Source organism: Manis javanica, chromosome 12, assembly GCF_040802235.1.
Source record: "Manis javanica isolate MJ-LG chromosome 12, MJ_LKY, whole genome shotgun sequence".
NCBI lineage: Eukaryota > Metazoa > Chordata > Mammalia > Pholidota > Manidae > Manis > Manis javanica.
This window is the reverse complement of record NC_133167.1, coordinates 62,158,241-62,280,136: the sequence shown is the minus strand read 5'-3', so window position 1 is coordinate 62,280,136 and position 121,896 is coordinate 62,158,241. Positions and strand designations below refer to the sequence as shown.

The window sequence follows — 121,896 nt, the reverse complement described above, 5'->3', positions numbered from 1 at the left end:
AAGGAACTCTCCTCCAGCCAGGGAGCGTCTCTACAGCGAATATCCTTTCGGCGGGCTCCTCTCCCAGTTCAGGCCTGCAAAGCAGACGACTGCACTTGCCGTGGCCAGGCAACGGTGCGAGCATTCCGGCGGGTTAGCCCCGCCTCTTGAGGTGCTTTCGCCCCCGGAGCCCGGGACCTCCTCCTCTCATTGGCGAGCGACACGCCAGCGGTGGGCGGGGGAAATGCGTCAGACGGCGCGCTCACTTCCGGCCGGGGAGCGCGCGGGTTGATTCGTCCTCTCCTCGGCCCCGGGTGCTTGCAGCTCGGAAATGGCGGGTAAGTTCCCGGGAAAAGTTTACCAAAGGGAGGGGACAGCCAGGTTTGGGACAGAACGTCGTGACGGTGGTGACAGTGCCCTCCTCGAACTTTGGGGCGCTAGCCTGGGTTCCAGAAGGCCTGCTTTGCCCTGGAAGCGCGAAACTCGCAGCGCAACGCAATTCCTGCCCCCGTCCCCAGCTGCACGGTTTCTGTGCCTTCTGCGAAGAACGCGGCCTCTGCGGAGGGCCGAAGAGGCCAGGAGAAAGCGCTGTGATTTGGCCTTGTAAGGTGCCGGATAATGCCTTGAAGCCTGTTTTTTCTTGTCCTTCCTCTTGCCCAATGCTGCCTTGCAACAACTAGGCAGGTTCCATTCCCGCCAGCCGATTTTAACGCTCAGGTCCTCCACTTTCGGGTCCACCTTACGTTATAATCAACTTCTGAGCTAGCGTACTGCTGCCTTGCCCTGCACTAAGGCTCTCACTTGAATCTTGACTTCGTAATCGTCTCCTTAATCTCTCTCCCTTGAGTATTCCTAGGGTCTATTTAGATTTTCTTTGAAAACAAGGTGGTTCTCGCGTTCTTCCTTCATTAAACTCTTTTAGAGGTGTGTAACTATAATTCTCTTGTTCATTCTATACTCCTTTTTTACTGAGTCTAAAGTTCACATTTAATAACTAATAACTATTATTTTGTACGTGTATTAAGATTGTTTTGTTGTGAGTACATGCTTTTTTTGTTTTTCCCCAGTTACTTATCTTTTGAGTGATGGACAGTTTTTATTTTTTTTTATCTTCCCAGTGCCCTCATAGTAGTCTCTCTCTACTTACGTGGGTGTGCTGGATAGACAGGCTATAGCATGAACTCTACAGATGATTAAGAAAGGGCTGCTCTACCAGATAGAGACTGTAGGGTTTGAGGGTACACTGGGACTATAAAAGAGTGGGAGTATATGTATTGTATAGGGTGTACGTATTATAAGAATTAAACCTAAATTTAAGTCTCAGCCCAACCACTTAGTAGTCTGGTGCTGGTAAGCAGCTAAACCTCTAATACGCCTGAACTTTTGAATATGAAATGGGGCTGATATATGGGGTTGTCTATAATTGTGGGGATTAAGCTAATGTACGGTTTCACAAGTTAAATTTTGTTGCTTAGGTTATCCATAAATTCCTTGAAGTGGGTTCTGTTATCTCAGTTTTATAGAAAGGGTCCGGCAAGACAATGTGCTCTAATTCACAGATCTAGAAAGTATATGGTGAAGCCTGGATTTGACTCCAGGAATTATAACTCCAAACCATTCATCTATACTTCCTCAAGTTTTCCCCATTTTCTGTTTGTGTGTTTTAGCTACTGAAGTTTGTGGCATGTCATTGTACCCCTTCTTTCATTTCTGTTCATGGCTGTTTTCCTGAATTTTTACTAATTTTTCATGTTACCAGGAGATTTGTCATCTCGGCTTGAAAGTTTCTCTTGATAATGATTTCTTCCATGTTAATTGTTTATTATATATTTTGATGAGTAGTCACCTTGTAGTAAAACCATTAGATTATGTTAGTGCCCATAGTTTATGGCTTTTTGCAAATATGGTAAAAAAAAAAACTTAATACAGTGAAAATTTCTTTCTTTATGCTGTCCCCATTCTTTTATCTTTGAGGTAACCATGGTTACCAGTTAATTGTGTATCTTTCCTGAGATAATTTATGCATGATGGGTTAACAGTTTTTAATAGTTGATGTGGAGGTACTCTGGGTAGAATTTTTCAAATATTAGAAATGAAATGCTGTTGAAATTGTCAGAGAACATTATCACTTTGTTTCTTAGTGGACCAGTGGCATCCTTTTTATATTTCTTTTAAAATGGCTACTTAGATATAAGTCCTAGCAGATAATTTATATTAGTATTAAATATTCAGAAATGTTAATAGTCTCGTGTTAATTTTCAGGGTTACTCATTTTTGTAAAACAGGCCTAGTTCATAAGCCTCTGTCTCAAAAGTGGTATTTTTTCTGTTTTATGAGGTAGTCATACTCAGTACATTAATTTAGGAGTATATAGAGAATGACCTGTGTTTTTATGATCTGTTACTTAACCTTTATTCCACTTCTAATAAGAACCCTATTTGTAGGTTTGCCTGTTTAAACCACCTCCAACCAGACCTTTTAAAAACATTTTCTCTTAGGATTTGGTGCTATGGAGAAATTTTTGGTTGAATATAAGAGTGCAGTGGAGAAGAAACTGGCAGAGTACAAATGTAACACCAATACAGCAATTGAACTAAAATTGGGTATGTATGCCATTTCTAAGTGGTATTATGTATGTACTGTGTGTGTGTATATAATCTTTAATTTTAAATTTAAAGCAATTTACAAAAGAATAATTATACATGTGAATATATGGTATTCTGCATTTATTGAACACATTCAGGTTTTATTTTAAATTAAAGCCATCCTAGTAGGTATAAAATGATCTTACTGTGGTTTTGGTTTGCATTTCCCTGATGACTAATGATGTTGATCATGTTTTCATTTGCTTATTGACCATTTGTATATCTTTTTTGTGGAAGTGTCTGTTCAGATCCTTTGCCTATTTTTTAATTGTCTTTTTATTGTTTTAATATATTTTAAAACTGCTAATCTTCCTGGATTCTCTTACTGTTTGGGGGAGTGGTTTCAGCTGATTTTCTTTGTTTTTCTCAGCATGCAATTATATCATCTGAACACTGTAGTAAATTGACTTTCTTTTCAATATATATGCCTCTTGTTTTGCTCTCTTCTTGCATTGCATTGGCACACTTTCAGAACATTGTTAAAAACATCATCCCCATTTCTTAATGAGAATGATTCTAATATTTCTCCACCAAACATGATCCTAGCTTATCACATTAAAGCATATTTTATTTTGCAGTTTTTATTCAGACATGCATATTATAGTTTATCGAGTGCCATTTTGGTTTCCATAGAAATAGTATTTATTGTTAATTATATAATGTTGCCTTGACTCTCTTGTCTCCTTCAAACTGGAACAGTTGTCAGTCTTTTCTTGACTTTCATGACCTTGACACTTTGAAGATTACAGGCCAGTTATTTTGTATTATGTTATTCAATTTGGGTTTGTCTAATGTTTGCTCATAGTTTATTTCAGGTTATGCATCTTTGGTAGAAATTATCACAGGAGTGATGTGCAAGTCTCATTGTACCCTGTAGGTTTTCCTTACACTCCCAATTCTTTCATTTATTTATTTCTTATTTAATGAAGTATAACTTATTACTCTCATTTAGTTTAGTGCATAAATGTCCCTGACTTTACCAGTGGTAGCCCAATTAATGCTGGCTTCTGTGTCTTTTTTTACATGTCCTTTTCATTATTTGATTACTTCATACTTTGATTACTTTCTGGAACGGTATGTTCCATGTTCATCTGTTATCTTTACTGCAGCTCTGGAATCAGCCATTTCTCCAAGGAACCCTGGTTTTCTTTTAGTTGAAAGTGGTATTTTAAAGCCATGATCTGCTGCATTGCTGTGTCATTCTCACAATGAAAGCAGGCCTTCTCAGTGGACATCTTTGCTCCTTCCCTTTCAGTCCCTGCTCTCTGCAAGGTGATTACTCTTCTGATTTCCTTCACCAAAATTAGTTTTGCCAGGTTTAGAACTTTATATAAATGTAATTATGCACATATACTCTGTGACTGGCTTAGTTCATTCAGCATGTTTTTGAGGTATATCTCATTATTGCCAGTATCAGTGGTTCATTCCTTTTTATTATTGAATACTATTCCATTGTTAGATACATCACTATTCACCAATTAAAAGACTTTTCAATTGTTTCTAGTTTTTGGCTGTTATAAATAACTCTGCTAAGAATGTTCTTGTACAAGTCTTTTTGTGGACATAAGATTTTATTTTGGATAAATTCCTAGAAGTGGATTTGCTAGGTCATAGAGTAGTTACATGTTTAGCATTATGAATTGTTTGCCAGATTGATTTCCAAAGTGCTTTAATATTTGTGCCAACAATGTATTAGAATCTGGATACTCCACATCCTGATGAATATTTGGTGGTGTCAGTTTTTAAAATTTTAAGGCATGTAGTGGCATCTCATTGTGGTTTTAAGTTGCCTTTCCCTGATGCTGTTTAGTGTTCCTTTTTCATGTGCTTATTGACCTTTTGTATATCTCCTTTTGTGAATTGCCTGTTCAGAATTTTGCCCATCTTTCAATTGGTTTGTCTCTTAATTATCATGTTGTAGGTGTTCTTTTTATGTTCTGGATATGAGTTCTTTGTGCTGGACCTATATTTTGTGCATATTTTTCTCTCAGTCTGTGGCTTGCCTGTTCATATTCAAAAAAATATTTTTGATTAGGCAGAACTTTTAAAATTCTGTTAATACAGTGAGTTATACTGATGGATTTTTAAGTACTATTTCACTCTTACATGCCAATATATTACCATTTTTCTACCTTACTGGATTCTTCTTGGTAATATTTTGTTAAAAATTGTATCTTTCTTAACAAGATAGAGTGCTTTCTATCTTCTAGTTTTATTTTGGTTTCAAGGCTTTGCTGCCCTAGTAAAATGAGTTGGGAACTTTATGTTCATTTTCTGAAAGAATCTGCAAAAGATTGGTGTTATTTAATACCAGTAATATTTTTTAATGTTTGATAGAATTTACCAGTGAAGCTTTGTGTGCCTTTAGTTTTCTTTGTCAGAGGGTTTTTAACTACAAGTCTAACAGATTTAGTACTATTCTGAGTTTGTTTCTTCTCTTACCACTTTTAGTAATTTTTGTCTTCTATGGAATTTGTCCATTTAATCTAACTTTCTTGGCAGAATGTTGTTCATAACATTTTCTTACTACCATTTAAATGACTGTAGAATCTATCCTAGGACTGTAGAATTCCTTCTTGGGGATATTGGTAATTTGTGTTTTCTTTCCTTTTCTTAATTGGTCTGTCTATGAGATTATCAATCATCAACTTTTTCAGCCTTTCTCTCTTGTCTTTTTTAAATCTCCTTTTCAGTCTTTATAATTTCCTCTATTATTCTTACCTTAATTTGCTTTTTAAAAACTTCCCTTCTTAAGGTAGATATTTAAGCAACTGATTTAAAATTTTCCTTTTCTAATATTGGCATTAAAATTAAAATTTACCTCTAAATAGTGATTTAGTTGCATCCCACTAATTCTGTTTAAATGCGGTTTTTATTATTGTTCAGTTGCAAATTTTTCTATTCCTTTGTGATTTCTTCTTTGACTTAATGGTCACACAGAAAAGTGTTGCTTAATTTCCAAATGTGTGGGACTTTTCCAGCTATCTTATTACTGATTTCTGATTTAATTCTATTAACATAAGATTATTTCAGTCCTTTTAAATTTATTGAGACTTGTTTTATAGCTCAGCATATATTGTCTGTTATGGGGAATGTCCCGGGTACACTGGAAAATAATTTGTGTTCTGCAGTTTTATATAGGAGTCTATAAATGTCAGTTGGACTAACAGTGTTCTTCAACTCTTTTATATTTTTGCTAATTTCTATCTCCTCTTTTTTTTTTGACAGGAAACAAACTCTTTAATTCATTTTTTGAGGCTGTTTAGCCTACTACCAAAATTAGACAATAATAAGACAAGAAAATAAAATTTTTCTTAGAAACGTGTAGAAGTTCTAGTTGGTATATTAACAAATTAAAGCCAAAATGTATTATAATATATGCTATAACTAAGAAGAATTTATTCCATGGAAGGAAAAAGTACTGTTGATCTCTGTCTCCATCAGTTAGAACAATTGAGAGAGGACTGTTGAGCTCTCCAATGGTAATTGTGAATTTTTCTATTTCTTCAGTTGTCAGTTTTTTTTTACTTGAAGTATAGTTGACATATAATACTATATTTGAGATGTACAACATAGTGATTCAACAATTATTTACATAATGAAATCTCACCACAATAAGTGTAGTTACCATCTGTTATCATACAAACATGCAGTATTATTGACTAAATTCTTTATACCCTTACTTTCATTGCTGTGACTTATTTTATAAATCAGTTGTCAATATTTATTTCATGTATTTTGAAGCTCTAATATTAGGTGCATACAGATTAGACTTGTGTCTCCTTGATGAATTGACTCTTTAATCATTATAAAATGTTTTTTCTTTATCTCTGCCTTCTCTTTAACTCCTTATCTTGCCTTATATTAAAATCTACTTTGCCAAATAAGTCTACTTTGCAATGAGAGTTTTTGAAGCATGGGAGAAATAACAGCATGTTTATATGCTTCTCTCCATCAGAGAACAGAAAAATGATTCAGAAGAAGAGGAATATTTGCAGAGTGATATTCCTGAGAATGTGAGAAGGGAAAGGATCTTACTCATTGGTGGAGAGATTAGTCTTAGATAGGAGCATGGATAATTTCTTTAACATAACAACAGCACATTGTGTGGTAATGGCTGCAGTAAATTTAAAGGAATAGAGAGAAGTGATAGTCTGTGCAGATTCTCTTCTGTATGTTGTTTCCTAAGTGAATCAAGAAGCAAAGTTGTACAGTGAGAATGTGATTGTATAAGTTGTTGGAGGTTTGTGGAATAGTCATCTTACCAGACAAGAGGGGTGAGTGAACTTGAGAACTATGGTATACTCGTCAGGTAGCTCTGAGGGCCCACTTCACGTTAGTATAAAATGAGGTCAACCACATCAAGGTGCAAGGTTGTAGCAAAAAGTGGGTATATAGTTAGGTTACACTAAAGTGGAGTTTTAATGGGCTGGTATGACAAAGACTGCAGTAAAGGAGATGAGGATGTTTACCAGAGAGTGATTATGTTGATTGGCAATGGAATTCTATACTGGAAAGTGAGGAAAATAAGGATACAAAGGAGGTGAGGGACCATGAAATTGTGTACTAATCAGTACATTGTACGTCCTGGTGGGGGTTGAAGATTGTTAGAATTGGGATATCACAGGGAATGAGCTAGGATGAAGTAGTGGTTAAAATTGTATAATGTTTAAAATAGAGGTTAAAGGGGCATAGTTACCAGTAATGATAAATAAAGGCTAGGTGCATGTCATGGAAAAAAGTGGTTAAGGTACAGTGAAGACATGATTCTTGGAGGAGCAATCAAGGAATGAGAGGCTGGGTTGGAGATTAATTTTCATGACTTTTAAGTCACGAAGATTTAAGTCAGATACAATGTAGGAAGGAGTGACATTGAGCCAGGAGCTAAATTTCAAAGAATGAGGGAGAGACATAGGGGACATGATCTTCAAAACTGGTTTTTCTTAGGGTATGGAGGTAGAGGCATTAGTCTGAAACAGGCAATGGGGAGCAAGAACTTTTGTCCCAGCAGTTTGAGTGTATGAAGGAGAAAGTAGCTACTGTTTGAGAAGGCTGTGAGGGAAGCAGTGTCCTCAGGGGAGAGCCATGTTTGTAGATTATTAGAGCAAGAAGGGGTAGGAGAAAATTCAAGGCAGAGTTTGGGAATACGGAGGATTTTGGTCATAATTGACCTGTAAATTTCACAGAGGTTAAAGGGAGTTGGGAGGGGTGGAAAGTGGCATTGGATTAGTAGTTTTATGCTATTGTATGGGGATGAGACTCCAGGTGATAAAAGATAACCTAGGAACTTGACTTAAGTTTATTGGAATAAAGAATAGGGTAGAATTAATTATGATGAAATTAATTATGTGGAATATTACAACGTTGTAGGCTGGTAGTTCTGATGGGAATGTTGCCAGGAGCATACTGGGCCCTGTTTTCACCCCTGCATCTTAAAATAATATAATTAAACTTATTTTTCAATTTAGCATGATCAGAAAAATATGTATTGGACAAAACACTAAGATTTCAATTACTTAACACAGGATTATGAATAAATTTAAATATAATCCAGAATATAATTAGATTCTATGAGGAATATGTGGCAGCATTCCTGAAGCTACCTGTGAGCTGAAACTCATTTATATTTGCATTGTGAGCAGGTTGTCCATATGTAAAATACTGAAGTATTCATTAGGCAAACTAAAAGTTGATTAAATTAATATGTCTTGGTGATTTCTTAATTTGATTTTTGGCCAATAAGACAGTTGTGGAATGTGTTATGTATCTTCTCCCTCCAAAAATTATAGAAGTGATTCTGAGAACTAGAAAATTCAGAAACTGTAGATAGGAGTGGAAACAATAGGACATATATTCAAAAACAAGATTCATTGCAGGTAGTATGCTCTTTGTTGGCAATAAGGTGCCATTTAGTAGTATTCCAGGCCCTCATCTTCCATTTTTCTCCAAAAAGGTGAGTGACAGGTTTCCTGCAAAGAAAATTTTTTTCAATTTCATTTTAAATGACTCTAGTTTTTATAGTATATGTTTCTCTGTTGGAATAATACATATTTTGCAGAAATTTTGGGAAGTGCAGAAGAATATAAGAAATAAAAATTACCCATAATTCCATCATGTGTGTTATAACTACAGTACTTCTATATTAAAAATTGGGGTATTTCCTTCTAACTTTTAAAATTACATAGTCATGTTATCTCTCATGAAACTGAGGTCACAGTGTCATGTTCTGTTCACTTAAATGTGCACTATGGTCATTTTTCTGTCACAGGTATTTCTCAGTGACATTGTGTTTAGTGATTATATAAACCATTTCATGTTTATATAATTAATTTAATCATTCTGCTGCTTGACATTTGGGTTGCTTGCTTGCCAACTCTTGCTTTACTGACATATACATTTTTTAAATGAAAAGATGAATATTTGTGATATCCAGAAGAGAGTTCACATTTTGTACATGTAAATATGTCTGATTGATTTAGCCTTAAACCCACACTACTAAGCAACTTTGTAAACTGGGCTTTTTGGCATCATTCATCTATAAAATGGAGGGAATAGTGGTACCTACCCTGTATAGCTCTTATGTGATTAACTAAAATAATGTTTATAAAATCCTTAGCAAATTGCCTTTTACACAGTAAATGTTCAAGTGACAACTAGTAATATTGCTAATAACATTATTGTTTTGTGTGTGACCTCCTTTAAGAGTATATCCAGTGTTCACACAAAAACTTGTACACAAATGTTCATAACAGTATTATTCATAATAGCCCCAAAGTGGAAATATCCCAAATACCCATTAACTAATAAATGGGTAAGCAATTATTGTATATCCATACAGCAGAATATTACTCAGCCCCAGAAAGGAGTGAACTACTGATAAATGCTACAACAGGGATGAACCTTGAGAACATATTAAGTGGAAGAAGCCAGACACAGAGGCCACATACTGTATGATTCCATTTATGTGAAATGTCCAGAACAGGCAAATTTAGAGATCTGGCTTAATTTTTTTCATAGTAATTACCATACTTGTATAAGTTTTTAAATGAGAATAGAAAACTCGTTATTTGTCTCTTCCCTGTTAAAAAGATTAACCTCTGTTCTTTGTGTCCCTAGCACCAGTTGTTGATTCCTTTTATTTAGACCTAGTAGTATTTACTTAAAGAGCCCTCTTCTGAAGAGAGAACTTTCTTTCTAGTCTCTCTTAATGATAGCCCTTGGAATGTCCCTGGTACCTTCTCAGTGTGTAATCCCCAGGAGCTTTGGGGCAACTTTTTAGAAATCTGCCTACTGTCATTGAAGGTTGTACAGTGAACAGTTTTCATGTTATATAATGACTAATATAAAAACTTCATTTATTGTGTATTTAAAGAATCCTCTATAAAGTACTTAGTATTAGTTTGAAAGACTTTTTCTTCGATTCTTAAATTTAAAATCTAATCAAATTCAAACCATAAATAATTAATTATATATTTGCCTTAAGCTATTTCAGTTTTCATTTTAACTAAAAGATTTATCACTGTGCTTTAATTTTCTTTTCCGATTTTTTGTGGACTAAATTTCATGCTAAAATAGTAAACAATTTAGATGATAGGGCATTTGAAGAAGGCCAGTCCAAATTACAGAAGTGGTTATCATGACTAGGCTTATGACATTTTTCTTACTCATTACTTTTTTTCCATATGTGTCTTTACCCATCTCAGTCAAAGTGCTGCATATTAGAAACAGTAGTTTGAAATTAATTTTTAATTTCTAGGAGTCTCCCAAACATTTTTAAACATCAGATATGCAGCAGGGAATTTTTAGGTTAAGAGGCTTAGACCTAGAGGACTGCTTTTTTTGTGAAATATTATAAGAACAAAAAAATACAGAGCAAACTAATGAGTTTCAGTGATTCCCTCACTCAGCTTTTTCAGATTGTAACATTTTGCTGTAGTGGTTACCCAAGGTTTTTTTTCTTTCAATTTTCATAATGAAATTTATAAACGCATAGAAAAGTTGAGAGAATATATAGAACACTATTCACCTATGTCTGACAACTAGACTTAACAATGAACATTTTGCCATGCTTGCTGTAATATGTGCTTTTTTGCTGAATTATTTCAAAGCTGAACATCATGTCAATTCCCTCAATAGCACATGTCCTACTATGTAAATATTCACATATGTAATTGCAATACCATTATCATACCTAAGAAAATTAAGGGTAATTCTTTTACATCATATAATTTTCTGGTTCCTCTGGTTGTCCTTGAAAGCATTCAATAGCTTTTTCAAAAAATTATTTAAATCAGAATCCAATCAAGGATCATGCATTGTGTTTGATTTTAGTGTTTCTTTTCTCTTTTTAATCTAGAACAGTCCCTCCCCACTACATGGAAATCTTCTCCCCATGCCTTTAATTTATTTGGAAGAGTAAAGTCATTGTGTAGAATTATTAGACAAATTTACATTTTGTGTTTGTCTATTTCCTTTTGGTAGTATTTAACTTTTCCTTTACCCTCTGTATTTCTTACAAATTGAAAGAGATAAACCTGGATTCGAGTTTGGATTAACATTTTCTGGTAAGAAAACTTCATAGGTGATGCTGTATATGTTAAATTGTATTAAAACTGGAGGCATATAATGATGGTCTATCCCAACAATGAGTGATGCTAAGTTGATCACTTGGAAAGGTGGTGACTGCCAGATCTTTGCAGTAAAATTATGTCTTTCCTTCTGTAAATCAGTAATCTGCTAGATGATACTTTGGCACCTCGTGAATGATCTGCTCTGTGAGGAGAGTATTAGAAATTTTTCATCTACATGTTATCTTTTCATTCTTTAGTTATATAATATGAGCTATAAGAAATACATATTTGGTCATTTATATGACCAAATACGTATTTCCCAAGTATATTGGTCTTCATCCACAGTTCCTGAAAACAATGCAGAGCCTTAAAGGTGAAACAGGTGTTTTGTCGTTGTTGATAAGGGACTTTTGGACCCCCCAACCCAAGGTGGGGGTGCTGGAGGTTGAGTCAGCCAGTGGCCAATAATTTAGTCAATCATGACTATGCAGTGAAGTCCTCAGAAAAACCCTGGAGAAGAGCTTCTGCTCCCTCCCTCTCTCTCTCTGCTCTATTCTGCCTGCTCTGCTCGGCTGGATCCTGCTTCTTGGTCAGAGAGAGCTTCTGTCCTTGGGGAACCAGAACGCCTCCATGCGCCACCAAGCCAGGCCCCTAGCTCCATGAGGATAGAAGCTACTTTATTTGGGACCTTGCCCTGTGTCTCTTTTCTTCTGGCTGTTGTATCCTTTTAAACTAGTAAATGTAAGTGTTTTCCTGCATTCTGTGAGCAGCTCTAGCAAATTAATCAAACCTAAGGGGCAAGTCATTGGAACCTCCAGTTTGTAGCCTGTAGGTCAAAAGCACAAATAACTGCCTGGGGCTTGTGACCGGCATCTGGAGTGGCAGGTGGAGGGCAGTCTTGAAGGACAGAGCTCCCAACCGGAGAAGTCTCATGCTGTCTCTTGGGCAGATAGCATCGGAATTGAGTTGAGTTCTCAAGACACCCTGCTAGTGTTTGAGAACTACTTGGTGGTGTATGTGGGGGGGGAATACCCCCTCCCACATAGTCACAAACACATTGGAATCATGTCCGGGAACTCAAATGGAGTTATACTATTACTGCTGTGTATAATATTGTTATTGTTATACATATATGTGAGTAAAAAAGATACCATTGTGTTTGGTGTTGGAAGAGTGGGAATCACAAGTTGCTTAAGGGTTTCTTTCTTGGGTTAAGTTTTTCTACATAAGGAAAATTGTATTGGGAAAATGTCCAGTAATATCATGCCTCAAAATAAATACAAGTAAAAATAACTACAGGGTACCATTTCCATCTTAGATTGGTAGAAATACAGAGTATTCACAAAGGAGTCTAAGAAGATGCTGGTGGGTGTGTAAACTGTTAACAATACTTCTAGAGAGAACTTAAGCAGCATTTTAAAAAATATTTTTACTCAGGAATACTTTTACTACAAGGAATTTATCCTCTATATACTTGTAAATATACAGCAAGGTGTATATATAGGAGTCATTGCAGCCTAACTTTTAATAGCATTAAAAAAACATAGAAATAATATAAATATAATCTTTCAGTCATAAAGAGTGATGTGATGATATGGACGTCATCAAACTCAGATTATTCTTGTCAGAATGTTTCCTACAGCATTCCATTTTTATTTCCTTGATGCTGTAGCTTTTCTTACCTCAAAAGTGTCTTTTGGTTTTGTTTTCTTTTACTCATCATTGTGTATAAACATACAGAAAATGAAAACTAAATTGGATGCCTGTTTTCTAATTCTTAGAGTCAGTAGGGATTTGATGCCGAAGCACTCAAAATGATACTCTAATTTTCATTGTTTATATGTCTCATGAGCATCTTGTGTAAATCATATAATGGAAAAATGACATTTTAAGTAAGAAAAATGTTGGCTGTATCCTAGTTGTAGTGAAATTCTTGAAATGGAAATACCTGTCACCTTTAATATCTTCAATTTAATGTATTTAGTATCTCTCTATATTTTTTTCTTTTAAACAGTTCGTTTTCCTGAAGATCTTGAGAATGACATTAGAACTTTCTTTCCTGAATATACCCATCAACTCTTTGGGGATGAGTAAGTAACTTAGTAAGGTATTTGCCAAATAAGAATGGCAAAAAAAATCTATTCCTTTTTTTTTAAGATTTAAAAGTCAGACTTTATTTTCTTTACTGTTATTTTTCATGCAATTTATTTTAAGATATTTATTAGAATGGCATTTTTGACATTGAGACACCAATTTACAATATAATGCCTATCATTTAATTTTATAGATGCATTATCTCATTTAATTCTCACAACATTTGTAGTGATGGTAATTACCATGTGTTATGTTGTGCATACATTGGTGGAATTGGATAGTTGCCTAAGGACATATGAAGAGCCAGATTTCAAATTCAGTGTTTGACTGCATAGCTCAGTTTCATAACTACTACTTTTTTTTCCTATTTCTTTGCTATGCTGCTTCTAGTACAGGATATACTCCCCTAAAGCTAGAAAGCTCAAGTTGTTATTCTGTGACAAGTAAGGCAGTTAAGAGAATTTTATTTTTTAAATCAGCTTTCAGTATATGCCGTGAAATTGTCAGTGCAACTCTTTAATTTCCTATGCCTTTATTACATTATTAGAACACTCAGTTAACATTTTTTTTAACTTCTGGATTTGAAAAAAACTTCAAATTTGCCTGAAGTTGCAAGAGTAGTTTTCTGTATATCCTTTATCTAGATTCACCAGTTGTTAACATCTAGCCATTTTGGCTTTAATCTTTCTCTATTCTTATGTAAGTAAATTGATATGTTGTTGGTTTGAGATATATCTTGATACCTTACTCATAAATTCTTCAGTATGTATTTCTTAGGAAAATAGCCATAAGTAGAATTTTCAAAACTTGGAAAATTTAACATTGATACAGTACTGTTTTCTAATACACAGTTCACATTTCAAATTATGCTTGTTGATTCCCAGTGATTCTTTTATAACAGTTTTTTTTTCCTATCCTGGATCCAGTGTAGAATCATGTTACATTTAATTGTCATATCTGTTTGGCATCTTTTAATCTGAAGCAGTTCCTCATCCTGTCTTGTTTTTCATGACATTGAAATTTTGGTATAGATATCCTAGTTTTATAAACCTCCATTTTGGATTAGTTTGTTTCTTCATGATTAAGTTCAGATAACACATGTTTTTGTAGTACAACTATAGAAGTTGTATGTGTCCTTCTCATGTGTGTCATATCAGAAGGTCCATGATGTCAGTTTGTCCCACTGTTGGTTCACTTAGTTTAGAGGTATCTGACAGATTTCTTCACTATAAGGTTAATATTTTTCCCTTTGTTATTTATCTGTAATCTGTGGGGAGATACTCTGAGGCTGAAAATAATCCGGTTTCTCATCAGACTTTCCCCCGATGGTTGCCAATCCATTAAAGATTTTTGTCTAAATAAGCATTTTACTGTATGTTAGTAAAATGGTGATTTTCTAACTCTGTCATAGCTTCTATATTTATTAGTTAGCATTCTACTACAAGGAAGAGCTTCTCTTCTTCCCCTTATGTTTTTCTTCATTTATATCAGAAAAGACTCAAGAATTTATTTTTTAATTCAATGGGTTATAATCTGTTACTATTATTAATTTTGATGCTTAAATTATCCCAGATTCAGCAAGTGGCTACCCTTTCAAACTGGCTGTTGAGTCCTTTTGATATACCATCATGATTTTGGGGACACTTTACTTTCTGATACAGTAAGATGTTCCACATTTATCTTGTACTTTCTTTAGTAGTTCTGGAGTTGGCCATTTTCAAGGAACCCTGGTAGGGAATGCTATTTAGGCATAGTTAACATTTAAAATATTTCCCTTCATGGCTATTTTCCCTGAGCATTATTTCAACATTGTTGACATATTTAATGTGTTCTTAAATTAACAAATGATTCCTCACAGAAATTTCCTCAGAATTTCTCATTAATGTATCAGATTAGGCATTTTTTATGTCTTTTTAAATATTTGTGATTATATTTTATTATATGTTGCTTCATGTCAAAATTTGATCCTTTTATACTATAAACAATTTTTATTAAGAAATAAAAATCTTTTCTCTTTGCATTCCTATCTTTAAGGAGATATTTCTTTTATTTTCTTCTTCTATTTAAAATCTCTCCCTGTGGTAATATCTTATTGGGTAGAATCTAGTTTTAAGGTACTGTTGCTTAATGGCATTTTGCACACTCACTCATATGTTTTGCATATCATTAAAAGTGGTATGCTCGCATACCTGTCTTCTAAGGTGGACAGGTGACAGTCACATACTCAGGATAACCCTGTATCTAAAGACCTAAGCATGACATAGGTCTTGATCCTAGGATCATTGCCACTCTTTTCTACTGCGTATAACTTTCAGAGTCCTGGAATAGATACTGCTTGTATTTCATTTTTGTAGCCTAGACAGAAATATGGAAATGACACTAGCTTCCAAGCACTCTCTTTCTCAGAATTTACTTTTCTTTAAAAAAGCTTTATTGAGATATAGTTCACCATACAACTTATCTACATACATGTACAATTTGATGGTTTTTAGTATATTCAGAGTTGTGCAGTTATTACCACAATAATTTTAGGACATTTTCATCATTTCCACCAAAATACCCATAACCAATTAGCAGTCACTCCCTTTCCCCCCACCCTTCCTAGCCCTAGGCAATCACTAATCTGCTTTCTGTCTCTGTAGCTTTACCTAGTCTGGATATTGTAGAATTCACTTTTTAGAAGACTCCTTATAAGCTGGAGAAGGAAATAGCAAGGTGTAGATGGGCACCAGGGAGGAGCATTGGAAAAATAGCAGCAGCTCCAGATCTGCTTTCTGACTTCATAGAGGGGTGTAATTAGACAGGTGCTTTCACCACTTTCAGTAGCTCTGGATGTTGGGGAGGGAGTCAAGTGGTAAGTTAGAGGGACTGGGCTTTGGCTGCTTGCCTAGACAGGTACCAGTTTAATGCTACTCCTCTCTGGTTTGAAATGTCTTCTCTGTACTAGTAACAGCAGCCTCAGTAGCAGTAGTAGAAGTGTTTAGCATTTACTGAGTACTAAACAACATTCCAGTCAGTGTTACAAGCAGCTTTACATGTGTTAACTTGCTCATATAACCCAGACAATATCTCTGAGGTAGATGCTGGCATTCCTTTATTTTATAAATGTGAAAAGGTGAGGCATAATTTCATTACAGCCATTTGTTTGTTCCCCCTTTTTTAAATTAGTTTAAAATCTTGAAACTACCCATGAAATTAAACTTGTTTATATAAATAAATAATACTTTGTAATGATTTTATAAAGACTCATTCTGGGGTCTTAGATTACTGCTGTTTTTCTTTCCCTTTCAGTGAAACTGCTTTTGGTTATAAGGGTCTGAAGATCCTGTTATACTATATTGCTGGGAGCCTATCAACAATGTTCCGTGTTGAATATGCATCTAAAGTTGATGAGAACTTTGACTGTGTAGAGGTAAGAACAAATAAATTCATTTTTAATTATTTTGCAATTGAGTATGAAACAGTTTTAAAATGTAAAGGTTTGAGGGAGGAATCTGTTATATAGTAGCTTTAAAACCACATATTCAGTCTTTAATTATGGAGATGATTGCCTGCCTGTCATTTCAGCTAAGCTTATGATCATGATCATTATCTGTGTCTTGGGTGGACCTTCTCCATAAAAACCTTCACTTTTATGATCAGAGCTGTATTTTATTTTTGTTTTACTGTGGACATGAAAGTTACATCTTTCCAAGAGATTAAATGAGATGGAAGAAAATCGCTGTACTTTCTGCTTCATGTAGAAAATTGCTGCAGTTCTAATCTCACAGATTTTGCTAATGTATTTCTTTATGAACATGGATAATTAAGCTGATTGCATTATAAAACTATTTGGACCAAAAGCGGGAAAAGACAAAGAGAGGTACTGAAGAGTATGCATTTGTAACAGACTGAATTTTGGCCCTCCAAAAGACAGTATGACCACAGAGGCAGAGTGATGTGGCCAAAAGCCAAGGTATGCTGGTAGCCACCAGAAATTGAAGCAGCAAGAACAGATTCTCCTCTAGCACCTCTGGAGGTAGCATGGTCCTGTTGACACCTTGATTTCAGCTCAGTGGTACTGATTTTAGGCTTTGCCTCTAGAGGGAGAAAATAAGTTTCTTTTGTCATAAGCCTCCAAGTTTGCGGTACTGTATTAAAACAGCTACAAAAAACTAATGTGAATTTGTGTATCAGGAAGTGGGGTGCTACTGTATCAAATAAATAAAACTAAGAATAATGTCTTTGGAAATGGGTAATGGGTACAGAGTAGAAGAATTTTGAGGCATGTGATAGAAAGAGCATACATTGCATTTAACAGACTCGGCAAAAATATGGATGTTTAAGGAACTGATGAGGGCTCAGAACAAAGTTAGGAGCATGGAAGAGAATATCTATTTTAGAAAATATATATATTGTTATAAATTGAATGTTGGTAGAAATAGGAATGTTAGAGGTACCCTCTGGTGAGGGTTCAAAAGGAAATGAGGAACATGTTATTGGAAAGTGGAGGAAAGATCTTTGTTATTATAAGTCCAGGGAGAGGAAATCCCTGGGCTAAATACCTCTAAAAACCGAAATCAGAGGAGAGGAGCCAAGATGGTGGTGTGAGTAGGACAGTGGAAATCTCCTCCCCAAAACATATATGTTTTTGAAAATACAACTATTGCTAAAAGAGAGACCAGAAGATACAGGAGAACAGCCAGGCTACATCTACATCTGCGAAAAACCAGTACCTCACAAAGGGGATAAGATACAAGCCATATCCCGGCAGGACCCGAGCGCCCCACACCCCAGCTCACCAGCGGGAGGAGAGGAGTCGGAGCAGGTAGGGAGTGGGAGCCCAGAATGGCTAACTACCCAGCCCTAGCCATCTACACTGGGAGCGCAGACACACAGTGCATGGTGTGCTGGATATTAGGGAAATGGAACAGTAAAACCTGAGAGCAGGTCCCCGCAGCCGGCACCCCTGGAACAAAAGAAAAGCGAGTGCTTTTTGAAAGTCTTAAAGGGACAGAGGCCTCACAGCTGGATGGAAGCTTCCCAGCACACTCAGCCCAGCAGCTGGGAATCCTGGGGAACTCCAGGCGCCATAAACCCCTGGGCGGCAGTGCAGCTTGGAGGCCCCTCACGGCGATAAACAGCCTCCTGCCCGTTCCCCCTCCGGCACAGCCCCACCATAGCAGAGCAGCAGCCTGAAAGTGGCCGTGCTCACAGCAACCGTGTGGAGCTTACTCCACAGTGGTCTGGGCAGGAATCAGAGACCCCATCTGCGCACAACTGCCCAGCACAAGTCGCTAGGGGTTGCTGTTCTCCCAGGAGAGGAACGTGAGGAGCAAGCAGGAAGGAATTTTGTTCTCCAAGCTGACACACGTGCCATCTGCCCATCAGCATGAAAAGGCAGGAGAATTTGATTCAGACCAGAATCACACAGACATCCTCCCCTGAGAGGGAACATGGGAAGGTAGACCTAACCAATCTTCCTGAAAAATAATTCAAAATAAAGGTCATAACCATGCTGATGCACTTGTAGAGAAAAATGCAAGAGCTAAGGAAGTAGAATACAGAAGTAAAAAAATCTCTGGAAGGACTTAAAAGCAGAATGGACGAGATGCAAGAGGCCATTGATGGAATAGAAACCAGAGAACAGAAATGCAGAGAAGCTGACGCAGAGAGAGATAAAAGGATCTCCAGGAATGAAAGAATATTAAGAGAACTGTGTGAACAGTCCAAACAGAACAATATCCACATTATAGGGGTACCAGAAGAAGAAGACAGAGAAAAAGGGATAGAAAGTGTCTTTGAGGAGGTAGTTGCTGAAAACTTCCCCAAACTGGGGGAGGAAATAGTCGCTCAGACCACGGAAGTCCACAGAACTCCCAACAGAAGGGACCCAAGGAGAACAACACCAAGACACATAATAATTAAAATGGCAAAGAGCAAAGACAAGGACAGAGTTTTAAAGGCAGCCAGAGACAGAAAAAAGGTCATCTACAAAGGAAAACCCATCAGGCTATCATCAGACTTCTCAACAGAAACCTTACAGGCCAGAAGAGAATGGCATGATATATTCAATGCAGTGAAACAGAAGGGCCTTGAACCAAGGATACTGTATCCAGCACGATTATCATTTAAATATGAAGGAGGGATTAAACAATTTCCAGACAAGCAAAAGTTGATGGAATTTGCCTCCCACAAACCACCTCTACAGGGTATTTTAGAGGGACTACTCTAGATGGGAGCTCTCCTAAGTCTAAACAGATGTCACCAGAGAAAATAAAATCACAGCAAAGAAAGCAGAACACTCAAATACTAACTAAAGGCAAAAAATAAAATCAACTACCCACAAAAGCAGTCAGAGGAAACACAAAAGAGCACACACACACAAAAAACACCTAACACACAAAGAATGGAGGAGGAGGAATAAGAAGGGAGAGAAATAAAGAATCATTGGACTCTATTTATAATAGCTGAATAAGTGAGTTAAGTTAGACAGTAAGATAGTAAAGAAGCTAACCTTGAACCTTTGGTAACCAGAACCTAAAGCCTGCAATGGCAATAAGTACATATCTTTCAATAATCACCCTAAATATAAATGGACTGAATGCACCAATCAAAAGACACAGAGTAATAGAATGGATAAAAAAGCAAGACCCATCTATACACTGCCTACAAGAAACTCACCTCAAACCCAAAGACATGCACAGACTAAAAGTCAAGGGATGGAAAAAGATATTTCATGCAAACAACAAGGAGAAAAAAACAGGTGTTGCAGTACTAGTATCAGACAAAATAGACTTCAAAACAAAGAAAGTAACAAATGATAAAGAAGGACATTACATAATGATAAAGGAGTCAATCCAACAAGAGGATATAACCATTATAAATATATATGCACCCAATATAGGAGCACCAACATATGTGAAACAAATACTAACAGAATTAAAGGAGGAAATAGAATGCAATGCATTTATTTTAGGAGACTTCAACACACTACTCACTCCAAAGGACAGATCCACAAGACAGAAAATAAGTAAGGACACAGAGGCACTGAACAACATACTAGAACAGGTGAACCTAATAGACATCTATAGAACTCTACACCCAAAAGCAACAGGATACACATTGTTCTCAAGAGCACATGGAACATTCTCCAGAATAGACCACATACTAGGCCACAAAAAGAGCCTCAGTAAATTAAAAAAGATTGAAATTCTACCAACCAACTTCTCAGACGACAAAGGTATAAAACTAGAAATAAATTCTACAAAGAAAGCAAAAAGGCTCACAAACACATGGAGGCTTAACAACATGCTCCTAAATAATCAATGGATCAACAATGAAATCAAAATAGAGATCAAGCAATACATGGAAACAATGACAACAACACAAAGCCCCAATTTCTGTGGGACGCAGCGAAAGCAGTTTTTTTTTTTTTTTTTTTTTTTTTTTTAGGTGAGAGTATTTATTTCCTATTCTCTCAATTTAGTTGCATTTATAATCATTATTTTAAAACACTAATACAGAAAAAGGTTCAACTTTAGTATTACAAAATATGTATCAAGTTTAAACAAAATTTAGGTAACAAGGAATGGGGGAGAAAAAGACCTTCTTTCTTTATTTTTAATGTCTCCTTACTGAATAAATTAGAATATGAAATTTTTCTTTTTTTTTTTTTTTTTTTTTGAGAGGGCATCTCTCATATTTATTGATCCAATGGTTGTTAACAACAATAAAATTCAGTATAGGGGGGTCAATGCTCAATGTACTATCATTAATCCATCTCAAGCCTAATTCTCGTCAGTCTCCAATCTTCTGAAGCATAACGAACAAGTTCTTACATGGTGAACGAATTCTTACAGAGTGAATAAATTCTTACATGGTGAACAGTACAAGGGCATTCATCACAGAAACTTTCGGTTTTGATCATGCAATATGACCTATAAACCATCAGGTCAAATATGAATATTCATTTGATTTTTGTACTTGATTTATATGTTGATCCCACATTTCTCCTATTATTATTATTATTTTTATTTTTAATAAAATGCTGAAGTGGTAGGTAGATGCAAGATAAAGGTAGAAAACATAGTTTAGTGCTGTAAGAAGGCAAATGTAGATGATCAGATGATCAGGTGTGTGCCTATGGACTAAGTATTAAGCCAGGCTAGACAAGGGCAGCAAGACATCCACGGATGCAGAAGATTTCTCTCAAAGCAGGGGGGGTGAGGTTCTGAGCCTCACCTCTGTTGATCCCCAAATTCTCACCTGATGGCCCCCCTGCGACTGTGCCTGTCTTAGGTTGTTCCTCCCTTGAGGAATCTTACCCGTCTCTGGCTAACCAGTCATCTTCCGGGGCCATACAGTGAAATGTAAAGTTGGTAAGTGAGAGAGAAGCCATATTGTTTGCAAAGGTTAGCTTTTTACTTCTTTGCAGATTTATGCCCTGTGGCTTCTATGCCCAGCACTTGTCTCGAGGTATCTTTACCACCTGGAGGAATTATGATACTCGGTAAATTCGATATGAGGCACGAATTCTATTTAAGGTTTGTAATTAGGAAGGAAGAAGAAAAGCTATAGATGTAGCATATGAAGGAAACTTGGGAGGATTGATTATTTCTTTGGCATATCTTCTTGTATAGTACCTTAAGTATGTATAGGTTTTAAACTACTAACTAATTTGCACACACATATTAACATAATAGGAATACGGTGACATAAACAAAGCAAATCTATAATTACCAGCCATCTCCAGTGAAGCCAAGAAAACCATTTAGGCACCCTAGGCATTTGTGAAAATTTATCTATGATATGATGGATATTTTCCAACTGTACTTGAACCATCAGACAAATTAAAGCAGCCCATTTCTGGGATCTGTTCACATCCCATATGTTCTTTTAACCATAGATAGTCTATAGTCATGAGATTTTGGGGTGCTACAACTTGCACCCCTCCCAACTCCTGGTTGAGTTCCAACAGTACAGATCCAGTCAAATTCGTTGTCTCACTGTATGCACATGCCAGCCTAGACATCTCCCTCCTCCTTCTTATGGCAAGTCCAGGAGACGGTGGGCTGGATGCAGCCACAACCGCAGCATCGTCCGGATCCCTGTGGAGGCTTTTTGATGATCATCCCCCAGCACGAGTCCTCCAGAGAGTGCTGATGCCGGAAGCTCCTCCTCATATCGTATCTTAGTTCATTTTCTGGGTATCCAAGCTAGGCCTTGATCTTCTGCGTAGAAACAAACAGACCCTTTGCCCACACTTTGACATGCCCTCTATACCACTGTGCAGAACTCATTGGAGGTCAGCACACAGTAACTGCTTTTTTTTTTTTTTTTTTAATTAAGAGAAAGGAATATTATCAGAAAAGAGTACCTCCATAGCTGATCATCTGACACCCTTTAAGTGATCAACATTAAGGATATTTAAAGCATGCGTTGATCTTTGATTTACCAATAGTTTTATCCTGTTAAGGAGTAATCCCCCTTTTCTTTCTTTCTTTCTTTTTTTTTTTTTTAAATTTTTAATCTACACTTACCTGAAGAATACTATGTTTACTATGCTCTCCCCTATATCAGGTCCCCCCTAACAACCACATTACGGTTACTGTCCATCAGCTTAGCAAAATGTTGTAGAGTCACTACTTGTCCTCTCTGTGTTGTGCAGCCCACCCTCCCCTTTCTCCCTCCCCCCCATGCATGCTAATCTTAATAACCCCCTTCTTCTTCCCCCCCCTTATCCCTCCCTGCCCACCCATCCTCCCCAGTTCCTTTCCCTTTGGTACCTGTTAGTCCATTTTTGGGTTCTGTAATTCTGCTGCTGTTTTGTTCCTTCAGTTTTTCCTTTGTTCCTATACTCCTCAGATGAGTGAAATCATTTGGTATTTCTCTTTCTCCGTTTGGCTTATTTCACTGAGCATAATACTCTCCAGCTCCATCCATGTTGCTGCAAATGGTTGGATTTTTCCACTTCTTATGGCTGAGTAGTATTCCATTGTGTATATGTACCACATCTTCTTTATCCATTCATCTACAGATGGACATTTAGGTTGCTTCCAATTCTTGGCTATTGTAAATAGTGCTGCGATAAACATAGGAGTGCATCTGTCTTTCTCAAACTTGATTGCTGCGTTCTTAGGGTAAATTCCTAGGAGTGGAATTCCTGGGTCAAATGGTAGGTCTGTTTTGAGCATTTTGATGCACCTCCATACTGCTTTCCACAATGGTTGAACTAATTTACATTCCCACCAGCAGTGTAGGAGGGTTCCCCTTTCTCCACAGCCTCGCCAACATTTGTTGTTGTTTGTCTTTTGGATGGCAGCTATCCTTACTGGTGTGAGGTGATACCTCATTGTAGTTTTAATTTGCATTTCTCTGATAATTAGCGATGTGGAGCATCTTTTCATGTGTCTCTTGGCCATCTGTATTTCTTTTTTGGAGAACTGTCTGTTCAGTTCCTCTGCCCATTTTTTAATTGGGTTATTTGTTTTTTGTTTGTTGAGGCGTGTGAGCTCTTTATATATTCTGGACGTCAAGCCTTTATCAGATCTGTCATTTTCAAATATATTCTCCCATACTGTAGGGTTCCTTTTTGTTCTATTGATGGTGTCTTTCGCTGTACAGAAGCTTTTCAGCTTAATGTAGTCCCACTTGCTCATTTTTGCTGTTGTTTTCCTTGCCCGGGGAGATATGTTCAAGAAGAGATCACTCATGTTTATGTCTAAGAGGTTTTTGCCTATGTTTTTTTCCAAGAGTTTAATGGTTTCGTGACTTACATTCAGGTCTTTGATCCATTTTGAGTTTACCTTTGTATATGGGGTTAGACAATGGTCCAGTTTCATTCTCCTACATGTAGCTGTCCAGTTTTGCCAGCACCATCTGTTGAAGAGACTGTCATTTTGCCATTGTATGTCCATGGCTCCTTTATCAAATATTAATTGACCATATATGTTTGGGTTAATTTCTGGGGTCTCTAATCTGTTCCACTGGTCTGTGGCTCTGTTCTTGTGCCAGTACCAAATTGTCTTGATTACTATGGCTTTGTAGTAGAGCTTGAAGTTGGGGAGTGAGATCCCCCCTACTTTATTCTTCTTTTTCAGGATTGCTTTGGCTATTCGGGGTCTTTGGTGTTTCCATATGAATTTTTGAATTATTTGTTCCAATTCATTGAAGAATGTTGCTGGTAATTTGAGAGGGATTGCATCAAATTTGTATATTGCTTTCGGCAGGATGGCCATTTTGACGATATTAATTCTTCCTAGCCATGAGCATGGGATGAGTTTCCATTTATTAGTGTCCCCTTTAATTTCTCTTAAGAGTGACTTGTAGTTTTCAGAGTATAAGTCTTTCACTTCCTTGGTTAGGTTTATTCCTAGGTATTTTATTCTTTTTGATGCAATGGTGAATGGAATTGTTTTCCTGATTTCTCTTTCTATTGATTCGTTGTTAGTGTATAGGAAAGCTACAGATTTCTGTGTGTTGATTTTGTATCCTGCAACTTTGCTGTATTCCGATATCAGTTCTAGTAGTTTTGGAGTGGAGTCTTTAGGGTTTTTTATGTACAGTATCATATCATCTGCAAATAGTGACAGTTTAACTTCTTCTTTACCAATCTGGATTCCTTGTATTTCTTTGTTTTGTCTGATTGCCGTGGCTAGGACCTCCAGTACTATGTTAAATAACAGTGGGGAGAGTGGGCATCCCTGTCTGGTTCCCGATCTCAGTGGAAATGCTTTCAGCTTCTCGCTGTTCAGTATAATGCTGGCTGTGGGTTTATCATATATGGCCTTTCTTATGTTGAGGTACTTGCCCTCTATTCCCATTTTGCTGAGAGTTTTTATCATGAATGGATGTTGAATTTTGTCAAATGCTTTTTCAGCATCTATGGAGATGATCATGTGGTTTTTGTCTTTCTTTTTGTTGATGTGGTGGATGATGTTGATGGATTTTCGAATGTTGTACCATCCTTGCATCCCTGGGATGAACCCCACTTGGTCATGGTGTATGATCCTTTTGATATACTGTTGAATTCTGTTTGCTAATATTTTATTGAGTATTTTTGCATCTACATTCATCAGGGATATTGGTCTGTAATTTTCTTTTTTGGTGGGGTCTTTTCCTGGTTTTGGTATTAGGGTGATGTTGGCTTCATAGAATGAGTTTGGGAGTATTCCCTCTTCTTCTATTTTGTGGAACACTTTAAGGAGAATGGGTATTATGTCTTCTCTGTGTGTCTGGTAAAATTCCGAGGTAAATCCGTCCGGCCCCGGGGTTTTGTTCTTGGGTAGTTTTTTGATTACTGTTTCAATTTCTTTGCTTGTAATTGGTTTGTTTAACTTTTGTGTTTCTTCCTTGGTCAGTCTTGGGAGGTTGTATTTTTCTAGGAAGTTGTCCATTTCTTCTAGGTTTTCCAGCTTGTTGGCATATAGGTTTTCATAGTAGTCTTTAATAATTCTTTGTATTTCTGTGGAGTCTGTCGTGATTTTTCCATTCTCATTTCTGATTATGTTGATTTGTGTTGACTCTCTTTTTCTCTTAATAAGTTGGGCTAGAGGCTTATCTATTTTGTTTATTTTCTCAAAGAACCTGCTCTTGGTTTCGTTGATTTTTGCTATTGTTTTATTCTTCTCAATTTTGTTTATTTCTTCTCTGATCTTTATTATGTCCCTCCTTCTGCTGACTTTAGGCCTCATTTGTTCTTCTTTTTCCAGTTTTAATAATTGTGATGTTAGACTATTCATTTGGGATTGTTCTTCCTTCTTCAAGTGTGCCTGGATTGCTATATACTTTCCTCTTAAGACTGCTTTCGCTGCATCCCACAGAAGTTGGGGCTTAGTGTTGTTGTTGTCATTTGTTTCTATATATTCCTTGATCTCTATTTTGATTTGTTCATTGATCCATTGATTATTTAGTAGCATGTTGTTAAGCCTCCATGTGTTTGTGAGCCTTTTTGTTTTCTTTGTAGAATTTATTTCTACTTTCATACCTTTGTGGTCTGAAAAATTGGTTGGTAGAATTTCAATATTTTGGAATTTACTGAGGCTCTTTTTGTGAGCTAGTATGTGGTCTATTCTGGAGAATGTTCCATGTGCACTTGAGAAGAATGTATATCCTGTTGCTTTTGGATGTAGAGTTCTATAGATGTCTATTAGGTCCATCTGTTCTAGTGTGTTGTTCAGTGCCTGTGTGTCTTTACTTATTTTCTGCCCGGTGGATCTATCCTTTGGGGTGAGTGGTGTGTTGAAGTCTCCTACAATGAATGCATTGCAGTCTATTTCCCTCTTTAGTTCTGTTAGTATTTGCTTCACATATGCTGGTGCTCCTGTATTGGGTGCATATATATTTAGAATGGTTATATCCTCTTGTTGGACTAAGCCCTTTATCATTATGTAGTGGCCTTCTTTATCTCTTGTTACTTTCTTTGTTTTGAAGTCTATTTTGTCTGATATTAGTACTGCAACCCCTGCTTTCTTCTCACTGTTGTTTGCCTGAAATATGTTTTGCCATCCCTTGACTTTTAGTCTATGCTTATCTTTGGGTTTAAGGTGAGTTTCTTGTAAGCAGCATATAGATGGGTCTTGCTTTTTTATCCATTCTATTACTCTATGTCTTTTGATTGGTGCATTAAGTCCATTTACATTTAGGGTGACTATTGAAAGATATGTACTTATTGCCATTGCAGGCTTTAGATTCGTGGTTACCAAAGGTTCAAGGTTAGCTTCTTTAGTATCTTACTGCCTAACTTAGCTCGCTTATTGAGCTGTTATATACACTGTCTGGAGAGTCTTTTCTTCTCTCCCTTCTTATTCCTCCTCCTCCATTCTTCATATGTTGTGTGTTTTGTTCTGTGCTCTTTTTAGGGGTGCTCCCATCTAGAGCAGTCCCTGTAGGATGCCCTGTAGAGGTGGTTTGTGGGAAGCAAATTCCCTCAGCTTTTGCTTGTCTGGGAATTGTTTGATCCCACCATCATATTTAAATGATAGTCGTGCTGGATACAGTATCCTTGGTTCAATGCCCTTCTGTTTCATTGCATTAAGTATATCATGCCATTCTCTTCTGGCCTGTAGGGTTTCTGTTGAGAAGTCTGATGTTAGCCTGATTGGTTTTCCTTTATAGGTGACCTTTTTCTCTCTCGCTGCTTTTAAAACTTTCCTTGTCCTTGATCCTTGCCATTTTAATTATTATGTGTCTTGGTGTTGTCCTCCTTGGATCCTTTCTGTTGGGGGTTCTGTATAATTCCATGGTCTGTTCGATTATTTCCTCCCCCAGTTTGGGGAAGTTTTCAGCAATTATTTCTTCAAAGACACTTTCTATCCCTTTTCCTCTTTCTTCCTCTTCTGGTATCCCTATAATACGAATGTTTTTCCTTTTGTATTGGTCACATATTTCTCTTAGTGTTGTTTCATTCCTGGAGATCCTTTTATCTCTCTCTCTGTCAGCTTCTATACGTTCCTGTTCTCTGGCTTCTATTCCTTCAATGGCCTCTTGCATCTTATCCATTCTGCTTATAAATCCTTCCAGGGATTGTTTCACTTCTGTGATCTCTTTCCTGACATCTGTGATCTCCTTCCGGACTTCATCCCACTGCTCTTGCATTTTTCTCTGCATCTCATCCCACTGCTCTTGCATTTTTCTCTGCATCTCATCCCATTGCTCTTGCATTTTTTTCTGCATCTCTGTCAGCATGTTCATGATTTTTATTTTGAATTCTTTTTCAGGAGGACTAGTTAGGTCTGTCTCCTTCTCAGGTGTTGTCTCTGTGATCTTTGTCTGCCTGTAGTTTTGCCTTTTCATGGTGATAGAGATAGTCTGCAGAGCTGGTACAAGTGACCGCTGGAAGAGCTTCCCTTCTTGTTGGTTTGTAGCCTTTTCCTGGGAGAATAGCGACCTCTAGTGGCTTGTGCTGGGCAGCTGTGCGCAGACAGGGCTTCTGCTTCCTGCCCAGTTGCTTTGGGGTTTATCTCCACTGTTGCTGTGGGCTTGGCCTGGCTGGGGCTGTTCCTCCAAAATGGTGGAGCCCCGTTGGAGGGGGAGCAGCCAGGAGACTATTTATCTCCGTAAGGGGCCTCTGTGCTCCCTGCTGCCCAGGGGGTTAGAGTGCCCAGAGATCCCCAGATTCCCTGCTTCTGGTCTAAGTGACCTGTCCTGCCCCTTTAAGATTTCCAAAAAGCACTCTCCAAACCAAAACAACAACAGCAACAATGAGAGAGGGAACAGAAAGGAAAAAAAAAAAAGAAAAAACACGCGATTTTTTTTTTTTTTTCCTCAGGTGCCGGTCCCAGGCACCCGCGCACTGGTCCTGCTGCCCTGTCTCCCTAGCACCAGGGTCCCTGTCCTTTCAAGGCTTCCAAAAAGCACCCACCCACCGGTCCCGCAGGGAAGGAACGCTCAATATTCTTTGTCCTCAGGCACTGGTCCCACGCACCCGCTCACCAGTCCCGCCGCTCTGCCTCCCTAGCACCGGGGTCCCTGTCCCTTCAAGGCTTCCAAAAAGCACTCGGCAAACAGAGAGAAAAAAAAGGGGAAAAACGCGTGATTTCTTCCGTCCTCAGGTGCTGGTCTCAGGCACCCACCCACCGGTCCCACAGGGAAAAATGCGGGATATTCTTTGTCCTCAGGTGCCGGTCCCAGGCACCGGCTCACCAGTCCCGCCGCCCTGCCTCCCTAGCACCGGGGTCCCTGTCCCTTTTAGGCTTCCAAAAAGCACTCGCAGAAAAGAGAAAAAAAAAAAGGGGAAAAACGCGCGATTTCCTCTGTCCTCAAGTGCCGGTCTCAGGCACCCGCCCACCGGTCCCGCAGGGAAAAACGGGGGATATTCTTTGTCCTCAGGCGCCGGTCCCAGCCACCCGCTCACCAGTCCCGCCACCGTGCCTCCCTAGCACTGGGGTCCCCGTCCCTTCAAGGCTTCCAAAAAGCGCTCGCCAAAAAGAGAAAAAAAAAAAAAAGGGGAAAAACGCGCGACCTCCTCCGTCCTCAGGCACCGGTCTCAGGCACCCGCCCCCAGGTCTCGCAGGGAGAAACGCGGGATATTCTTTGTCCTCCGGCGCCGTTCCCAGGCACCTCCTCACCGGTCCCGCCACCCTGCCTCCCCAGCAACGGGGGCCCGTCCCTCTAAGGCTTCCAAAAAGCGCTCGCCAAAAAAAAAAAACAGAAACTGCTCCGGTTTCTCTCCACCCGCCGGGAGCCGGGGGGAGGGGCGCTCGGGTCCCGCCGGGCCGGGGCTTGTATCTTACCCCCTTCGCAAGGCGCTGGTTCCTTGCAGGTGTGGATGTGGTCTGGATGTTGTCCTGTGTCCTGTGGTCTCTATTTTAGGAAGATTTTTCTTTGTTATATTTTCATAGCTCTATGTGTTTTTGGGAGGAGATTTCCACTGCTCTACTCACGCCGCCATCTTGGCTCCCACACCCGAAAGCAGTTTTAAGAGGAAAGTGTATAGCAATCCAGGCATATTTAAAGAAGGAAGAACAATCCCAAATGAATAGTCTAAAGACACAATTATCGAAATTGGAAAAAGAAGAATAAATGAGGCCTAAAGTCAGCAGAAGGAGGGACATAATAAAGATCAAGAAGAAATAAATAAAATTGAGAAGAATAAAATAATGGAAAAAAATCAGTGAAACCAAAAACTGGTTATTTGAGAAAATAAACAAAATAGATAAGCCCCTAGCCTGACTTATAAAAAGAAAAAGAGAATCTACACACATCAACAGAATCAGAAATGAGAAAGGAAAAATCATGATGGACCCCACAGAAATACAAAGAATTATTAAAGAATACTACAAAAAATTATATGTTAACAAGCTGGAAAACCTAGAAGAAATGGACAACTTCCAAGAAAAATACAACCTCCCAAGACTGACCAAGGAAGAAACAGAAAATCTAAGCAGACCAATTACCAGCAAAGAAATTGAAATGGTAATCAAAAAACTGCCTAAGAGCAAAACTCCCAGGCCAGATGGATTTACTGCAGAGTTTTATCAGTCATACAGAGAAGACATTCTGTATATCTTTAAGGGAAAACCCATTCTCCTTAAAGTTTTCCAAAAAATAGAAAAAGAGGGAATACTCCCAAACTCATTCTATGAAGCCAGCATCACCTTAATACCAAAACCAGGCAAAGACCCCGCCAAATAAGAAAATTACAGACCAATATCCCTGATAAACATAGACGCAAAAATACTTAAATTATTAACAAACTGAATTCAAAAATACATCAAGACGATCATACATCATAACCAAGTGGGATTAATCTCAGGGATGCAAGGATGGTACAACATTCGAAAATCCATCAACATCATCCACCACATAAACAAAAAGAAGGACAAAAATCACATGATCATCACCATAGATGCTGAAAAAGCATTTGACAAAATTCAATATCCATTCATGATAAAAACTCTCAGCAAAATGGGTATAGAGGGCAAGTACCTCTACATAATAAAGGCCATAGATGAAAAACCCACAGCCAACATCATACTGAACAGCGAGAAGATGAAAGCATTTCCTCTAAAATTGAGAATAAGACAGGGATGCCCACTTTCCCCACTGTTATTCAACATAGTACTGGAGGTCCTAGCCATGGCAATTAGACAAAACAAAGAAATACAAGGAATCCAGATTAGTAAAGAAGAAGTCAAACTGTCACTATTTGCAGATGACATGATATTGTACATAAAAACCCTAAAGACTCCACTCCGAAAATACTAGAAGTGATATCGGAATACAGCAAAGTTGCAGGATACAAAATCAATACACAGAATTCTGAGGCTTTCCTGTACATTAACAATGAACTAATAGAAAGAGAAACCAGGAAAACAATTCCGTTCACGATTGCATCAAAAACAATAAAATACCTAGGAATAATCCTAACCAAGGAGGTGAAAGACCTATATCCCGAAAACTACAAGACATTCTTAAGAGAAATTAAAGGGGATACTAACAAATGGAAACTCATCCCATACTCTTGGGTAGGAAGAATTAATATTGTCAAAATGGCCATCCTGCCCAAAGCAATATACAGATTTAATGCAATCCCTATCAAATTACCAACAGCATTCTTCAACGAACTGGAACAAATAGTTCTAATATTCATATGGAACCACAAGAGACCTGGAATAGCCAAAGCAATCCTGAGAAGGAAGAATAAAGTGGGAGGGATCTTGCTCCCCAACTTCAAGCTCTACTACGAAGCCATAGTAATCAAGACAATTTGGTACTGGCACAGGAAAAGAGCCACAGACAATGGAACAGAATAGAGTCTCCAAACATTAACCAAACATATATGGTCAATTAATATACGATAAAGGAGCCATGGACATACAATGGGGAAATGACAGCCTCTTCCACAGCTGGTGTTGGCAGAACTGGACAGCTACATGTAAGAGAATGAAACTGGATCATTGTCTAACCCCATACACAAAAGTAAATTCAAAATGGATCAAAGTCCTGAATGTAAGTCATGAAACCATAAAACTCTTAGAAAAAAATATAGGCAAAAATCTCTTGGACATAAACATGAGTGACTTCTTAATGAACATATCTCCCCAGGCAAGGGAAACAAAAGCAAAAATGAACAAGTGGGACTATATCAAGCAGAAAAGCTTCTGTACAGCAAAAGACACCATCAATAGAACAAAAAGGCATTCTACAGTATGGGAGAATATATTCATAAATGACAGATCCGATAAAGGGGTGGCATCCACAATATATAAAGAGCTCATGCACCTCAACAAACAAAAAGCAAATAATCCAATTAAAAAAATGGGCAGAGGAGCTGAACAGACAGTTCTCCAAAGGAGAAATTCAGATGGCCAACAAACACATGAAAAGATGCTTCACATAGCTAGTCATCAGAGAAATGCAAATTAAAACCACAATGAGATATCACCTCACACCAGTAAGGATTGCCATCATCCAAGAGACAAACAACAACAAATGTTGGCAAGGTTGTGGAGAAAGAGGAACCCTCCTACACTGCTGGTGGGAATGTAAATTAGTTCAACCATTGTGGAAAGCAGTATGGAGGTTCCTCAGAGAGCTCTAAATAGAAATACCATTTGACCCAGGAATCACACTTCTAGGAATTTACCCTAAGAATGCAGCACCCCTATGTTTATCACAGCACTATTTACAATAGCCAAGAAATGGAAGCAACCTAAGTGTCCATCAGTAGATGAATGGATAAAGAAGAAGTGGTACATATACACAATGGAATATTATTCAGCCATAAGAAGAAAACAAATCCTACCATTTGCAACAACATGGATGGAGCTAGAGGGTATTATGCTCAGCAAAATAAGCCAGGCGGAGAAAGACAAGTACCAAATGATTTCACTCATATGTGGAGTATCAGAACAAAGGAACAACTGAAGGAACAAAACAGCAGCCTACTCACAACACCCAAGAAAGGACTAACAGTTATCAAAGGGAAAGGGACTGGGGAGGATGGGTGGGAAAGGAGGGAGAAGGAGGGGAAGAAGAAAGGGGCCCTCATGATTAGCATGTATAATGTGGAAGGAGGGGCACGGGGAGGGCTGTGCAACACGGAGAAGAAAAGTAGTGATTTTACAGCATCTCACTACACTGATGGACAGTGACTGTAATGGGGTTTGTGGGGGGACTTGGTGAAGGGGGAAGTCTAGTAAACAATGTTCCTCATGTAATTGTAGATTAAAGATACCAAAAAAACCAAAATCAATCAAAGGTAGAAATAAAGTTTAAAATATGTTTATTGCTTACAAACTTCAGTCTGGCCCATCTCTCTCTCTCCTGCTCCAGCAGCAGCAACACTGGCCCTCCCTTCACCTTTCAGGTACAGATAAGCCCTCCATTTCCCAGGTAATTACCCACTAATATGGAGATGAACTTCTCTCCACCCCTGAGGAATTATGCAAATCCACTAAAGCCATACTTCTCTCCCCCCTTGAGCTCCTGTTGATATGCAAATATTCTAAAACCAGGTGAGATATTCTGGAAATATTACAGTTTTACCCACAGCGCAGCCCTCCAGAAATATCACCTTACAATTTACTTGTTTCCCATCTTGTGACCAATCTAATAACATACAATGGCAACAGCAATAAAATCTTGATAATCCTCAATCCAGAGGATTCAGCCTATGCAGATTAAGTAAATGTACTTTACAGCGCAATCTCTCACTAAGCACAAAATATGTTTCTACACTTGTTTACTCATTCCTAACAACCATGCTAGATTGCTCACAAAACTTTTTCCAAATATTAGACAAAGTCAGGCCTTTAAACATTTTTTTCTTGACAACAGCAACACAGTCATGATAATTCTCAAGCCAGAGGATTCAGCTAGGTTTAAAGTCCCATGCAGATTAAGTCCAAAGCTCATCCATTCCTGCCATCATGGGGCAGCTGCAGCCAGGGGGCCCATCCAGGACACATGGACTGTAGAAGCAAATAACTGATTTGGTGGGGCCACTTTAAGGTTATTTCAGAAATACAAAGGAGGCCAACTTCCAGGCCTTTTCCCCAAGGTGCCGGAAGAGCCAACCATTACCAGTCAATGTGTCAGAATATCCAGGGCCACATCCATTTTATTCCTAATTACTGCACCCATCCTTGCAATGCATGTCCAATAATCTGGGTTCCTTGATCGCTCTCAATCACTGGCGACTGGCCATAGGCTGCAAAGAGATGCTCCAGGCTCCTCTTGGTGGTTTGCTGATCTGCAAAACGTGCAGGAAAAGCAACCAATGGTCCAGTAGACATGTCCACACATGTCATGGCATGCCGATATCGTGATATGGGCAGAGGCCCCAAATAGTCTATTTGCCACCTGACAAGGGGTATAGGCCTCCAGACTATTGTCCCATGTTGCTGTGGGACACGGTGTAAGTCCCTCTTAGAGCACACAAGGCACTCCTTTCGGGCTCTGCTGACTTCTTCCAAGGTCAGTGGCAAGCCCCACCTACAGGCTACAGCCCACATTGTCTTTTGCCCCGCATGCAACAAACACTGGTGTAGCCATTGGACCACATCAGAGGCTTTCCTTCTAGCCTGTGCACCTGGGCCAATCTGTCTGCTTCATCATTCCCTGGGGATGCCAAAGGCAAATGGCCAATCACATGATATACGTTAGGTGTCTGTGCCACACCACTCCGTGGCCTTTGGGTCCAGTCTCTCACCCACCCTGTGATGAGATAGGTGGTTATTACCTTGGTCGGAGCTGTTCCAGCAATGGGCTTCATAGCCAGTTACACAGCAGCCAGTTGCTTCTTTATCAAGTGGCCTGGACCTCTGCTTCTTTCCATAGTTGTAACCAGGCTCCAGCCAGCAACAGGAGCAGCAATAGTGACAGAAGCAGTAGCCTTAGGTTTGGGCGACGGGCCGGTGTCAGCACAGTCAACAGTGGTAGTTGCGCCTTCATGACTACCTAAGTATAGATACATCCCTTGGTGCGAGTGCCGCTTCTCCCCATAGTATCTAGGGGTGGCCCTCCCAAAGGTTGCACCCATTACGACAGATTTCAGGTTCAGGAGAATCCTGGTGACTACTGCCAGATGTAAGTCCAGAGAGAGGAATACCCCAGGTAAAATACCTCTAAAAACCGAAATCAGTCAAAGGTAGCAATTTTAAAGTTTAAAATCCATTTATTGCCTACAAACTGCAGGCTGGCCCATCTTTCTCTCTCCTGCTCCCCTTCATCTCTCAGGTACAGATAAGCCCTCTGTTGCCCAGGTAATTACCCATTGATACGGAGATGAACTTCTCTCTACCCTTGAGCTCCTGTTGATATGTAAATATACTAAAACCAGGTGAGATATTCTGGAAATATTACAATTTTACCCCCAGTTATATAGTGCCAGGAAGCCTAGCTGAATTGTGCCCTGCATTTATGTGGAAAGCAGACCTTGTAAGCATTGAACTTGGGTATTTAGCTGGAGATTTTTAAACAAAATATTGAAGCTGTGGTCTGGTTTCTTGCTGCCTATAGTAAGATGTGAGAGGAAAGAAATTGAGGGAAGAAATGTTAAGCAAAAAAAGATCCAGGATTTGATGATTTGGGAGATTCTTAACCTATCCAGATTTCAGAAAACACTAATATTAGGGGATTCATTGTCAGGAAAGTGTGCTTGGAGAGAAGGCCAACAATCTGGCTAGGTAACCTTTTGCTCTTGCTGAAGAGATTAGCTATATGACTCATGGATATCCTCAGCAAAAGCCAGGAACAGAAACCAGGGAGGATCTGTGGAGGGACCATCTTGTCTAATCATGTGGACCCTTATGGTATGTGCAGGTGATCCACAAGGGTTTTAAGAATGTAATATCATCAGAAACACTGTCATGGGTGAGGGAAGGATGATGACCTTCCAAAATACATGGGCAGGAAACTGGCTGATAGCACTACTCAGCTGCAAATGTGTTGCTACCCTGCAAGAACAAGGAAAATGACTGGATGGGGCTGCAGGCCATAGTACTTGAGGCCTTGAAGCCTAATGGAATTTGACCTGCTGGAGTTTGAAATTGCATAATAGTACCAGTGACTCCTTTCTTCCTTTTGCAGTAGGAAAGTCTATAAATTTTACCCCATGCTTGTCCCACCATTGCATTTTAGAAGTGATAACCTTTTTTTCTAATTTCACAGTCTCACAGGTGGAAAGGAATTTTGCCCTGTGATGTAGCATACCTAGGCTCATTCATACTTGATTTAGATAACTTAGATGATGAGATTTTAGAATCGAGTTGATGCTGGTTTGGTTGAAACTTTGGGGGATGTTGGGATGGAGAAAGTGTATTTGCATGTTTGGGATGGACATGAATCTTTGAGAGATCTTAATAAAAGTACATGTTTTAGAGTTCTGTTTCTGGCATTCCTATTTGAAGCCATTGAAACTTCTCATCAAGAATTACTTCACAGAGTTGTTTATTTTCTTTTTAGTTAAATGCCATTTTTATTACTGAATAACATTTATAAAATTAAAAATTGGAAATTGCCTTCTTGTGGTAAAATCTCTCACCCTTTGGACTTAAGAAATCTAGCAAATTTTATCAAATCAAGTCTGTCATATTGATAATACTATATACACCCAAATAGGCAGAGGATTAAAATGTGGAAAAAGAAATTCTTATGTATTACTACTTACTGGATGTCATAATTTTCTTCTATAGAAGTAGCAGTTTTCCTAAGGATTAACAATGAAACCAACTTCTTCAAGCCTTTAAACTGACTTTGAACTTCTGACTTAAATCTTTTGCTAACCTCATGCCTTATCATTTGTTTGTTAAAACCTTTTCTCATTGATTACTTGGACTAGTTGATTTGGCCCTTTTTGTTATAATTCTGTTATTTTAAGCCTTTAATTTTTTTTGGTTTTCTTTTATTGTAAAGGATTACCCAAATTCACACAATGTTATTAAACTAGCTTTTTAGACAGACTTGTTAAAATGGAGTTTTCCCATAATTAGATATTTCTAAGATTGTTAAACTCTGAAGCCTAGCTAGATATTCTTCCTAAAAAATGCAGGTAGTATTTTTCCTTGTGTTGCACAAAATTCATTGTTTGAGGGTTTTTGTGTGTTTCGTTTTTTTTAAGTTACAGCTGATAATACTGAATTGATTTCTTCCAAAGGAACTATTGACAAATAGTTTAGTTATTGATAAATCTTTCAAATACTGTGGGCAGTGAAAATAGCTGTGTATTTTCATTGACTTCTAATTGTTCCATTTTGAAAATCAGATCTTTCCATTTACAAGTATTATGTTAGGAGTAAGGAATCTATCTTTTGCGATGTCTTTCTGTAGGATTAATTGCTTCATGGTCAAAGATCATTTATTTAAATTACATGTTCATGCAAAAACTTTTTTTCCCCTTATAAAAAAAGGACGGGTGGGGCCGCGACTGCCGCTGGAGCTGATGTCCTGGCTGGTGATGGGGTTAATTCCCTTTTGTAAGACTCTCACTTGCACCCACCCAGCCCCGCCGTCGTCCCGCCACGCTGCGCTCCAGCCACCTCCTCCTCCTCAGTAACATGGGCTGTTGAAAGGTATGATATATTTGATCCAATATAGTCCATTTCAGTCCAGGAATCTACAGTGGTGACAAGAACATGGGACTCCTCCTGCCAGGTTCCAGATGGTTCAGTACAATTGACATCCTGGCTGACAACTGTGAAAAAGAGCTTTGGATTATTTTATTTTTTGTGTGTGGGACACCACAATCCCAAATCCATAGGACACATCAGGCTTCAAGTTCCCTGTAGAATTCTAAAATAACCTTTGCTAATGAGGATGTCTGATACTGTTACTGTAAAAAATGAAACTGAAACAATGAATGATTTGGATGCAGAAGTGAAAGATATAGCCAAAGTTGAAAATCTTACCAAATCTGAAAACTATGGGAAGATTCTGGCAGAGAAGAATGAACGTTGTATTGACAACAGTATTGATTTTCAGGAGAAAATTCAGATCCAGTTAACACAATCATTTGAAAAAGAGGAGAAGCCCTCAAAAGATGAAGCAGAAAAAGAAAAAGCCAGCGATAAGTTGCCCAGGAAAATGTTATCAAGAGATTCCAGTCAAGAATGTACTGATTCAACTGGCATAGATCTACATGAATTTTTAGTAAATACATTAAAAAACAATCCCAGGGACAGAATGATGCTGTTGAAGTTGGAACAAGAAATTTTAGATTTCACTGGTAATAATGAGTCTCCACGTAAAAAATTCCCCCTAATGACATAATACCATAGGATGCTATTACACAGAGTAGCTGCTTACTTTGGATTAGACCACAATGTTGATCAGAGTGGCAAGTCTGTCATAGTAAATAAAACTAGCAATACAATAATACCTGATCAGAAATTTAATGAACATATTAAGGATGAGAAAGGAAGATTTTCAGAAATGATATATCCTCAAGAGAGAGAACTCTAGCTTTGACAAAGATGATAACCAGATGATAATACGTTTGAAAGATGACAGAAGAAGCAAATGTATAGAAGAAAGAGAAGAAGAGTACCGGAGAGCTAGAGACCGAATATTTTCCCAAGATTCCCTGTGTTCCCAAGAGAATTACATCTTTGACAAAAGAGTTAATAAAGATGCTTCAGGGAGATCAACAAATAGCCATCAAAGCAGCACAGAGAATGAGCTGAAGTACTCTGAGCCACGACCCTGGAGCAGCACAGACTCAGCTCGCTCCACAACTTCAAGCCTGCTGTCACCAAAGCCAGCAGCTTCAGTGGAATTTAAGTCCTGACAAGAGGTGATAGTTCTGGAAGCAGCAAAAGTGTAGGCAGGCTTTCAAAAACAGGTTTTGAGTCTTCTGGTAGTGTAGGTTCATCTATGGGCTCTCTTTCTCACATCCAGCAGCCTCTTCCAGGTACAGCTCTCAGCCAGTCTTCTCATGGCGCACCTGTCGTCTATCCAACGGTCAGCACTCATAGTTCTCTTTCCTTTGATGGTGGCCTAAATGGGCAAGTCGCATCTCCTAGCAGTAGCTTCTTTTTGCTTCCCTTGGAAGCGGCAGGCATACCACCTGGCAGTATTCTGATCAACCCACAAACAGGTCAGCCCTTCATAAACCCAGATCGGAGTCCAGTTGTGTATAATCCTCCTATGACTCAACAACCAGTTAGAACCCAAGTGCCTGGACCTCCACAGTCACCTCTGCCACCCCCAGCACCTCAACAACAAGCAGCTAATCACATTTTCTCACAGGTGCACATATCCATGATTATGTAATGCTAAGTTCACCTGTCTTCCCATATTTGGGACTAAATTCACTAATTATAATGGAGATAGCCCAAGTGAGTATCTCTTAGAACTTTAATATTCTCCACCAGATGATGTTCCACTCACTACTTACAGGAAGAAAGGTTAACTTCAAGGGCTTTACAGCCAGTAAATAGAGAATATATACTGGAAAGAAGGAAATGTTGTCTCTTGAGCCTACATGGTGAGTATTTATCCCTATTTCACAACAGCAAGAAATGGACAAGAGGAATAAAAATAAAACTGACATTGTTCATTATCCCAGTGAGCAAAGTGAATTTTAGGATTCAACAGATCAGGCAGTCAGAAGAAAACTGAGTTGCTCAAGTTCTGCAGGGTACTCTCTATCTCACCCTGTGAAAGAGGCAAAAACATTCTCAGAATTCTCAAAAGCACTCTTAATATCTTGAATTGGTATAAATGTTTAGAGTTTACAGAATGTATTTTCACCTTCTGGCTTTTTCATCTATAGCTTTGTTATTCTTCCTCCAGTGTAAACTCTTTTGCTTTCATTAAATCTTTTAAAGATTGTATACCATTCCCAAGACAGTTTGTACAGTTAGTTACACCACTTTTTCCCTGTAAGACTCTCTAAGTATTCCACTAGTGAGACCTGCAGAGTAACTTCTTGCGAGAGAAGTATGGTAATAAACTTTAACTAGAGAAAAAAAAAAAAAGGACGGGTGGTAGATATGGCAGGAATGAACTTTACTCTTCTGTTTGCATTTAGAATATTCATTCCATAGTGCCTTCTGTGTTCTTTATGCCAGAGATACAGTGGCAAACAAAACAGTTACTGCATTCATTGAGCTTACATTCTAGCCAAGAGGAACAAATAGTTAATAAATTCATAGTGTTTTGAAGAAACATTTTGCTGGTTTCTGAATGAAGAGGAGCTAGCCATGTAATAACCCAAGGAGAGAACTTTGTAAGCAAAGGAACTAGCATATTTGCAAAGGCCCTGAAATGAGACCATGCAAGGCATTTTTTTAGTCTAGAAGGATCACCATAGTTAAGTTACTGTGGTGATGGAGAGAAGAGTAGGAGATGGTAGAAGCAGTTAGCAAAATTAGTTCATATGGGATAAGAATAGTTGATAGCCTTTAGAGGTTTTAACTAGCTGAGGGTAATAGGATATGGTTAATTTTTTGAAAGATGATTCTGGCTGCTATGAAGAAACAGTGTAAAGGGTAAGAGTGAAAAGGGAGATCAACACTGCAGTGTTATAGACAACACTGCATTTAGTTGCCTGATTGATAATATATTTTGGAAGTAAAGTCAGTAGGATTTGCTGTTGAATTAAATGTGAAGGCTGAAGGAAAAAGGAACAAGCAGGACCCCATTACTTAAGCGATAACAGTGCCATTAACTGAGATAGGATTAGAGAAGAAGATGTAAGTGGAAAAAAATCAAGATTTTTGTTTCTGATGTTTTAGGTTTGAGACTATTACATATAACATTTCATTTGAATTTTTGCAGACTATACTGTGTAGTGTTATTTTTGTGTGTGAAGAATAAAACCTTTTAGATGGTAAGAAACCACAGCAAATCTGCTTAGAAGTTAATTTGTGTAATAGAATTTTGCCATAACATTGATCTTTCTCATCATCCATTCTTTCTCTTTTCCAAGCGGAGTTCTCTGATTGCATGTAAAATTTTTTAGTCACAAGTAAGATGCCTGTAAAAAATCTCCACTAACCAACATCTTTAAAGATAACATAATTATCCTAAGTTTTGCAATACAATAAATACGGTTATTCAGACACTGATGGTTTGTTCAGCTTATGGTTGTCTCTGACCTTTGCTTTTATCAGTACCTCCTGCTACCTCCCTTTTATTTATTAATATAAGTACAATTAATATAGAATAGCCTATTAGTTGCATATGTACATCATAGTGGCCCAATATTTTTATATATTACAAAATGATCCCCGTAAGTCCAGTTACCAAAGTCACAACAATATTACTGACTGTATTCCCTATGCTGTATGTTATAGCCCAATGATTTATTTTATAACTAAGTTTGTACCTTGTAATCCACAAGACCTATTTCACCTGCCCTTCAATCCCTCACCACTCTGTTCACTAGCAGTTTGTTTCCTATATTTGAGTCTGTTTCTGTTTTGTTTTGTGTTTTAGATTGCACTTAGTATAATACCCTCTAGGTCCATTCATGTTGTTGTAAATTGCAAGATTTCATTATTTTTATATGGCTAAGTAATATTTCATTATTTACATTATTTATCCATTCATCTGTCAATGGATGCTGAGGTTGCTTCCATATGCTGGCTGTTTTAAATTTAAATAGTGCTGCAATAAAGGGTGCATATATCTTTTCAAGCTGGTGTTTTCATTTTCTTTTGGATTTACCCAGAAGTGGAATTGCTGGATTGTATGGCAGTTATAGTTTTGAGGAACCCCTGTACTGTTTTCCATAATGGCTGCACCAATTTATATTCCCACCAGCAGTGTACAAGGTTTATTTTTTTTCCACATCCTCACCAATACTTGTTATTTTTTTGTCTTTTTGATAATAGCCGATATGACCAGTGTGAAGTGATTTGTCATGGTTTTTATTGGCATTTCCTTGTTGATTAGTGATGTTGAACATATTTTCATGTGTCTGTTTCATGTTCTCTATGTTTTCTTTGGAAAAATATTCAAGTCCTTTGACCATTTTTTAATCAAGTTGTTTGGTTTTTTTAATACTAAGTTTAAATTCTTTATATGTTTTGAATTTTAATTCTTTATTGGATGTGTTATTTACAAATGTCTTCTCCCATTCAGTAGGTTGTCTTTTCATTTTGTTGATATTTTCCTTTGCTTTGCCGAAGCTTTTTAGTTTGATGTAATCCATTTGTTTATTTTAGCTGTTACTGTTCTTGCCTGAGGAGACTAGTCCAAAAAAATATTGCTAAGACTGATGTCAAAGAGCTTATTACCTGTGCTTTCTTCTAGGAGTTTAATATTTCAGGTCTTACATTCAAGTCTTTAATCCATTTTGAATTTATTTTTGTATGTGGTAGAAGATAGATAGTGGTCCAGTTCCATTCTTATGCATGTTACTGTCCTGTTTTCCCAGCACCATTTATTGAAGAGACTGTCTTTTCCGCATTGTATATTCTTGCCTCCTTTGTTGTAGATGAATTGACTGTATAAATGGGTTTATATCTGGCTATTTGATTCTACTGATTTTTGGGTTTTGCCAGTACAATACTATTTTGAATATTATAGCTTTGTAGTGTAGTTTGAAATCAGGCACTTGAAAGCTCCAGCTTTGTTGTTCTTTCTCAAGATTGCTTTGGCTGTTTGGGTTCTTTTGGGGTTCCATACAAATTTTAGGATTCTTTGTTCTAGTTCTATGAAAAATGGCATTGTTATTTTGATGGGGATTGCACTGAATTTGTAGATTGCTTTGGGTTGTATATCCATTTTAACAATATTAATTCTTCCAATCCATGAGCATTGGTGTATCTATTTATTTGTATCATCTTCAGTTTCTTTCATCAATGTCTTACAGTTTTTAGAGTCTCTGTCCACTTTCTTGAGGTAATTTCATTGCTTTTTAGTGAAAGGTGTATACGGTTATTCAGTCTTGGTAATCGCTAGCATTCCTATGAAAGGTTTGGTAGAGGAAATTGAAATACATCAGTATGGTGTGTATTATGTATGAATTTCAACCATCTCTTTTATCCTTGTCTCCCATTAATAAGGATTGAATTTGAGAGTAGATGAGAACAGATTCTTAATTTTCTGGATTCCTTAGACTCTTATAGCAAAATTCTTTGCCCTTATAAAAATTTGATCTTGAGGGAGTGAAAAAATAATCTTTGGAAGAATAATAATATTTCACTATACTTTTTTGATAATTGTCATAGTGTTTTAATGAGTAATGTTTTTTATGAGATAGTATTCATAAAGTTCATAAAGAGCATAAAATTATACATTGAAATTTTTGTCATAATTTTTTATTTCTGGTAGCAAAACAATGTAGTATAAATAAACAGTACAATCTTTGTTTTTCAGTAGTGAAAAAGTTCACACTGTTTCTCTAACAATACTTAAATTTCTGTAGCTTAAATATGGTCACAGAATGTAATATTGAGCAAATTAAGGAGATATGGAAAAAATTTTTGCTTATTTTGTAGAATATCTTAGGTATTCTCAGAACTCATGTTGAGTCTCTGCCACTTTAGCCAAGTGAAGGACAGCACGTACCACTTACTTAGCATACCTTTAAAATTTTATATCAAAATAACTCACCATAGACAAATTTTAGACAATGGTGTTTAGGATACGACACTAAGGATGTAATTTTGTTTTCAAATGTGTATTAATAGAAATATAAATGTAAAAATACTTATGTCATAGCAGGCTAGTAGTTATTCTCTGGCACATTGCTTTAGGTGATGATGAGGAAAAGGAAACATTAATTCATGGGAACATCTCATGTGTAATAATATAGAACATTGGAAGCTGAAATGACCATAGTCAGAGAGTATAGAATCTAAATAAAACATTTCATCATGACTCACCTAACAAATGACCTAAATAGAATAGTTACTTTTTATACTTTACTTTTTAAAAAGATAATGCCAAATACTTGGAAAACATCTGTATAGCATGTCTTTATTAATATATCAGGGTGTATTCTAGATTCTTGATCTATTGAGCTTAATTTCTTTTCCTTTCTATAAGTATATTTTTAAATAATTTTAATTAAAGTTTAGAATAATATTCATGAAGATAGAGTTCAGTGATCTTCAGAAATCTAAACTTTTAGCCATAAGCATTGGAACTTAAAAGGTTTCAGTTAATCTTTAATATTACATTGAATTAAAGGTGACAGGTGGGTTTTTCTCTGGTGATGATTTCATTAACTGTGTTTATTATTAACTGATTTATTGTTGAGTAATCCAATATGAAAAATGAATATTTGAACTAAAATATATTCTTTTATAAAAGAATACAGATCTCTAAGGCATGGTGGTTATAGGATTTTCTTAAAACGGAACCCACTAAATAGAGAAATGCAGACATTTTTCCTTCATTGAAACAAAGTTCTGAATTTTAGGTTTGAAGAGCTATTTGGCTTTATGTTATGTATTTTATATAATATATCAGATACACATTTCTTTAACCTATTATATTTAACAGATTCCTTGTTTTTAAACTTACCCTTTTATTCCTCTGTGCAAGTTCTTAATGTAAACGTGCCCAGAATAAAATATTTATTTGAAGATATTTATTTCAATAAATATGTATCCTTTGAAGGCTGAAAGTTAAACATTAACTCTTAACTTAGTTGAGCTTAGATCTTTAGGTTGCTCTGTCTTCCACCAGAACTGCTACTTGAAACTTAGACCTCTATTCTAAGAAATCCTTGAAGTACATTTGATGCAAGATATGTGAAGTTATCTGATCGTGCTTTGTAATGCCTTGTTGAGAAGACAGGACATTTGGAAAGTTTTTAAAAGTTAAAATAACATGCACTATAAATGCTTTGAAGTGTTTTCTTTTAAACTAATAGATTATAAACCTCTATTTAGAAGTTGTATTTCTTGACTTTTTTTTTAACTTGCACTAAAATTATACCACTTTACCCACCACTACTTTGGATTTTAATTGCCACACAACAAATCTATTAAAACTATCCCTTACTGTTACAGTTTTGTCTTATAATTGTTGAAATTGTACAAATTCCATAAAACATGCTTAAATTCTCTTCATGTAAGACAGCAGTTTAAAGAAGAAATATTTGTCAAATAATACTTTAAAATAGCAAAAATAGTCCTATCAAATAGTTTCTTTGATCTTGAAAGTGAATGGATTGCAGAGATTGGGGTACATATTACAAAGAAGCTTTTGGGCAAAATGTTGAAGAGATGTATTTTAAATAACAGCTCTTTCTTTATATAGCTATAAACACATTATATATAAATGTTGGTGGTACCAGAGCATTGAAAATAAAACTTGTTTGTGATAAACTCCATCCTTGGTTCTCTATCCTAAAATGTAACTGAATGATAATAAAGTGCTATTCATCTGCAGGTGCATTGCTTCTACTTAGTTAAAAGATGGTTGAAAGAACAGGAATTAGTAGCATGTTGTATTAGCCTTTTGTAGTGTATTTTGTCCGAAGCATCTTAATTTCCCTGTTTTGAATGCTAAGTAGCAAGGGTCTTGGTTTAGAACTAATACCCATCATGCATGTAAACGGTATGAAAGAGCTGCTTAGTAAGTTAACACAAAGTGTTCTTGTGTCAGTCCTTGTGGAAATAGATACAATACAAACATTACAGCTGAACTCACGGCAAACTCCGTTTAGTAAAAACCTGGCTTTATTGTTCAGGAAAAAGTTTGAATAGAATGCAAGCTCATTTTGTTGAATGTAATGTCAGGCTTTTAGGGACTGTATTGAGGGATAAGGTTTTGTTAAGTTGAGACCAATTCATTAAGTTTTATTGCCTGGTGAGAAGCGGTAATACTTCATTGTAAGACTTCATCAAATATTCATGGTTAAAGAGAAGTAGTAAATGTATTCAATCAAGTGGTCTTTTGGGGTTTTGAAAAGGATTATGAAGTCTGCTCAGCTGATAGTTTTAACATTCATTGAGGTTGTTTGACAAGGGTAATTTTAATCTCTGAGTTTAATTTTGTCCAGGCTTGTCTCCTTTTACTGTCACAAATCCAGGTCTATAAAAATTGTGTCACATTATAGGATGAGTGGATAATACATCCATTCATATAACATGTATTTCCCAAGTAGTCATATTTTTTAAATTATCATCTTAGTTTCAAGTTCAGTGTATGAGGGAGTTATGGCCTGTCTACTTTTTCATTGTAAGGGTAGCATTCATTTGGTCAGACTAGCCTCACCTCACTACTACTGGTAATCTTTTCATGTCTTGGATAATAAGGTCTCCTTGGCACACATAAAATAAGAAACAGCCTTTTGTTTCAGCCAGTTCAAATTGTCCTTGAGATATAGTCAGTGTTTTCTATATGATGTTAGAAATTTCAATAGCATTGCCCTCATTCTTGGACTTGATTTCAGGCTGCTGGCGTCCTCCCTTTTATTTGTATGGTACACTTTGCTCATCTCAGACTTGTGTGGCAGTATCCTGTGCACATGAAACTCATCTTTTCTCAGTTCACTATATGTTTACTTCTTAACTGTGAACTGAAGTTTTGTGATTTTTGTGGGGTTTTGTCCATTTCAAAGAAATTAGGCATACTCAACTAAAAGTCAGATTTGTTATTAATTTTTTTCTTTTGTCCTTTAACCTCCATTTCTTAGGCAGATGATGTTGAGGGCAAAATAAGACAAATCATTCCACCTGGATTTTGCACAAACACAAGTGATTTTCTTTCTTTGTTGGAGAAAGAAGTTGATTTCAAGCCATTTGGAACCTTACTTCATACATACTCTGTTCTCAGTCCAACAGGAGGAGAAAACTTTACCTTTCAGATATACAAGGTAGAGTTAAATCTCAGTATTTCTTGGGTCAAAGTATTCCATTTGCCTGAAATCTGTATGCTGTTTTGTTGTGTTCTTTTCACTGATTTATTCTAACTTGAGGAAATAAGCTTTTGTTAGCTTTAAAAACAAGGCTCTATTTTATGTGTATGTCTATATACACATTTTAATCTGAGACTTCTAAGCATTTTCCCACAGGATAGTTTTGTGTTTTGCAGACTTTTGCTTACTCTGTGATGAGTTTCACCTGACTTTTCCTGGCTTTTTCCCTAGGCTGACATGACATGTAGAGGCTTTCGAGAATATCATGAAAGGCTTCAGACCTTTTTGATGTGGTTCATTGAAACTGCTAGCTTTATTGACGTGGATGATGAAAGATGGCACTACTTTCTAGTGTAAGTACAGTTCTAAAGCAACAGTAGACCTTATTACCTCCACAAAGCCAGCATTTTAATTGTGGCAGCCCAATTATTGGGACACTATAATGATATTTTTCCCAGGAAAGAAAAACTATTGTTTATGAGGCTTGAGTTTTCCTTCATTATGCTTTGGGAGACCTTGAGAATAGAGCTGAATTAAATGCTGTTGTCCGTTAGGGCCCTGAATGTAGGCTTAAACAGTAAAATGAGCTTTGCCTGTGTTTTCTTTTACTTGCCACCTATTCATCTTTATAATAGGCAAGTGCACTGAAGTGATGTAAAGAGGTCTGATTTATCCAAGTTGCTGCACACCAATTAAGTGAATTGTACATTCAGAACATAGCAGGTGTACCCATTGGGCCCTCACAGAGTAGCTTGCTGACACTGAAAATTCAGTCAGAGAATGGAAAAGAAAATGGACACTGCATGGGAGCGCGACTGTAATTGACCTGCTTGGCTTTCTGTTTTATCTGCAGATTTGAGAAGTATAATAAGGATGGAGCTACGCTCTTTGCGACCGTAGGCTACATGACAGTCTATAATTACTATGTGTACCCAGACAAAACCCGGCCACGTGTAAGGTAATTGGCAGCACAACACGTGCCTTGTCTTTTATTTCAGAAGAAGGAACTGCTGAAGTTTCCAATACTTGTTATAATAGTGTTGATTTGTTTAAAAAAATCACCATTATTCATTGGGTATGTACTGATTTATTTCATTGTTCCCTTTGAAACACTGTGGAGGATTAAACCAGTTTTGAGTATCTCTATAATTTTTGGGTTTCTTGAAGGTGGATTGAAGAAAAAGTCACACAGACTTTAAAATGTTCATAACACTTGTGATTTGCAATTTTTAAATTGGTCATGTGATATTTTAATCTTAAAATAATTTCTTTACTGTAGTCAGATGCTGATACTGACTCCATTTCAAGGTCAAGGCCATGGTGCTCAACTTCTTGAAACAGTTCATAGATATTACATTGCATCTCCTTCTGTTCTTGATATTACAGGTATGCAAAATTTAATTTGTTATTGGAAGAGCCGTTCTAAAAAAATCTCTTCTTCACTGATTGATTTTGTTTTTGTCAGGAATAACTATTCTGTTTTTAATTACAGAATTAATTAAATTAATTTTGGGGTCTTTTTGGAACTGTCTAAAAATGGCTTAGAGTTACATTTTAAATCATAAGCCTTTGTGAGATTGGATTGCATCTCTTAAGTATGAGGTGCTTATTAATTGAACAAATTAATGAAGATAATGAACTGAATATAGGGAAATTCTGGTTAGGCATAAATACAGGGCAAGTGTGATACGACTTATTTTTTCAGTTTATTTGGCAACATTTGCATTGCTCAGAGGCCATACTCTAATTTTCATGTAGGGGCAGAATATTCTAAACCTTACTGAGGAAAAGAAAACCCGAGTAATTCCTAAATAGAAAACATATTTCTTAAAGCTTGTTTTTTATATTCCTAAAATGCATGCCTTCACAATAGTAATTTATAAGGTAAAACGTCGGCCTATTTGTTTTGGAAACATCTTTTAGTATGAATTAGCCATAGAAGTAGTATTATGAATAGGATGCTTAGGAGAAGGAAAGAGACTCTACTCTTTAAATGGAGAAGTCATCATCATTAGATGGAATTATAAATGATAGTATGTAAACATGTGAACTACCAAAGAAGAAAGTGGCTAAAGGAGCAGTTATTGTTATTACTTTCTTCCCCTTGAATAATACTTTTAAATTCATTACTTATAAAGTTGTTGATTAAACTGAAAGTCATTTTTTTCCATGAAAAATAGTATGCCAGATATTCACATCCAAATTGTTTATTAAATTTTGTAATTCTGAAAGTTTGAATACATGTTTGTTTTTAAAAATTGCAGTACTTAACATGCACTAAAGTATTAGCTGCTTAAAATGCTATTAGAATTTTTATCAATTTGTTTACAGATACCAAAAAAAAAAGTACTAGACGTGGAACTAACAAAAATATGAACAGGCTAATAGTCAGATTATTAGTTTCTTCCTTTTTTCATGTAATACAGTAGTTTTACCTGCCCAGGGTAAATAAAATAAAAGTTACTCCAAAACAGATTTTTAATTGATCCTATAGATGAATAACCTGGAGAGAAAGCATGGTATTTTTAAAAAAGAGTTCCATGTTTATAGAGTTGAATTATTTTTTTACCTGATTTTCATGTTAAATGGTTTGAAAACTTGGGAGATAAAGAAGTAATTACTAAAGTTTTTTATGTCAAAAGTTACAAATTACTTAAGTGACACCTTCACTAGCTAAGTTACTTGCAAAATTATAGAAACCTAATATAAGATAACACTTCTTTTTAACTAAGCTTAAAATTGTTTAGCTTCTGTTTACTTATAGAAATTGGACTTGATGCTACATGAAGAGACTTTTTGGTGATTTGAATCTGGAGACTTAGAGTTCACATAAGTAGTCTTTGTCTTTTCTAGTGGGTCATGTCCCAGCAGGGGTTGTTTCTGTGAAGCCTCTTAACTACTTTCTTCTGTCTACTCCAACCAATAAAGTCCTTGATGCTTAGTACCAATTAGCAGATAAAGAATTTTATTTCTTAAATCTCAGTGAAGAGTCAACGGTAATGGTAACCTTTATTCATCGCAAACTGAAGTCTAAAGAGAAAAGGCTAAACATACTAAAGTACTTCTGAATTTGAAAACTGGGTATTGGCCTTTCTTTTCAATGTTAACATTTCTCAGCATTATATTACTAAGTATGCTTATCAGCTATTCTTATTAAGATATTTCCCCTAGATTTCCATATCCAATCCTTTAAAAAGAAAAATACTCTTTGGTCACTTTAGCTGCCTATATTTTATATATATATTTAACTCTGGATCATGAGCAGGCTCTGGATCTCCCTTTGCAATACAGGATATTCTTTATATTGAGGTAGCATTTTGCTTACTTGACATACAGCCAGATACGAAAATAATGAAAAGTTCCCATTCATGGCCTGTGTTATAGGATAGATAGGTGTTTGTGGTACAGTTCCCACCTATTTTCCTTTGTTAGAACTTAATTTTAAAGTAAAATACTGGAAGATAATTCTTTTTTTTTTTTTTTTTTTTGAGAGGGCATCTCATATTTATTGATCAGATGGTTGTTAACAATAAAAATCTGTATAGGGGGGTCAATGCTCAATGCGCAATCATTAATCCATCTCAAGCCTAATTCTCGTCAGTCTCCAATCTTCTGAAGCACAGTGAACAAGTTCTTACATGGTGAACGAATTCCTACATAGTGAATAAGTTCTTACATGGTAAACAGTACAAGGGCATTCATCACAGAAACTTTCGGTTTTGATCACGCATTATGAACTATAAACAATCAGGTCAAATATGAATATTCGTTTGATTTTTATACTTGATTTATATGTGGATCCCACATTTCTTCCTTTATTCTTATTCTTATTTTTATTTTTAATAAAATGCTGAAGTGGTAGGTAGATGCAAGATAAACGTAGAAAACATAGTTTAGTGCTGTAAGAGGGCAAATGTAGATGATCAGGTGTGTGCCTATGGCTTAAGTATTAATCCAAGCTAGACAAGGGCAGCAAAACATCCACGGATGCAGAAGATTTCTCTCAAAACGGGGGGTGAGGTTCTGAGCCTCACCTCTGTTGATCCCCAATTTCTCACCTGATGGCCGCCCTGCGACTGTGCCTATCTTAGGTTGTTCCTCCCTTGAGGAATCTTACCCGTCTCTGGCTAACCAGTCATCTTCCGGGGCCATACAGGGAAATGTAAAGTTGGTAAGTGAGAGAGAAGCCATATTGTTTGAAAAGGTTAGCTTTTTACTTCTTTGCAGATTTATGCCCTGTGGCTTCTATGCCCAGCACTTGTCTCAAGGTATCTTTACCACCTGGAGGAATTATGATACTCGGTAAATTCGATATGAGGCACGAATTCTATTTAAGGGTTGTAATTAGGAAGGAAGAAGAAAAGCTATAGAGGTAGCATATGGAAGAAAACATGGGAGGATTGATTATTTCTTTGACATATCTTCTTGTAGAGTACCTTAAGCATGTATAGGTTTTAAACTACTAACTAACTTGCGCTCACATATTAACATAATAGGAATACGGTGACATAAACAAAGCAAATCTATAATTACCATCCATCTCCAGTGAAGCCAAGAAAACCATTTAGGCACCCTAGGCATTTGTGAAAATTTGTCTATGATATGGTGGATATTGTCCAACTGTACTTGAACAGTCTGAGAGAAATCAGACAAATTAAAGCAACCCATTTCTGGGATCTGTTCACATCCCATATGTTCTTTTAACCGTAGATAGTCTATAGTCATAAGATTTTGGAGTGCTACAACTTGCACCCCTCCCAACTCCTGGTTGAGTTCCAACAGTACAGATCTGGTCAAATTCGTTGTCTCACTGTATGCACATGCCAGCCTAGACATCTCCCTCCTCATTCCAATGGCAAGTCCAGGAAACGGTGGGGTGGATGCAGCCACAACCGCAGCATCATCCGGATCCCTGTGGAGGCTTTTTGATGATCATCCCCCGGCACAAGTCCTCCAGAGAGTGCTGATGCTGGAAGCTCCTCCTCATATTGTATCTTAGTTCATTTTCTGGATAGCCAAGTTAGGCCTTGATCTTCTACATAGAAACAAACAGACCCTTTGCCAACACTTTGACATGCCCTCTATACCACTGTGTAGAACTCATTGGAGGTCAGCACACAGGAACTGCTATTTTTTTTTTTTATTAAGAGAAAGGAATATTATCAGAAAAGAGTACCTCCATAGCTGATCATCTGACACCCTTTAAGTGATCAACATTAAGGATATTTAAAGCATGCATTGATCTTTGATTTACCAATAGTTTTATCCTATCAAGGATTAATCTCCCTTTTCTTTCTTTCTTTTTTTTTTTTTTAATCTTTAATCTACACTTACATGAAGAATACTATGTTTACTATGCTCTCCCCTATACCAGGTCCCCCCTAAAAACCACATTACGGTTACTGTCCATCAGCTTAGCAAAATGTTGTAGAATCACTACTTGTCCTCTCTGTGTTGTACAGCCCACCCTCCTTCCCCTTTCTCCCTCCCCCATTGCATGCTAATCTTAACACCCCCCTTCTTCTTCCCCTCCCTTATCCCTCCCTGCCCACCCATCCTTCCCAGTTCCTTTCCCTTTGGTACCTGTTAGTCCATTTTTGGGTTCTGTAATTCCACTACTGTTTTGTTCCTTCAGTTTTTCCTTTGTTCTTATACTCCTCAGATGAGTGAAATATTTGGTATTTCTATTTCTCTGCTTGGCTTATTTCACTGAGCATAACACTCTCCAGCTTCATCCATGTTGCTGCAAATGGTTGGATTTTTCCACTTCTTATGGCTGAGTAGTATTCCATTGTGTATATGTACCACATCTTCTTTATCCATTCATCTACCGATGGACATTTAGGTTGCTTCCAATTCTTGGCTATTGTAAATAGTGCTGCGATAAACATAGGGGTGCATCTGTCTTTCTCAAACTTGATTGCTGCGTTCTTAGGGTAAATTCCTAGGAGTGGAATTCCTGGGTCAAATGGTAGGTCTGTTTTGAGCATTTTGATGAACCTCCATACTGCTTTCCACAATGGTTGAACTAATTTACATTCCCACCAGCAGTGTAGGAGGGTTCCCCTTTCTCCACAGCCTCACCAACATTTGTTGTTGTTTGTCTTTTGGATGGCAGCTATCCTTACTGGTGTAAGGTGATACCTGATTGTAGTTTTAATTTGCATTTCTCTGATAGTTAGCGATGTGGAGCATCTTTTCATGTGTCTCTTGGCCATCTGTATTTCTTTTTTAGAGAACTGTCTGTTCAGATCCTCTGCCCATTTTTTAATACGGTTCTTTGTTTTTTGTTTGTTGAGGTGTGTGAGCTCTTTATATATTCTGGACATCAAGCCTTTATCGGATCTGTCATTTTCAAATATATTCTCCCATACTGTAGGGTTCCTTTTTGTTCTATTGATGGTGTCTTTCACTGTACAGAAGCTTTTCAGCTTAATGTAGTCCCACTTACTCATTTTTGCTGTTGTTTTCCTTGCCCGGGGAGATATGTTCAAGAAGAGGTCACTCATGTTTATGTCTAAGAGGTTTTTGCCTATGTTTTTTTCCAAGAGTTGAATGGTCTCATGACTTACATTCAGGTCTTTGATCCATTTTGAGTTTACCTTTGTATATGGGGTTAGACAATGGTCCAGTTTCATTCTCCTACATGTAGCTGTCCAGTTTTGCCAGCACCATCTGTTGAAGAGACTGTCATTTTGCCATTGTATGTCCATGGCTCCTTTATCAAATACTAATTGACCGTATATGTTTGGGTTCATGTCTGGAGTCTCTAATCTGTTCCACTGGTCTGTGCCTCTGTTCTTGTGCCAGTACCAAATTGTCTTGATTACTATGGCTTTGTAGTAGAGCTTGAAGTTGGGGAGTGAGATCCCCCCTACTTTATTCTTCTTTTTCAGGATTGCTTTGGCTATTCGGGGTCTTTGGTGTTTCCATATAAATTTTTGAATTATTTGTTCCAGTTTATTGAAGAATGTTGCTGGTACTTTGAGAGGGCTTGCATCAAATCTGTATATTGCTTTGGGCAGGATGGCCATTTTGACGATATTAATTCTTCCTAGCCATGAGCATGGGATGAGTTTCCATTTATTAGTGTCCCCTTTAATTTCTCTTAAGAGTGACTTGTAGTTTTCAGAGTATAAGTCTTTCACTTCTTTGGTTAGGTTTATTCCTAGGTATTTTATTCTTTTTGATGCAATGGTGAATGGAATTGTTTTCCTGATTTCTCTTTCTATTGATTCATTGTTAGTGTATAGGAAAGCTACAGATTTCTGTGTGTTAATTTTGTATCCTGCAACTTTGCTGTATTCCGATATCAGTTCTAGTAGTTTTGGAGTGGAGTCTTTAGGGTTTTTTATGTACAGTATCATATCATCTGCAAATAGTGACAGTTTAACTTCTTCTTTACCAATCTGGATTCTTTGCATTTCTTTGTTTTGTCTGATTGCATTGGCTAGGACCTCCAGTACTATGTTAAATAACGGTGGGTAGAGTGGGCATCCCTGTCCGGTTCCCGATCTCAGAGGAAATGCTTTCAGCTTCTCGCTGTTCAGTATAATGCTGGCTGTGGGTTTATCATATATGGCCTTTATTATGTTGTGGTACTTGCGCTCTATTCCCATTTTGCTGAGAGTTTTTATCATGAATGGATGTTGAATTTTGTCAAATGCTTTTTCAGCATCTATGGAGATGATCATGTGGTTTTTGTCTTTCTTTTTGTTGATGTGGTGGACGATGTTGATGGATTTTCAAATGTTGTACCATCCTTGCATCCCTGTGATGAGTCCTACTTGGTCATGTTGTATGATCCTTTTGATATACTGTTGAATTCTGTTTGCTTATATTTTATTGAGTATTTTTGCATCTACATTCATCAGGGATATTGGTCTATAATTTTCTTTTTTGGTGGGGTCTTTGCCTGGTTTTGGTATTAGGGTGATGTTGGCTTCATAGAATGAGTTTGGGAGTATTCCCTCTTCTTCTACTTTTTGGAACTTTAAGGAGAATGGGTATTATGTCTTCTCTGTGTGTCTGATAAAATTCCTAGGTAAATCCATCCGGCCCCGGGGTTTTGTTCTTTGGTAGTGTTTTGATTAGTGTTTCAATTTCTCTGCTCGTAATTGGTGTGTTTAACTTTTGTGTTTCTTCCTTGGTCAGTCTTGGGAGGTTGTATTTTTCTAGGAAGTTGTCCATTTCTTCTAGGTTTTCCAGCTTGTTGGCATATAGGTTTTCATAGTAGTCTTTAATAATTCTTTGTATTTCTGTGGAGTCTGTCGTGATTTTTCCATTCTCATTTCTGATTATGTTGATTTGTGTTGACTCTCTTTTTCTCTTAATAAGTTGGGCTAGAGGCTTATCTATTTTGTTTATTTTCTCAAAGAACCAGCTCTTGGTTTCGTTGATTTTTGCTATTGTTTTATTCTTCTCAATTTTGTTTATTTCTTCTCTGATCTTTATTATGTCCTTCCTTCTGCTGACTTTAGGCCTCATTTGTTCTTCTTTTTCCAGTTTCGATAATTGTGATGTTAGACTATTCATTTGGGATTGTTCTTCCTTCTTGAAGTGTGCCTGGGTCGCTATGTATTTTCCTCTTAAGACTGCTTTCGCTGCATCCCACAGAAGTTGGGGATTTGTGTTGTTGTTGTCATTTGTTTCTATATATTCCTTGATCTGTATTTTGATTTGTTCATTGATCCATTGATTATTTAGTAGCATGTTGTTGAGCCTCCATGTGTTTGTGATCCTTTTTGTTTTCTTTGTAGAATTTATTTCTCCTTTTATACCTTTGTGGTCTGAAAAATTGGTTGGTAGAATTTCAATATTTTTGAATTTACTGAGGCTCTTTTTGTGAGTTAGTATGTGGTCTATTCTGGAGAATGTTCCATGGGCACTTGAGAAGAATGTATATCCTGTTGCTTTTGGATGTAGAGTTTTATAGATGTCTATTAGGTCCATCTGTTCTAGTGTGTTGTTCAATGCCTGTGTGTCCTTACTTATTTTCTGCCCAGTGGATCTATCCTTTGGGGTGAGTGGTGTGTTGAAGTCTCCTAAAATGAATGCATTGCAGTCTATTTCCCTCTTAAGTTCTGTTAGTATTTGTTTCACATATGCTGGTGCTCCTGTATTGGGTGCATATATATTTAGAATGGTTATATCCTCTTGTTGGACTGAGCCCTTTATCATTATGTAGTGTCCTTCTTTATCTCTTGTTACTTTCTTTGTTTTGAAGTCTATTTTGTCTGATAGTAGTACTGCAACCCCTGCTTTCTTCTCACTGTTGTTTGCCTGAAATATGTTTTTCCATCCGTTGACTTTTAGTCTGTGTTTGTCTTTGGGTTTAAGGTGAGTTTCTTGTAAGCAGCATATAGATGGGTCTTGCTTTTTTTATCCATTCTATTACTCTGTGTCTTTTGATTGGTGCATTCAGTCCATTTACATTTAGGGTGACTATTGAGAGATATGTACTTATTGCCATTGCAGGCTTTAGATTCATGGTTACGAAAGGTTCAAGGTTAGCTTCTTTTGTATCTTACTGCCTAACTTAGCTCGCTTATTGAGCTGTTATATACACTGTCTGGAGATTCTTTTCTTCTCTCCCTTCTTATTCCTCCTCCTCCATTCTTCATATGTTGTGTGTTTTGTTCTCTGCTCTTTTTAGGAGTGCTCCCATCTAGAGCAGTTCCTGTAGGATGCCCTGTAGAGGTGGTTTGTGGGAAGCAAATTCCCTCAGCTCTTCCTTGTCTGGGAATTGTTTAATCCCACCATCATATTTAAATGATAGTCGTGCTGGATACAGTATCCTTGGTTCAAGGCCCTTCTGTTTCATTGCATTAAATATATCATGCCATTCCCTTCTGGTCTGTAGGGTTTCTGTCGAGAAGTCTGATGTTAGCCTGATGGGTTTTTCTTTATAGGTGACCTTTTTCTCTCTAGGTGCCTTTAAAACTCTTTCCTTGTCCGCGATCCTTGCCATTTTAATTATTATGTGTCTTGGTGTTGTCCTCCTTGGATCCTTTCTGTTGGGGGTTCTGTGTAATTCCATGGTCTGTTCGATTATTTCCTCCCCCAGTTTGGGGAAGTTTTCAGCAATTATTTCTTCAAAGAGACTTTCTATCCCTTTTCCTCTTTCTTCTTCTTCTGGTACCCCTATAATATGAATATTATTCCTTTTGGATTGTTCACATAGTTCTCTTAGTGTTGTTTCATTCCTGGAGATCCTTTTATCTCTCTCTATGTCAGCTTCTATCCGTTCTTGTTCTCTGGTTTCTATTCCTTCAGTGGCCTCTTGCATCTTATCCATTCTGCTTATAAATCCTTCCAGAGATTGTTTCACTTCTGTGATCTCCTTCCTGACATCTGTGATTTCCCTCCGGACTTCATCCCATTGCTCTTGCATTTTTCTCTGCATCTCATCCCATTGCTCTTGCATTTTTCTCTGAATCTCTGTCAGCATGTTCATGATTTTTATTTTGAATTCTTTTTCAGGAGGACTGGTTAGGTCTGTCTCCTTCTCAGGTGTTGTCTCTGTGTTCTTTGTCTGCCTGTAGTTTTGCCTTTTCATGGTGATAGAGATAGTTTGCGGAGCTGGTACAAGTGAGCGCTGAAAGAGTTTCCCTTCTTTTTGTTTTGTGGCCTTCCTCTCCTGGGAGAATAGCGACCTCTAGTGGCTTATGCTTGTCAGCTGTGTGCAGACAGGGCTTCTACTTCCTGCCCGTTTGCTATGGGGTTTATCTCCGGTGTTGCTGTGGGCGTGGCCTGGCTGGGGCTGCTCCTCCAAAATGGTGGTGCCCTGTTGGAGGGGGAGCAGCCGGGGGCTATTTATCTCTGTAGGGGTCCTCTGTGCTCCCTGTTCCCCAGGGGGTTAGAGTGCCCAGAGATCCCCAGATTCCCTGCCTCTGGTCTAAGTGTCCAGTCCTGCCCCTTTAAGACTTCCAGAAAGCACTCTCCAAACCAAAACAACAGCAGCAACAACGAATGAGGGGGAAAAAAAAAAAAGAAAAGAAAAAAACGCACGATTTTCTTTGTCCTCAGGCGCTGGTCCCAGGCACCCGCTCACCGGTCCTGCTGCCCTACCTCTGTAGCACCGGGGTCCGTGTCCCTTCAAGGTTTCCAAAATCACCTGCCCAAAAAAAAGAAAACAAAAAAAAAAGGGAAAAATGCGCGCTATTGTTTGTCCTCAGGCACCAGTCCCAGGCACCCGCCCACCATTCCTGCCGCCCTGCTTCTGTAGCACTGGGGTCCCCGTCCCTCCAAGGCCTCCAAAAAGCACTCACCAAAAAAAAAGGGAAAAACACGCGACCCTCTCTGTCCCCAGGCGCCGGTCCCAGGCACCCACTCACCCGCCCTGCCTCCCTGACACTGGGGTCCCTGTCCCCCTAAGGCCTCCAAAAAGTACTCACCAATAAGAAAAAAAAAAGGGAGAAACCCGCGATTTTCATTGTCGTCAGGCGCCAGCCTTAGGCCCCCGCCCCCCGGTCCCACCGCCCTGCCTCCCTAGTATTGGGAAAAACGCTTGATTTTCTTTATCCCCAGGCGCTGATCTCAGGCACCCGCTCACCAGTCTTGCCGCCCTGTTTCGCTGGCATTGGGGTCCCTTTCCCTTTAAGGCTTCCAAAAAGCACTCGCCAAAAAGAAAGAAAAAAGGGGAAAAATGCGCGATTTTCTCCGTCCTCAGGCGCTGGTCTCAGGCACCCACCCACCGCTCCCGCCGCCCTGCCTCCCTGGCATCTGGGTCCCCGTCCCTTTAAGGCTTTCAAAAAGCACTCGCCAAAAAAAGAAAAAAAAAAAAGGGAAAAACACGCAATATTCTTTGTCCTCTGGCGCCGGTCCCAGGCACCTGCTCACCGGTCCTGCTGCCCTGCCTCCCTAGCACTGGCGTCCCTGTCCCTTTAAGGCTTCCAAAAAGCACTCACCAAAAAAAAAACCGCTCCAGTTTCTTTCCACCCGCTGGGAGCCAGGGGGAGGGGCGCACGGGTCCCGCCGGGCCGGGGCTTGTATCTTACACCCTTCGCAAGGCACTGGGTTCTTGCAGGTGTGGATGTGGTCTGGATGTTGTCCTGTGTCCTCTGGTCTCTATTTTATGAAGAGTTTTGTTTGTTATATTTTCATAGATCTATGTGTTTTTGGGAGGAGATTTCCACTGATCTACTCACGCTGCCATCCTGGCTCCGCCCCCTGGAAGATAATTCTTTCTATCATGTACCATCTTTTGAGGATGTCAGTATCTTAAGATATGTAGTATTTGAATACAGATCAATTATGTGACCTTTACACAGAATCAACCATTTGTTTCTTCCAGAATTATGAAGGGAGTGGTAGTAGAAACTGATCTTGAGCTAAATATATATCAGTATTATTAGTCTATCAATAGTATATTAAAAGCTAATTGTATCTGTCTTTAAAATGTTCCTTATAGTACTGAAATATATAGCTTTTTAGAATATTATCTGTAAATTTTTTATATTTAGGTGATTGTCCTGTTATTTCTGTAGAATATGATTTTTTCTATATATATATCTCATGAATATGGAGAGGTTTTTTTTTCCAAAATGAGAAGTCACTTAGGTTGTTAGGTGATATCTTTAACTTAGAAAAAAACTCAGTTTTTGATCCCATGTTTCACTATAGATTTATATTCAAACAAATTACATTTTAAAAATTTATTGTTTATTATTTTAGCATAGAAACAAAGGAATTGAAGAATATCACATTATGTGATAGCACCATTTTAAGTTCATTTTCAGGCTGACGGTTAAAATTCTTGGAAGTTGGTGACTTGGCTCCTTATATTAAACTGCAAATAAGCCTTGTCTGTAATGGCTTATTTAAAGCTAAATGGAAATTTGTTGCATATTTGTTTGGTTTATATGAAAATTTGAGGTAATAGTGTGGGGTGAGATTTTAGATTTATCTCAAATGTAATTATTTTTACCATGTTTTTTCCTAAACTTCTGAGATTATATAAGTTACTTAACAAGTCACTCATACTAAATTTTCTTTTAAATAAATATTAGCAACGCCATTTTTTTTTTTCTAAACCAGATCAGAAAGAGGTGGACTTGGAAAAACTGACATTGGATAAACGTATGCCTCATCTATTAGTACTTTGAAACCTTTTTTTGAAGAGATGTTTGTTTAATAGTTTGTCACTTAGTAGAGGTTTTATTAAAGCAACTTCATTGAGGTATGAGTTCCATACCATAAAATTCACCCATTTTAAGGATACAGTTCAATGATTGTTAGTATGTCTGCCTAGTTTTGCAATCAGAGTTTACGTAAAATGTAAGTTTCCAAATTCATCTTCTTATATGTGGCTATCCAGTTGTCCCAGCACCATTTGTTAAAAAGACTGTCCTTTCCCCTGTTGAACTGTCTTGCTACCTTTTTGGAAATCAGTTGACTGTACATGTAGAGATTTATTTCTAGACTCCTTAATGATCTATATGTCTATCCTCTGCCAGTATCATACTGTCTTGACTTGATTAGTTCACTGTGGTTTTATATTGAGTTGGTTTGTTTTTCTGTGATGGTAATGTAAAGTTTAAACTGCCAAACGTATAAGTTGCATTTGTAAAGCATGTTTTGCCAAGATGCTGCAGAGTAAACAGAAGTTTCTTGAAATAATCAATGAGTACGATTGGGTACTGGCCCTGGCCAGGTGGGTGGGAATAGGGTAGGGAAGGATAGAAAAGGGAGACGTCAGAGGGGATTGGCCAGTGACAAGCCATGATCCTCAGGGACCTTGCGGTGCAGGCCCCCAGAGGACAGCTTCTCTGAATGAGCACAGAAGCAACATAGACGAGGGGTGGTTGTTACAAACTCATGTGCAGTTGACCCTGGCACAACTGCCCCTGAAGGTAAAATCTACCTGACAAATGGAAACACTTCTTACCCCACCTCCCCAGACACACCCCACCTCCCTACAGCCCCCCACAACAGGGGCCCTGAAAACAGCAAAAAACATTCAAATAGTTACATAGGAAATGCATCTGCATCTTTTATTCTCTAAGATAGCAGCTGTCCTTCCTCCACCTACCTCCAGCCTTCCTGTTCCCCCAGATGATTTATGTGAGGAGACCTCAAGTAGGGACTTGTAGCTGTGCGGGGCTGCTGCAGTGGTGCCAGGCCATAGGGTGGGAAGATATAGCATAGGTTCTGGCAGCAGCAGGGCCCATTTGCTTGGTGTTTCCTCTTACAGGCCATGCTTGCTCATTCAGGGTGAATGGCTGCATTTATTTTCCTGACAAAGTTGCTTTTGTTTTCGTCTCTTCTTATTTTTTCCTTGTGGCTTCCTGCCCCTCTTTCTGCTCTTTTCAAATCATCACCAGCCAGGTGAATGCAGCTAAATGCATCTTCATGTAATGAATGCTCTTTTGCTTTCTCTTCTCAATGTCTTCTTGGTCTCTCCTCGAAAGCTCCTTTGGCCTGTTCCCATCATTTGTGTGACCTTTCTGATTGTCCATGCCACCAGGTTGGAATTCCTGATGTTGATGAGCCCTTCCACACCTTTGCTGGTAGTCATCTTCATTCTTACTCTATTCTGAGGCAAGAGATTTTTTCTCCTGTTTGGAGTCACCTGCAGCCCTAACTCCACCCTCTTTTCTTGTTCCACTTCTTCCTGGCCTCTGCTTTTCAGTCTGAAGCTGTGTGCCAGTCTCCTTGGGACTCCTGTATTGACTACCCAGCCTTTGTGGCCTCCCTGTCTCCCCTTTTGGGCATCACCACCCTAGTGGTGGCAGCACATGATAGAGAGTTTTGAAATTAGGACATGAAAGTCTTTCAACTGTGTTCTTTTTCAAAACTTCTTTGGTTATCCAAGATCCCTTGTATTTTCATAAAAATTTTCTATTTCTGTTTTCTACTTCATTAATGTCCAGTTTAATTTTTATTATTTTTTTTGCTTTTATTTGCTTTGGGTTTAATTTGCTTTTTTTCTAGTTAAGATCAAAACTTAGATTATTGATTTGTTGTCTTCCTTCTTCTCTAATATAGACATTTAAATGTACAAATATTGACATATTTACATATATATTTATATATCTATAAGTACTGCTTGAACTGATCATATAAATTTGTATACATTGTGCTTTCATTCAGTTCAAAATATTTTATAATTCCCCTTGAGATTTCATTTTGATCCATGGATTATTTAGAAGCATGTCCTTTAATTTCCAAATATTATGTATTCCCAGATTTCCTTCTATTGTTTATAATTAATTTAATTTGATTATTGTCATGACTTCAGTTGTTTTTCTTTATTGAATTTTGTTTTATGGACTACCGTAGGGGACCATGAAATTTTTCTTTAAAGGGCTGTATAATAAATATTTTAGGCTTTGTAAGCCAAATGCATTCTTGTTTTTTTTTAAACAACCATTTAGAAACCATTCTTTATTCACATGCCATATAAAAACATGATGGGTGAGATTTGTTCCATAGGCCATAGTTTATTGATCCTTTGCCTAACACATGGTCTGTCTTGGAGAATGTGCTTGAAAAGAATGTGTATTTTGTTGATGGGTGCAATGTTATATAAATACCAGCTAGGTCAAGTTGGCTGATAGAGATGTTCAATTCTTCCACATATATGCCGATTTTGTGTACTTCTATCCATTATTGAGAGTGTAGTATTGAAATCTCCAGCTATTTCTGTTGAATTGTCTATTTCCCCTTTTATTCTATCAGCTTCTATTTAATGTATTTTGGGACTCATTAGTTGTGTATGTAGTTGTGATATCTTCCTCATGAATTGTCATTATAAAATGTGCCTTTTTTCTGTTTTTGTCTTAGACTCCTTTTTCCCAGTTTTTTTATTGTGTTAATATATTTTTTGATATTTTTAAATTGAAGTATAGTTGATACACAATGTTATATTGGTTTCAAGTACACAACATAGTGATTCAACAGTTATCTACATTATTACATGATTAAATGCTCACCCCAACTAGTCTAGTTAATATCAACATACAAAGATATTATAGAAATATTGAATATCCTCTGTGCTGTACTCTCATCCTGACTAATTAATATTAATATTATGATTGAGATTCTGTGTCTCTATCCCCTTCACCTATTTCACCCACCCACCACAACCCCTCCCACATGGTAACCACCAGCCACTCCTCAGGGTTTAGGAGTCTACTGCTGTTTTGTTCATTTTTGTTTTGCCCTGTTTTGAGATTCCACAAATAAGTGAAATCATAAGGTATTTGTCTTTCTCTGCCTGGCTTATTTCACTTAGCATAATACCCTCTAGGTCCATCCAAATTCCTGCAAAAGGCAGGATTTCTTTCCTTTTTATGGCTCAATAATATTCTTTTGTGTATGTACCATATCTTTTTTATCCATTCAACTATTGATGGACGCTTTGGTTGCTTCCATATCTTGGCTATTGTAAATAATGCAGCAATAATCAAAAGGGTGCATGTATCTTTCAAATCGGGGAGTTTGTCTTCCTTGGGTAAATTCCTAAAAGTGTAATTACTGGGTTGCATGGTATTTCTATTTTACATTTTTCATAGTGGCTGTACCAATTTACATTCCCACCAACAGTGTAGGAGGGTTTCCTTTTCTCCACATCCTTAACCAATACTTACTATTTCTTGTCTTTTGGATAGTGGTCATTCTGACTGATGTGAGGTGATAATCTCATTGTGATTTTCATTTGCATTTCCCTGGTGGTTAGGGATATGGGACATCTTTTTGTCTGCCTGTTGGCCATCTGTGTGTCTTCTTTGGAAAAATGTCTATTCAGGTCCTCAACCTATTCTTTAATTGGGATATTTGTGTTTTGGTTGTTGAATCATATGAGTTCTTTGTATTTTGGATGTTAACCCCTTATCAGATGATCATTTATGAGTATATTCTCCCATACTGTGGTTACCTACGTGTTGTATTGAGGGTGTCTGTTACTGTACAGAAGCTTTTTAGTTTGATGTAGTCCCACTAGTTTATTTTTATTTTTGTTTCTTTTGTCCAGGGAGATGTATCCAGAAAAAAAATTGCTCATGTTTATGTTCAAGAGATTTTTGCTATGTTTTCTTCTTAGAGTTTTATGGTTTCATGTCTTATATTTAGGTACTTAATCCATTTTAAGTTTACTTTTGTGTATGGTGTTAAGACAGTAATCCAGTTTCATTTTCTTGTATGTAGCTGTTGAGTTTTCCCAACACCATTTATTGAAGAGATTGTCTTTTCCCCTATATTCTTGCCTCCTTTGTTATATATTAATTGACCATATACATGTGGGTTTGTTTCTGGGCTATTCTGTTCCAATGATCTATGGTTCTATTCTTGTGTCGGTACCATACTGTTTTGATTATTGTAGCTTTGTACTGTAGCTCAAAGTCAGGGAGCATGATATCTCCAGCTTTGCTCTTTCTCAAGATTGCTGTGGCTATTTGGGGGTCTTTTGTTGTTCCATATAAATTTTAGGATTATTTGTTCTAGTCTGTTGCAAAATACCATTGAATCTGTTAATTGCTTTGGGAAGGATGGCCATTTTGCCAATATTAATTCTTCCTATCCATGAGCATGGGATAGATTTCCATTTATTTGTGTCTTCACTTTCTTTCATCGTATCTCATAGTTTTCAGAGTACAGGTCTTTCACCTTCTTGATTATATTTATTCCTAGGTAATTAATTATTTTTCATGTAGTTGTAGTTATTGTGCTAATGTCTCAAACTCTATTTTACCTGTTATTAATATAGCCACTCCAGACCTTATATTGTTCGTATGGTATGTCTTTTTCATGCTTTGACTTTAAGCCTGTCTTTGAATCTAAAGAGTTTCTCTTGTAGACAGCATATAGTTAAATCTCTTTTTATCCAGTCTAACAATATCTGCCTTTGTTTTGGAATGTTTATTTACTCTTAATGTAATTATTGCTATGGTTGGAATTATACCTGCCATTTTGCTCTTTGTTTTCTATTGTTGCTTTTTGTTGTTCTGTTTCTCCTTTACTGCCTTCTTACGTAAGTAGATAATTTTTAGTGAACCATTTTTATAATTCCTTTGTTGTTTTCTTGACTTCTTAAAAAAATTTTCTCAGTGGTTGCTTTAGGGATTATATTATGTATCTTCATTTATAATAAACTACTTCAGATTAATATTCAATTCCAGTAAAAAAAAATTGCTTCATTATAGTTATTCACTCTCCCTCCTATGTGCTACTGTCATATGTATCTTTATATATTGTAAACCAGACATAGGTTTTGTAATTTTTTTCATGTAATTGTTTTCTAAATCAGTTGAGAGGAAAAAAATCAACTTCTGTATTTCTCTTCATAATTATTGTTCTGAATTTCTTCATATGGATTTCAGCTTGAAGAATTTCTTTAGTATTTCTTGTCAGATCTACTAGCAACAAATTTCTTCAATCTTTACTTTCTAGGAATATCTTTATTTCACTTTAATTTTCAAGGATAATTTTGCTGGATATAGAATTCTGGATTGCCCAGTCCCCCCAATACTTTCAAATGTCACCCCACTGACTGCTGGACTCCTTTTTATTAGTTGTTTCTTCCTCTTGCTGTTTCTGTTTGCCGCTAGCTTTTGACAATTTGTATGTTTTAGTGTGAACCCCTGTATTTTTCCTAATTTAAGTGTGTTGAGCTTCCTAGATTAGTAGATTCATATTTACCATCAAGTTTTTGGCCATTATTTCTTCAGATACTCTTTCTGCCTCTTCTTTCTTTTAGAGACTCCTATTACAGTGATGTTGAAACACTTGAATGGTTTTAATTTAGGGATGCACCAGAGTCCAATTTACATTTCATAAAGTTGGGACGTACAGATAAAGAGAATAAGGAGGTAATTTAGTAGTTGAAAAAACTACTCATGTTAGCACATAGGATAAGGAATCAGAATGTTCTTCAGGTTTCTAAGTGGCTTGTATAACTGGATAGTGCAGCCAAATTAATACGGGAAAGATTGAAGAATGGGACAGGGTATCTAATCTTAGGTTTACTTGATGATTTTCTCTGTAGGTCTGTATATCAGTTATTTAGTGTTGATTTCATTATTGTACATTCCTAATAAATCATGATTTCATACCAACTGATGTAATGACAATTTCACTTCTTATCCATTAAAACCATCGTCATTAATATTTACTTAATAGTTACATGCATATATTAATAGTGAAGTGCTACATAGACATATAAAAAGGTATTCAATACTTGTGGATTGAAGCAATCAGTGATTGAACAGTAACTCAGGATCATAAAATATTACCCATACTTCAGTCTTTTTGTTTTATAAAATGCTTTATTGAGATGTAGTTAACATATCATATAATTCACTTTTTAAAGTGTATAGTTAATTTTTTAATGATATTTATGGTATGGCCATCACCATAATCTAATTTTGGAATACTTCCTTCTCCTAAAAAGAAACCCAGTATCCATTAGCAGTCACACTGCCCCCTGTTCCTAGCAACCACTTATTCACTTTTTGTCTTTGTAATAAGATTTGCCTATTCTGGATATTGGAGTCATACAATATCTGATTGGTTTCCTTCACTTGGCATGTTTTCAAGGTTTATCTTTTTTGTAGTCTGTATTAATACTTCTTTTTACTGCCAGATAATATGGATAATATTTTATGGATATACCCATTTTAATTACCATTCATCAGTTGATGGAATTTGTATTGTTTCCACTTTTTGGCTCTTATGAATAATGCTACTACTAATATTCATGTATAGTTTTTGTGTAGACCTATGTTTTCATATCTCTTAGGTATTTAGGAATAGAAATGGTAGAAAACTTGGTATCTGTGTTTCATCTTTTGAGAAACTACCAGTTTTCCAAAGTGGCTGTACCATTTTACATTTCCTCAAGCAGTGTGTGAGGGTTTCAATTTCTCCACACCTTATCAACATCTGATAATTGTCTTTGTGATTACAGTCATCCTAGTGGACATGAAATTGTATTTCCTTATGGTTTTGATTTGCATTTCCTTGTGGCTAGTGATGTCAAGCATCTTTTCATGTGCTTATTGTGCATTTGTATATCTTCTTGAGAAATGTCTATAGAGAATTTTGCCCGGTTTTTAATTGGGTTTTGTCTTTTTCTTACTGAATTTTAAAGCTTGTATATGAAAAGTATGGATACAAGTCCCTTATCATATATATGACTTGCAAATATTTTCTCCCATTGTGTGGGTTGTCTTTTCATTTTCTTAACACCATTTGAAGCATAAAAGGTTTAAATCTCCATAGCAATAATTACAAAAGTCACTTTTGTCATTGTTGCTTGTGCTTTGGTCCCATTTGGAGATCATTGCCCTACTAAAGGTCATGAAGATTTGCTCCTTTGTTTTCTTCTGAGACTTCTATAGCTTTATAAACTCTTATATTTAGTTCTATGATAGATTTTTAGGTGTTTTTGTTGTTTATGGTGTGAGCAAAGGGGGTCTAACTTCATTCTTTCAGCTTGTGGAGATCCCATTGTCCAAGTATCTTCTGTTAAAAGACTCTTTTCCTCATTGAACTGTCTTGGCACCCTTCTTAAAAATTGACTGTAAATGTATGGGTTTATTTTTAACTCTCAGTTCAATTCCATTGATATCTAAGTCTATTCCTAAGCCAGTACCACACTGTCTTTATTACTATAGCCTTGTAGTATGTTTGAAGTCAGGAAATGTGAGTCCTTTAACTTTTGTTCTTTTTCAAGATTGCTCTGGCTATTCTGGGTTCCTTGCATATCCATATTAATTTCAGCACAAGCTCATGAATTTCTGCAACAGAAAGGCCAGCTGGGATTCTGATAAGGGTTGGTGGATGATTTGTAGAGTATTGATATTGTAACAATGTCAAGTCACCATCCACAAACAGCTCAGATTTTAACATTCTTTCCTTCAAGCCCTCTACTCATCAGAAAATGAGAAGTGAGGTGACTTGCCCAAGGTCCTCACCTGTGAATGACAGAACTGGGACTCAAACTCCTGTCTACTGCTTAGTCTAATGTAGATAACAGACAAATATAAGGGAAGACATATGCTGTCAGATGGAATGAAAAAAAGATGGAAATCATCTTCTCATTTTATTCCCTACCCTAACTAAAAAATATCTTTTTGTAAAAGGAAGACTTTTTTTTTTAATGGTGTGAAAGTAGTATAGTAGAGTGTAAAGGTTACTGGATTAAAGAAGTTAAATTAAAATTGAGCATTAAAACCTTTAGCTATCAGAAAATACTTTCTTTCGGAATTGATCATCCAAACTTGAATCTCCTGTTTATACAGCTACTTTAATTGAAAATAAAACTAAGATGCATATGATAAGACACTAGTCAAGAAGTTACATTTGAAAGGAGTAACTCTAATTTCCAAAGAATGTATGTAATTGCAGAATGCTTATACCTATAATTTTATTTGTCAAAGATAATAGAGCCATTATTTGACTTATAAGGAATAATCCTTTCAATGAAATTGTAACTTTTATCTAAGTCTCTTAAGAATATTTGCCCTTTTAGCCTAGCATGTGTTTTGAAATTAAAAATGATGAAGAAATTATGTTGGGTAAAGGAAATGTTATTCTGCTTTTTCTTTAGCGGAAGATCCATCCAAAAGCTATGTGAAATTGAGAGACTTTGTGCTTGTGAAGTTTTGTCAAGATTTGCCCTGTTTTTCCCGGGAAAAGTTAATGCAAGGATTCAATGAAGATATGGCAATAGAATCACAAGAGAAGTTCAAAATAAATAAGGTATTTTAATTCTATAGGAGGAAAACATGTAAATTTTGAAGTTCTTGCTTTTTTGACAGGAAGTTGGATTTATTGGTGGGTGTGAGAAAGGAGGGGGCAGCACCCAGGCTGTCATTATTGCAGGGCCTACCGTTTGCCCAGGAGGCCATGATTTGGAATGTATTTGACCCCACAGCCGTCTGGGATAAGCTGCTTTTCAGCCACCAAGTGTCCAAATTCACCTGCATTTTACTTAGTAAATCCCCACTTCTTGGGTAATCTGGCAGCCAAGGAACTTGAACTCGGCCCTGTGTAGGGCCTCAATCACATGCTCCTTATTCTGCAGCTTGGTGCAGGTGGACATGATGAGTTGGCCAATGTGAACTCGATCCTGTGCTGTGGGGCTTTCCAAAGGTACCCCCAAATACCTGTCTGGAGTCTAGCTTGGGGACAGCATGAGGTCAGACATAAATGTTCTCTGGAAAGGGCTGTCTCCACCGTCCCTTAGGACAACTTATACAAGCAGCAGGCTGCTTGTATAACTATCGAGGAGGCTACTGTTTGCAGCCATTGCTGCAAGGAATCAACACTTTTTTCTTAAGTCCATAACTTAAACAGTGCAAGAACATTTAGAATACATGTGTAGGAAGTAACAGTGATTAAGATTACTAGGTCTGAAGCCAAATTGCCTGGGTTCAAATCTGGTTCTACCACTTGTTCTGTGACTTAGGGCAACTCAGTTTACCTCCTGTGCTTTAATTTTTTCATTAATAGAATCGGAAGATAATTGACTTCATGGCTGTATTAAGTGTAACAAGCAAAACCAAAATGGGTAGTAGGATCTTATTTTTGCTTTTTAAGAAATTGTTTATAAACTGGTAAAGTAGTTGTTAACCCTGGAGACAGTGTTGGTGGTGATAAAGGGTAGAGTAAAACACTTAACTTGCACTTTATATACTTCTATATCTTTGAATTTTAAAGTAATATTTTAAGATAAGTACAGCAAAAATTATGTGGTAGTCCAGAGGTAGAGGCAGTCTGTTTTACTTATGTAGGCAAGGGAATCAGGGTATTTCCTGAGAGGGATGCATTTGGTCTAAGCCTTGAACAAAGGGTAGGATTTGGATCATGAAAGTATGCAGGACAAAGGGTGTGCTGGCAAGGAGGAGCATTTGGTCCTGTTGCCCTTCCTCCCCTGGCTTCTAAGGCACTTTAGTTCCTGGCTTTCTGCTTACCACTGTGGTAATCTTTTTTGAGATACTTTTACTGATTTCTGCTCCTCTGTATGTTCCTTAAATATAACAGTTCTTCCCCAAAGTTCTTTATTGAATCCTTATTTCTTCTCATTCTATTTATTCTACCTGACATCTCTCATCTAAATTTCCAATCCTGAGCTCCAGCTATGTACTAAAAGTTCCCTGGTCCTTGCCCTTCAACAAACAACTTAATTTGAACAGAAACTTTCCATCTTCTTCTACATTAAAACATTTTCATGGCTTCCTGGCTTTAATATAAAATATGTATTTTAGAAATAATTTATTTCTATAGACTGTATTAATTTAAGCCTTTTTTTTCTTCTTAGAGGAATCAAAACTCCTTAGTGTGGCACACAGAGCACCTCATCATCTAGTCCCTGCCTTGCCTGCTTTGCTAGCCTCCGCTTCCTACTGCTTTACAACATGCTCTGGCTTGACTGAGCCTCCTGCCACTTCCCAACTGTGCTCCATCTTTACTCCTTTTATGTCCCTTTGCATCTACTGTTCCCTTTGCCCTAGACGTCCCCTTCTGTTCCTCCATCTTTGGCTGGCCGGACAGTACTCATTTTTTCAAGCTCAGCTCAGGTGTCGATGCCATCAAGTTCAGATATCTTCCCAGTCTATCTATACCTGACCTTTCCCCTGACCCCAGTAAATATATAAGAGAAACAATACAAACATTCAAAGCTATGGGCTTTTTCTTTGGTTTCAATAATATAAAAACTTCCTGATGCTCCCAGTATTTCTTTGTTTTTCTGTGTCCTCTGTCACTGTACTACAGGATTCTGACCTCCTCTTTACATTATGTCTGCTCTTCCTGGATGATCTTAACCAGTCGTATGCCTTTAACTCTTGCTTGTGTACTGATAATGCTTAAATCCTCACCCTTAGACTAGAATTTTCTTCAGATTTGTATGTTCTAGCCTCCTAAATCTTCCCTAGGCTGTGAAAACTCACTGTGACTCTACACCTTCCAGAGCCAATCTTTATTCTTCTGTATTTCTAGAATCTTTGTTCCCTTAGTATTCTTACTGGTGCTGTTTCAGTTCATGCCCTCATCATTTTTTGCATGATTTCAGCTCAGCTTCCTGATCGGTCTCCCTGCCCTTCTTTTTGCTACCATTTCTATGCAGCTTTGAGAGAATGTTTAACTTAAAACTCAAATTTATGTGCTTTGCTCACTCCCTCATTTAAAATCTCTCACTTACTAGATAAAAGCCCAGCTCTACCACAGTATGTAAGGCTGTGTGCTTCTGCTCCATCCTCACTCTACTCCTACTCCTTGCTCTCATTTTGTGTGGTAGCAGTGTCAAATCACTTCTTTTCTGCATGCACACACACACACGCTGACCTCCCCTTTCTAGAATGGCATGCTCCTTTCCCTTTAAGATTCAGCTCAGATTTTACTCCCCCAAGAATCCTCTTCTATTTTACGCTTTCCCAGGCTATGTTATCGTACAGCTGTACTTATTTCTATCATTAAATTAGCCATACGTCAGTCATTTGTATTACCCATTAGACTGCTAGCTTCTTGAGGGCAGAAACTATCTTTTACTGCTTTTTGTCTGATAGCTAGCACAATTTCTGGTCATGGCAGATATGCAATGTATTTTGTATTCTTTTGGATAAGTGTCACTGTTTTGTACTTTGACAATGTTCATATTTTTATTTTGTTTCATTTAAAAAGCAACATGCTAGACGGGTTTATGAAATTCTTCGACTGCTGGTAACGGACATGAGTGATGCTGAACAATACAGAAACTATAGGTTGGATATTAAAAGAAGACTAATTAGCCCATATAAGGTAGGACTTCAAGAGTCTTAAAAATAATATTCTTGTCACTGTTTAAAATGGGGGAGTAGGTCTATCAAATAACAGTGTATGGCAGAGTCCAAATCACTTTGCTAAATTAATTTTTATGAAAGTGAAAGTACTCTTCCAGTTCGTTACAAGAATTCTTTATTTTTTTTATTTTGATATTCTTAATGTACAATTACTTGATCAACAACATGGTTACTAGACTCCCCCTATTATCAAGTCTGCCCCACATACCCCATTACAGTCACTGTCCATCAGTGTAAGATGCTATAGAATCACTACTTGTCTTCTCTGTATATACTGCCTTTCCCGTATCCCCCCTTACTACATTATGTGTGTTATTGTAATGCCCCCTTTTCCACCTTATTCCTCTCTTCCCACCCACCCTCCCCAGTCCCTTTCCCTTTGGTAGCTGTTACTCCATTCTTGGGTTCTGTGAGTCTGCTGCTGTTTTGTTCCTTCAGTTTTTTCTTTGTTTTTATACTCCACAGATGAGTGAAATCATTTGATACTTGTCTTTCTCTGCCAGGCTTATTTCACTGAGCATAATACCCTCTAGCTCCATCCGTGTTGTTGCAAATGGTAGGATATGTTTTCTTCTTATGGCTGAATAATATTCCATTGTGTATATGTACCACATCTTCTTTATCCATTCATCTACTGATGAACACTTAGGTTGCTTCCAGTTCTTGGCTATTGTAAATAGTGCTGAGATAAACATAGGGGTGCATATGTCTTTTTCAAACTGGGCTGCTGCATTCTTAGGGTAAATTCCTAAGAGTGGAATTCCTGGATCAAATGGTATTTCTATTTTGAGTTTTTTGAGAAACCTCCATACTGCTTTCCACAATGGTTGAACTTATTTACATTCCCACCAGCAATGTAGGAGGGTTCCCCTTTCTCCACTTCTCACCAACATTTGTTGTTGTTTGTCTTTTGGATGTTGGCCATTCTAACTGGTATGAGGTGATATCTTATTGTGGTTTTAATTTGCATTTCCCTGATGATTAGCACGATGTGGAGCATCTTTTCAAGTGTCTCTTGGCCATCTGAATTTCTTCTTTGGAGAAGTGACAGTTCAGATCCTGTGCCCATTTTTTTATTGGATTATTTGCTTTTTGTTTGTTGAGGTATGTGGGCTCTTTATATATTTTGGATGTCAAACTTTTATCGGATCTGTCATTTATGAATGTATTCTCCCATACTGTAGGATGTCTTTTTGTTCTACTGATGGTATCCTTTGCTGTACAGAAGCTTTTTAGTTTGATATAATCCCACTAGTTCATTTTTTGCTTTTGTTTTCCTTGCCCAGGGAGATATGTTCATGAAGAGGTTGCTCATGTTTATGTCCAAGAGATTTTTGTCTATGTTTTTTTCTAAGAGTTTCATGGTTTCATGACTTATATTCAGCTCTTTGATCCATTTTGAGTTTACTTTTGTGTATGGGGTTAGACAATGATCCAGTTTCATTCTCTTACATGTAGCTGTCCAGTTTTGCCAACACCAGCTGTTGAAGAGGCTGTCATTTCCCATTGTATATCCATGGCTCCTTTATCGTATATTAATTGACCATATATGCTTGGGTTAATATCCGGACTCTCTATTCTGTTCCACTGGTCTATGGGTCTGCTCTTGTGCCAGTACCAAATTGTCTTAATGACTGTGGCTTTGTAGTAGAGCTTGAAGTCAGGGAGCGTAATTCCCCCTGCTTTATTCTTCCTTCTCAGGATTGCTTTAGCTGTTCAGGGTCTTTTGTGGTTTCATATGAATTTTAGAACTGTTTGCTCTAGTTCATTGAAGAATGCTGTAGGTATTTTGATAGGGATTGCATTGAATCTGTAGATTGCTTTGGGCAGGATGGCCATTTTGACAATATTAATTCTTCCTATCCAAGAACATGGGGTGAATTTCCACTTATTAGTATCCTCTTTAATTTCTTTTAAGAGTGTCCTGTATATCTAGTTTGTTTATTTTCTCGGACAACCAGCTCCTGCTTTCATTGATTCTTTCTATATTATTTTATTCTTCTCAATGTTATTTATTTCTGCTTCAATCTTTATTATGTCCCTCCTTCTATTGACTTGGGGCCTCATTTGTTCTTCTTTTTCTAGTTTCATTAATTGTAAGCTTAGACTGTTCATTTGGAATTGTTCTTCTCTCCTCAGGTACTCCTGTATTGCAATATATTTCCCTCCTGGCATGGCCTTTGCTGTGTCCCACAGAGTTTGCGGTGTTGAATTATTGTTGTCATTTGTCTCCATATATTGCTTGATCTCTGTTTTTATTTGGTCATTGATCCATTGATTATTTAGGAGCATGTTATTAAGCCTCCATATGTTTGTGGGCTTTTTCGTTTTCTTTATGTGATTTATTTCTAGTTTCATACCTTTGTGATCTGAGAAGCTGGTTGGTACAATTTCAATCTTTTTGAATTTACTGAGGTTCTTTTTGTGGCCTAGTATATGATCTATTCTTGAAAATGTTCCATGTGCACTTGAGAAGAATGTATATCCTGTTGCTCTGGATGGAGTGTTCTGTAGATGTCTGTTAGGTCCATCTGTTCTAATATGTTGTTCAGTGCCTCTGTCTCTTTACTTATTTTCTGTCTGGTTGATCTGTCCTTTGGAGTGAGTGGTGTGTTGAAGTCTCCTAAAATGAATGCATTGCATTCTGTTTCCCCCTTTAATTCTGTTAGTATTTGTTTCACATATGTAGGTGATCCTGTGTTGTGTGCATAGATATTTATAATACTTATATCCTCTTGTTGGACTGACCCCTTTATCATTATGTAATGTCCTTTGTCTCTTTTGACTTTCTTTTTTTTGAAGTCTATTTTGTCTGATACAAGTACTGCAACTCCTGCTTTTTTCTTCCTGTTAGTTGCATGAAATATCTTTTTCCATCCGTTTACCTTTAGTCTGTGTATGTCTTTGGGTTTGAAGTGAGTCTCTTGTAGGCAGCATATAGACGGGTCTTGTTTTTTAATCCATTCAGTGACTCTTTGTGTTTTGATTCGTGCATTCAGACCATTTACATTTAGGGTGATCATCGACAGGTATGTACTTATTGCCATTGCAGGCTTTAGATTCGTGGTTACCAAAGGTTCAAGGGTAATTCCCTTATTATCTAACAGTCTAATTTAATTCACTTTGTGTACTATTACAGACACCACCTAAAGGTTCTTCTTTTTTCTTTTTCTCCTTTTTCTTCCTCCTCCATTCTTTATATGTTATGAATCATGTTCTGTGCTCTTTGTCTATCCCTTGGGTGACATCTATTTAGCCTTAGGAATACTTCCATCTATAGGAGTCCCTCCAAAATGCACTGTAGAGGTGGTTTGTGGGAGGTAAATTCTCTCAACTTTTTCTTATCTGAAAATTGTTTAATCTCTCCTTCAAATTTAAATGATAACCTTGTCCGGTATACTATTCTTGGTTCAAGGCATTAAACCTGCTTCATTGCATTAAATATATCATGCCACTCCCTTCTGGTCTGTAAGGTTTCTGTTGAGAAGTCTGATGATAGCCTGATGGGTTTTGCTTTGTATGTGATCTTTTTTCTCTCTCTAGCTGCTTTTAAAAGTCTGTTAGTTATAAGAATCTTATTGCCATAATTTTCCAAAGTAAGCTATCAACTTTCATTTGCTTAAATACTAATCTCAAGAATAGTCTACCAATGGTTATTTTTTTCTTTCATTTGTTTAAGTCTTTTGTCTCTTCTCATTTGTCTTACATAGTCTGTGTTTGCCTTTGCTCCCTTCCTAAATTTGACCTTACCTGCCATTTGTAAACTGACCTCTGTACTTTACCATGGCTGAAATTACAATGTTTACCTTTCTTTTTTAACATTCATTCTTTTTGACCCTTTCACCCCCAGATACTTTTTTTTCATCTTCCATTTTTCCATGTAACTCAGAAATTTCCCCTTTTACATCAGGTTTGGCCTCATTATCATTTGGCCGTTATTAAGGTAGATTTTGGCCATACCAACCTGTATGAGTGAGGATTTGCTATGAGAGTTGCAGCTGGGCAGTAAAACTGATTGGGGACAATATTTGTTAATTTATTCAACAAATAATCATTGAGAACCTGACATGCAGTTGCTACATTTATTATATACCTGTAGGCTTATTATATAGTACAATAGCTGGGAGCATAAATGACAAATCCAGATATGTCTTAAAATTTAAGGAGAAAGTAATTTAAATAACTTAAGAGTAATTAATATATCAAATACACATAGCTTTGATTTTCCTACATTAATTCAACTTTTATTTGTTGTAGAGTCTGCTTTATAGAGAATGTTTTATTTTGGGTCACACAACTCATTGAATTCTAATTCTTTTATAGCATTTTGTTATTTTGCATTGTGACTGTATTTCCTAATTTGTCATTGTAATTCTGTTCAAGTATATCACATTCTGACTACAAAAATAATAATTTGCCTATGACTAGAAATCATTATTATATCTTAAATTCATATACATATATAGTTTTTTGTGTCATATTGTTGAGCAATTTGATGGACCAGTTTTCAATCTTATGAACTACCATCTACAGATAACAGCTTGTAATAAGTCATAATGGTCTCTCTTTCCAAAAATTGTCCAAAGTAGCATTTTAGCTTCAATGTTTATCAATTCAGAAACACTAGAGAATTGGTAGATATAGTACTCACCAAATGTTTTAATTTTTAAGTAATACTAATTTGTTAGCCAGAAACTTTCTTTATGATGAAACTTGAGCATATAGGACAATATAATGAGATGTAACCATGGCAGCATTTTAGAGTACAGTCATATTTTGGAGATACCAAGAGTTTTGTTCCAGACCAGTACAATAAAGTGAGTATCACAATAAAGCAAGTCAAACGAATTTTTTGGTTTTCTGATGCATATAAAGGTTATGTTTACACTATGCTGTAGTCTGTTAAGTGTGCAACAGTGTTATGTCTGACAAAAACTATGTAAATGCCTTAATTAAAAAATAACTTCATTGCTGAAAAGTGCTAATTGTCATCTGAGCTTCCAGTGACTCATACATAAACTTTTTTGCTGGTGGGGAGGGTCTTTTCTCAGTGTTGATGGATGCTGACTTCTCAGAGTGGTATTGCTGAAAGTTGGGGTGGCTGTGCAATTTCTTAAAATATGACAACAGTGAAGTTTTCTGCACTGATTGACTATTTGTTTCACAAAAATTTCTCTGTAGCATGTGATGCTGTTTGATAGCATTTTACCCACAGTAGAACTTCTTTCAGAATTGGAGTCAGTCCTCTCAGACCCTGCCACTGCTTTTTCAACTAAATTTATGTAATATTCTATATCCTTTGTTGTCATTTCAACAATCTTTACAGCATCTTCTCTAGGAGTAGCTTCCATCTCCAGAAACCACTTTCTCTGCTCATCCACAAGAAGCAACTCCTCATCCATTCAAGTTTGATCATGAGATGCAGCAATTCAAATTGACACATCTTCAGGCTCCACTTCTAATTCTAGTTATTGTGCTGTTTCCGCCACATCTGCCATTGCCTTTTGCACTGAAGTCTTGAAACCCTCAAAACCACCCATGAAAGTTGGAATCAACTTCTTCCAAATTCCTGTTAATGTTGATACTATGACCTCTTCCCATCAATCACAGATGTTCTTAATGGCATCTAGAATCGTGACTCCTTTCCAGAAAGTTTTCAGTTTACTTTGCCCAGAACCATCAGAGGTATCACTGTGGCAGCTGTAGCCTTACAATATGTATTTCTTCAGTAATAAGACTTGAAAGTTGGAATTCCTGCCTGATCCATGGCCTGTAGAATGAAATTTTATGTTTGGAGGCATAAAAACAACATTAATCTTGTTGTACATCTCCATGAGAACTCTTGGGTGACCAGGTACCTTGTCAGGAAGCAGTAATATTTTGAAAGGAATCTTTTTTCTGAGCAGTGTTTCTCAACAGTGGACTTAAAATATTGAGTAAACCATGTTGTGAACAGATGTCCTGTCATCTAGGCATTGTGCACTTAAAGAGCACAGAGTAGATTTAGCATAATTCTTAAAGGCCTTAGGATTTTCAGCATGGTCATGAACATTGACTTCAACTTAAAGTTACCAGGTGCATTAGCCTAACAAGAATTAGCCTGTCCTTGGAAGCTTTGAAGCCAGGCATTGACTTCTCTCTAGCTGTGAAAGTCCTAGATGGCATCTTCTTCCAATAAAAAACCTCCCTGTCTACATTGAAAATCAGTTGTTAAGTGTAGCCACCTTCATTAAAATGATCTTAGCCAGATCTTCTGGATAATAACTGCTGCAGCTTGCACTTTTTTGTATGGAGACTACCTCTTTCCTGAAACTTCATGAACCAACTTCTGCTAGCTTCCACATTTTCTTCTGCAGAGTCCTCAGCTCTCTCAGCCCTCATAGAATTGAAGAGAGTTAGAACCTTGCTCTAGATAAGGCTTTGGTTTAAGGGAATACTGTGGATGGTTTGATCATCGATCTATACAGTCCAGACTTTCTCCATATCAGCAGTAAGACTGTTTTGTTTTCTTATCATCTGTGTGTGTTCACTGGAGTAGCACTTCTAATTTCAAGAACTTTTCCTTTGTATTCACACCGTGGCTAACTGGTGCAAGAGGCCTAGTTTTCGGGCCTCTCAGCTTTTGATATGCCTTCCTCACTAAGCTTAATCATTTCCAACTTTTGATTTAAAGTGAGAGACATGTGACTTTTCCTTTTACTTGAACATTTGAAGGCCATCGTATGGTTATTCATTGGCTTAATATCAAAATTGTGTCTCAGAGGAAAGGACAGGAAGAGAATTGGGGCAGTGGCCAGTCAATGGTGTACTCAGAACACACATATTTATCAGTTAAATTGCTCTTTTATACGGGTGCGTTGATGATGCCCCAAAACACATACAGTAGTAACATCAAAGATCACTGATCACAGATCATAACATATATTAATAATGAAAAAATTGGAAATGTGCGATTATCAAAATGTTACCCAGAGACATAAAGTGAGCAAATGCTGTTGGAAAAATGGCACCAATAGACTTGCTCAATGCAGGGTTGCCTCAGACCTTCAATTTATAAAAAAATAGAGTATCTGCAAAAGTGCAGTGAGGTATGTTGGTATTAAAACTGTTTTCTTAAAGTATTGTATTATGCATCTCAGATGCTTATGTGACATTTTCTATAGACAGAAGTAGCAAATGAGAGATGATTTTTTTAATATGTATGTGTGTATATATATATATATATGTATGTATTTTTTTTGCTATCATTAATATACAATTACATGAGCAACAGTGTGGTTATTAGATTCCCCCCATTATCAAGTCCTCCCCACATACCCCATTACAGTCACTGTCCATCAGCATAGTAAGATGCTATATAAAGTCATTACTTGTCTTCTCTGTGCTATACTGCCTTCTCCATGCCCGCCTACCACTACATTATGTGTGCTAATCGTAATTCCCGTTTCCCCCTTATCCCTCCCTTCCCACCCACCCTCCCCAGTCCCTTTCTCTTTGGCAACTGTTAGTCCATTCTTGGGTTCTGAGTCTGCTGCTGTTTTGTTCCTTCAGTTTTTGCTTTGTTCTTATGCTCCACAGATGACTAAAATAATTTAGTACTTGTCTTTCTCCGCCTGGCTTATTTCACTGAGCATAATACCCTGTGGCTCCATCCATGTTGTTGCAAATGGTAGGATGTGTTCTTCTTATGGCTGAATAATATTCCATTGTGTATATGTACCACATCTTCTTTATCCATTCATCTACTGATGGACACTTAGGATGCTTCCATTTCTTGGCTATTGTAAATAGTGCTGAGATAAACATAGGGGTGCATATGTCTTTTTCAAACTGGGCTGCTGCATTCTTAGGGTAAATTCCTAAGAGTGGAATTCCTGGGTCAAATGGTATTTCTATTTTGAGTTTTTTGAGGAACCTCCACACTGCTTTTCACAATGGTTGAACTAGTTTACATTCCCACCAGCAGTGTAGGAGGGTTCCCCTTTCTCCACATCCTTGCCAGCATTTGTTGTTCCTATTCTTTTCTATGTTGGCCATCCCAACTGACGTGATATCTCACTGTGTTTTTAATTTGCGTTTCCCTGATAAGTAGCAATGTGGAGCATCTTTTCATGTGTCTCTTGGCCATCTGAATTTCTTCTTTGGAGAAGTGTCTGTTCATATCCTCCACCCATTTTTTAATAGGGTTGTTTGCTTTTTGGGTGTTGAGGCATATGAGTTCTTTATATATTTTGGATGTTAACCCCTTGTCAGATATGTCATTTACAGATATATTCTCCCATGGGAGATGATATTTCCAAGTATAAATACTTGCCAGGTTATGCCAATTAGTGGGAATTTCTATAGTTCATAAAAAACAAGTATTTTCTACTCTTAAAGAATGATAATTATTTTTTATATTATTAAGTATCCACACCCATTTAGCAAGTTCACCTTTCTGAACAACTGAAAACTGGTTATTAAAGTCTTCAGGTGTCTTCAGGCGTGTAGTAGCCAAAATGGGTATCATCATCCCTGCACTAAATCTTTTACACAGATTGCAAATCTTTCAGATACTTGTTCAGGCCATATTTATAGTAAAGCACATTTTAATAAATACAGTATCTCACTGAGAAAACCAAGAAAGCTTGAGGGTGCCCCTTCCACACTTTGAGTTGATAGCCACAATGTATGGGATAGGAAACCTACCACAGATTTTGGGTAAGTATAGAAATTAGTTAAATGTCCTGTAGGTATGGGATGAATGATAAGATTCCCTCGTTATTTATATACAGATGATTTTCTCCACAATTTTTCATTCTAGCCTGATATTTATGAACTTTGTTATGTTATAACAAATTCACAAATGCAGAATTACATTTAAGAATAAAGTAAAATTGCTTAATATTGAGTGTGGTTTAGGATTTTTTTTTTTAGGTCTTTAAAATGTATGCTTTGTGGGGGAAGTGTTGAAGTGTAAAATTTACCCTTTTTAGTTTTAACACATTTTATGAAAAATTATAATTTTGATTATCACTAAACTATTACTGAAATATGGAATAAGTGATCTTGTGATAGCAAAGTCCACCAATTCTGTGCTGCCTTTATTTAAGAGATCAAGTTTACATATCAGCTTAAACACCCTCTCCCACTAAGAAATTATTTGGGTAGATATTAAAAGTACCTTACTTTAAAAGTTCTTTAAACATTGATGATTCATTTGTATCAGTGCCAAAAAAGGAAAAAAATAACCTGTATTAAATAGAATCATTTTTAAAAGGCAAAAAAGAAACTCCACTTCTGGTATAGAAATAATTTTCAGGTGTTCAAAAAATAAATTTGAACAATTTGGCTGAAAAAGAGAAGGTGCAGCTGCTTGATTTTAGCATTAAAGGCTTTACATTGTGTCATGGGCATATTTTAATTCATAATTGGTTTACAAATATAAAATATAGAATCACAGTTATACTATCATTGGATTTGGAATTAGGAAACTCAGTTTTGAGGTTTAGTTCTACCTCTTACAAATTATATGACTGTCGATAGTTTATTAGCATCTAGATGTTAGGCTTGGCTTCCTTAAAATGGAAATGCCTCCATAGTGAGGAAGTGAACAGAAAGATAAAATACACTGTGCATGTTTTTAATGATGTCTTTTGAGAAGTCTTTGGAAGTATATGCCTCCATGCCATTACTATTTTTAAATTCCCACGAAAGAACCTTATCTCTATACTTCACATAAGAGAGAACTAGGTCAGCAGATTGAAATTAAGGAGCCCTGAGAGGTGCTAGCATTTTTGAAATTATATTTGAAATTCCATTTGCAACCTGTAAAAACTAGGCAACAAGAAAGGATTATTTTCTGGAAATGAATTCATACTCAAGCCAAATGTTAACAAATAAATTGACATGAACACCATCTTTAATTCATTTATCTGCATTAATTAAAAGTTACCAATAGCCCTAATCTATGAAGGAATTAAGTTTTTATTTGTAGAGGGAGAAAAATATGCTGATGTTTATAGAATATTTTTCAATCTTCAGGAATTCTATGTATATTTCAGTTTTTCATTTATACCCCCAGTGTATGTCACTTAGCTGGATAGTGGTGTTTCCCAAAAAGTTTGTTTTTTGATACATTCTTTAAAAGGTTTATATCATACTTACACAAAGCAGAATGTGAGCAGTTTAAGAAATATTAAAGGTTAATAAAATCAGTTTTTTTAAATTGAACCATACTTTACATGCTCACAGGGATTTATATGCATAGTTTTGTATTTTTTCTATAAAGCCATTATATGTATTTTTTATTCCTAGGTACCTAGAACTCTTAAATTTAATTAATAGATTTACTACCTTGCCAATAAAAATTACAATAGAGTTTAGTTCTGTCACCATTTGAAAAAAACTGACAATGAAGAATGTGATAAGGAGTGGGTAAACTGGGGAAGTAAGCTCTCGAGATTTTAAAACAGCATAGTAATTTAAAACAGTATGTTACTGGCACATGACTCATTCTGTAGGTTATTTGGAATAGAATTGGTAGTCTAGAAATATTTATGAATTTAATATATTGGTTTTATTATATATGAGAATTTAATATGGTTGGAGGTATCTTCAGGCAGTGAAGTTAGATTATTTAATGTTATAACTGGTTGGCAATTTAGGAAGATAGCATATATTCCTATCACCACAGTAATTTTTGGTGTATTACACTTTAGGACCCTGAACTGTCTTTTTAAATTAGAGTTCTCTTATACAGTGCAATTGTGCCTTCTGGCAGAAAAATAACTTTTACAACAGAAACGAAGTATTTATTATTCATGTAATTGAAGAGTTAAGGAAGGAATAGATTGTCCTTCCAGGCCTGAGAAGCAATAAATGTGACATTTCATCAGTTCTGTAGAACTAATATTCAAAGTGTGGTCAGTAGATCAGCAGTAGCATCCCATACTGGAAATGCATACACCGCACCTCAGACGTTCTCAATCAGAATGTGCATTTTAACAGTGTTCCCAGGTGACCTGTATGCACATTCAAGTTTGAGAAGCACTGCTTTTAGTCGGCATCTTATATTAAGGGAATTATTTTTTTTCTGATTATAGTAGTGGCAAACTCATTTACTTATTATTAGTCCACTAATTTAGACCCAGGATCAACCTAACTTTTTTGTAGCATCAGTAAAGGCTTACCTCCAAACTTTATTGTTACCTTGTTTTGTGGTTATAAATTTAGCTTAATTTTGAGCTTTTAAATAGGGGTCATGACACATTTGCCTAGTATTCCAGATTATATTAGGGTTCCCTTTAAGGGACATTTATTAGTTTTTAGGATGGATTTAAGATACTGTTTTTAGGGTTTATTTGGTTTTTTAAAATTCTTTTGAAAGGCAGTAAGAATACAGACTTGCAACCAGATCATTAGGGTTCAGACCCTGTTTCTCAGGCTGCTTGCTACTTCTATGACAAGTTACTAAACCTACATATTTTTTCTTCACCTATCAATTGTGGAAAATTATAGTACCTGTCTTAACAGTTGTTAGGATTACATGAATATGTGTGATTTCTAATCTCTCTTAACTCTATATGCACTAATAAAAGAGGATTGATAGAATCTAGGACAGTTTATCTAAAATATATTAAAGTTTCCTATATTGCAGAATTGTCACCCAGCCAGGAACCTTGGGGGACATTCTTCACTCTTCCCATATCACCCAGTTTTTTCTTCCCAAAATTTGCCGTCCCCTCCACCTCTGCTGCTGCTGTCTTGGTTCATCACCTCTTGCTTGACTTCTTGGCAGTAGGTGCTCACTTGGCTCTCTAGTCCCATCCTCGGCGTTACTGATTCAGTACTGTTCTCGGATTCTAGTAGCAGCAAGCTCATGGACTGCGTAAACGTTGTTACTAGCTCTCTACTGCAGGCTTTTCAGCATGGTGGTTTCCTTCTCAGTAAAATGGGGAGCATTTAATAAGATAATGTATGTCTGGATTCTAGAGACTCAATAAATGCTAGTTAAAGGATGACAGTGTTTGGGTTATCTTTCTGAAACTCCTTTAACAATTTATGTTAAAATTAATATGTGGTCCATAAATACCTCACTGGTTAAGAGTGTTTAGGAATAAGCATAGTAGTGGCAGGAAGAAGCCTGGGATAAAAATTAATGATTGATAGTGAAATGAAGAATAATAGCACTTAATTTCAGTTGTCTTTCTTCAGTTAATATATTCTATTTATTAAATATTTGAGCATCTACACTGGCCCCTTATTTATTATGCTTTGGAGAGGGGGCTGTTAGTCACATAACTATTATCATCATTGGACACAAATTCCAGCTCTTCTCCTTTTAAAGGGTTAGTAATACATGGTTAACATAATGATTAGGCTTACTTAAGAAAAAAACTGTATGGGACAAATTGGGGCATATTTCTACTACTACTGTTTTTAATATCGGACACTCAGCTTTCTTAGTCTAACCAGTAATTTTGTTTGTTGCTTAGAAAAAGCAGAGAGATCTTGCTAAAATGAGAAAATGTCTCAGACCAGAAGAACTGACAAACCAGATGAACCAAATAGAAATAAGCATGCAACATGAACAGCTGGAAGAAAGCTTTCAGGAACTTGTGGAAGATTACCGACGTGTTATTGAACGCCTTGCTCAAGAGTAAAGATTATACTATTCTATACAGGAAGTTTTGCAAATTTCTGTACATAGTGTGGAAAATCTTTGATGACTTTAATTTTCAAATCTTGTAACATTTGCTTACATTAAAAGTTGTCTATCTTACCTTTAATTGAATATTTTCTTTTGGAGAGATTGTATATTTTAAAATACTGTTTAGAGTCTATGAACATATATTACATTTTAAAAAAGAACTTCTGAAATACCACTGCAATTGCTTCCCTTAAACAGTGTAAAAAAATGCTTAGTTGTCATATGTTAATTTGTGGTGATATGGTTTTTAAAACCTATGCTAAACTTTTTCCATCTTATTAAAAACCTTTAGGTTTAAGCTTTCCTTATCATTCATCCCACACTTTGCTTCTAAGATTTTACATATGGCCTTTAAAACACATTTTTTAAAGTCTTCCTAGTAATCTTGTTTTTCATATGTGATTTCTCTGAAAGGGAAATTTTTCCTAGTATGGATTTGTTTTGTTTTAAATAAACTCCTATTAACTACTTAGGGGATAGGATGGGTAAGAGAGAGAAGGGGAACTAGATACAGCCTAAAACCTAAATGTTTGGCATCAGATATTAATTGAAGATAATTTAGAAGTTTGCCTTAAACATTTTATTAGTATTTATGAAAATCCAATTTGCCACCATTATTGAAATATCTTGCATAAGATGACGTATGTATCTGTTGTGATCTGTTATAAGGTCATCAAGATGTTAAAACCCAAAAAGAAAAAAAAAAGTAATGATAAATTGCTTAATAAAGTCTTTATTTTTATTGGGATATAAATAAATTGCTTGCTACAGAACCATTGAAAGTAAAAGCTTGATGTTCATAGTGTATGCCAGTAAGTGAGGTATTGTATAATATCAAACATGTAACATAAGTTGAACTTTACTTTTAAAATCTGATTTGTAAGACAAAAATCCTAATTTGGACAAGCACTATCGTCCTTAGATCAGCTTTCTATAAGTAAAACCTGTCAAGCACAGCACAAGCAAAGTAACTCTGGATGCAAAATAGCTGTAGCCAACCAGCAGCATATCAGTGGCCTGAACCCTTAGAATGAGGATGCTGCAAAAGCTTCAAACAGTCCCATCTCAGAAGCTTATATATAGATACAACTTGTTTATTTCTGAGAGTGTGTGTGTATATATACATATATGTGTGTGTATATATCTATATATATACATATATAGATATATACACACACACATAGTTACAGATAGAATGAACTCTTTTAGTTAAGATCCTTTCTGAATCTGTATGAAAGCAATTTGTTTTCCATCTAAATTAGGTAATTCTTAATTTTTTTATTGAAAATTCTCAATAGATACTTAAAAGATGAGCTCCAGGGAATAAAAAGAAAAAAATCAGTACAATCTAAACAAATTATCTTTCAATGTACTTTTTATGTAGAAACTAGAAAAAGCCAATATGACCCCATTTTCTTTTTTCTTTTTTTTTTTTTTTGGTATCAATCTACAATTACATGAGGAACATTATGTTCACTAGACTCCCCCCTTCACCAGGTCCCCGCCCCCCACAAACCCCATTGCAGTCACTGTCCATCAGCGTAGTCCCATTTTCTTTTTTAAGCAATGTTCTATACTCAGCTCATAGATAAAGATCTGGTTTAGCATGAATCTCTGGGAGTTGAAAGGCCGTACCTTCCTCTGGAGCTACAAGGGTAAAAATCTGATAGATCTATGCCTTGGATAGGATAAATAGCAGGATAGATGTACAGGACAATTTATGAAACCTAATGCAGCCATTCTGTAGGCCTACTGGTAACTTTTCCACCCTCTAGTCATCACCTTCCTGCCTTTTATCATACATATACACATCTACTGTATGTAGTTGTTGCTTTTACCTTTTCACTCTTCCCCCCCTCCACAGCACTTAATTTTTTCCTTGTCTTCTCCAAATTGCATTTTCTCTACATGTAAGTCACTTTCCATTCTGAACATGTTTTTTTATCTGCAAAATGAGGTAGTTCTAGAATGATCTCTAGGCTCCCTCCCTGTTCAAGTATCTGTGTTTATGCTTGTCACTTATTCTTAAAGCTTTTATACCAAGATGTGAGTGTAGATGTGGTATATGTCTAAAATAAAGCATTTTTATAAATCACAAAATTTAGTTATACATGGGTTAGTTCATGTGTGAGAGAAAAAAAACAACTTTATGTCCCTGCTTGTTGTACCAGAGCTTTGTTGATCTGAAAACTTACCGGGTCCACCACCATCCTTGCCTACTAGAGGAAAGCCGAGAGCAAAGCTCCCAGTGCCATATCAGATAGTGATATAGAACCATGGACCTTAGAGGTCAGATGATTTAGTTCCTTAAATTCATCCTTAAATTCTTTTGTTAAAATTTCAAGGCCAGTTTAACAATACTAAATACTAAGGTACCTATAATTCTTTCTTCCAAATGAAATTATTTTACATTTGTATATTATCTCTGTATATTCATTGAACAGAGTATTTCCTTTTTAACAAACATCTGTAGTGTTCAAAATGGTTCTCAGAGTTGTACAATATTTCATGTTGATGTGCCCATATTAAACCATATGCCTTGGTTTTTTTATTATAGACAACATTCAAATGAATTAATGTCTTTGTATATATATATATGTTTTTGTATCTGTTAAGTCATTTCATTAAGATAAGTTCCTGTGAAAGACAGTCAAAGAGTAGGAATATTCTTGTGGCTCAGTTATAATCATGTCATAATTTTCCAGAATGTTTTATAAATTACTAACATGAATATGTATACAGGTTTTAACAATTTCAGTGGCAAGAGATATTGATTTTGTTGTTTCGTAAGTATAAAATCTCATTTATTTTCCTTTTGCTTAATGGGATCCTGAATATTTTCCCAAGTTTTTGTGAAATGTTTTTCCTTGTATGAATTATGTATTTGATATTTAAAAATTTGACTTTTGGGATCTACACTTTAATTCTATAGATGGACAATAGGTCTGGGGTTTCATTTGCTAAAGGTCATGCTGTGAATTAGTGGCAAAGCCAGGGCTATACCTAGGCTCCTGACTTCCACTCCTCCATCTCATCTTCCATCAAGTAGGACAGCCAAATCTTAAGCATGCCAGCCCACTAGGCTCTTTGCAAGAAGGGCTTCTTTCATCACCATCTGGAAGATAACTCACTTGCATGACATTGGCCCTGGTCACCAGACAAATACCCCAACTGCCCTCTTGTTTTTGTAACTTGGAGAAGCAGGTTATGAGGAAAAGGATGTTTGATCATAATGACTCAAATTCTTGGTGCCTCACTTGAAATACAGCTTTGAAGTTTCTCATTTCCTCTCAACATTTTCAACTCTGAACATCTACAACTTTGTTTCCATATTCCTTTACATCTTTACTGTAATACATATTTCACTCTCCTTGTATTATGTGTTACAGTGGAATTAGTGCACTTAATAAGTAGTAAGCACATAGTACAAAAATGCAAAAGGGAATACCGTAGAAAGTTCCTCACCCCAACCTCCCAGAAACAACTAGTTTCTGATACATTGGTATCTTTCAGAGCTATATGCATAAATGAGCACATATGTATATGTTTTATATATCATATATACATATGGTAACCTCCCACATACATTCTCTTGTTTTTTAAACAATGTCTTGGAGATTAGAGCTATCTTGTTTAATGGCTGCATGGTATTCCATTGTAGGGAATACTGTATGGATATACCATAAGTTCCCCTGCTAGTCCCTATTAGGTTGGTTGTTTCTAGTATTTTCCATTACAAACAAAGCTGCCATGCATATTCTTGTACATGTGCTGTGCATGTATGTGCAAGTATACCTATATATTAAAGCCCCAGATATCATGGACTTTAGTCTGACCTCATTCTTAACAGTAGCTATACTACAACTGTTAAAATTATTAACATGAATTAAGGTAACAAGCTTGATGCTGTGCCAATCTGAAGTAAACTCTATGCAAATAGGAGCTTATTGGACTTCTCCAGCCATCCTCTCACAACTAGAAGTATCTTAAAGGCGCAATGATTTGAATGCTTAGGCATATGCACTTGACTTATTTCTTTAGTCTTGCTTACCTCTTAATTGTTATTATCCAGAAGAATTGCTCTACAGCAGGGTTTTGCAACCTTGGCACTATTGATATTTTGGGTTAGATCACTTGTGTACTGAGGGCTGGTTAACATCATCCCAGGTTTCCACCCACTAGATGCCAGTAGCACTATCCCCATCTCCAGTTCTAACAACCAAACATGTCTCCAGACATTGCAATATGTCCTCGAAGCAAAATCACCCTTGGTTAAGTACCACTGCCAAATGGGATTGAATATCCATCCAGTCTAAGCACTATTTTTTGTACACAACATGGACATAGTAGAAAATTCAAAATGAGTGAGGAGAATTAAGCTCTCCTTCCCACGCAGTGACCCAAGTCACTTCTCCAGAGACATTTAATTTTACCAGTTTCTCTTTTGCCCCTCATAGTTAATTATCAGTCTGCAAACAATATTTTGTCTTAATTTTTTAGTTTATCACAAATGATAAACTATATGCAATACTCGGAATATCACTTTGACTTTAAACACCTTGATTGTAAACAGCTGTTTGATTCCATAGTTTGATGTCAGTGTGTTAAACTCAATCCTATATTAATGGACATTTAGATAATTTCCTATCTTCTGCTCTTACAAGCAGTGTTGCAATTAATATTCTTGTGCATACCCCATTTTGTGTATGTCGGAATATGTATGCCAGACATTGATGGAACTGCTGAGTGAAAAGGTATGGACATTTTACATTTTGGTCATTGGCACACATTTGAAACAACAGAGAAATTTGAATATGGGCTCTATATTAGGTGATAGGGAATTTTGTTAACTTTCATAGTTGTGATAATGGTATTATGATTATGCAGGAGAAAGTCATTATTCCTAGGAGTCACAGGCTGAAGTATTTTAGGAGTAGAGTCATGACATCTGCAACTTACATTAAAATGGTCCAGAAAAAAAATGTGTAGGTGCTATATATGTATACACATACATAGAAACATGCATAGACATATACACACAAAATGAAAGCAAAAGTGACAAAATTTAAACTAATGAATCTAGGTGGAAGGTATATACAGGTGTTCACTATATGATTCAACCTTTCATTTAAATTTTTCAAAATAAAAATTGGGAAAGAAAAGATACTGCATATGTGAAACAGTATGAAAAAGAAACAGTGAATAAGAAAGAGCTCCTAGTTCCTATTCTAAGAGCAGAAACTTGGAGTATAGAGTTGAAGAAACTTCCCAGAATATCAAAAAGAAAATGTGACAGAAAAGACAAATTGATGTGGGAAATCTTATAGCCAGCTTATTTTCATTTCAGAGAGGAAAAGCAAACAGAAGGGTATTAGCAAAGAAAGGGGAGTTGAAGAAATGAATCTTCGAATTATAAGAGCTCACTGGAAGCTGAGCAAGATTAAATAATCACTGACATTTAATTGAGCATTTAAAATCTGCTAAACACTGGCATCAATCACCTCAGTTCTCAAAACAACCCTCTGAGGCACATGGTGTTATCCTAAGGTGAGGCATGGGGGGCTTAGTTTGCCCAAGGTCATACAGCTAGTAAGTGACACAGCTAGGATTTTAGCCCAGGTGGTATAATTCACTTGGGTTCTTAACCACTATACCACTTAACAAAAAAATCCCACATGTAGGCTAAGTTACTAAATTTCAAAACACTGAGTTTACACACCCTAAATGCTTTCAGAGGGGAAAACAGGTAACCTGGGAAAGGAGGGGGAATTTAAGTAGCACTGGACTTCTTATCAGCTATATAATGGAATAATATCTTCAAAGTTCTGATGGGAAATTATTTGGAATCTAGAATCTTATACCCAAATTATCAATCAGAGGTGAGAACAAAATAAAGGAGGTTTTGGAAATCTAAGAAACCAGAAGACTTGGCTTCACACACTTCCTAAATTCCTTGCAGATCTGCTTTAGCGGCAGGAAAGTGGAAACAGATCATGCTAAGATGTGGAGTACACAAAAGCTTAACTAACCGATTCCACTAAAGTGAAATCTGAGATTGACAACTGAATAAATAATATGTCTAAGAAAGTAATTGGTCCAAATTAGAACAGGAAATTACAAACTCCAGAAATTAGTGTACAAGAAAGTCAGAACCCAGATACAATAAACTATAGTTGGCATGGCTTTGAGAAGTCACTATAAACAAAAACAGTTCAAACAGGTTGAGTAAGGTCAGACTGGGAAACAGTAGGATGGGAGACTTGCATTTTACTGTAAACCCTGTTATAATTGTGTATTTTTAAAAACTTAGTTTGATATAAAATTTTGTTTAATATTAATAGGTTGTTCACCAACTGAAACTCCATTTAATTGTCAAATACAACTGTCAATCAGGGAAAAATTTTAAATAGATTTACCTGAAGCAGACAAGTGGCACCTTTAAACAGTAAAAGTGTGCTCAGCCCGACTTCCACAAAGCAGAACTCAACAAAAGAAAAGATAGTGCAGAGCTTTCTTTAAAACAAAATGAAAAGGAGCAATACTCAGTTCTTTTCTTTGGAAACTGATTCTTAAAGGAATCATATTTACCACACACTGTATTTGGCCACCAAAAGCAAACTGTCCCCATCCCTGATACTGGGTCTATGAATCAACAGACAATATAAAACCAAAGCTTTGAGATTTTTCATGTCATAATTTTGGGGCTATTTTATTAACCGTGTGGGAACTATAATTGTGTGTAAGATGCTACAAGAATTGCCTTATAAAGGTCTGATAATAAATATTTTTAAGACCTCCAGTGTTTTAATGTACACAGGCTGGAAAACAGTTGAATCTTCTCTTTTATGACCTTTCTGGGCCTCAGTTTCTTTATCTTAAAATGGAAGGTGAAGAGTTAGAGTTGGATTCAGGTGATCTTTGAAGTCCTTTCCAGTTCCTCAACTGTATTCTCTCTCTTCCAACTTAATAACAGACAGTTGGAAAATGTGCTTTGGTTAGACTCTCGGTTCACCTGGACAGTTCTTTAGATTTTTAATTAGTAATTTTGGCAGGTGAATCTCTGCAGAAGTCCTGAGCTGCACAGTCTGTTTGCCTAGCTTTCTGAATCCCCCCTTTGTGAAGGCTGCGGGGCCACCGCAGTGAGGCTTGTTTGCTGTCTGCTCCTAGAGCAGCTGCTGCTTTTCTTCCTTTATCCTTTATCAAGCAAAAGAAAATGCAGGGATGTCTGCATGTACTTCAGATGATAATGCTCTCCAGACAGGTTATTCTCTGGGATAAAGTGGATGGGGTAAACACAGAGGAGCTTAGTTCAATGAGAAGAGAGGTCGAGGCAGCATCTGCCCTCTTGTTTGTTTCAACAGTTTCAGTCTTGGATCTAGAATCTGGTTAGGGAGTGGCGAGCAGAAGTTAAGAAATGCACTACTGCTTAGTGTGTCGGCCAGCTAGGGGAGAGAAGGAGGGGAGAAAAGGACATACAACTGGTTTTCTTGTTATATTATTAAATCCCTTGTTACTTCATTCCCTCCAGTTTGGAGATTCTTACTGCAGTATATTTTGCATAACTTAATTGACCAAAGAATATTGTTTCATACAGATAGGAAATATCAAAATCACAAGTATTTTCTAATATAAAGGTCAAACTGCTCTCTATATGAACTGGTCTCACACAATTCTATAGGACCCCATGTTTTTACTCAAACCCACTAAGAAACAGCAAACACAGAACCATAAATCCAGCAAAAGAATATGAGAAAATGACCAGGGATATGACATCATTTCAGAAGGGAAAGAAAAATAAGCCAAACTAAGTAATCTTAAGGGAACGGTGGAAACAGTGAGAGAAGAGAAACAAGTGCAGAGTGAAGAAAAATAGCAAAGAAAATGCACAATAGGCTGCAATAAAGACAAGCGTGACACTTCGCTCCTGGCCTCTTCTACATGCTTTGCCCTGTTGGCTTTTATTCAATATAGACATGTGACCATGGTGAAAACAGGTACCTTGCCTTAGAAAGTCCAGCAAATGGTATAATAGTATAGAAAAATATGTATCTAGATGAGTATATATCAACTTGTTAACAATGACTACTTGGAGAGTACTTTTCTGGGGGACTTCCTTCAGCATTTTTAAAAATGTTTTTCAAGAGCACATACTACATACATACATGCATAAACAGAAAAGAAAAACAAGACTTAAGAAACAATCCCAAGGAGGTTGACAGCATTTTCCTTTCTCTTCTTTTCACAAGTGTAGATTACAGATGGCAAAGGAAGCATTATTTCCCCTTCTCTCACCTTCATCTTTGTGGGAAGTGAAGTAGATTAAACAGGTGTTTTTTCTGTGAACTTATATAATTAGAATTCTGCATTTTTCTCAGTCCTCGGCAGCCAGGGATAGCCAGAATCTGTGTTCCTTTGCACCTGGTATTGCTCCTCTGGGGCTTAGGGTCTCAAGGGTATTTGGTCTTTCTTTATGGACAATCATGTGAGCATGTTGGTCTCAGCTTCCCATTAGTTTCTTAAAAACACAGTATTGCATCTCCCTGGAGCCTAGAGTAGGCATTTACATATTTATTGATTGGCTGATTGATCACTAAATTCTCTTGGAAGCCTTTTGCCATTCTTCCTTCCTCTGAAGGGAATTCTTCATTCTCCAGAAGTGTATAAGCAGGTACTATTTTTCCAGGGATTCCTAGTTGAGAATAGATGGCAGTTGCTAATGGTACATGTTTTTATTTAGATTTCATGGGACAAATGCACACTTCTGCTTTAACCCAAATTCCCTCAGAGCCAGTCCCAAGAGATGAGGTCAGGAAAGTCTTGTCTCTCAAGCCTGCGTAGTTCCAAAGGCAACTCTAGCCAAAGCAAGTGGTATCACCAGAAAACTTAGATGTGCCAGTGGGGGCTGGGACCATCCTCATCCTCTTCCCCACACCTCTCACTCAGCCCCGCCACCACTCTTGGTGGGCTACAGCACCAACAATGTGTAGGTTGTTATACTGAAGTAACATTTCTGCTTACAATCCCCCATATCTTTCAAGCCATGGCATTGAACCAGTTTGAAATGAATGCTGGACAGACTGGGCTGAGAGCAACAACTCCCTTAGGATGATGTTTTGGTCTTACCCTACAGCTAAATCAGCCCTCTCTGGTCCCATTCTACTCTGCTTACCCTGACAGGCTGCTCAGGAGGGTGCAGCATGCTATTTGCTGAGCCCATTTGGATTAGGCCTACAAATGGCTGTAGACCCCTAAAATCTTCAGAATTTCAATGTGGGAGGCGCTTGGGTAGGGCAGTCTTGTTAGAAGGAGGGTGGGTTTCATTCACATAGGATTTATATGACTGAGAAAATGTCACTAGACAAATCACAAATAGGAAGGGCAGGAGGGTCCCATACAACTAAAGCCCCAGTTCCCTGGTCCTGGCCCCTTGGCATAGCTGTACATCAAGAAAACAGCACAGTCAGCAAGGAGAAACCACTTGATTTCTCACAACTGCCTTACATGTGGCGTTACTTTCCTCCAAAACATGGAACATGTACGTACTTTCTCTAAGGGCACCTCTAGATTACCCAGTAACATATCCACTATTGACTCAAATAACTGGTATAGGACATGACACTCTGCCAGCACATTGGCTAAGAGGGTACCCTGGAAACTTTCTGCTGGAGCATAAAACCGTTTGAAATTGGACCCTAACTTTAGAGGGTCCAAGTAGCTACTAAAACAGGTGCCTGTTATATGTGCAGATTACATTTATGCAGGACTCCCAAGTTTATGGAAAGAATGTTCATTTTATTTAAAAAAGATAAGTAAGTAGAAGTATTTCCTCATGGACAAATTAAAGGGCAGAATTGCAAATATTCTTCTCAAGCCACAGAGAAAAATGCTAAGAAATGATCCTAAAATCAAACCAAAAGGCTAATTTTCTCTGATTCAGTTGGCAAAACTGAGAAGCAAGGTTAGGAAGGGAGAATAAAGGGACCACAGGCCAGATGACAGTCCCAGTGAAGCTGTGCGGACCCAGGGCACTAGTGCTCAGCAGGCTACAGAACCTGCTTTATGCCCACTATGAAATGCAGCATTTCACTTAGCTTTACAACATCTACATATATAAGAATTGTCTTCTGTAAGTATGTAAGTACCCTAGTCTTCATTTTATTTTATTTATTATTATTTTTAGGATGATACTGAAATCTGGGTTTTATATTCATATATAGTAATACGCTTTTTTATTTTTAATAAGGTATCATTGATATATAATCTTACACTCAGGTTTCACAGGAGAAACACTGTGGTTACTACATTCCTCCATATTATCAAGTCCCCACCACATACCCCATTAGTCACTGTCCATCAGCATAGTAAGATGCTATAGAGTCACTACTTGTCTTCTCTGTGCTATTCTTCCTTCCCCATACCTATACCACCCTATATTATGTGTGGTAATAGCAATACCCCTTAATCCCCATATCCCTCCCTTTCCACCCACCTTCCCCAGTCTCTTACCCTCTGATAACTGTTAGAGCATTCTTGGGTTCTGTGAGTCTGCTGCTGTTTTGTTCCTTACTTTTTGCTTTCTTATTATACTCCACAGTTGAGTGAAATCATTTGGTATGTGTCTTTCTCTGCCTGGCTAATTTCACTGAGCATAATGCCCTCTAGCTCCATCCATATTGTTGCAAATGGTAGGATTTGTTTTCTTCTTATGGCTGAATAATATTCCATTGTGTATATGTACCACATCTTCTTTATCCATTCATCTACTGATGGACACTTATGTTGCTTCCATTTCTTGGCTATTGTAAATAGTGCTGCAATAAACATAGGGGTGCATATATCTTCTTGAATCTGTGATCTTGTTTTCTTAGGGTAAATTCCTAGGAGTTGAATTCCTGGTTCAAATGGTATTTCTATTTTTTAGTTTTTTGGGAAACCTCCATACTGCTTTCCACAATGGTTGAACTGATATGAATTCCCACCAGTAGTGTAGGAGGGTTTCACTTTATCCCCATTCTCACCAGCGTTTGTTGTTACCTGTGTTTTGGATGCTGTCCATCCTAACTGGTGTGAGGTGATATCTCATTGTGGTTTTATTTTGCATTTCTATGATGATTAGTGATGTGGAGCATCTTTTCATGTGCCTCGTGGCCATCTGAATTTCTTCTTTGGAGAAGTACCTGTTCAGATCCCCTGCCCATTTTTTAATCACGTTATTTGCTTTTTTGGTGTTGAGGTGTGTGAGCTCTTTATATATTTTGGATGTTAACCACTTATTGGATATGTCATTTATGAATATAATTCTCCCATACTGTAGGATGCATTTTTGTTCTACTGATTGTGTCCTTTGATGTACAGAAGCTTTTTAGTCTGATGTAGTTCCACGTGTTCATTTTTGCTTTTGTTTGCCTTGCCCAAGAAGATATGTTCATGAAAAAGTTGCTCATGTTTATATTCAAAAGAGTTTTCACTGTTTTCTTGTAAGAGTTTTATGGTTTCATGACTTATATTCAGGTCTTTGATCCATTTTGAGTTTACTTTTGTGCATGGGGTTAGACAATGATCCAGTTTCATCCTCTTATACGTAGCTGTCCAGTTTTGCCAACACCAGCTGTTGAAGAGCCTGTCATTTCCCCATTTTATATCCATGGCTCCTTTATTGTATATTAATTGACCATATATGCTTGGGTTAATATCTGGACTCTCTATTATGTTCCACTGGTCTATGGGTCTGTTCTCATGCCAGTACCAAATTGTCTTGATTACTGTGGCTTTGTAGTAGAGCTTGAAGTTGGGAAGCAAGATTCCCCACTGCTTTATTCTTCCTTCTCAGGATTGCTTTGGCTATTTGGGGTCTTTTGTGGTGCCATATGAATTTTAGAACTATTTGTTCCAGTTTGTTGAAGAATGCTGTAGGTATTTTAATAGGGATTGCATTGAATCTCTAGATTGCTTTAGGCAAGATGGCCATTTTGACAGTATTAATTCTTTCTACCCAAGAGCATGGAATGTATTTCCATTTATTAGTGTCCTCCTTAATTTCTCTCAAGAGTGTCTTGTAGCTTTCAGGGTAAAGGTCTTTCACTTCCTTGGTTAGGTTTATTCCTAGGTATTTTATTCTTTTTTATGTCATTGTGAATGGAATGGTTTTCCTGATTTCTCTTTCTGCTAGTTCATCATTAGTGTATAGGAATGCCACACATTTCTGTCAGTTAATTTTGTATCCTGCAACTTTCCTGAATTCAGATATTAGATCTAAGTAGTTTTGGAGTGGAGTCTTTAGGGTTTTCTATGTACAATATCATGTCATCTGCAAACAGTGACAATTTGGCTTCTTCCTTACCAATCTGGATGCCTTTTATTTCTTTGTGTGGTCTGGTTGCTGTGGCTAGGACCTCCAGTACCACGTTGAATAACAGTGGGGAGAGTGGGCATCCCTGTCTTGTTCCCGATCTTAGAGGAAAAGCTTTCATCTTTTCACTGTTAAGTATGATGTTGGCTGTGGGTTTATCTTATATGGCCTTTATTATGTTGAGGTACTTGCCCTCAGTATCCATTTTGTTGAGAGTTTTTATCATGAATGGATGTTGAATTTTGTCAAATGCTTTTTCAGCATCTATGTGGTTTTTGTCCTTCTTTTTATTGATGTAGTGTATGATGTTGATGGATTTTTTAATGTTGTTCCACCCTTGCATCCCTAGGATAATCCCACATGATTATGATCTATGGTTCTCTACGTATTTTTTATTTTGGTTTGCTAATATGTTGTTGAGTAGTTTTGTATTTATTTTCATCAGGGATATTGGTCTGTAGTTTTCTTTTTTTGTGGTATCTTTGCCTGGTTTTGGTATTAGAGTGATGCTGGCTTGACAGAATGAGTTTGGAAAACAGGAGTATTCCCTCCTCTTCTACTTTTTGGAAAACTTCTAGGAGGATGGATATTAGGTCTTCTCTAAGTATCTGACAAAATTCAGCATTGAAGCCATCTGGTCCAGGTGTTTTGTTCTTGGGTAGCTTTCTGATTACTGATTCAATTTCATTGCTGAAAATTGGTCTGTTCAGATTATCTGTTTCTTCCTGGGTCAGTCTTGGAAGGTTGTATTTTTCTAGAAAGTTGTCCATTTCTTCTAGGTCATCCAGTTTGTTAGAATATAACTTTCATTGTATTCTCTAATAATTCTTTGTATTTTGATGTTGTCCATAATGATTTTTCCTTCTTCATTTCTGATTCTGTTTATGTGTGTACATTCTCTTTTTTTCTTCATAAGTCTGGCTGGGGGTATAACTATTTTCTTTATTTTCTCAAAGAATGAGCTCTTGATTTAATTAATTCTTTCTATTGTTTTATTCTCAATTTTATTTATTTCTTCTTTGATCTTTATGTCTCTCCTTCTACTGACTTTGGGCCTCATTTTTCTTCTTTTTCAAGTTTCAATAATTGTGAATTTAGACTATTCATTTGAGATTGTTCTTCCTTCTTTAAACAGGCCTGAATTGCTGTACACTTTCCCTTGGAACTGTATCCCACGGAAGTTGCAGCATTGTGCTGTTGTTTTCATTTATTTTCATATATTGCTTAATCTGTTTTAATTTGGTCATTGATCCATTTATTATTTAAGAGCATGTTGTTAATCCTTCATGTGTTTGTGAGCCTTTTTGATATCTTCGTACAATTTATTTCTAGTTTCATACTTGTGTGATCTGCGAAGTTGGGTGGTAAAATTCCAATCTTTTTAAATTTGCTGAGGGTCTTTGTGGCCTAGTATGTGATCTATTCAAGAAAATGTTCCATGTGCACTTGAGAAGAATGTGTATCCTGTTGCTTTTCGGTGGAGTGTTCTGTAGATATCTGCTAAGTCCATCTGTTCTAATACATTGTTCAGTGCCTCTGTGTCCTTACTTATTTTCTGTCTGATTGATCTGTCCTTTGGAGTGTGTGGTGTGTGGAAGTCTCCTAAAATGAATGATTGCTTTCTATTTCCCCCTTTAATTCTGTTAGTATCTGTTCCACATATTTGGGTGCTCCTATGTTTGGTGCATAGGTGTTAATAATGGTTATATCCTCTTGTTGGACTGACCCCTTTATCATTATGTAATGTCCTCCTTTGTCTCTTGTTCTTTTCTTTGTTTTGAAGTGTATTTTATCTGATTCAAGTATTGCAACTCCTGCTTTTTTGTCCCTATTGTTTGCATGAAATATCTTTTTCTATCCCTTGACTTTTAGTCTGTGTATGTCTTTGGATTTGAAGTGAATCTCTTGTAGGCAGCATATAGATGGGTCTTACTTTTTTATAGATTCTGTAACTCTATGTCTTTTGATTGGTGCATTCAGTCCATTTACATTTAGGGTGATTATCAATAAGATATGTACTCATTGCCATTGCAGTCTTTGGATTCAAGGTTACCAAAGGTTCAAGGGAAGCTTCTTTATAGTCTAGCAGTCTACCTTAATTTGCTTATAACACAATCTGAAGATTATTTTTTTCTCTCCCTTCTTTTTGTTCCTCCTCCACTCTTTATATGTTAGGTGTCATATTCTGTACTCTTTGTGTATCCCTTGACTGAATTTGTGGGTAGCTGATTTAATTTTGCATTTGGTTAGTATTCAATTGATCTACTTTCTTTACTGTGATTTTATTTTCTCTGGTGTCAGCTATTTAGCCTTAGGACCATTTCCATCTAGAGCAGTCCCTCTAAAATACAGTATAGAGATGGTTTGTGGGAGGTAAATTCTCTCAACTTTTGCTTACCTGGGAAGTGTTTAATCCCTCCTAAAAATTTAAATGATAATCTTTCTGGGTAGAGTATTCTTTGTTCAAGTCCCTTCTGTTTCACTGGATTGAATATATCATGCCACCCCCTTTGGCCTGTAAGGTTTCTGCTGAGAAGTCTGATGATAGCCTGGTGAGTTTTCCTTTGCAGGTGATCTTTTTTCTCTAAGTCCTTTTAATACTCTGTCCTTGTCCTTGATCTTTGCCATTGTAATTATTATATGGTGTTATCTTCCTTGGGTCCCTTGTTTTGGGAGATCTGTGCACTTCCATTGCCGGAGAGACTATTTCCTTTTCAAGACTGGGGAAGTTTTTAGCAATTATTTCTTCAAGGACACTTTCTATCCCTTTTTCTCTCTTCTTCTTTTCATACCCTATAATGAGAATATTGTTCCGTTTTGATTGGTCACACAGTTCTCTTAATATTCTTTCATACCTAGAGATCCTTTTTTCTCTCTCTGCCTTACCTTCTTTGTATTCCTGTTCTCTAATTTCTATTGCATTTACCATCTACTCTACCTCATCTAATCTGCTTTTAAATCCCTCCATTGTTTCATTTCAGCTACTGTATTTTTAAGGTGTCTATCTCCCTCCTAAATTCTTCCCATAGCTCTTAAATATTTTTCTGTAGCTCCATCAGCATGCTTATGACTTTTATTTTGAATTCTTTTTCAGGATGATTGGTTATTTCAGTCTCACTGAGCCCGCTTTCTGGTGTTTGAGGGATTTTGGATTGAAGAAGGTTCTCCTGCCTTTTCATAATACTGGAGAAATGGCAGTGGTCGCAGGTGAGTGGCGCTGGTGCCTGCCAGGAGATCTAAGCCCTTTCTTGCTTTCTGGCCTCAGTGCCTGCCTCTACTGTCACAGGCAGTGAGCCGCATGCAGGGAGCAGCCTCTGGCTTAATCCCCTGAGCTGCCATGGGTGGGGCGGCCCTTGGGATGGCCTAGGGCGATGGCATGGGTCACAGGTGAGGTGGGCCATTATCTGCCGGAAAGACAAAGCCCTTTCCTGCTTACCAGCTGCAGTGCCTGCCTCTGCTGTCAGGGCTGGTTAGCAGCACACAGGGAGAACCCTCTGCATTTAGCTGTGTAGTTGCTGTAGGTGGGGCTTCCCTCTGGCTGATCTGGAGGAATGGCTGGGACAGCAGATTTGCACACAGGTGCCAGCAGGAAGGAAGATGTGGCAGGCTGCTTATCACAGTGAGGGGCCTCCTAAACCCTTGACCCTTTAGCAGCCTTCTGACTGTTGAGAAATCTTTCAAAGCACCTCCTTTTCTTTTGACCCAGGGCAGCTGGTTGTGGGAACCTGTTTGCAGTCTTAGTATCTGACTTTGGTTTTCAGCCCCTCTATTGTCTAGAGCACCATGCAGTGTGTGTCTGTGCTCCTGGGATAGATTTCTAGGGCTGAGTATTTAGCAGTCCTGTGCTCCCAGTCCCTCCCCACTCTGAGTCTATTCCTCCTGTCTGTTTGCTGGTGTGGGGGGAGTGCGGGTTGTGACTTTTTTACTTTACTCTTTTAGATGAGATATTCTCTTCTCCCAGATGTAAACCGGCTGCTGTAATATTATTTCTGGTGACTCTTTTAGGAATAGTTATATTTGCTCTTTTTTCATAATATATGTGGTTTTGGGAGGAGATTTCCACCTCATTTCTCATGCCACCTTTTATTTCCCGAGTCCCTAGTCTTTATTTTAGTCAAAGTTATCAGGTATCTTGCATTACAGGTAATCCTAATAAGGATTTAAAAATATAGACTTGTGAAACAAGTTAAAGAATGGCATATTACAAAGCAAAAATTATTTTTAAAGGGATTTACTTCAAGTCACATATTGCCCCTACAGTAATTAAAACTGCAAATTTAAATTACAAACACAATATACACATTAGAGAAACCAATACAATTTAAATTTTATCACAAACTACATACAACTTTTGAAAAAGTTATATGGTGTAAGTCTAAAAGTATCATTAAGTAAAAGAAGTAGGAAAGAAAAACTGACTTCAAAAATATAGATATCAGAATTTATTCTGTTTCACTTCTTTTATAAAAGTTGAAAAAGAGATTTAAAAAGATACTAAGACATGACCTTTTAAAAACTAAGATAAAAGACCTCTGAAACAATAATTAATTGCAATTAATAAAAATATTTTAACATTGAGCCATCCTGCCCAAGGCAATCTACAGATTCAATGCAATCCCTATCAAATTACCAACAGCATTCTTCAATGAACTGGAACAAACAGTTCAAAAATTCATATGGAATCGCCAAAGACCCGGAATAGCCAATGCAATCCTGAGAAGGAAGAAAAAAGTGGGTGAGATCTCGCTCCCCAACTTCAAGCTCTACTACAAAGCCACAGTAATCAAGACAATATGGTACTGGCACAAGAACAGACCCATAGACCAGTGGAACAGAATAGAGACTCCAAACATTAACCCAAACATATATGGTCAATTAATATATGATAAAGGAGCCATGGACATACAATGGGGAAATGACAACCTCTTCAACAATTGGTGTTAACAAAACTGGACAGCTACATGTTAGAGAATGAAATTGGATCACTGTCTAACCCCATACACAAAAGTAAATTCAAAATGGATCAAACACCTGAATGTAAGTCATGAAACCATTAAACTCTTAGAAGAAAACATAGGCAAAAATCTCTTGGACATAAACATGAGTGACTTCTTCATGAACATATCTCCCCAGGCAAGGGAAACATAAGCAAAAATGAACAAGTGGAACTATATCAAGCTGAAAAGCTTCTGTACAGCAAAGGACACCATCAACAGAACAAAAAGGTATCCTACAGTATGGGAGAATATATTCATAAGTGACAGATCTGATAAAGGGTTGACATCCAAAATATATAAAGAGCTCATGCACCTCAACAAACAAAAAGCAAACAATCCTATGATGCTGATGGAAAGTGACTGTAATGGGGTATGTTGGGGGGACTTGGTGAACGGGGGAGCCTAGTAAACATAATGTTCCTCATGTAACTGTAGATTAATGATACCAAAATAAGCAATATATATATTTTAACATTGAAAAATGAATTTTGGACATAAGAACTGAAGATATTAAGAAGTTACCTTATTTCTTGAACTGGTGGTTTTAAAAACCTATTCAACTCTTATTCAAGAATTACAAGTGCGAAAATCTGAATAATGGCGGGAGTAAAAATTAGTGAAGTGCCACAATATAACTAACCAAGTGGGAAGATGGGCAGAAATGGAGTAGAGAAGAGAGTCAGTAGTGAGTGGCCACTCATCTAAATGAAAGCATTCTAATGCACTGAATGCCCAGCATCACATAATAGTAGAATTGTAAGGGATATTATTTGCCAGTGGTCTAGCCTGTTATCCTGTTGGTCAGTATATATCTTGTAAACTGATGATGTTGGAGGACACATGTTGGCAGCTTTTAATACTTCTTTTATCAGAAGGATGTGGTATGAAAGAAGCCAGAGCAAGGATCAGTGGATGAGCTGTCAGCTGTGCAAGTTTGTATCTGCTTCATTTCTAGTTCACTTAGATATCCACATTCTATGCTTAACTTATTGGGGATTTTCTCAGTGAATTCTACTGTCATGGTGCCACCTGGGTTCTCACGGTGTTTCCTTTTCCTTCTACTAGCACGGGAATAAATTGTGCATTTGTTTTCCCAGGGTTGACTGAGCTGAATCACATGAATATGTGTTCTGTTTCAGATGTTTGAAACTGGGCTTCATGGCTTTTGACATTTTGCTAAAAAGTACTAGGTTTTTTTTCTACCCACTTCCTGAGGCTCTGTGCCTTGGTAATCCTGAGGCTCCTTGGCAGTACTCAGACTGTTGGCTTCAATCATACAGAGGAAAGATTTACCATGTTCAAAAATCCCCTCCCTGGAATCGATCTAAATTTGAAAACGGTGGGGCTTAAAGTAACCTATAGGAGAGGAGTACTTTTCATTCTCATCCTTGTACATCTTATTTACGTAGGTGGAAACATTATTCCTCTTTTTCTCTCACGGTGACTCCAAAGCATGCAAAACTGGGTCTCCAAGAAGTACAGCATATGTCCTGTAATGAACCACCAAAATTCATTGTCTTTAAAAGTAAAAATATCAAAACTATGTAGTCATTATAAAGAATGAGCTCAAGCTAAGTATTCTAGGATTTGATGTTTATGATGAGTGGAAAAAGGAAACTCTAACACTACTTATGTGTATGTGATCCCATTTAAAATATTCACACATATTTGCCTGTGAAAGGTAAGTAATGATGTGCACAGTGGCTGACTGGAGAGGGGGATGGTGATATGCAGAGGGTAAGGAAGGGGACTTGCACTTTTTCCTTTAGTACTCATTTCTGATCTGTCTGGATTTTTCACTGATTGTTTAGTTAAATTCATAAAATTAATTAGGAATTATTGAAACTAGAAAAAGAAGCACAAATGAGGCCCAAAGTCAGTAGAAGCAGAGACATAATAAAAAATCAGAGAAATAAGTAAAACTGAGAATAAAACAATAGAAAAAATTAATGAAACCAAGAGCTGGTTTTTTGAGAAAATAAACAAAAGAGATAAACCCCTAGCCAGACTTATTTTTTAAAAAAACAGAACCTACACACATAAACAGAATCAGAAATGAGAACAGAAAAATCACTACAGACACCACAGAAATACAAGGAATTATGAGAGAATACTACAAAAAAATATATGCTAACAACTGGCTAACCTAGAAGAAATGGACAACTTTCTAGACAAATACAACCTTCCAAAGACTAATCCAGGAAGAAACAGAAAATCTAAACACACCAATTACCAGCAATGAAATTGAAGCGGTAATCAAAAAACTACCCAAGAACAAAACTCCAGGGTCAGATGGATTCACCACTGAATTTTATCAGACATTTAGGGAAGACATAATACCCATTCTCCTTAAAGTTTTCCAAAAAAAAGAAGAGGGGATACTTCCAAACTCATTCTATGAAGCCAGCATCACTCTCATACCAAAACCAGGCAAAGACACTACAAAAAAAGAAAACTACAGACCAATATCCCTGATGAACAAACATGCAAAAATACTCAACAAAATATTAGCAAACTCAATTCAAACATACATAAAGAGGATCATACACCATGATCAAGTAGGATTCATCCCAGGGATGCAAGAATGGTACAACATTTGAAATACGTCAACATCATCCACTACATCAATAAAAAGAAGGACAAAAGCCACATGATTATCTCCATAGATGCTGAAAAAGCATTCAACAAAATTCAATATCCATTCATGATAAAAACTCTCAGCAAAATGGGTATAGAGGGCAAGTAGCTCAACATTTTTAAAGGCCATATACAACGAACCCACAGCCAACATTATACTTAACAGCAAGAAGCTAAGAAGCTGAAAGCTTTTCCTTTAAGATCGGGAACACGACAACGATGCCCACTCTCCCCACTGTTATTCAACATAGTACTGGAGGTCCTAGCCATGGCAATAAGACAACACAAAGAAATAAAAGGTATCCAGATTGGTAAGGAAGAAGTCAAACTGTCACTGTGTGCAGATGACATGATATTGTACATAAAAAACCCTAAAGAATCCACCCCAAAATTACTAGATCTAATATCTGAATTCAGGAAAGTTGCAGGATACAAAATTAACTCAAGGAAGTGTGTTGCATTCCTATACACTAATGATGAACTAGCAGAAAGAGAAATTAGGAAAACCATTCCATTCACAATGACATCAAAAAGAATAAAATACCTAGGAATAAATCTAACCAAGGAAGTGAAAGACCTATACTCTGAAAACTACAAGACACTCATGAGAGAAATTAAAGAAGATACCAATAAATGGAACCACATCCATCCTGTGCTCAGGGACAGGAAGAATTAATATTGTCAAAATGGCCATCCTGCCCAAAGCAATCTATAGACTCAATGCAATCCCTATCAAAATACCAACAGCATTCTTCAATGAACTAGAGCAAATAGTTCTGAAATTCATATGAAACCACAAAAGACCCTGAATAGCCAAAGCAATCTGGAGAAGGAAGAATAAAGTGGGGGAATTACACTCCCTTTCTTCAAGCTCTACTACAAAGCCACAGTAATTAAGACAATTTGGTACTGGTACAAGAACTGACCCACAGACCAGTGGAACAGAGCAGAGAGTCCAAATATAAACCCAAGCATATCTGGTCAATTAATATATGATAAACGAGACATGGATATAAAATAGGGAAATGACAGCCTTTCAACAGCTGGCAAAACTGGACAGCTACATGCAAGAGAATGAAACTGGATTATTGTCTAACACCATACACAAAAGTAAACTCAAAATGAGTCAAAAACCTGAATGTAAGTCATGAAACCATAAAACTCTCAGAGAAAAACATAGGCAAAAATCTCTTGGACATAAACATGAGCAACTTCTTCATGAACATATCTACCCGGGCAAGGGAAACAAAAGCAAAAATGAAAAAGTGGGACTATGTCAAGCTGAAAAGCTTCTGTAAAGCAAAGGACACCATTAATAGAACAAAAAGACATCCTACAGTATGGGAGAATTGAAGGGTCCCCACCAGTAAGATGGCAAACTTCCGGCTTCTCTTCGGGGTCCTCAGTTCCCGCCGGTGCCACCTGAAGCCCAATCACCTCTCGCCCCCCTCCCAATCCCAGCACCTAGCCAACAGCCAACAGCCCCGTAGAAGTGACACCTCAATCAATTCATGCCCCTTCCTATATAACCCAGCACCTTTCCCTAATAAAGCGGAACTCTCCGGTGAATTGCTGCTATGTGTCGCTCCTTTCCTTTCATTGGTGCCGAAACCCGGGAGACGGGACACCCCAACTGGGCCCCGTCTTCCCCCCGACACCAGCAGCAGCTTGCCCTCGTCCTCTTTTTCCGGCGCTGGCTCATCACACTCACCACTCCTCTCTGGCCTTTAGGTAAGTTTTCCCCCTGGAGTGGGCCACTCTTCTCCCAGCTATCGCAGTGCCATTGACCGTGATCGTCCGGCAAGGCCCTGACGCTCGGGGATGAGGAGGGAACGCTCCCCGCCTCAGGCCTTCACGGCTGCGGCGGACCCTCAGGCCCCTCCTCCAACAGCCATAAATCCCCGCCTCAAGCCTTTATGGCTGCGGTGGACACTCAGGCCCCTCCTCCGACAGTCATAAACACATTCACCGTCCCTTCCATCAGTGCTGAAAGTTTTTAAGCAAAATTTACCCAGGGTGGGCCACTCTTCCCCGAGCTATTGCAGTGCCATTGACCGTGATCGTCCGGCAAGGGCCCTGACGCTCAGGGATGAGGAGGGAACTCTCCCTGCCTCAGGCCATCACGGCTGCGGCGGACCCTCAAGCCCCTCCTCCAACAGCCATAAATCCCCGCCTCAAGCCTTTACGGCTGCGGCGGACGCTCAGGCTCCTCCTCTGACAGTCATAAATCCCCACCTCAGGCCTTGACAGCTGCGGCCAACTCTCAGGCACCCCCTTCCAACAGCCATAAACGAGGTGACTCCTTTGTGGATGAGAACGCTCCCTTTCCCCCCCTCCTCCTTCTGCTCCGTCCGCCGAAAACACCTAGCGCTAGGTACCTCGTGACTCCAGCACTCTGCCTTCTTAGGGAAGTCTGGGTGACGACCCACACTTCCTAAGAAATTCCGACTCGTATACGAGTTTCCACAGACCACCAAGGATCATCGGGGACGCCCTTTGTCTCCTTGTGGTCTGCTTCCAGTCCGAGGATCTCTGTTCGTCTTCCCCTGTTTGTCTCCTTCTCTGTCCTTTAGCCATGGGAGCCTCCTCATCCCTCCCTGAAGGTTCACCTCTTGAATGCCTGCTTAAGCATCTGGCTACCCTCTCCCTGACACCTGATATAAAACCAAAACTTCTCCGTAAATATTGCTCCCAGGATTGGCCGACATACCCCCTAGACAATAACAACCAATGGCCCGCAGGGGGAACTCTTGATCCTAACATCACTCGCGATCTCTTTAATTACTGCCAGTGCCTGAAAAAATGAAGGAGATTCCCTATATCGAAGCTTTCCGCCTCCTCCTCCCCCAGTCCCCTCCCAAGTTCTCCTAGCCTGCAAGCCGCCGCCCCTGCAGAAGCCTCCCGTTCACTCCCTTCCCCTTCTTCTCCTACAACAGCCCTTCTCCCTTCCTTCCCCACCATCTCCTCCCCCATCTCACCTCCTCCGCCTTCGTCCCCCGCAGATTAAGCCTGAGCCTTTCAGCCCCCCCTTTAACTAAGTCCCAAGGGCCTCCTCCGTCTTTGCCCTCATCACCTGTTTCTCCCCTGTTAGGGACCGCCTTTGTCTTCTCACATGTTTGTAGGGAGAATGGGAAAGCACCTTCCCCCATGTCTGAACGCAGCATGGGAAAGCACAAGCTAGAGAACAACCGGTGCAGTCCTTAGAAGTTATCTGTCCACAAAAACATATCTTGCCAAGACTCCTCACTCTGAAAATAGAGAGACCTTGAAGATGTGTAGAAACACCGCCCCTGCTTCTAAATATGCCCTTCCCCCACTTGCCAGTGTGACAAGAATAGAAAACAAAGACATTCCATAAGCAATTAACTGGATCCCTGCTGTAGCTCAGTTAGTAGAGCATGGGACTCTTAACCTCAGAGTCATGAGTTCAAGCCCAACTAAAGCAGCAGAGGCAAGCAGCTGGGCTGCAGGCTGGCAACACGTGGGTCTGATTCTATCTTTCTTTATTTTCTTTGCCCCCCTTCTGCACTTCAGGACCTGCTTCACTAGGCACGGCTAGACCGCGTCACTCCCCCACAGACTGAGCCAGAACCCTTCAGTCCCCCTCAGACTCAGTCCCGAGAGCCTCCCAAAATTATCGCCCCCCTCCGGGAGGTAGCAGGATCCAAAGGCATCGTGTGCATTCACATCCCTTTCTCCTTAGGAGATTTAGCCCAACTAGAGAAACGCCTAAGTTCCTTTTCCACTGATCCCATGACATACATCAGGGAGTTTCAATGGACCCTCCAGTCTTACAGCCTCACACATCATGACATTTTCATGCTCCTGGCCAATACTCTCCTCCCTGAAGAGCGTAGACGAGTTTGAGACTTCACCCAAATGCACGCTACCGAAACCCACAGGACTGACCCCACCTATCCCCCTGGGCCCACTGCTGTCCCGGAACAAGACCCACACTGAGATTATAACACCACCATGGGTCTCTGCTCTCGAGATATTTTTGCCTCCTGCTTAATAGCAGGTCTGAAAAAGGCAGCTAGTAAAGTAGTCAATTTTCAAAAGCTCCAAGACATAATTCAAAAGAGAGACGAAACCCCTCTGAGTTCTTAGACAGACTCACTCAAGCCCTATTACACTATACCAGCCTGGACCCAGAAACACCTGAAAGAAGACATGTCCTTATGACATACTTCCTAGCTCAAAGCTACCCCGACATTAAAGCTAAACTCAAAAAGTTGGAACAGGGCCCCACTACCCCACAGGCTGAGATCCTAACAGTGGCCTTTAAAGTCTTCCATAACCGGGAGGAGGAGAAACAACGCAGTAAACAAAAGGCTGATCAGGCCAATTTCCAGATGTTAGCCCAGCTGATAAAACCACAACCTGGGCGCCCCTCTACAAACAAGCCCCCCCAGGAGCTTGTTTCAAGTGCGGAAAAGAGGGACATTAGTCAAGGGCGTGCCCCTCCCCCAGATCTCCTACCACCCCATGCCCCAGATGCCACAAAAAGGGCCACTAGGGGTCTGATGGCCCAACCACCCGAAGGGGAGGCTGGACGAACAACCCCCATCCTAAGCCCGCCGTAGTGGGGCTGGCAGAAGAAGACTGACGGGGCCCGGGGGCTTCTTGCCTGACCATTTCCATCACCAAACAGGAGCCCAGAGTTACTTTAACAGTAGACGGTCGCCCCATCTCCTTCCTCCTAGACACAGGAGCCACCTTCTCAGTCTTGTGAGAATACCAGGGCCCTACCACACCAGCCATTACTCCTATAGTCGGGGTAAGAGGTAAACAGATTTTCCCATTAACCCCCCCTTTTATGAACAATCCTAGACAATCCCATACCTTTCTCCCACTCCTTCCTACTTATGCCCCAGTGTCCCATCCCTTTACTAGGGCGAGACATCCTTTCCCTCCTCCACGTTTCCATAACTATATCCACTCCCACAGCCCCCAGTACTCCCTTTCTGATGGCCCTCATAGCTGACGACCCCCCTCTACCCAATGGAAGCTCCGGTTCTGCCCTCATATACCCTGTAAATCCCAAAGTTTGGGACATTACAAGCCCCTCCGTGGCCCTATGTCCCCCTGCCTCTATCAAATTATGTGACCCCTCTCAGTATATTTGTCAGGCCCAATACCCCCTAACCACTTCAGCCCTCATAGGCCTCCAACCCATCATTCAAGCAGACCCACTCACTCCCCATTTAATACCCCCATATTAGCTGTTAAAAAAACCAACGGATCTTTCCGCCTTGTCCAAGACCTTCACCTCATCAACATAGCCGTTGTCCCTATCCATCCCTTAGTTCCAAATCCATACAGCCTTTTATCGCAGATCCCTGCCTCAGCATCCCACTTCTCAGTCCCAGATCTCAAAGACCCATTTTTCTATCCCTCTAGACCCCTGCTCCCATGATTTTTTCATCTTCACCTGGACGGACCCATACACAAGACATTCTAAACAACTCACTTGGACAGTTTTGCCACAAAGCTTCCGAGATCGTCCCCATATTTTTAGACAGGTCCTAGCTCAGGACCTCAAACAGTTTCATCATGATCACTCCAAGTCCACCTTATAATACATAGACAATCTTCTACTCTGCAGTCTCTCATGGGAACAGTCTCAACTTGACACTGCCCTCCTACTTAACCTTCTAGCTTCCAGAAGTTACCGAGTATCCCCCGTCAAAGCTCAAATCTCTTCCCCTTCTGTCACTTACCTCAGATTCCTTCTATCTCAACAAAGAAAGTCCATTACCTTAGACAGAAAATAGCTCCTCTCTGACCTGCCCATTCCCAAAACCAAGACAGAAATCCTTTCCTTTCTAAGCCTGGCTAGATATTTTAGAACGTAGATCCCTAACTTCTCCCTGCTCTCTGTTGGCAAGACCCCTATACGACCTCAGCAAGAGCCCCCCTAAAAAACCATTATCCTCCTCACCCCGACACTCCTTAATTAAGCTCCGTCAAGCCCTTGTAGAAGCCCCAGCTCTCCATCTCCCTGATTTGTCGAAGCCCTTCTCATTATACATTCATGAGAGGTCCAGTCAAGCTCTAAGAGTCCTAGACCAATATTATGGCCCATCCTTTGCCCCAGTAGCTTATCTCTCCAAGCAATTAGACCCCACAGTTTGGAGATGGGCCCCCTGCCTACGAGCATTAGCCGCTAGACAGCTCTTGCAGAAAGAAGCTCATAAACTGATATTCAGGGCGCCCCTTACCATTCTGTCCCCACATCACCTAAAAGATCTCTTAACCTACAAAAGTTTACAGACTCTCCCTCCCTCCAGACTCCTCACCTTACTGTCCTCTTTCCTCCAAAATCCCATTCACCCCCTTTGCCATCCATACCCGAATCATGACTTTTTCCTCCTTTACTGCTCTCTTGCTTTTTTCCTCATTCCTATTGTCTTCCCCACCACCCCAGCCTCCTTTGTATGGCGATTCAAAGTCAGAGAGACCTACACACAGCATCAAACAAAAGTTACTGCCCTCATTGCCACACCAGACTGCCCTCTGAAAAGTTGCTCTGAGCCTTTATACCTCCACTTTCCTCCCTCCACTGAAGTGTTCACTAGCAGCTATCCTTATTCTCCCTACCTATGCTTCCTCTATGACCAAAAACAAGCCTATTGCAGGTGATGGCCAGACACCTACAGGAGATGTCCCTACTGGTCTTGCGCCATTCACTACATGAGTAACTTCCAGTACCCACAGTATTACTCCTCCAACCATTTCATGAAATATCCCAACGGCTCATTCTCCTTATCAATCCCAGATCCCTGGGACTCTCGATGGGCTGCCAGAGTCACAGCCTCAGTTTACTATGGGGGTCCTCGACCCCTCACGGTACCCTTCATATCTCTCAAAAGTATGTTCCCTCTCATTCCCAGATCTCTCAAGTTGCATCAGATAGCAGACATTCCGAAAAAGTCATTATCCAAACTCTTGATAGCGCCTCTTCATCTTCTTATCCCCACCCCTCTTCCCATTTCTCCTACTCTTCATTACAGCTCATTCAGGACACCACCCTCTTTCTCAACCACACCCTTAACACAGCCAATTGTTTCTTGTGTGCATCACTACAGCGCCCACTGCTGGCCACCATGCCCCTTAATATTTCCAACTACTCCTTCCATGCAGAAAGACAACCCCTCTGCCCCCTGGCAGACACACCCCTATGGGAACCAGAATACGCAGATAATCTCACCATCCACCACTGTGTAAGCCCAACTCTACCCCCTTCCAGCGCACTTCACTGCCTCTCTATCTACACCTCTACCTCCGGCTCTAAGACTTTTACATAACCGGGACACTTCTTTTGGTGTAATGGCAGTCTTTTCAACTCAGTGCCTCTCAACTGCGATATACCCTGCATTCTCGTCACCCTAATCCCACAGTTTACACTTTACAGCATGGCAGAATTTCTTGAGCTCCAACCTCCCTTGCCCTCGCGCACAAAAAGAGCTGCTTTCCTTCCCATCATGGTCAGTACCTCTTTGATCACCTCAGCCATTGGGGCAGGGTTTTTGGGAGAAGCCTTGAGTCACTCTCTATAGGCAGTTAGAAATCTCAACGCCAAACTTGAGGGAGCCCTGACATCCACTGCCGATTCCCTAGCCTCTCTCCAAAGACAGGTCACTTCGCTAGCTAAAGTCACCCTTCAAAACCGGCGGGCCCTAGATCTGCTTACAGCTGAGAAGGGCGGCACCTGCGTCTTCCTCTGAGAAGAGTGCTGCTATTCCTGCATTGTAGAAACTAACATTACCAAACTCACCGACCTTGCCTCCAGCCTCCACTCTGCTTCCAATTCCAACCCATTCTCTTCAATACTAACAAACCCCCTCCTCACCTAGCTCTGGCCCATTGCAGGCCCCATAATAATCATTCTTCTCGCCTGTCTCTTCTTACCCTGTATAATAAAGTTCATCAAATCCCAAGTCGGAAAAATCTCTAATCAAGCTTTCAACCAGCTTTTACTCAGGAACTACCAGCTTCTGGCCACAGAAGATCCCTCACCCTCAGGTGACCTCCTCACCACACGCTGAGATGGACCCCTCTTTCCACTGGAAACTGTTCCTGGAAACAATGGCCACAGACGCCTGGCTCCTGACACCCATATCCTCTTGGCACCATTGGAATCAACAGGTCCTCAACCTATGGTTACAGGGAACCTTCATTGATTTCCAAACCTGAAGAAGTCCACATCTACTCGTCCTTACTGCGGGGAGTCCTATCAACCCTTTCCTCCCAATCCTCAAGCCCTCACTCCCTTCTCCGCCCCTGTTCAGCAGGAAGCAGCCAGAGAGAAAGCAACGTCCACAAACCCATAGAGGAGAAAGGGGGGAATGAAGAGTCCCCACCAGTAAGATGGCAAACTTCCAGCTTCTCTTCGGGGTCCTCAGTTCCCGCCGGCGCCACCTGAAGCCCAATCACCTCTCACCCCCCTCCCAATCCCAGCACCTAGCCAACAGCCACCAGCCCCGTAGAAGTGACACCTCAATCAATTCATGCCGCTTCCTATATAACCCAGCACCTTTCCCCAATAAAGCGGAACTCTCCGGTGAATTGCTGCTATGTGTCGCTCCTTTCCTTTCAAGAATATATTCAGAAATGACAGATCCGATAAGGGGTTAATATCCAAAATATATAAAGAGCTCACACACCTCAACAAACAAAAAGCAAATAATCCCATTAAAAAAATGGGCAGAGGAGCTGAACAGACAGTTCTCCAAAGAGGAAATTCAGATGGCCAATAGACACATGAAAAGATGCTCCACATCGCTAATCATCAGAGAAATGCAAATTAAAACCACAGTGAGGTATCACTTCATGCCAGTTAGGATGGCCAACATAGAAAAGAATAGGAACAACAAATGCTGGTGAGGATGTGGAGAAAGGGGAACCCTCCCACACTGCTGGTGGGAATGTAAATTAGTTCAACCATTGTGGAAAGCAGTATGGAGGTTCCTCAAAAAACTAAAAATAGAAATACCATTTGACCCAGGAATTCCACTCCTAGGAATCTACCCTAAGAATGCAGGATCCCAGTTTGAAAAAGACATATGCACCCCTATGTTTATCTCAGCAGTATTTACAGTAGCCAAGAAATGGAAGCAACGTTAAGTGTCCATCAGTAGATGAATGGATAAAGAAGATGTGGTACATATACACAATGGAATATTATTCAGCCATAAGAATAAAACAAATCCTACCATTTGCAACAACATGGATGGAGCTAAGAGGGTATTATGTTCAGTGAAATAAACCAGGTGGAGAAAGACAAGCACCAAATGATTCCACTCACCTGTGGAGTATAAGAACAAAGAAAAAACTGAAGGAAGAAAACAGCAGCAGACTCACAGAACCCAAGAATGGACTAACAGTTACCAAAGGGAAAGGAGCTAGGGAGGGTGGATGGGAAGGGAGGAATAAGGGGATTAAGGGGCATTACGATTAGCACACATAATGTAGTGTGGGGGTGGGGTGGGCACGGGGAAGGCAGTACAGCACAGAGAAGACAAGTAGTGACTATGGCATCTTACTATGCTGATGGACAGTGACTGTAATGGGATATGTGGTGGGGACTTGATAATGGGGGAAATCTAGTAACCACACTGTTCCTCATGTATTTGTATATTAATGATACCAAAAATTAATTAGGACACACCACACACATTCCCCAAGAATCTTTATCAATTTTTACTGCGTTTCAAGTCCAGGAAACTGTTACTTTTGGTTTGGTTCCATGAAGAGTTCAGTTCCTTGTCCAGATACTTCTTGAATATCAGGTTCTTTGCTTGGGTGCCAGGCTACCAAAATGAATAACTACTGGTCCAGGACAGGATGTATATCTCCCCCAGAATGCAGATAAGAGGAAAAGTGAATCTCGTAAAAATGGGTATCGTTGTCACTAGGGATACATCAGCTCTCTCATAATTGGCCTTCCGTAGGCTTCGTCTTGTGGCAGCACAATTAGCAGGCATCATCCTCTCATTGTTAACAGTCAAATTTAGAATTAAGACTCCAGGTAACACCACAGAGCGGGAAGTGTCCTTGGGGAAAGAGAAGTCCCCTGAACATACCCACTGGGTATCCAGAATTTTTATTTTGCATCTGCTCACAGATCCTGTCTTGTCTGGAGTCTCTGCTGAGTACCGTACATTCTGCGACAGCAAAGGGGAGCTGTGACTTTCGAAACAATTTTACCTTTTAACTGAATCCAGGGAAATAATTTGCAACAAAGTGTCAGACGACGCAAAGTGCTGAACTCTAGACTGTACTTTATTTTTTCCTCCCAACTTCATGTTTCCATGCACCAAAATGTTGATGCTGCAAATATCGGATGCCAAGCTTACCTGACAGGCCTCTTCCATCCCACCTGGGAGCGGGGGCTCACGGCGAGCGCGCGAACGCGGCAGCAGCGGGCTTGGCGGGCCGCGGATTCCCCCGCTGCCCGGGTGCCGAAGTTCCTCTGCGGCCGCGGAGACCACAGGCAGCCCCTCGCGCGCAAGCGCGCTCCCCTCTCTGGTCTCTAGCTGGGCTGCGACCGGCGCGCTCCGGCGGGCGGGGTCTAGCGCCCACGTGACCCGTGCCAACATGGCGGCGCCCAGCGGTGTCCGCCTGCTCGTTCGCAGAGGTAAGCTCTTGCGGACAGCCCTACGGCGTTCCGCACAGTCTCTCACTCGCTAAACACCTGGGTTAGGAGGGAAACACATCCGCACCCAGACATCTCGGCGTACACGATTGTACTTTCAATTTTACGGGCGCACGCAGGCACACACGATGACACATTGACACGCCTTAGGAACAGACGTCACTGTGTGGCATCTCTTCGCAGTCACTGCTTGAAATGTGTGGGCCGTTGTCTGAAATTTTCTTTCCCCACGTCAGTTGTATTAGTGTAGCAAACTTACTTATTCTGTCTGCGGAGCGATAAACCACGGTAACTGAACGCGCCTAGGCACCCCATGGATACAGAGGAGGTAAATTGTGCTGTGGTTAGCATGATACAACACGTCTTTTGGGGAACTAGCAAAATGGGATTATTATCTTCCAGTGACTTAATGCCTAGGTAGCTCTCAGTGGATGTTGTCCATGTGTGAGTAGTGAGATTTTAGTAAATATACAAATACTTTTGCTGGTGAATTGGGAAGCCTTTGTTGGATTTGAAATAGTTTGTGAGTTTGTTGGAAAGACTAGAAAGTTGTTTCAAGGATGAGGGAAAAGGGAAACTAACACATTTTGAAGGACTCGTAGCATGTAGAAACAACAGTCCTGTGAGTTAAACGTTATTTTCATACTAGCTACCATTTGTTAGGTCCCCTTTAAGTTCATGATATTGTGTTAAGAACCTTACATATGTTAGCTTCTTTTTAACACCCTAAGACTTAGGCATAATTTCCCATTTACAGATGAGAAAAGTGAAGGAGAGGTTCGGTAATATATATGATTAAGGCCCCACAAATAGTAATAGACATTTAAACGTTACTCTGATTTTTTTTCTTCTTAAATGCTCATTCCTCTGCACTGCATGCCATAGACTCCCCATTTAGAAATCAGTATGCATCCTTCATTTGAGACAGGACAAATTTGATGTGCATGTGAAAAGTAAAGGCAAAGATGTTTTTAGAGAGGAAGGAGGTTCCTAGGCTGATAGACCTCACCATTTCAGTGTAAGATAAATTCTAGCCGAAATAAGCAGGTGAAGAGAGGCAACAGAGGGCCAGGTAGTTTATTTGAGTGCAACTCCCGGGTGATGTTCCACAGTCTGGCTATCACAGGCTGGGGAAGTCACACCCTGTCAGGGAGGTGGGGGCTTATAAGGGGTTAGGAGGGGGAGGAGTGGGCAAGCTATCCTAGGGGGCGTGGAGAGGTATGATTGGCTAAAGGTGACATAATAGACAACTAGAAACTTTTTTCCTTCCAAGAGGGAGGAGGCTGACATCCAGTTCTTAGTTGGCATATCAGAAGGATGGAATTCAGGAAGAGCTGTCCCCTTTCCATATAAGGCACAGACCTTGGGTTCTGGTCTGTTCTCCTTTTATGGTATCTCTCTGTTCTGTTTGCATGTCCTTGTTTTTCCTTCCTCCAGCCTAACATTCAGTGTTAGTCGGGAGTAGTAAAGAGGAAGTTTTGAGGTGATGTGTAGGGGAAAGTGATGTAAACTGGTATTTTGTACTGGTTGGATGGAAGAGTGGAGGTCAACATGAGAGCACAGCCTTATGAAAAAAGCACCCATTTATATCTCTTAAGATCTGGGCTCCAGTCTTAACTCTATTTCCTAATCAAGTTACTTTTCTGTTTCCTCTTTTTGACAAGGAATAATGGCATTTAGCCTTTTATTATACATTGCAGGTAATGGCAAAGAAGATCTGGGGAAATTGTCAAGGTAGAAGAAGAGCCAACACACACACGTATAATATACTTTTATACACGTGGATGTATATGTACGTAACCTCTTTGCAGATTACTGAAAGAACACATTAATCTTTCTCCTTTTTTTTTTTTTTTTTGGTCACTTATGATTTTGACAGTGGTGGTTCAATCTTGGGAAAAGCTACTGTAGAGGAAGCCAGATGATGTTATTGATTCCTATAACCCATCCTACTCCATCCCACAGTGCTGCACTAATTAAGAGAGAGATTTTCTGATTAGGAGAGTGTATTATCAGGAAGAGATTTGGCAATGGGAAAGGTCTACTTGTGCACTAGCTAGTTTTTAAATTGCAGACAGGTTGTCATGTACCACTTGCTCCCTTCCCTTTAAAGGTTGTAAATAAAGGCTAAATTCATGAAGGTTCCTGTCTCCTCTTCTTCCTCCTTTTCACCCATTTAGATTGAATATCAATTCGTTATGAATCTATGTGCCAGGATTTATCAACATCTGTGTGCATCTCTGCACCCTGGAACATGGGAAAAAGACATTTTTTAACTTCTTTAGAGGTGCATAAGTTTCTTTCTCATGACTCCAGCTCATTGCAGCTTTAGTCACAGTAAACCCTATATATAGTAGTTACCAAACTCCACTGTCCATCTCCACTCCAAACTAAGATTGTTAATTCGTGTCAAGCAGGAACTGTCTTATCTATTTATCTTAACAAGAGTACCTAGCTCAAAGTTAAACTCCTTAAAAACATACTGAATTGAGAAGCTGTTAGGACTTGTTCCCTTCTATCATGGGCTAAAAAATGGGTAGAGACTATGAGTAGTGACCTTGGAAAGGGGAAAGGACAACACAGTCTCTTGGAACCAAGGGATAAGGTAACAAGAGCTTTTCAGGGATGATTAGGATATTCCCTGGTATTAGCACTGGCAAGAAATCCCAGGTCACATACATAATCCCTACCACAGGGGCCAGGGGCTCTTTCCTTGCTTAATTTCTCACTCTCAGCTCCCACTTTACTATAATCCTCGTTCCAGCTCCTGAAGCCCCTGCCCGGGATGAGCGAGTAAGCCAGGTGAGTATGGAAAGAATGGAGAAGGCAATTCAGGGGCGTATTTTCTCCTTCAAGCTCTTGTCCCTTTTATGAGTCTGTCTCTTCTGGCTTGCCTCCTGTCACTCTGATTTTCCCAGTTTCACCAGGCTCTTCTATTATATTTCTAAACATTATTGTTCCCCAGGATTCTGTCCTAAACCCTCATCCCTGCTTCCTCTCTTTGTCACCAAATTTTCCTACTTCAAGGACTGTCAAATTTCTATGACTTCAAAAAATCAACAGAGTATCCTCTGGAAGTGAGCACCAGGCCTAAATGCCAGCTCTTTGCTGGGCATCTTTCTGTAGGTGTCTCACAGGCCTCTGACACTCAACAGGTCCAACATGGAAATGAATATTCTCCATACCTTTGGCTCTTCTGTCTGTATTCTCTCTCTCCATTAGCAGTATCATCACCCCATCAGTATCTAAGTGAAAGCATTGCCTTCTCTTGGTCTCTACCATCTCCTTCAATTTCTGTATCCAATGAGCCAGTAAATCCCATTTCTTTTATCCCTCCAGTTTTCTTCATGGTCTCGGTCCCTTGGCTAGAATGGCCCTTGTATCTGGTCTCCACCTCAGTCCATCCTCTTCCCCACTACCAGAGTTATTTTTCTAAAATTCGGGTTTGATTATGATGCTTTCCTACTGAATAACCTCTGTGAACTTCTCATTGCTGAGATAAAGTCTAGATCCCTTAGCATGGAAAGATAACTCTTATCTCAGTCTGGCCTCAGTTTATGTTTTCAGCTTCATCTCCTGCCAGTTCTCTATCTCATACCCACTAAGGTTTACCGTTGTATACTCCTTTATTGTTCTTCCTGCAGTGTCCTTTTTCACCCCACAAACCTGTCATCTTAAGGCTGCACCTAAATGCTACCTCTCCTTTAAAGCTTTCTTTACCTTTGCCCAGCCACACTAACCTACTCTGTTTACAAAGAATTTAGGGCATACGTATCTGTGACAACATGTGGTATCAAAGTATGTAAACTTACCTAAAAAATATTTGTTTATACCTCTGTTTCCCCTGCTAGAATGTGAGTTTCTTATAGGCAAGGATCTTACGTTCAGCAGCTGTCTCCCCAAAGCCTGGAACACAGTGTCTGTACATAATACTCAGTTTCATAACTCCATGAAAGACCTTTCAGAATGCAACCCTCTGTAGAAATATTTGTGCACCAAAGTTATATGGTAGGCTTAAAGAATGCTTATCTCAAAATGTCATTTTTTCTCAAATGACAGGCCAAGATGGTGACTTGTTTGTTTCCTTCCTTCTTTTTCCCTCCTTCCTTCCTTTCTTTCTCTTTCTCTTCCTTCTTTTTCTTTTTTCTTTTCTATCTCCCTCAAAGAATAATTGAAGTCAGTTTTTACTCCTCATACCTTTTTTTTTGCAATAATGAGAATTTCATTCCTAGTAATTTGAATTGTGAGTCAGATTTACTGAATATTATAGAAAAAAGAGGTCACAATGGAGGAATGGAAGAAATCTAAAGAGAATTCAGTGCTCAAGGCATAAGTGGTGTCACCATGGGAGAGATGAAGGAAGCTGGTGGAAGTAAAGCCCTGGATCTAAGCACTGTTCTGCTGTCCTTCTACAGTCTGTGTGGAGGGAGTTGAAACTGATGAGAAGGGAGGGGGGCAGACTGTTGGCAAGTCTTTCAAGGAAGTCTAAGAAAGGCACAGTTGGGTGTTTGAAACAGGCTGCTTGGCAGTGTGGATCAAGGTGGATGGTAGACATACCTAAAAAGAGTGCAACTCTATAATAATAATAATTGGGAAATACTGGGCAAAATCTAAAATGTCCATTGGTAAGGGAAGAGCTAAATAAATTATGCTTCATCCATTCAATAGAGCAGCCATTTAAAAAATGGTGTAGATGAACTATAGACTTAAATAGTCACTGACATATATTGAGAAAATAAGGCAGGGTATAGAACAGTATATCGCACTTAAGTAAAAGTAATTATCTTTATTTTCTTATGTGTATATATGCACAAAGTGATACGTAGAATGATCACCCAAATGTTCATAGCTGTTATATCTGTATGGTGAGATTGGACTGAGTTTTACTTTCTGTGTGCTCTGTGTATTTGAATATTATACACTGAGCAGATAGTATTTGTAAGGTAAAATTGAGCTGAAATGACCAGGCGAGGATGCAATAAAGGAGCCAAAAGTTTAATAGGGTGCAATCCCAGGTGATGTTCGCTGGTCTGGTAGTCATAGGCCGGAAAAGTCACGCCCAGCAGGGCAGGCAGTGAGTTTATAAAGAAGTTAGGGGGATGGAGAGCAAAGGTCTACAGTGGCACAAGGATTGTGTGTCATTGGCCTTTACAGTAGACAAAGGACTAGAAAGTTACTACTCCTTTTCCAGGTGAGGGGGCAGCAGCCAGGGATTTTGGCACGTCATTAGGCCGGAATCTGTTGGTCTCTTTCCCTTACTAGGCCGGGGTTGGGGGCTTTGCTTCCCCCTTTCCTTATTTGGTGAGAGTTGAGCTCGTCTGATGTGCTCACCCCTCCCTTCGGTGTGTCCAGCCTTACATTCCAGCCTTTTGGTTATAATGGGCGCCGACTCGATCTGGCTTCTTCCAGCTGAGGAGGGGTGGCACAGGGCAGGGTTAAGGCTGGTGGGAGGCTGGAGGAGGCTTGGAGGGAAGGGGTTAGTACTGATGTACCAGCATAGTCTTGTGCACCTCTACCGTCCGACCTCTATCGGTGGCCGGAGGTTCCAGCAGATATGTTGTCCTTGTCTCTCAGGACAGACATAGCCAGCATGATTACCCAGGCTTCGCCCCATCCAGTACTGTTTTCTGGAAGATGAGAGACAGACCAAGGCTCATTTGTAGCAGGCAGCCTGGATGAAGGAATGGAAAAACGAGCATTGGGCAGGACAAGGGGGTATCTTTCCCTGGGGATTTGGTGGAGGGTCTCATACCCAGCAAATCTTGCTGACTCCTCCTGGACAGCTAGTTTGGAAATCTCTTAACATTATAGCGGCCCAGTACAATTGGTCTCCCTGCTGACAAGGTATTTTTTGAGAAAAGCATGTCTGGGGGACCAATTGGTGTAGTTGGAGCATACCCGATATGATGCATTTGTTACAGACCCAGTTTCCCAGAGCTGGATGAGTCATTGTGGCCAGCACCAGTGCAAGTAAGGTGCAAACAGAGGGGCCCTGTCTCTCTAGACCTCCACCTATCATGACTGGGTGCTCGTTTGAGCCTGGAGGTATGGTACCATGGGGAGTGTCCCAATAGCTTGGCAGCCATGGGAGTGGTAAGGATCACTGTGTATGGTCCCGTCCACCATGGGTGGAATGACTGAGGTTGGAGTTCTTTAAGAAGGACTTTGTCTCACAGCTGTAGAACCTATGTGATTCTTGGATCCGAGGAGGAGGTGGGCTGAGGTAGGAACTGCTCTGCGTGTTCCCTGAGGAGATGTCTTAGGAGTGAGAGTTAAGGTAGGTAGGAGGCTAGAGGGGGTGGAGTTGTAGGCAGGCCTGTGTTTAGAAGGAAGGGTCTACCATACATTAACTCAAAGGCACCTAGTCCGTTGGGTCCCCTAGGGGCTGCTTGCAATCAGGTGACAGCAATTGGGACTAGGTCTGGCCAGGAGGCCTTTACCTCTAAGGAGAGTTTGGTAAGTTGATCCTTGAGAAGGCCATTGGCCCTTTCTACCTTACCCAAGGATTGAGGGTGGTAGGGTATGTGTAGTTTCCAGGAGATATTTAGAGAGTCAGCCACCAGTTGTATGACCTTTGAGATAAAAGCTGGTTCGTTGTCTGACTGGAGCGTTGTCAGGAGGCCAAAATGAGGAATGATGTGTTCCACCAACTGATGCAGACTCTTGGCAGGTAGGAAAGGCCTCGATCCAACCTGAAAATGTATCAACCATGACCAGTAAATATCTGAGCTTTTTGTGTCTAGGCATGTGGGTAAAATCAATCTGCCAATCCTGTCCAGGTAGCGCTCCCCACAGCTGGTGGAGGGCCAAACAGCATTTGAGGGTGCCTTGAGAGGAAACATGGTGACAGGTGTTGCAAGCCATATGTACCTGGTTAATGGTCTTTCAGAGCCCAGGAGGGGTGAAGATAGGGGAGAGAAACCTGTACGTAGCCTCTGGACTAACATGGAGGAACTGGTGAACTGTAGATACTATTTCCCTGGCCTGGGCCTGGAGAAGGACTATCCTGTCTTTAAGATGTATCCATACCTGTTGTCCAGCCATTCCACCCTGGTCTAAAAGTTGTTGTTTTTCCTCTTTGGAATAATTAGGAGTTATAGAAGGGGAGAGAAACAATACTGGGGAATAATCAGGACCTGAGGTTAGTTGTTGGGCAGTAGCATCAGCTAGAGCATTCCCTTTAGTGACCAGGTTGGTACCTGTCTGGTGTCCCCGGCAATGAACAATAGCCACCTCCTTGGGTTC

The 121,896-nt window shown here is 38.5% G+C and overlaps 2 protein-coding genes, 1 non-coding gene and 2 pseudogenes across 11 annotated transcripts in view; 3 read left to right on the top strand and 2 right to left on the bottom strand.

The window, feature by feature from the left end:
• The first annotated feature begins 230 nt into the window (after positions 1–230).
• HAT1 (histone acetyltransferase 1) lies at positions 231–84,087 on the top strand. 3 transcript variants are annotated; one of them, XM_037022919.2, is made up of 11 exons: positions 231–317; positions 2,478–2,582; positions 13,209–13,284; positions 16,580–16,700; positions 46,314–46,493; positions 46,767–46,888; positions 47,389–47,493; positions 47,815–47,921; positions 68,086–68,237; positions 71,160–71,276; positions 83,794–84,087. In XM_037022919.2, exons 1-11 carry the CDS (start codon positions 311–313, stop codon positions 83,959–83,961), a joined length of 1,260 nt encoding a protein of 419 aa, XP_036878814.1. In that variant the 5' UTR covers positions 231–310; the 3' UTR covers positions 83,962–84,087. The 3 variants fall into 3 exon arrangements, with proteins under 3 accessions (XP_036878814.1, XP_036878815.1, XP_036878816.1); XM_037022920.2 differs by lacking the exon at positions 231–317 and adding an exon at positions 338–582; XM_037022921.2 differs by lacking the exon at positions 231–317 and adding an exon at positions 338–587.
• On the top strand, positions 35,496–41,632 carry LOC118973272 (R3H domain-containing protein 1 pseudogene; annotated as a pseudogene).
• On the bottom strand, positions 59,118–65,192 carry LOC118973274 (28 kDa heat- and acid-stable phosphoprotein pseudogene; annotated as a pseudogene).
• On the bottom strand, positions 68,703–68,839 carry LOC118973290 (small nucleolar RNA SNORA70). Its single transcript, XR_005062556.1, has one exon. It is a non-coding gene; the product is annotated as a small nucleolar RNA SNORA70 (small nucleolar RNA).
• Positions 84,088–114,113: 30,026 nt separating the features above from the next.
• METAP1D (methionyl aminopeptidase type 1D, mitochondrial) overlaps positions 114,114–121,896 on the top strand; it is a 102,822-nt gene continuing 95,039 nt past the window's right edge. For 2 of the 7 annotated variants that reach the window (XM_037022948.2, XM_037022946.2), the window contains exon 1: positions 116,352–116,443. Coding sequence is in view for 1 of the 7 variants with exons in the window: in XM_017661924.3 (XP_017517413.1) it covers positions 114,594–114,633 (40 nt within the window). In the remaining 6 variants the exon portion in view is untranslated. Of the gene's footprint in view, positions 114,634–114,713; positions 114,980–116,351; positions 116,444–117,434; positions 117,454–121,896 lie in introns of those variants that run through there. The other 5 variants (XM_017661924.3, XM_037022945.2, XM_017661925.3 and 2 more) reach the window with 5 other exon arrangements.

Excerpts from the sequence above, each read along its gene's own strand:
- HAT1 (XM_037022919.2), top strand. Across the intron at positions 46,494-46,766 it reads TTACCTTTCAGATATACAAG|GCTGACATGACATGTAGAGG; the intron begins GTAGAGTTAAAT and ends CTTTTTCCCTAG. Across the intron at positions 46,889-47,388 it reads AGATGGCACTACTTTCTAGT|ATTTGAGAAGTATAATAAGG; the intron begins GTAAGTACAGTT and ends TTTTATCTGCAG.